Below are 144179 nucleotides of genomic sequence, written 5' to 3'. Positions count from 1 at the left end.
CATCTAACTTTTCTCCAAACTTTAGGATGCAACCTTCATTGGCACATTCATTTGCTTCTTTATTTTTCTCATGTAAAACATGGAAATAATTAATTGAAGGGATTTTTTTGTGACCTTTATAATTTGATTTAATAGATTTTCCAATATCTTATCCCTTGGAAAGGATCCTTTTAACATGTGTTGAATAGTTAGAAGAGAGGGGACATTATTTTCTTTAGCTATAAGGAGGCCTTGTAGAAGACCATAGGCTTCTTCATGATTATTTGTCATCTTTCCTAATCCCCATAACTACTTCAATACTTTAATTCCATTGGGGCCATAGAGTACCCCTCCTCCTCTTGCCACTATTGGATTCATTTTTGAGGCATCGTCAAAGCTAAGGACAAAGCTTGAGAGATGTGCCTTCCAATCCTTGAAGGCTTCCCAAGAGAGGCAAAGTTTCCATTTTTTTGTGATAGATTTTGTAGCAGCCTTGGGGCAAAATTGATTTCCTTTGGAAGGGAGAGCTTTGAAAGCCAAACAAGTTCCAAGGGATCCAAAAGTTGAGGAGAGGATACTTTACAAGGACTTTGGACCCACAATTAGGAGCACAAATGCAAAGCTTTAATTGTTGTCAATTGAGGATGCACTTGAGTATTGTTAAAAATAAATTCGCTCCTTGCTAATCAGAATTAACAACAAATGAACTTGTGTTAGGCTTCCTAAACTGGTTAAAAAAATTGATTTTGAATGAATCGACCTGAGTATTGAAATTTCCGGGAAGAAAAGAGATATTAGAGCGAACATGGCCATATCAGTTAGTTTTTCAAATGGGTGATAATTGTAATCCATACAATTTTTATATAGGAGCACTCCAAAAAAATGTGTTGGATATATTCTTCACTGTTCTTGCATAATTAGCATCGAGAAGGGCCATGGATTCCCTTTTTCTGAAGATTTTATGTGGTCAAAATCTACTTATGCACCAATAACCAACAAAAGAAATTAATCTTGGGAAGGCTATTAGGATGCCAATTTTTTTCACAACAACATGATTTTGGAGGAGAACCACGTGAGAAAAGAAAATCCCAAACTGTATACACCGAATTATCCCATCCTTGTTCGTTAGGAACATCATGACTCCAATGGGAACATCTAGCGAGAGCATTACAAAGTTTATGAGCAACATGGACCAGGTTGGGGGGTTATGAAATCAAATTTTCTGCCACACCACTTTCCTCTACCATCCTAAGAAGAAATATCGGCGAAGGAGAATTTCCAATTTGCAACAAATACATTCTTGAGTGACATCGAGTCTCTATCCTTTTCTAAAGGAGAATTGTTCATAATCCTTTCTTCACATATATTAATACTTTCTCCATTATTAGGATTCCAAAAAAAATCCCTAATTTCATAATGGGAGTTGAATTCACACTATAGATCCGAGAAGGGAGACAACCAAGTAGGAATCACACCCAAAAGGGAAGTATTTTGAGCACAACACCACCTTCCACCATTCATCTTTTAGGGAGAGAAAGCATGGACAATTTTAGCTCCAATTTCTTTATTCATGAGCACTAGATCTCTAATATTGAGCCCCTCGTGTGCTTAGGTTGTTGAACAGTGGCCCATTTTACTAGATGAAACATTTTAGTGTTGGTTATACCTCCTTCCCATAGGAATTTCAAAAAAAAAATTAGCCACTAAAGAGATGATATTTTGAGGATCCAAGAGCGCATAACACTGATAGAGGGGTAGTGTTGAAAGAACAACCTTAACCAAGACTATACGATTAATAAAATTTAACGAACATGATCCCCATTGAGAAAACTTTGATTTGAATTTTGAAACTATACTCACCAAAGTCTACACATAGTGTCATTTTAGGCATATAAGGATGCCAAGATATTTAAACACTTTCCGAGTTTCCATATGTTGAAATCCTAGAACCTTGCAATCTGCATTTATTTTCTAACACTAATATTCAAAGAATAGATATGTGATTTCCTAGAGTTTATCATGCCCCTTGAGGCCTCCAAAAAATGGTCTAAGATTGACTTAAACCTTCTGGCCATAATGGTAGAATCTCCTCCCATACATAAAGTGTCATCTACAAATTGTGAAGAATTTATAATCTTAATTTCCCTTGCAAATTGAATTCCTAGAAGCCTTTCACTTCTTCTCTCAAAATCCAATCTCGAAATTAGATAATCTGCAACTATGATATATAAAAAATGGGAGATAGGGCAGCCTTGGTGGAGGCCCCTTGAAAGTTTGAAAAATCTAGAATATTTTCCATTAACGAATGGCAAGATCCAAGGAGCTTAAATGCATAGAGATATCCAGTGAATAAATTTGCTATCAAAACCAAATTTTGAGAATACCTTAAAGAGAAAGCTATGGTGCATTTTATCAAAGGAATTTACAATATCTAACTTGATACTTTCGTTTATCACCCCTTTTTTGGATGGAATGTATTGCTTCTTGAACCAAAATAATATTGTCAAAGTTTTTTCTTTAAAAGACAAATCCTATGTTTTCTGAAATAATTTTTGGAAGGAGAAGTTTGAGCCTTACAACCAAGATCTTGGAAATGACTTTGTAAGATACACTGTAGAGTAAAGTAGGCCCGAACTATACAAATGATGATGGATTAATAGTCTCTTTCACTAAAAATAGGTTGAGAGGCCATTAAGTCTCGAAGATTTATTTTGATTGAAAGAAAAACGTATGCTCTTGATCTCCTCCTTTGTAATATCCTTTTGTAAGGAATTGTTATCTTCTTACGAAATTATTTCTAAAACATTATCCAACATAATCTCCTTTAAGTCTGCATTTGTGAGGTCCATCACGCTATAGAACTTGTGAAAATGATAAATTTCCTCATCTTGGATTAGTCCAAAATCATTGATTTTGTTCCCTCTCATTGTGATCTCTTTGATTTTGTTCTTCAAAGTTCAATTTTGAGCTCAATTATGAAAGACTTTAGAATTTATATTTCCTTCCTGAAGCGAGAAGTCACAATATTTGAGCCTCCAAAATTCCTCATCTTCTTTCAAAGCAGAGTGAGAGGCTTCAAATTTTTTATTTTCTTTCATAATAATTTCTTGAGTAATTAATCCATGCTCCATAACTCTTTGAAGAGATTCCAGATTAATTTGTAGTTGGGTAATCAAAGCTTGCCTAATTTCCTTTTGTCTTTTAGCCCATGTCTTTATTGCCTCTTTGAAATTTTAACTTTTTTTCTCACAAATGTGAATTGGGATTCTTGTAATCCATTGCCTCCAAACTTGTTTGATCAAATCATAGAAACCCTTTGATCCAATCCAAATCAGGAATAACTTGAAGGGGAGAGGACCATAATTACCTTTGTCCTATATTTCTAACAAGATAGGTAAGTTGCATCATGGGAGAATTTTGAAAGAGAACAATAAGTCTTTCTCCAAGAAGGAATCAATAATAAAGAAATGATCAAGACAAGCAACAATGTGACCAAGGATTGATTGCTTATTGCTCAAAGTGAACTTATTTAAATAATTTATATCAAGGAGATTTAGCTTCCTATTTAAATCTTCCATATTTTCTTGGATCTAATCTTTGAATTTATCTCTTCCTTATTTTTGTTTGCTAAGTTGTGTGAGTCCTAAGATGACTGCATGCTTAACCTTTGGCTTGAGAAACCACGATCTAGGGGCATCTAATCTGTCAAAATCAATCGAGGATCACACCCAGCTTGGGCTACACTAGCCCTTAACATGATTGGATTTTTTCCCATTGAGTTTCAAACCAATGACCTTCACATCACAAAGATCTCTAATAGTACACACCATCATTGTCTATTCTATGCCCCATGGGCTTATCTCCTTTTTTTGCCAAGAATAAAAGGGTCATATTAAAGTCGCTCCTAAATATATTGTGTTAGCCAAAACCCAGACTCCCAAATCCATAAGGGATGAACAACACATGATCATTTTCGTGAAATGAATAGGCATATATACGGAAACTGGGCATATACGGAAGATGTGCGCATATACGGAAACTGGGCATATACGGAAGATGTGCGCATATACGGAAGATGTGCGCATATACGGAAACTGGGCATATACGGAAGATGTGCGCATATACGGAAACTGGGCATATACGGAAGGTGTGTGCATATACGGAAACTTGGCATATACGGAAGGTGTGCGCATATATGGAAACTGGGCATATACGGAAGATGTGCGCATATACGGAAACTGGGCATATACGGAAGATGTGTGCATATACGGAAACTGGGCATATACGGAAGATGTGTGCATATACGAAAACTGGGCATATACGGAAGATGTGCGCATATACAGAAACTGGGCATATACGGAAGATGTGTGCATATACGGAAACTGGGCATATACGGAAGATATGGGTATATACGGAAGATGTGTGCATATACGGAAACTGGGCATATACAGAAGATGTGCGCATATACGGAAACTGGGCATATACGGAAGATGTGCGCATATACGGAAACTGGGCATATACGGAAGATGTGTGCATATACGGAAACTGGGCATATACGGAAGATGTGCGCATGTGGGTATTTAGGCATGCTGGGGCGACGCATTAAGTTGACCACTTGCAAGTGCCCAATATTTCTGTATTCCTCCGATCTCATGCGCTTATGGCAGAAAAATCCAGCCGGTGGGCAATGGGAGCTTCTGACTCTACACAGCTTACAGTTTTCATCATATAAGGTGGCAGCGGCCCACCACGAGGTATAGCTACTTCATTCAATGAAAACTGTAAGCCGTGTGGAGTGAAAAAATCCCATTGCCCACCAGCGGGGATTTTCTTGTCATAACCGCAAGAAAACAGAGGAAGGCACCCCATTAAAATTATTGCCAGAGAAGACACATAACAGAAATACTTGACTTTTGTAAACCATAGATTTATCCTCTGCACTACCATGCTTAATACCCAATGGCGCAATCGCAATATATTTTTCTTGAATAACCAGCATTCTGGTTTCCGTGTTATAACTTGCCAGCATAGACCGACTCCTTGAGGAGTAGAAGACTGGGTTGTTGTCTGCGCCGGAACGAAGTGATCGTCCGGATAATTTGCAGTTGGTTTCTGATCATTGCTTTACAGTCGTAGGGATATAAATGACATCATGTTCCTGATTATAGATGGTTGAAACTAGTTTATGAAACACCCATTTACCTATTCAAAAAGATCACCAAGGGTTGGTAAAATCACTGTACTCAGCTCCTAATCATTTTTTTCCAAAACATTAGATTATAAAAATTATGAAACGACTATTGTTTATTCAAAAATTGCGTTGAGGGTTGTGATTATAAAATTTCCAAAACATTAAATTATAAAAATTATGAAACTACTATTTGTTTATTCAAAAATTGCGTTGAGGGTTGTGATTATAAAATCACTATGTTCAGCGCTTTATAATTTAAATTATGAAATGGCTATTTGTTTATTCAAAAATTGCATTAAGATTCTAAAATCAATGTTGTCAATTCCTTATCATATCTTTCCAAAACATTAAATTATAAAAATTATGAAACGACTATTTGTTTATTTAGAATTTGCGTTGAGGGCTGTGATTATAAAATCACTATGTTCAGCTCTTTATCATTTCTCTTCAAAACTTTAGTTTATGTTACATCTAATTTAGAGTATTGTTTACATGATTTTTTTCCAAGACTGAGTTTTTCCAAGAATGGAGGATCCTTTAGCGCATAGCCAAAGTTGGTAGAATAACCAAACACGACAATTGACATATACGGAGGGAGACAACCAATCACATACACCAAGCGGTCTCCATTGGACACATCGACCCACAGATCGACCCCAAGGGAGGTATGGAGGTCATGAAAATGAAAGTGTCAAGAGAAAGGGCATTGGGATACGTCAGCACCAACAGGCAACAATGATGGCCAATGGGGAGCGTTTCGGGCGGTCCCCATGGGACATGTCAACTCGGAAGGCAAACCCCGATGAGTTTGTTAACATGCACAAGAGGGAAGTGCGTGGATAAGGAAGATGTGCGCATATACGGAAACTGGGCATATACGGAAGATGTGTGCATATACGGAAACTGGGCATATACAGAAGATGTGCGCATATACGGAAACTGGGCATATACGGAAGATGGCATATATGGAAGATGTGTGCATATACGGAAACTGGGCATATACGGAAGATGTGCGCATATACGGAAACTGGGCATATACGGAAGATGTGTGCATATACGGAAACTGGGCATATACAGAAGATGTGCGCATATACGGAAACTGGGCATATACGGAAGATGTGCGCATATACGGAAACTGGGCATATACGGAAGATGTGTGCATATACGGAAACTGGGCATATACGAAAACTGGGCATATACGGAAGATGTGCGCATATACGGAAACTGGGCATATACGGAAGATGTAGGCATATACGGAAACTGGGCATATACGGAAGATGTGGGCATATACGGAAACTGGGCATATACGGAAGATGTGTGCATATACGGAAACTGGGCATATACGGAAGATGTGCGCATATACGGAAACTGGGCATATACGGAAGATGTGCGCATATACGGAAGATGTGTGCATATACGGAAACTGGGCGTATACGGAAGATGTGTGCATATACGGAAACTGGGCGTATACGGAAACTGGGCATATACGGAAGATGTGCGCATATACGGAAACTGGGCATATACGGAAGATGTGTGCATATACGGAAACTGGGCATATACGGAAGATGTGAGCATATACGGAAACTGGGCATATACGGAAGATGTGCGCATATACGGAAACTGGGCATATACGGAAGATGTGCGCATATACGGAAGATGTGCGCATATACGGAAACTGGGCATATACGGAAGATGTGTGCATATACGGAAACTGGGCATATACGGAAGGTGTGTGCATATACGGAAACTGGGCATATACGGAAGATGTGCGCATATACGGAAACTGGGCATATACGGAAGATGTGCGCACATCTTTCGTATATGCCCAGTTTCCGTATATGCGCACATCTTCCGTATATGCGCACATCTTCCGTATATGCCCAGTTTCCGTATATGCGCACATCTTCCGTATATGCCCAGTTTCCGTATATGCACACATCTTACGTATATGCCAAGTTTCCGTATATGCCCAGTTTCCGTATATGCGCACATCTTCCGTATATGCCCAGTTTCCGTATATGCTCACATCTTCCGTATATGCCCAATTTCCGTATATGCACACATCTTCCGTATATGCCCAGTTTCCGTATATGCGCACATCTTCCGTATATGCCCAGTTTCCGTATACGCCCAGTTTCCGTATATGCACACATCTTCCGTATACGCCCAGTTTCCGTATATGCACACATCTTCCGTATATGCGCACATCTTCCGTATATGCCCAGTTTCCGTATATGCACACATCTTCCGTATATGCCCAGTTTTCGTATATGCGCACATCTTCCGTATATGCCCAGTTTCCGTATATGCCCACATCTTCCGTATATGCCCAGTTTTCGTATATGCCCAATTTCCGTATATGCACAAATCTTCCGTATATGCCCAGTTTCCGTATATGCACACATCTTCCGTATATGCCCAGTTTCCGTATATGCGCACATCTTCCGTATATGCCCAGTTTCCGTATATGCGCACATCTTCTGTATATGCCCAGTTTCCGTATATGCGCACATCTTCCGTATATGCCTAGTTTCCGTATATGCACACATCTTCCATATATGCCATCTTCCGTATATGCCCAGTTTCCGTATATGCACACATCTTCCGTATATGCACACATCTTCCGTATATGCCCAGTTTCCATATATGCACACATCTTCCGTATCTGCCCAGTTTTCGTATATGCGCACATCTTCCGTATATGCCCAGTTTCCGTATATGCGCACATCTTCCGTATATGCCAAGTTTCCGTATATGCGCACATCTTCCGTATATGCCAAGTTTCCGTATATGCGCACATCTTCCGTATATGCCCAGTTTCCGTATATGCACACATCTTCCGTATATGCCCAGTTTCCGTATATGCGCACATCTTCCGTATATGCCCAGTTTCCTTATATGCACACATCTTCCATATATGCCATCTTCCGTATATGCCCAGTTTCCGTATATGCGCACATCTTCCGTATATGCCCAGTTTCCTTATATGCACACACCTTCCGTATATGCCCAGTTTCCGTATATGCACACATCTTCCTATACGGAAACTGGGCATATACGGAAGATGTGCGCATATACAGAAACTGGGCATATACGGAAGATGTGCGCATATACGGAAACTGGGCATATACGGAAGGTGTGTGCATATACGGAAACTGGGTATATACGGAAACTGGGCATATACGGAAGATGTGCGCATATACGGAAACTGGGCATATACGGAAGATGTGCGCACATCTTCCGTATATGCCCAGTTTCCGTATATGCGCATATCTTCCGTATATGCGCACATCTTCCGTATATGCCCAGTTTCCGTATATGCACACATCTTCCGTATATGCCCAGTTTCCGTATATGCGCACATCTTCCGTATATGCCCAGTTTCCGTATATGCACACATCTTCCGTATATGCCCAGTTTCCGTATATGCGCACATCTTCCGTATATGCCCAGTTTCCGTATATGCGCACATCTTCCGTATATGCCCAGTTTCCGTATATGCGCACATCTTCCGTATATGCCCAATTTCCGTATATGCACACATCTTCCGTATATGCCCAGTTTCCGTATATGCGCACATCTTCCGTATATGCCCAGTTTCCGTATACGCCCAGTTTCTGTATATGCACACATCTTCCGTATATGCGCACATTTTCCGTATATGCCCAGTTTCCGTATATGCACACATCTTCCGTATATGCCAGTTTCCGTATATGCGCACATCTTCCGTATATGCCCAGTTTCCGTATATGCGCACATCTTCCGTATATGCCCAGTTTCCGTATATGCGCACATCTTCCGTATATGCCCACATCTTCCGTATATGCCCAGTTTCCGTATATGCACACATCTTCCGTATATGCCCAGTTTCCGTATATGCGCACATCTTCCGTATATGCCCAGTTTTCGTATATGCCCAATTTCCGTATATGCACACATCTTCCGTATATGCCCAGTTTCCGTATATGCACACATCTTCCGTATATGCCCAGTTTCCGTATATGCGCACATCTTCCGTATATGCCCAGTTTCTGTATATGCGCACATCTTCTGTATATGCCCAGTTTCCGTATATGCACACATCTTCCGTATATGCCCAGTTTCCGTATATGCGCACATCTTCCGTATATGCCCAGTTTCCGTATATGCACACATCTTCCATATATGCCATCTTCCGTATATGCCCAGTTTCCGTATATGCACACATCTTCCGTATATGCCCAATTTCCGTATATGCGCACATCTTCCGTATATGCCCAGTTTCCGTATATGCGCACATCTTCCGTATATGCCCAGTTTCCGTATATGCGCACATCTTCCGTATATGCCCAGTTTCCGTATATGCACACATCTTCCATATATGCCATCTTCCGTATATGCCCAGTTTCCTTATATGCACACACCTTCCGTATATGCACAGTTTCCGTATATGCACACATCTTCCGTATATGCCCAGTTTCCGTATATGCACACATCTTCCATATATGCTATCTTCCGTATATGCCCAGTTTCCGTATATGCGCACATCTTCTGTATATGCCCAGTTTCCGTATATGCACACATCTTCCGTATATGCCCAGTTTTCGTATAGGCGCACATCTTCCGTATATGCCCAGTTTCCTTATATGCACACACCTTCCGTATATGCCCAGTTTCCGTATATGCGCACATCTTCCGTATATGCCAAGTTTCCGTATATGCGCACACCTTCCGTATATGCACAGTTTCCGTATATGCACACATCTTCCGTATATGCCCAGTTTCCGTATATGCGCACATCTTCCGTATATGCCCAGTTTCCGTATATGCGCACACATCTTCCGTATATGCCCAGTTTCCGTATATGCACACATCTTCCGTATATGCCCAGTTTTCGTATATGCCCAATTTCCGTATATGCGCACATCTTCCGTATATGCCCAGTTTCCGTATATGCGCACATCTTCCGTATATGCCCAGTTTCCGTATATGCGCACATCTTCCGTATATGCACACATCTTCCGTATATGCCCAGGTTCCGTATATGCGCACATCTTCCGTATATGCACCATGTTCCTTTCACCATAAATCCAATGTATGATACTAATTACCAATTAGAATGATATCATAATAGTCAATTGATTCATATGCAACAAACACCATTAGCCTCTATCATGCAAAGCATAACTTATACTAGTTAATGATACCAATTCTCAATGCATAATCTCATACTCAAATATTGACTTGAGTATACTCCCCTTGTGGTCATGCTCCCTCTTTGTGTTAGGTCCCTTTTGTTGGCACCTTTCCTGTTATCCACCATAAGACTGAGTCATGGCGAGCATTGGCTTAGGCCCTAGGCACTAAGCCCTTTTAAGTCCTATAGGAGGCCTTTTTCCTTTGTTAATGGCTCCACGTCATTGGTCACGTTTTTAGGCGAATGACCACCCATCAACCCAAAGGACGGAGCTCCCTATTTGATAGCCCCTTTGTTTATTATGTGTTTCACTCCTTCCTTTCTACGCGAAACAATCCAAGGAGCTAGTGCTTAGATGCTCCTAGAGCCTCTGCGACTCTTTTCTCTATGCCCAAGATATTATTTCTATGTGAAACAAGTCGAGGGTAGTGTCCAGGTGCTAAGCTCGAAACTCCCTTATCCACGCACTTCCCTCTTGTGCATGTTAACAAACTCATCGGGGTTTGCCTTCCGAGTTGACATGTCCCATGGGGACCGCCCGAAACGCTCCCCATTGGCCATCATTGTTGCCTGTTGGTGCTAACGTATCCCAATGCCCTTTCTCTTGACACTTTCATTTTCATGACCTCCATACCTCCCTTGGGGTCAATCTGTGGGTCGATGTGTCTAATGGAGACCACTTGGTGATATGTGATTGGTTGTCTCCCTCCGTATAAGTCAATTGTCGTGTTTGGTTATTCTACCAACTTTGGCTATGCGCTAAAGGATCCTCCATTCTTGGAAAAACTCAGTCTTGGAAAAAAATAATGTAAACAGTACTCTAAATTAAATGTACCATAAACTAAAGTTTTGAAGAGAAATGATAAAGAGCTGAACATAGTGATTTTATAATCACAGCCCTCAACGCAAATTCTAAATAAACAAATAGTCGTTTCATAATTTTTATAATTTAATGTTTTGGAAAGAAATGATAAGGAATTGACAACATTGATTTTAGAATCTTAATGCAATTTTTGAATAAACAAATAGCCATTTCATAATTTAAATTATAAAGCGCTGAACATAGTGATTTTATAATCACAACCCTCAACGCAATTTTTGAATAAACAAATAGTAGTTTCATAATTTTTATAATTTAATGTTTTGGAAATTTTATAATCACAACCCTCAACGCAATTTCTGAATAAACAATAGTCGTTTCATAATTTTTATAATCTAATGTTTTGGAAAAAAATGATTAGGAGTTGAGTACAGTGATTTTACCAACCCTTGGTGATCTTTTTGAATAGGTAAATGGGTGTTTCATAAACTAGTTTCAACCGTCTATAATCAGGAACATGATGTCATTTATATCCCTACGACTGTAAGGCAATGATCAGAAATCAACTGCAAATTATCCGGACGATCACTTCGTTCCGGCGCAGACAACAGCCCAGTCTTCTACTCCTCAAGGAGTCGGTCTATGCTGGCAAGTTATAACACGGAAACCAGAATGCTGGTTATTCAAGAAAAATATATTGCGATTGCGCCATTGGGTATTAAGCATGGTAGTGCAGAAGATAAATCTATGGTTTACAAAAGTCAAGTATTTCTGTTATGTGTCTTCTCTGGCAATAATTTTAATGGGGTGCCTTCCTCTGTTTTCTTGCGGTTATGACAAGAAAATCCCCGCTGGTGGGCAATGGGATTTTTTCACTCCACACGGCTTACAGTTTTCATCGAATGAAGTAGCTATACCTCATGGTGAGACACTTTCATACTCTGTCCGAAATTATCCCCCTTATGACAAAGTGATGTATTTGATTATGGAGGCCTTTCGACAATGGAAGAATTACATTCTGGGGAAGGAAATGGTCATCCACACATACCAACGACCCCTGCAGTTCGTAGAGACACAAGGGAAGTTGGAGAACGATCGTCATCAGAAATGGTCCACATATTTGCAACAATTCCATTTGAACATTAATTATAAGAAGGGAACAACAACAATTTTGCAAACTTCGTCAGCTAACCACCGACAATGGAGCTGACCACTGTGCTTGAAACTTGTGGGAATGATACTGTGGGGTGGTCGCATCTTTACAAGAGCTATCCAAAATTTGGCAACACACACCAGACACTTCTGGAAGGAAAGAAATTTCCAAAATTTCACCTCCAGGATTCATTTTTAAGCCACCTGGGACACTTTGTGTTCCTTCAAGAGAGCGTGCCAAGATGATTTGGGAGGCACACTACAGCCGGGGTGTTGGACATTTCGGGGTAGAGATAATTATGGTAGTGCTATGGAAGTATTTTTATTAGCCGAAGCTTCAACATGATGTTGGAAAGTACATGAGATGCTGCATTACTCACACTATTTCTAAAGCAAACATCAAGAAGAAAGGCTTATATACTCCTCTTCCTAGTCCTAGTTGACCTTGGGAGTCCATCTCCATGGATTACATGTCAGGCCTTCTTTCTACTAAGCATGGAAATGACTACATTTTCGTGGTCATCGACAAATTCTCTAAGATGGCCATTTTGGTGGCCTACAAGAAGAGTATCATAATAGAAGCCACCACTAATCTCTTCTTTGAACGAGTGTGGGTACATTTTGGGATCCCACAGTCCATTCTCTCAGATTGGGAGAGCAGGTTCCTAAGTACATTTTGGTCAAGTCTCTGTTCGATGTTGTTTACCAAGCTCACTAAGTCCACAAATTTCCACCCCCATACTGATGGCCAAATAGAGGTTGTCAACAACAAGATCATACACATTTTGTGTATGTACAATTTGAAGCATCCAAGAACATGGGATGAAAGCCTCACCTATGTCCAACACAACTACAACATAGCTCTCTATAGCTCAACTGGTGACAACCCCTTTCAGGTGGGGTTGGGATTATAGCCACTGTGTCCAATTGATGTGGCCATACCATTTGCAACTACTTAGGCATATTCAACTCATGTCCAGTCTGAAGCTCACAGGGCTAACAACTTCATTGAGCAAATTCATCACATCCACCAACAAGTCCACGAAATCTTGGACAAAGCCAATGCTAAACACAAGTACCGTCATGATCAACATTAGGTGCCACACAAGTTCCAGGTGGGTGACCAATTTTGGTTACATTTGTAGAAGGAACGCCTTTCTTGGTCCCACCACAAGCTTCGCCTGCTACAATATAGACCTTACACCATCACTAAGGTTGTAGGGAATAATGCTTTCGAGCTCAGAATTCCACCAATCCTTAGACTGCACCCAATGTTCAATGTGGACCACCTTTGACAATACTTTCCACCATTACTACACACATATACATTGTTGAACAACTCACACCAACAGAGTTAAACCGAGACTGCATGGAAAAAGGCACAATTGATTGGATCATGGACACGCAAATCAAGAAAAATCACCAGCAGAAGATCCAATTGTATCATGTTTTCAAAGCTAACTAACTCCTACACCAAGGTAAGTGGCTTATCAGGGACCAAGTTTAGCAAAAGTTTTCCCATTTCATGAAGGCACTCAACGCAATGGGTACCATTGCTTCCTTTGGGGGGGGGGATTGATCTAGGTGGATATGGGTGGCCACCCACCTATTCCACTTGGGTGACCATTGTTGTTTCCTTTCAGTTTCCTTAGTTGTAACACAACTTACTATTTTTGGAAGTTTTTTGGGTCCTAAAATTCCAGAACCATTTTGAGGGACTAAAAACCGTTTTTAGGGTAAATAGAGAGACTGAAAAAGCTCTAAATTGATTGGCTTAATTATTTTTCGGCTTCCTCTTTGCGATCCTTGAAAATAGCTATTATGATAACCAAATGGAGATTGTATCTCAAAGTTACGACCACGAGAATTTGATGTACCAATTTACTCAAACTAGGCCCACAGTTTTGGTGCTTCATCTCCTAGGGTTAGGTTTTTGGATTTTTATGGTCTTCCATTGTTTCTAAATAATAAATAGGCCTTTGAGCCTCATTGTAACATAGTTCAGAGGCATGTAGCCGCCACATCTCTTCTAAGAGATAAGCTACCATCGCTCAGGCTAGTTTATTTCCATTTATGTATGTAAACATATTTCAGTTGTTTGATATTAATGAAATGAAGTTTTATTTCTACTGCATCTCTATGTTTATGTGTATATCTATATTTTGTTGCATTTCTGCATAAGTCTAGGTAACTCTTAAGCTTGAATCTTCAAATCTTGATTTTGGGACAAATCCTTTTGTCACAATCTTTGCTTCGTTCTTCCACTTCTTCTCCCTTTGTTTCCAAAGCCATTGAAAATTGTCAACACGTACCTGCAATCGTCACTAGGAGGCAATCGAAGAACAACTTTTGAGAAGAATGTTAGCTCCCTCTTGATTTTAGCCTTCTTGAATCACCTTCATCCACAATGTCATCATGATGTCATATCTTCCTTACATGAGCTCAGATCTCTATCTGCAGTGGAAACGACCAATTCAAGATTTTGTTGCCTGTTATGGCCTACAAACCCTAGATTTTCAATTTCATAATGAAATGTCAGAATCCTAGAGTCACATGCCTTTCACATATCCAACATTGTCAACAATCAATTGAGAGAGTCCAATGATGATTAGATCTTTCTAAATCAATGTAGCAATACTATTTTGTACATAAGAGCTTGGCCTTCATTTCAGTGTACAACGAATAAGTTCAACATTCTTAAACAGTAGATGGAAGATATATTTCCTATCATCAATACTTTATCTACAATAAATCCTTAGATGTCATGTGCATCCTTGATCTATCATAGTGAAGGGTTTAAAAATGAATTTATCAAGAAATCCTTAGAACTTCTACTATTGAAGAGGGGCCCAACCTTTCCTTCCAAACTCAAGATATTTGAGCCAACTAAGTGACCTTAAAAAATCATCTTTAGATGGAACATATCTTTCTTGGCATCATTACTTTCTTTACAATAAAAACTTTAATGTCTCTAGTCTTTTGTGTCCTTGACCTACCATAGTGTAGGGTTTGCAAATGACATTATCAAGAAAGCATTAGAACTTCTAAGCTTGAAGAGGGGCCCATCCTTTCCTTTTCAACTCAAGATATTTGAGCCAACTAAGTGATCTTTAAAAAATCATCTTTAGATTCTAGTAGTGTTATGAAACCAGCTCACAAAAAGATAGAAAAGATAGATCAACACCTTAGAAATAAGCGTCTTTGAGGGGGAAACCTCCTTTACATTACACAAATGAACAATTCTTCGATGATACAAATGACAAGACCTCCTTTCTATATATAGGAGTCTAAGGGGTCGTAATATAATCAGAGTCGACATAACAATAATAATGTAAGGGCACAATAATAACAATAGTGGACTTCTATGGGGCACAATAATAACAATATGGGGACTACATAGGCACAAAAATATAATAAGTGGGTTGTACTAATAACAATAAGGGGTTACATGAGTAGTATAGGGACCTAACGTGCCCCTCTCCTTCAAAAAGTGTTGTCCTCAATGCTCGAGTAATTCTTGATACTTCTATATAAAACTCTTGTCCCCCCATGTGGAATATTCAACGGGTAAGTTCTTCCACTTGATGAGATGCTCTGAAATTGATCGATTTCGTAGCTGTCGGGTTCTTGTTTTTTTTTTTTTTTTTTTTTTGAAACTTTGTGCGAAAGATTTATAGCGCAATTCTACGATGACCTATTTTAGATGAAATTCTGGAGCTTGAAAAATCCCTAACTTCCTCAGATCATATCTCCAAAAATATAGCGAGACAAGATATGAAATTCGGATCCGAGGTTTAGCGAGATTTCTTCTCAACTGGGTTTTATTTTTAGCTTCTGAAACGTCACAGAAAAAAATTTATAGCGAAAATGTCACGATGACGTGTTTGGAGTAGCAAAACCCTAGAATCCAAAGCTCTGATACCAAATGTTATGAAACTAGCTCACAAAAAGATAGAAAAGATAGATCGACGCCTTATAAATAAGCCTCTTCGAGGGGGAAACCTCCTTTACATTACACAAATGAACAATTCTTCAATGATACAAATGACAAGACCTCCTTTCTATATATAAGAGTCTAAGGGGTGATAATAGAATCAAAGCCGACATAACAACAATAATGGAATGGCACAATAATAACAATAGTGGACTTCTATGGGGCACAATAATAACAATATGGGGACTACATGGGCAACAATAAGGGGTTACACTAGTAGTATAGGTACCTAACAGCAGGGCTTCTTCAATTCAACAACAATATAATAAGGGGGTTGTACTAATAACAATAAGGGGCTACACTAGTAGTATAGGTACCTAACAGCTAGGCTTCTTCAATTCAACAACTTCATATTTTGGGCTCTGATAATCTTATGGTAACTTCTCCTTCTGTTTCCAAATATATCATCATGATTCTTAAGAGATATTACACCATTTTTTCACTATAAGTAGGCTTTATTCAAAGGTATACTCCAACTACACTTTCATGAATCAATTGCAACGTAGGGTTTATGACATAGTAACATTTTTCAAAGAAAGCATATGTTCAATACTTCAATCTGAGAAAAGGTAACAAATTTGCTTAATACCTGCCTCTTATGCGAAATGTAATTGATAGCAGACTAATCCCCTTGAGAATAATTATAGGATACTATAATATAGAGTTTCTATATTAAAAGAACATAGAACATTCAATCAATTAAAATGGTCATCTACATTCTTATGGGCGTAAAGTAGACAGTAACTGGGTGTTCTGTTAAGGCACTTCAAGGTGAAAAGGTTGCTGGTTTGAAACCCTATAGGTAAAAATACAACCATGTTAGGGATTGGCGTGACCCATTCCAGTCGTGACCCCAAGTGATTATCATTAATTTATCGAAATAGTTATTGAAATGATATAAACATATGCATTATCATGAAACACACTCTCATCAATATAGACAATGTTATTTGAAAAACCCTAGTAAGAATGAGGAATTAGATAATGTCAATATAGGACATAGAACACACTCCAAAAAACATGTCTATTTCTTGAAGAGTTCCATGCTAAAGGTCTAATTTGTTTGGATTTCAATATCTTACTTATTCTTGCAATTTACAAAGGTGGAATATTTAACTTAGATTAATAACATTATTATTTATTCTTTGCAATTTACCATATTAAATAGTAAATATACATAGTTCTAATTATACAAGTAACTTGTTGCATCATATTGATAATTAAGTATATCTAAGCCAAATGGAATTTGAAGCTTTGATTTCATTAAAAATATTTAAATTATGGTTGTTTTTTTCTTTTAACTTATCATTTTTATAAAATAATTAAGATGTGATATTTTCAAATTTATCAATATATTTATATTTTACTTATTTTTTACAATTTATAGAAAGTCAAATATTAATCTTAAATTAATAATGAGTTAATATTTTTCATATATAGTTTTACATATATGAATAACTTTGTTATATTATGTTGATTAGTATATTTAAAACAAATAAAACTTTCATTAAAATATCATATGATTGATTTTTTTTGGAAAGCATTTGAATTTGGGCTATTTTTTAATTTTCAAATAAATCAGAAAAAAAAATATATATTCTTTTCATAAAATAATTAAAATGTAACATGTTTAAACTTATTCATATGTTTATGTAATAATAGTTTATGATTTATAAAACTAGTGTTTTTTAAATTAGTCATTATATATAGAATAAACTAATTTGCTAATTTTTTTATAAAAATAAAATATTTATATGAATAATAAAATATCAATTTATCAAATTTGTCGGTAAATTTAAATTTATAAATAATAAGTATTTTTAAAACTAATTAATAGTTAGTATATATTTATTTATTAAATAATTTTAAAAAAAAATATTTTACGCACATTATTTTGATTATGTCAATTAGCACCATTTATATGTAATGTAATATTAAATATATATATGTGTGTTTTATATAATAATGTTATTATGATTCGTTATCGTAAATTGAAATTAAAAAAAAAAAATCTATTTATCAAATATATTAAAAACTAATTAAAAAATATTTATTTACCACACATTAAAAACTACTAACTAGTCTGACGTGATCGATGATCAGTGCTTGAGAACAAGAATGAAGTAGGGTTCACAACAATAGTAAAGTATGAGGAATATGCCATGGATCTCATGAGATATATATTTTAATATAGGTGGAGTAGAGCTTGTTATATATTAAAAATAATCATGAATTTAAAAAAAAATATTAATTTTAAAATTATAAAAAATATAAATATTTATTAATTGATTTGATGGAAGTACTATTGTTGGTGTTAAATTGGTGGCCGTCTATAGATACTTAGTGATATTATATATATATTTTTAACTTTATTTTTTATAAATAATAATTTTTATTCTAACAATTATATTTAAAACTTCACGAAATTAATTACATCTTATGCATTTATAAATTGAAACAAGTGAATTTAAATTTTTAAAAATAAAGAATTGAGTTTTAATTTTCAGAATATTTAATTTAATATTATAATTTTGAAAAGTTGTATCAAACTTTATAGATTTAAAAAAAAACCATAAATTAATTACAATATAACACCCCTTTTTTGACATGTATAAAAATAAATATCTTTAATTTGCCTCTTCCACATGTAAAAAAAAACAGAAAAATGAAGTGAGAATTAAAATACTTTTTAAATTAAATTAGAAAAACTATAAGAAAGCGTCATATACCTTACGATAAATAAATACTTAAACCGTATGATTTATTCAAAGTAAAATGTTTATTAGCATTTTTCTTTACAAAAAGTTATTAAAGAATAGCTATATTATTGTTATATTATATAATAATATTAATAAATATTTATTTTATAATGATCACTTTAATGGTATATATTTAATTCAAATTTATTATTACAATATATTTCATTAGTAAAAGGTAATAAAATACTTTATGCATTAAAATTAAAATGAGAATTAATTTATTATTGTTTTTTAATTATTTAAAAATTCAACTGCGAAACTTCCGTGCAATGACCCACCCTCTGTCCAAAGTAATAAACTAAACGACCCAAGTCAAGAAAGCAGTCCAAACTCCAAATACAATAAGCCAAGCCTAAAACGCTTTTATGTTCATATGTGTATTACACATGACATTATAACTATTCACAAATTTAAGGTATCATTTCAAATTTCCCATCCTATTCTCCATCAAATTTAACCTCTGTATTTTACTTCCATTGAAAAAAAGTCGAAATTTGCAACAACCCTTCTCCTATTAGCTATTAAATGGGAGAGAAGAGACCCTCGAAGCGTTACACAGCGAAACAAAATAATCAATTGCATCGCCTGTCATCCGAACGATATCCATATTGGCCAAGAAATCCCCAGCCCAACATCCTACAATAACACAACAAACTACAAGTACGCTAAACCGTATGCTCCTCTTCTTCCACTCCCGCCAGAAGTAAACGATATTACTAAGCGAAACAATTTGCTTGTTTTATGATGTCAAAAACCATTTCAGTATTCGAGATCAAATAACTTGAGCAGATTTACTGCAGTAACTGTCTACAATATACTCTCACGTTTGAGACACGATAATGTTGAAACTGGTAAGTAATGGTACAATATAAAACCATTGCCAAAGTGCCAGAGTTGCCCACCATAAAACACTACACTACACAGACAGAAATTTGTGTCTGTGCACCGATCTGCCTATCATGAAGCGAATAGCTTCATCCAAACATCTTTTCATATTCTACTACAATCTGCACAGGTTCTACAGTCATCACTCTTCGTTCCACAAAAATATATGATATAAATATACAGACTATATAGAAATCTATGAGCTACAACATATACGGAAATTAAGCCTCCACTGTAACAGATATTCAAGAAACTGATGAAGATAATAATAAAGAGTTTACCTCCCTAAGAATCCTCCAAAGTGTTTGCTCGGCGGGTCTCATGGAGACTCCGCCCCACCTGCATTCAAAACCAATCCAGACATCGCCTATATAGGCCATTCCAGAGCTTCCGCAACTTGTCCAGTGGGTATCACGTGGGTGTTCCCTGGGCATATTCCCGATTTCAAAAGCATTCAGACGATATTGACTGATAAAGCAGGGAGGAAGTGGAGGGCAGTAAATAGGAGAGAAAGGCGCGAGTCAGTATTTAGGCGGGTTTCCAAATTCAAAATGAGTGATGTATGGATGGTATGCGGGCGATGGTATGACATGGGACGGCGGGTTTCCAAATTCAAAATGAGTGATGTATGGATGGTATGCGGGTGGATGAATGCGAATGCGAATACATACGGAATCGGAATTCGTTCGCCGGAGAAATGATGCACACCGCTGACCGCCAAAGCCGATGTCAGAACCCGCTTCCCAACACTGTACTTAAGGTCTCTTAAGAGTGCATTTATAATGCTATAGTCCATGAAATAGCACTTGCCCACCGCTGACCGCCAAAGCCGATGTCAGAACCCGCTTCCCAACACTGTACTTAAGGTCTCTTAAGAGTGCATTTATAATGCTATAGTCCATGAAATAGCACTTGCCTACATTTGGAGAGGCATCTGAAATGTGACGTGCTGAGCATGCATGTTACTCCGTGTTTTCCCATGGAGAAAACGGATTCAGGAGTTGACACTGTAAGAAACAAATTACTTGCCTCCACAGCACTGGATGAAGTGGGATGAGTGGTCTGTTACTTATGCTTCAAAGGTTTGTAAATTTCTGTTATGGTTGAAGAACATGCTGATTAACACCATACTTGTTTTTGTCATCGTTGCTTTGGCTTTGATATGGAGCTTCCTTGTATTTGTGTTGCTTCTCTTTTTTTCTAGTCCTTTGAGCATCAACTCCTCTGATCGCATTGGCTATGGAGTTTGTGACCAAATTATTGCATGTGTAACGGTGGTATACAAACATGTATATACATCATTCATATGTTTTGTGAACACCTGCTATTGGTATTGATCTAAATCAACCGGCCACAATGGTTTTGTCTTTGCAAAACACTGCCTATTATGGAAGTTACAGGGATACCGAGAGACTCATGATAGGGCTCGTATTTTTTAATATTATACAAAAATTCCGGATGGATGACATACAATCTCTGCATAACCACTGGAGAATATCTTAATTCTGAATTTATAAAAGGATTGAACGATGAAATCCATTGACGATGGATGCACACTTATAATCTCTGTATATCACTGTACAATCTGTCTCGTATATTTTAATACGATGTGGACTAAATCTCTCGGTATACTAGCTTAATTCTGAATTTATAAAGTTTAACGATCAAACCCATTGACGATTGATGCAGGCTTGTAATTTCTGCATATCAATGTTATGTGCCTCTTATTATACTTACTATATTTTCTTTTGATAATATTTATTTTTATTTTTATTTAAAACAATTTCACATGAGATTCCTCATTGCTTTTCTATGCACAAAATAGGGACATAGATAAAGATTTCAACACCATACATACTTTATGTTGTTGAATATTATAAAGATATTTTTGGAGGATAAGGGTACTTCAATTTGCCCAATGCAAAGGACACCATTGCCTTAATTCCTTAACACTTGCTAGATTGGGTTTTTAAAGTGGAGGAATTGTATAGAATGAAATTTAAAGAGAAAGTTCACATTTCAAATTAAAAGATTAATTATATTTTGGATTTTTAATATTCACAAATTAAAATAAATTATTATTTTCATATAAAAGAGAAAATAGTTTAAAATTTTATGTATATCTTACACATAACAATTTTTATTGTATTAAGTTGTGAAGATCTACAAATCTTTCTTAAAATATGAACCTTAAGTACATTTCAAGGATCTTTAAAACATAAAATTTAAGTACATTTCAAAGAGTGTATATAGATGACATTGGTTCACCTGTATTACAATTCATATAGAAATCATATATATTTACTTAAGCTCTACACATGAATCAAATGGGGAGAATTTCATTGGATCATTTACTTATAATATATATAGGAACCATATGGAGGAAATTCAGTAGAATCATTTACCTTTTCATCTAATATGGATATCATTCCTCAATACAATGAAATTGTTTTTCTTTCTTACAAGACTCAATTATTCACATAATTGCAATGAGTTAAAAAAAATAAAAATAAAGATAGAGTATTATTTTATAGATATCATTGTAATTTCCAACAAAGAAAAAAAAAAAACACAACTATTTAAAACCAAACCAACAACAACAAAATTTTCCATAAAATAAATATAACTTACAAGAATATTTTTTCATAAGAATTATGGAGTCAATGATTAGTGCACATGTGCATTCCTATGCATGACACCATTTGTAAAAGAACATAGAACTGACATTATTTTTAATCAACAAAAAATGAATGAACACTGAAAATGGGATAATAAGGAATCATAGCTCGATTAAATCAATTTTAATCACAAGTGTTTGTTGTCATATCTTCAAAATAAATAGGCATAAACAAAACATGCTAGTGATATTCATAACTCCAAGAAAGCTAAGAAAGTGGTAAATGCAATCAAAGAGTAGTATGTAAGACAATTTGCATTTTTAAATCTAAACACTAAGAGGCTAAGGTGTTGATTTGAATTGAAATTGTTTTTATCTACAAATAACACAAGATTTCACCACAACCGAAGTTTTGATCTTCATTTCCCATTACTAAGACACAACTGTAATAAATTATCAAGATATGGACAGAAATTGTTAGAATTCATTTTTCTAATTGTTTATATATATATATATATATATATATATATATATATATATATATATATATATATATATATATATATATATATAGAATACAAAAATAATAACGGGTAAAACATATTATAAAGTAAATTTTATCCTTCAAGTGAAAAAATTAGAAATGGTTTTCTTTGCAAATTTGATAAGCAACTTTTTATTTTAATTTGATTTATATGGGAAAAATTGTATACCGTTGTATAACCCTCTATCAGAGGCTAAAGGGTTCTTAGAGGGAAATGATGAATTCAAATTTGAACCCTATATACATACAAGCTCGAGTTTAACTAAAATCCAATGCTAGTGGGATAAACTAGAATTACTCTAAAGGAGAAAAAATTGTGGAGATGAGTTCAGAATCTAGAAATATTTATGGTTGAGGTACTAAAGTATCTCACGGTTGAGCACAAAAGAAATTATACATTTTCCTCATACTAGCCTATTGAATGTGTGTCTTAGTGCAATAAAATGGATACATGTCAACTAAAGGTTGAACACCTAAAGAATTACACATGTAGCTCATAATAAAATTAATTGTAATTTATTTCTTATTTGTAATTTTTTTTTCTAAGTACAAGTTTTTTCATTATTTCTAATAACTATAATGAATTGAAATATGTCTTGGTCTTCCAGTAGGGAAACTAGGCGAGGCATAAAATTTCACTTTCTTTAAGAGCCACACAAATTTTTTAGTAATAATGTACCAAAAAACCAAAAACTTTGTTTGAAATAAGTGGCCTCTAGGGTTATACTCAAGCAAAAAAACAAAGTAGCTAGGACTTGATAGTAAATAACCAGAGAACATAGTTAACATTCAATATTTTCTAGAGCCTGAGGCTTCCACATGGAGAGGATGTTAGGCCCCTATACTACTAGTGTAACCCCTTATTGTTATTAGTATAACCCACTTATTATATTGATGTACCCATGTAGTGCCCATATTGTTACTATTGTGCCACATAGAAGCCCACTATGGTTATTATTGTGCCCTTATATTATTATTGTTATGTCGGCTTTGATTATGTTATGACCCCTTAGACTCCTATATATAGAAAGGAGACCTTTTCATTTGTATCATCCAAGAATTGTTCATTTATGTAATGTAAAGGAGTTTGCCCCCTCGAAGAGGCTGAATTCTAAGGCGTTGATCTATCTTTTCTATCTTTTCTTGAGTTGGTTTCATAACATTTGGTATCGGAGCTTTGGATTCTAGGGTTTCGCTGCTCCAAACAGGTCATCGTGGCATTTTCGCTATAACTTTTTTTCTGTGATGTTTAAGAAGTCGCAAACAAAACCCATTTGAGAAGAAATCGCACTGAACCTTGGGTCTGAATTTCAGAGCTTTTCGCGCGATATTTGCGGAGATATGATCTGAGGAAGTTTGTCTTTTTGCAGACTCCTGAATTACATTCAAAACAAGTGACCTGGGGAAAATCGTCATAACTTTCTCTCTGGGGATCGGATTGAAATTTCGTAAGAAGGTACAGAAAGAGGACGGACTTTAGTTTCTTGTATGCATTTTTCAGATCCAAAGGTTGAAACAGTGACTCGTGGCATGTCGTACAAGTTAGGTCTACTGAACTAGTCTATAATCAGGTCATCTTGGGAGATTGTGCATAACTCTTTCTTGGAGAATCCAATTTGGATCAGACTGGTGGCATTGGAAAGAGGACACAGAGGGCTACTACAGGTCACAATTTCAGAACTTAAAGATCCGAAAGTAAAAAGCTACAGTCGTTTCAAGGTAGAGCTCCTAAAATCAAGAAAACGCAAGATGAGGAAGTTTGATGGCAAGGATCCGGTAAATTGGATACTTCAGATGGAGCAATATTTTGATATACATGGTGTAAAACTGTTACAAAAGGTATGTATTGCATCTTCATATTTAGAACCAGATCAATTTTTATGGTACAAAAGGCTTTGTTCTCGTAAACAACTTGTTACGTGGTCAATTTTCACGAAGGAAATGATAACACATTATGAGGATACAAAGAGAAACACCTTCTTTAGAGCAACACCACAACAATTGGAAAGAGTAAAAGGGCTTTGTGACATAGTGGAAAGCAAAATTATAGAAACCAGGAAGTGTACCCCTCACAACTATAAAGATGGAAGTGTTGTTTCTCTTAGCCTTCCACAACCTACAAGGGTTACACCACAACAATTGGAAGAAAAAAGAGAAAAAGGGCTTTGTTACAATTGTGATAGCAAATGCACTAAAGGTCATAAGTGTGCTGAGAAGAAATTATTTTACATAGAATATGAAGAGGAGCAATAAAAAGATCAAGAAACAAAAAAAGAAGAAGATATACGCCAAGACCCCACCCCAGAGAAAGAAGAAATGAATCAGACCATATCTTGTAAAGCATTGGCAAGAATTACCACTCCTCAAACTCTCAAGATAGAAGGACATATCAAGAAGAAAAAGGTGCAAGAAGTGAAAGATCACATCGAGAAAGAAGAAATGAATCCAACCATATATTGTAATTCATTGTTCGAAATTACCACTCCTCAAACTATTAAGATAGAAGGACATATCAAGAAGAAAAATGTTCAAGAAGTGAAAGATCACATCGAGCATCAAGAAATGAATCCGACCATATCTTGTAAAGGATTGGAAGAAATTACCACTCCTCAAACTCTCGAGATAGAAGGACATATCAAGAAGAAAAAGGTTCAAGAAGTGAAAGATCACATCGAGCATCAACAACAAGTTCTCCAACTTTTAAAGGATAACGCCACTTCGATGCAAAATCAAACGAAACAACAGGTAGATAAACATTGTAGTGAAAAATGTTTTGATGTAGTTGATTGGGTATTTTTACTGCTACATCTCAAGCAAGCTATTTATGAGAAGGAAATGTTGGCAATACTACATGCACTTAAAAAATGGCGACCTTACCGAATGGGAAGACTCTTCAAAGATGAGGATGTGGAAGCATTGTTTTGTGCTATTTATATTATCCAACCAGATTGGATAAACGAAGCAAGGGATGAATGGAAGAAGGACGAAGAAGTATGGCCACTTATTCAAAAGTTGCAAAATATCCCAATTCAAACAATATTTCCAGAAATTGAAGAGGAAGGAAAATCATATTGGAACCTGGAGCAATCACAGAAACAAGAACCCGACAGCTACGAAATCGATCAATTTCAGAGTATTTCATCAAGTGGAAGAACTTACCCGCTAAAGATTCCACATGGGAGGACAAGAATTTTATACAGAAGCATCAAGAACTACTCAAGCGTTGAGGACAATGCTTTTTGAAGGAGAGGGGCATGTTAGGCCCCTATACTACTAGTGTAACCCCTTATTGTTATTAGTATAACCCACTTATTATATTGATGTACCCATGTAGTGCCCATATTGTTACTATTGTGCCCCATAGAAGCCCACTATGGTTATTATTGTGCCCTTATATTATTATTGTTATGTCGGCTTTGATTATGTTATGACCCCTTAGACTCCTATATATAGAAAGGAAGCCTTTTCATTTGTATCATCCAATAATTGTTCATTTATGTAATGTAAAGGAGGTTGCCCCCTCGAAGAGGCTGAATTCTAAGGCGTTGATCTATCTTTTCTATCTTTTCTTGAGCTGGTTTCATAACAGAGGATCCCTATAATCTCTTGGAGAACAATCTAGAGCAGGGGGAAAGTCAAGGCAACCTTCAATTTTCTCTAGTCTTTGGTCCATCAAGTGCACTAACACCTATAATTCATTCAATTAAAGAAGCATCTCTTCTTTGGAAGTGTTCCTATCCACCAACACATAGCCGAACAGCAACTTGAGGTGTTAGTAAAGAATAACTATAATGATTGAGGTGACCCCAAGAGTGGCCTATGTTTGGAACTTGTCTTGCTACTTTGGCAAGCACCTTAGAGTTAGTAATGCATTTTTTCTCATGTGAAATGTCACATTCAACATGGGAAATTTCTTCTTGAAGGCTTGTATTATTAAAAAATAAAAAATGTATTATACTATTTAATTTTTTTTTAAAGTTTGGTAGTGGTGGGGCTATATTGTGGTCATATCCAAGAATAACATTCGAATAGAATGGGGAATTGAATCATTGTCTTAAACATCTAGGAGTACCTTAACAACACAGTCATCACCATCTATCCAAAACCCAATACAATGGGGAATTGAATCATTGTCTTAAACATCTAGGAGTACCTTAACAACACAGTCATCACCATCTATCCAAAACTCGTCGACATTTTTTATTTTATTTTTAAATTAATTTATAATTTTTAATAAAATTTTATTAAATATTTCTTAAATTATCATAAAATATAAATAATACAAAATCTAATTATTAATATTTTTTAGTTAAAAATATTCTTAACTTTATTAAAACTATGTTAAAATGTTATTTAAAAAAAATCAATTTTTTATAATGAAGGATATATATTAATCAACCTAATTATCATATAGATGTGATCATTTAATATTTATGAATAATATATATAATTATATTTAAATATAAAATATTGACGTAATTTAATTATTTTATAGTGTAGCTCACACAATGTAGCTTAATTAGTCATCATTCTATTCAAAAGTATTATATAAATTACTAGATTAAAGGCTCAAAGTCCTTGTGGATTAAGCCAACAAAAATAAAATAAAATCATTATTTTATTTTTTATTTTTTTGGTATATTTTCTAATCAATTTTTCTTAAGTATTTGGTAGGGATTTATTAGTATAGAAACAAAAATAATTCCTCAAGTAAGAGATCTAAATCTAGAGGAAGATATAATCTCCAGGAAAATTTGTAAAGGTATGTTGGAGATGCAAAAAAGAAGACATAAAGAAAAGGATCTTATGATACTGCTTCTATAGAAGAAAAAACCTTTAGATGAAGTAGGGGATGTGTACTTGCCCTTTTCATGCACACATGTAGATCTTGAGGCATGGTTGGTTAACTCAATTGAATCTTCTCATATGACTTGTTGCAAGGAGTGGTTTGTGTGTATGAAAGGTACGATGGAAATGAAATTTTCCTAGGAGATTTATTGACAACCAAAACCATAAGACGAGGAAAATTCACATTGAATCTCATGGATGGAAGGATTAAAACACTCTTTGGTGTTCTACACATCACAGTATTGACCATATATTTGATTTCAATAATCAAGATGAGTGATGCAGGTGTAAAAACAATGTTTGAAAATAAAATGTATAGAATAGTTCAAGGAGCAATGGTATTACCAAGAGGAGTTAAGCTTTGAACTCTATATAAGATATTGAGAAGGACTATTAGTGATGGGTGCAACAATCCCTTTGTTCCTCATAATGGAATTGAAGAAGGAAAAAACCCTATAGTATTTAGAAATAAGACTATGCTATGGAATAAAAAACTGGGACATACTAGAAAGAAGGGCCTTCAAGCACTACATGGTAAAGGTATGGTAGAATGTATGTATAATTACTCTATATTTTGATTTATATGAGCATTTCCTATACAATAAACATAATTAGATAATATTATCCTCTAGTAGTATGGAGAAAAAATAAATATTGTAGTGGATGCATAATGATGTGTTCGGAAATGTGTTGGTTCAATCACTAGGAAACTATATGCATTATGTCTCATTTATAGATGAATTCTCAAGAAATACGTAAATTGATTTTGTCAGGAATAAATCTAAAGTGTTTGACAAATTTAAAACTTTAAGGCTTTTGTGGATAATTAGACAAAGAGGAAACTAAAGGCAATGAGGATGGATAACAATGGAGAATTATTTGGGAATGAATTTGAGGAGTTCTAAAAAAAGTGTGATATAACAACACATAAGACTACTCCATATACACCTTATCATAAGAAGAAAATCTGTTTTGGGCCACAAATCTAAGAAGCAAACTTTAGTGAATATTAAAGGATCCGTGGGTGATCTCTAGTCACTGTTGAGGGTCGTGTTTGATCTGTGGAGGAGACACAGACTTGAGGGACAAGTTTGGGTCTATTTGTGTATAGATTTGGTGGCATTTCCTATTTTAAGGGATTGAGATACTCTATGTGCAATCCAAGGTAATTTTTGGCAGATTGGTATGATATTTGTGTGTGGGCATATCTCTAAAAGGAGTCGCAGTCTTGTACAATAGTTAGATAGGAGGGTCATAGCCTTGTACCTCAGTTAGAAGGTGGTAGAAAGGCCTAAACAATGGATGGAAAGACCTTAGATAGAAAAATATGGCAACAATAGCACAAGGGAGAAAGTTCACAGTATTTAGGAGGTTGTTAGAGCATTTTGGAGAGGGATAATAGGTTGTTGGAAGCCCTAAATAGGAGCAGAGGCTATAACAGAGAGACACCAAACCTAAGGTATACATGTATTGATGAGGTGTTTAAGGATGATTTGTTACTAGAGGACAGAAACTAGATTGGACATTTGTATTGGATGCTCATAGATTATTGGAGGGCAGTGTGAGAGTGGACCAAGTGTGGCCTAGAGTAGCACCTTGATTGACTAAGGTGGCTACTAGAAGAAGCAGAATTGGAGTAGCATAAAAATCAACTTATGGAGGGTTGTAGAGGGTTGCTTCAATCCCTAATGAACAAGTCTCTTGAAGGACTAAGATATTATTAGAAGTGGCAGAAGAAGAGATCACAAATTTGATCAGCTAGGCGCAGTTTGTAGCCCTAGATTTTTCTTGTGGAGAAGGACATCTACAACAAAAGTTGGTTGGTTCTTCATGCCTTAAGTTTATTTCTAGAGAAGGAAATTCGATAGTGATAGAGGGAAGTCCCCCAGCCCTAAGTGTGTCTTCATCAGGCAACACAAAAAGGCACTAGTGGGAAGAAATTCCCAAAATAACTTAGGAGCAGCAGTGAGAAGTTGAGAGTTGTTCACAAATGGAGTTGTGAACAACTCGAGAGGAGTATCAATGTGTTGATGCATTGAAGGATTAAAAATCAAGTAGAGAGGATTTAGAACTGAGTTCATTGACCTAATGGAGTTGGCTCATTGATAGAGGCATATTAGAGTTGTTGCAGATCGAGATTTAAAGGACTAAGCAGATGTGTACAAGGTATGACTAAGGGAGTTGTGAGGAGTTGTACATTAGCTAGACAGTCAGAGTACTTTGTAAGGGTAGATTGGTTGTCAAAGGACTGACACCAAGCCCTAGTTGTTGTTTTCTTATATTAGTGGATGTATGAGGGAAATTATCACTGACACATGAACCATAGACTATTAAACCATAAACTATTGTATTATTAGTTTGTTAATATAACAAAGTTGGATTGTAGAAATTTGTAAAAAGTTGTCTATATTTGTCCATGTGTTGATTTACTATTGTATATTATTATACTATGCAAAGTAGCCTTGTTGTGATACTTGGATTGGTATCATCAATGATTTAAGATTCTATCCTAGACTCTAGTATCACGTAAAAACAACAATCAGAGCGACTTTGAAGGGCCAGTGAATTAGAGTGTGCATTGTGAAGCAGCTCAAAGGGAGCTAGATTATCTAAAGCATGGAGCAAAGGGTTCAAATGAAGTCAGGGAGATGTGGTCTTGAATAGCATGGAAGTGAGATCGACTGGGAGTTTCGGTGGATTAGTGGAGAACCTGGTGAAAAACAATTTTTTGTAGGGTAGGTGGTTGATCATGAACTTCCTTTGACTTTCCATGGATTTTTGGGAAAGCTCGAGGATTTATTTGACATGAATGATATTCGTTTGATCGAGATTGCTTTATGTGATGGAATGGAGATTGGCAGACTAGTTTCTTCATTAGATCGTGATGTTGCATATCTGAGAGTGGAAGGTGTGCACAGGTGGTGTTTGATCCAGGAGGATGAGTGCTAGTAGGATTGAGTTGGGTTGATGATGGAACATGTTCCACCGCAACTTAGACTGGCCTTGTAGGACAAGAGGTCAGTAGTAGATTAAGTCATTGGAGACCGTGTAAACTCAGAGGGAGTCTCGCTTTAGAGGGAGTAGCCCTATGGAAGTGTTTAGGTCTTCAGGTTAAGATGAGATGATGCAAAGGAACTATCGATATTACAAGGTTAATTCTACAAAGTATACTGCAGTGATGGATGCCATATGGGCTAGTGTCATCGGTGATGAAGTTGATGGAGACTTCCTAGTGTTGGAGGTACCTCCCTCGCTAAGAGGAAGTGTTGATATTTGTAGCTTGAGAGGTACTCCAAACCCTAGGATAGTGGGTTTTGGAAGAACTGGCACACAAAAGTGACTTGTGGATAAAGAACCCAAGTCTATGGGCTTTGTACCCAAGCTTGTGGGTGTGAAACCACCAAGAGAAACCATGGTTTGACACAGGGAGGTGAAGGGGCAGCCATAGAGGAGCTAGGGGCCACTTCAAGCACTTAAAAAGGACGTATCAAAATGGAGTTGTGAATTTTTATATGTGGTTGTGGGTTAATTTGTCAAGGAGAGTAGGTCGGCTAGGGCTAGATTAGCCCTCTTGATAGTTCATTGGGAGCCACATGTTCACGATGCTCCTAACGAAACTGTAAAGCTTTGAAATATTAGTATATACAAAGCCCTCATTAAAGAGAAGAAGCAATCATATATTAATAAGAGACAAGAGCATCTTATTCACCTTTCTAAAGTTGCACCCAAAAAAATTTGGCAGATGGTGCTTGTTCGTAAATCTAAAGATAATCATTTGATCCCCTTAGAAAAGTGGGACATATTTCTTAAGACATTGTATGACTCCTTGGACACCATGGGCAACATCGTTAGCCCTCCTATTAAGGAAGATATATTTTCTCTTGAGGACTCAAGAAAAGTGGGACATCTATCTTAAGACGTTGTATGACTCCTCGGACACCATGGGAAACATCGTTATCACTCCTATTAAGGAAGATATCTTTTCTCTTGAGGATGTTGAGTCTGGGATTAATAATCTCGCTAGGGGGAAGCTAAAGACATTTAAGGATACCAAGCTGAGATCTTAAAGTTTGTAAGATCTATCCTCATTCCTCATCTCCACAAGCTTCTCAATTTGGTTGTAAAGCATGGCTTCCCTAAACCTTGGACATAAAGCCTTATTGTGCCTATCTTTAAAAATGGGGACAAAACCTTTCCCGCTAATTACATGACCATTATGATTAGCCACATCTTAGCTTAGATTTATGGTCTCATTTTGGAAAAGAAAATTAGCCATTGGCTTGAAAGGAACAGTAAAAGAGCTAAAGGGAAAGCTGGGTTTAGGAGATACCACTCGACTATAGACCACCTCGTCACTCAGGATCATTGCCGAGGAATGTTGCAATAGTAAAGCTGATATATTTTGTTACTTTGTGGACTTTAGAAAATCCTTCGACATTGTTCCTCAATATAAGATTTGGAAAAGACTTGATGAGATCATAATTATTCCTCCTAAGTTGAAGATTGCTATGATTCGCCTCTACGAGACGGTTGTTGCCAATATTAAAATCACCGAAGGGTGGTATAAAGATATTAAATGAAATATCGGGGTTAAGCAAGGGTGCCCCCTTTCCCTACCCTTTTTTTTATTTACATCGATAGGTTAGAGGAGTGTTTGGAAATCGAGGGGTGCAAAGGAACTGAGCTTGCTAGTATTACCATCACTCTTCTCCTCTACGCCGATGATATCGTTCTTCTTGCTAGAAGCCATTAGGAACTAAACAAGAAACTTAAGACTCTTCATTACTATTTCCCTAAGATGGCTATGACGGTTAACACTGACTCTATTATATTACGATCATATGCAACTTTTAAAAGAAGCTGGTTTTATACGACCCAGAAAAATTGAGGAATAGTTGAGTTCATCCAAGTGTATAGCTAACCAAACCCCAAATGAAGATTGTGTGCCTAACGAAAAGAGTAACAAAAATTATTGGGTTCGTAGCCAAAATAAGAATACTCGTGATATTTGGTACAATGTCATATATAAAGATTCCAATCTACACTTCTGTAATTGCAAGTGGACCCTAAATGGAAATGTCTGTAAACATGTATTGAAAGTTGAGATGTTGGCAAGTAACATTAGTTTGGGTGAAAATGTATTGCCTAATGTCACTAATCCTACTACAGAAATTCCTAGAATTTTATTTGATTTGAATGAATCACCTATATTGGGCCCAAAAATCCAAACAAAGCTTCTACCATGCTTTGATTCTCCTCCCAATCTAAATTATCATAATGAAACAAGCATTGATGATTTAGATAATTTCTCATATAATGTTGAATCAACCAATGTATGACTAGATAGTGCATTATTTGAAGATGATGAGATGAAACGTGTTAACTCATCAACTCATGAGAAATTGAGATCCATAATACCTACAAATTTGGAACAGGCATATGCACTAAACAACTTGGTAGCAAAGCATGTCAAGAATACAACAGAATGTTTTCAATACTATAACTCCATCCAAGATCACTACCAAGAGAAAACATAGTTTCTTGGGCCCAGTCAATAAGAAAAGGCGTTGTGGTCGCAAGTCAAAAGCAAGGAAAGCTAAACTACAATTTGAAAGGGTTGGACGAGTTCGTGCAAAAAAAGAGAGCATGAATGAACAACTAGAGTTACCTTCTCAACAACAAAGAAATGTGGACCACATGCCTGAGTTGGTGCAACATTCTATTATACACAAAAATGGTATGAAATATGATGTTATGCATTTTTTCATGTGAAATATGATATACTATCATTTGCAATGCATAGGCATAACTATATGAACTTTTTTAGTTGTTATAGTTGGCGGGACAACTTGTCGACTCCAATTATTTAATGAGCATGTCGGTGAAAGAAACTATATCATTGGGAACACTTCTCCAGTCAATACCATCCAAATCTCCTCCTCGAGGGTGCTTCCCCCTATTGTACAACCAATGGGGATGTATTGTTGGCCACACCCACCACCTTTTTCCTTCATAAATTCTCCCATGCCTATAACCGCCTCCCCAAAACCTTCCCAATTCCCATCCCTACCCTTTAACCATCCACCCTTAACATTCCAATTTCCCTGCCTAGGGTGATCCCTCGCCCTAGGGTTATTCCCACTATCGTACAACTGATGGGGATGTATCATCGCCCAAACCCACTAACTTTTTCCTATTTTTCTTCCACCATGCCTTTATCAATCACCCCTGAACCATGCCTATATCCATCACCAAGTGCTCCACCATCTACCTAGGAAGGGCAGTCTTCTCCATTGCCTTAGATCTTCATGGGGAGAATTAGTAGTTGATAAAAAATTTATCATTAATTAACGAAATTGGTTATATGCATTTCAGATTTTACAACTAATTGGTTATTGAATTTTTGCAGCAATACCAATTTGGAAATGCACTTGGGAGTGCCAAGAGTGGCGATGGTGACTTATACACCCAATTTCTAGATCAGTCGTGAGGCTGCTTTTCCATAATGTCCGTCATGGGCATGAAATTCCATTATCTATGTTGGGAATGAAGTTCCATTTTGTAGAAAAGAAAAATGTATAGCTAGACAAACTTGGAATACAAATACATGAATTTGAACTTGTGTGTATGACAATGTCTTCATTGACTTTTAAATTCATGATGTGGATTTGATGTTATATTCTATCAATGTTACATTAGTTTTGATGAATGTAGTTAGAATGGATTTATTTGTTTCATTTACAAGTTATCAAGTTTGCAAGTTAAGTTACTTTATATTTATATCTTACTTAATGTTGCATGCATGAACAAACATATCATTACCAAGGAACTTTGCTTAGTTATAATAATAGATGTATCATGTACATAAAGAGAACATATATATGGATTTAGATTTATTTTAATTTTTAATTTATGAAAAAGAAAACTAAAGTTGAATTTTTTAAAAAGAAAAGTACACTATACATGCCTTATAAGAAAATTTGCAAAAATAGATAAATATTTGAGCCTTTACCACTTCAATACTAACATTTAAAGATGAAAACTTTATTGATAAGTGATGTAGATTTGAGCCCCAGGACCTGATGGCTTCAATACAGAATTCTTTCAAGTGGCCTGGCCTATTTTGGGTAAGGATATCTTGGAAGTGGTTGAAGAATCTCGGCTATCTCGGAAGGTACATCCCTCTCTGAACTCTACTTTTATAGCCCTGATTCCAAAAACAACTCATTCTGAAGACCCTCAGGGATTCATACCTATTTCTCTATGTAATATCATATATAAAATTATCTCCACCATTATGGTCAATTGTCTTAAACCCTTTCTTCCTGCCTTGATTTCTCCTGAGCAAACCGGTTTTGTCCAAGGCCGCCAAATTATGGATGGCATTGTCACTACCCAAGAGGAAATTCACTCTCTCAAGAGCCTTAAATCAAAGGGTATGATGATAAAATTAGACTTATCCAAAGCCTATGATCGCCTGAGTTGGTCTTTTTTTATGAACATAGTGAAAGCCTTTAGATTTGACCAACGATGGATCCAATGGATTTCTTCTCTCATTTCCTCCCCAGTATTATCGATCCTCATTAATGGCTCTCCCTCCCACACCTTCAATGCATCCAGAGGCCTCTGTTAAGGTGACCCTATTTCACCCTTCCTCTTCATTCTGGCTGCGGAAGGGCTGGGAAGATATATAAAATCAGTTATTCAAGTTGGCCATTTAAAAGGAATTCATCTATGGGGCAATGATCTTCCCTTATCCCACCAACAATTTGTGGATGATATAATGTTATTATGTCAAGTCTCCCTTCAGGAATCCAGGGCTCTAAAAGCCATACTGCAAGACTTTATGCAAGATTCTGGTACTCGGATCAGTAATGAGAAATCCAATATCTTTTTCTTCAACACCCTGATTCCTTCCCAATCTTTCATGGCCAGGATTCTGGGATTTCGCATTGGCTCCCTTCTGTCCAAATACCTGGGAATTCCCCTAGTGACTAACTTTCTTAGGACTTCCTGTTGGAAAACCATCCTTGAGTGAATCCAATCTCGGCTTCAAAACTAGTCTTTCTGATCCCTAAACATTGTTGGGAGGGTGGTTTTACTGAAGGTTGTGCTACAATCGATCCCAATATATCAACTCTCGGGTCTAGCTACTCCTAAAACTGCTTGCTCTGATATGACAACTATCTTCAAAAACTTCCTATGGCAGGGGACTCAGGAAGCTAAAAAATGGGCACTCCTTTCATGCAATCAGTTGACTAAACCTAAAATGGCAAGGGGGTTAGGTCTTCAGGATCCCTTTATACTAAACCAAGTGATGGGGGGGGGGCTTTAGTGGCGATGGATTCAAGGTGTAACTGATCTCTAGAAGGTCATCTAGGGCCAGAAATATAACATGCCTTCAACTATAGAGGAAATACTGAGAATGCAGGGAACTCCAAGAGGATCATCAATTTGGAACTTAGCTTCTGATAATAAAGAGTTAATTTGCAACCATACATTCTGGGAAATCAGAGATGGGAGGAGTGCTCTATTCTGGCCAGATTCGTGGCAACAATGGGAAAAACTATTGAGTCGCCAAGATTTTGCGAAGATCTTCCTTTTCACTAATAAAACCCACAACTTGATGGTTAATCAGTTTTGGGACCCAACCCTAGGAATCAATGGAGACAGTGGAAAATGAAACAAGACTGGAACAACCCTCCTGACTCAAATCAATGGGATGTGTTTGATTCTGAGTTTCACACTAGAAGAATTGCATCGTTAGAAGGACAGGACATTCTCAGGTGGGGCTATAAAACTAAAGGTATGTTCACCATAAAAGAAGCTTACCAACTGGCATTAGAGGAGCATCCGGATTAGTACAATCCGCTCTGGAGGAAAATATGGATGGGACAATTTTGGCTGAAAGTAATGTATTTCCTATGGCTAGTGTGCAGTGGTAGGATTCTCACCTGGGACGAATTACAGAAGAGAGAAATCCATGGGCCCTCTTTTTGCAATATGTGTGCCTCTCAGACTGAAACCATAGAGCATCTCCTGAATATATGCCCCTTTGTAGCCCGACTCTGGCAGAATATAAATACTCTTTTTGGTCATCTAGACCGGGATAATACCAGTATCCAATCCACCATTGGGAGTTGGAGGAAAAAAATCTCTTCCAATCTGATGGTAAATCGAGCTTGGTGTCTATCTCTCGGCTTTCTTTTATGGGCAGTATGGAAGGAAAGGAACATAAGGATTTTCAAGGACCAGAAACTGTCACACTTGGAAATCTGGAAAGGAATACTCCAAAATGTAAGAGAATCTATACTAGTAGAGAAATGGCATTCTGATGATTGGAAGGTCAACCCCCAAGAAGTGTGAATATTGTCTACTCTCAACTTATCCCATCAAATGCTTGCACCTTCATATTGGAACTTAAATTTTCCTCTCAGCCAATCTCCTTCTCGCTTCTCATGACCCCTGAGGGTTTTCTCAAGCTAAACTTCGATGGGGCATCCAAAGGTAACCCTAGGGATGCGGGTTTTGGAGGGGTCATCAGGGATTCGCGAGGCTAGGATGTCCAAATATATGCTTCGGATTGTGGCATGGCAAGTAACAAAGAAGATGAATTCGATGTTGTTAAACATGGTTTGATAATAGCCAAAAGGGAAGGGTTGAGAAAAATGGTGGTGGAAGGCGACTCTTCTCTGGTCATTAATACTATTAAAAATCTTAACCAGGGGTCCCAGTGGGAAAATATTAGTAAAAGTTGGAGGACTGCTCGCTTGATCCAGGATATTAGTGAACTTATTCAATATTTCGAATATATCATCCCCTCGCATGTCTCTCGCAATGGCAACAAAGCTACATATTTCTTAGCAAACTAGGGCTATCTTCAGCCAAGAGTGAATATAGATAAGCCTTGGATAAGGGAGATTGGGGAAGAAGGAATGGAACAATTGACTCTGATTTTGAACCAGGACCTAGCTCTTAATCAGAACCCCTGATTGGGGTGTGAGACAACTGAAGGCCCGCTTGGTCTTGATTGATATGACAGAGCTTTTATTGTTTTAGGACGGTGGGTAGTATCCCTCACGCCTTCACATGTGTATTCACTGTGATAATATGAAGCGTTGTAGATCTTGGCAAATCCACAATGTGAAGGTTGGTAATCCTTTGCACCTATAGGTAGTGGGAGCAAAGGTGACGTTAAGACCATATATCCTGTGTATAAACCCAGGTCCTCAGTTTCTTAAGGAGCCTAAGTTTGTTGGTTACAGGTTCGCGACAACGGGAACACGAGAGGAGTACACAACTGCTACATGTCTCTGCTTGAGGTTGGCATATAAAGTCCGGTTTGCCTATGTCGTCTTTACTCTTGGCCTCTGTACAGTGGCTTGGTTCACGAGCGCGGGAAAGTGGGAGAATGGTGAAGAAAGGGGGCCCGACTTTAGTAGATATGATGAAGTCTCAACATCGCAGTGGAGCCTTGGGTCAAGGTGGAATAGGTAGAAGACAGTAGGAAGATAACGGAAAAGATGTAGATCCATCTTCAGATCGAACTGAGCGGTAGATGACTGCACGACAAAGAACTGAACGACAGGAGACTGCGCGACAGGTGACTGCGGGGCAGGTGACTACGTGGTAGATGACTGCATGATAGGGGACTGCGCCACAGGGGATAGTGTGGCATGGGACTGTGTGGAAGATGGGTCGAAAAAAAAATTATGAGAATCTTCAGGCCACAGTCAAGGCTTACTGCGAAAGGACCTCGACACAGGTGAAACAATTGATTGTGAACTGGGAGGCAAAGTTGAATTCGCAAGCTAAGCTGGAACTTCCAGTCGAAGACTGGGGGGAACTAATCACGGACCCTAGGTACACAAGTGACCATCTCACCTTGTTCATACAGTCCATTCATCTTTACTGGTTAATGAAGTGCATAGTGGCCAAAGCAATGGCTGCGACCACCAATAGAGTGGTGCACAATGACGTCGAGTCGGGTCTACAAGACATTCAAAATGAGCTCCAGCTTATCCAATGTCAGTTGCAGAACTAGAACGACGCTCTGGGCTGCATCAAGCAACATATCCCATGTCTGCCACAAACTGAATTACCAGGATCAAATGCTAAAGATCCTAGTCAGGTGGAATAGTTGGATGATTAGTGGATCGAAGATATGACTGTTAATTTTAAATTTTTTTGGATGTTTATGTCGGGTAACATTTATGTTTTCAGTCTGATGTTTATTAGTTGGTTTCTAGACTATCGACCTTATAAGGCTTGGCTGAAAAGGCTCAAACTATTTATGTTTTGGATGGCTTATAATGCAATTCGATGGCCAACAAATCTGGTTTCCCACTGGGTAGGTTGAAACCACTGAAAGAGTCATATATTTTTAACCTACCTATTTATAGATAAATGAATGAAAGGTACTGCCAAGCTTACAAAAAAATACCAAAATATAATATTAATTAATTTATATCAATATAAAAATATATTATATAATAACAATTTATTGTTTAATTTTTTTTTTAAATAATAATATTCATGTTAAAAAAATGTATATAGCAATTATTTAGTTTAGTTCATTCAATTATTATTATTATTATTTTTAATGCTATAAATTATTTTTTATATAAGAGGCATGTACTAAACAAAAATGTTGCATATTATACTTGTTTATATTTTTATTGATAAAATTACCAAATATTGCAACAATTTTTGTCCAATCATCTTATTGTAAATGGATGCCCATATGGTAGAAGATAATTCATAATTTTGAAAACTTATATTCATGTGACAAGATTGTGCATATTTTTTAATAACCTCTTTTACTTATTAGGTGTAAAATAATTTTTTACTTTTATTTATTATTATATAAATATAAATTTATTATTTACCTCATATATAAATATTATACTATTTTATATAAATTATGAAAAACTTTAAATATTTATTTCAAATTTATAAAATATTATCTAAATATACATATTTCATATTACACAATTTTTAAAATTTTATTATTAGAAGTTAATTCATAATTTTGGAAGTTTTAATTTCTTAAGAAAATAGAAATTCATTTTACTTATTACTAATTAATCATGTAAATTAAATAATTTGGTAAATATCCATAAATATTAAAACCCTTATATTATAAACATCTTATATTACTAAAATTTAAAAATAAAATAAAAACTAAGTAAATTATAACTTTATTTTAAATTACATTAATATTGATTGTAAAAAGAATTAATATAAATATTAAACATATATATAAGTAAAAAAATGTAATAATATAAATTTATCCATCTAGATTTATTCTCATTTTACTATAGATATTTTTATCTATCTTGATCTACTCTCAATTTACTATGGAGATTTTTAATTTGTAAATAAATTTTGTTACAATATTATGGGTCAATACCATCACTTATCACATGCAGAAAAATAAAAAATAACTCTATATAACACTTGTTCATATAACATATTTTTAATTAATCAATTTAATTAAAATAGCAAAAAAGACATGACTACTTTGAAATAAATCTTAATCTTTGATTTGTGTATAGATCTAAAAATATTTTTGGAAGGTAAATTTCTTCCATCCATATTATTAATAATTAAAATTAAAATTATAAAAACAAATAAACATATCTATTAACATAATTATTCTATAAATTTATAAATTAACTTTCAATTATTATTATATAAATTTAAATATATAAATAAAACATAATTACAAATACAAATCAAATAAAAATACACTTTCATAAACTTTAAAATAATATTTAATGTTTACATAATTAAAATACAATGCACATATATGATGATACATGATTGAATTTCTAAATAATAAGAGTGCAAAAACATTAAGATTATAGGGATCCGTGAAATCCGTGTGGAATATAGGGATGACAAATCACGCGTGGAAAGATAAGGAATTTGGGGTGTACAACATCCAATCAAAAATATATTTCAGGGATTGTAGGTAGGTCATACCTCCTGCTCACAAACCGGAACTTCATCTGACAACGCGTGGAACAACTGTCAGCACTTATCCTTCTCAGCCACGAGTCACTTAATGGGCATCATTTTATTTATTTATTTATGACATTTATAAATATAATGTAAAATATTATTATGGATTTTTTATATAAATATAGTGTAAAATATTATTATACATTTTTTTATGGATAAGAAAATTTATCATCATTTAGTTGTCAAACCAACAAGAAGTATAATTATTTTTGGCTGTATTCATCATTTTTATTCAAAGAAAACCGTTAGCAAGGGGGCAGGGTTTCACTCCCACCAATGCGTCTAAGGACGGGGTTTCACTCCCGCAGATGCCTCTAGATCTTGGAGCATATTCCAAGCCCATCATTATGTATTCTTATAATTTAAATATTATTTATCCATTAAAATTTTTAATTTCAAAATATTAACAAATAATATTACTACAAAATAATTAATAAATATTTTAAAATTTAAATAATGTTCTTAATTGATTTAAACTAATATTTTTATTATTAAACATTAGTTTATTTGGTATTGTAAAAATATAAAATAAAACTAATACAATGTTTTATGTTCAAATTTCTAACCATATATTGAGGACCAAGATTGTTCACCTAAACAATTATAGTGGTAACCCTAAAAATTGCCCTCATATGAGGAGAGTACAAAATCAGGTTATAGACTCATCTAAACACACATATAAATATCAAATGCAAATATATAAAAAACATTTTAAAAACTTACTTAAACACAAATTTGTGACTAAAATTTCAACAAATTTAATATATCACATATAATTATCAAATACAAATATAGAAAGAACTTACTTAAAAACAAATTTGTGACTAAATTTCAACATAAATTAAATTCCAACGAATTTAATATACAAGGAGTTTTTGGATTAATTTAATGTTCATTTTTTAAAATATGTATTTATTTCATTTTTAAACCATTTAATTATTCATTCTTTTCCATAAATATGAGAAATCGTTACAAATTTGTTTTCTTAAAATTATTATACATTATCTTTATATAATTTTTTTGTATCACTTTTTTTTCCAAGAAAAATATGTTAAATTTGGCAACAGGGCCAAACTTCATTTTGGACAACTCATATGAGGTCGCTGATATTTTTATTGGATTCCTCTCTCCGAGAGGTGTAGGATTGATGTAAAGACCATCCCATTCTTACATGTACAAATGGAATTATCAATTTATTTTGATTATGGATAAATTGTCAAGGTCGGCAAGCAAAGTCATGTAGGCTCAGAAGCCTAACAATCACGTCTATTCATCCTCAACGTTGCATATAAATACATGGTGCCTCCTCCTCATTTGGACACTTCATTTACTCACACATCTCTCTTGATTGGGTACAGATTCCTAAGGCCTCTCTCTCTCCACACATGCGAAGAAGACACTGTTCTTTTGTTGTCCATGCATTGAACAACGTTGACCATCTTTGACTACAGTTTTGTGTGGGGAATTTCTGTTTGGGCAGGCCACATTCCTAGGCATGAAATCCAAGTCTGTTTGACCAGCGTTGACTGTGCTAGGGCTTGCTGCTGTGTTGAATTTTGTTGACCAGATGTGACTGGACATTTTCGGATTTTTTTGGGTTGATTTCACTTGTTGTTGGAGGCTGAGTTGACTGAGTTTGACAAAGCTGTTTTGGAGGTCAAAATCTGTCCTGTTGACCAACGTTGACTTTCTAGTTAGGGCTTTCTATGTCTGTTGTTTGGCTGGTTAGATTTCACTGTGATTGGGGAAGTGAATATTGTATATTGTACTCTCTCTATGCTGAACTTTTGAAGAATTATAAGAATTGATCAAGGGTTCCCCACATTGGGGTTTGTCCCTAGCTGGTGTCATATCATGTGTCCTCTTGTCTTGGCTTGTCTTCTACTGTTATTGTTTATGTTCTCTCTACATTTTACTATCATGATGATGTGATTTCTAAACTGTATATTGATATTGGGCTAATAGAAGTAAAATTACTCTTAGCATAGAACATACCATTGTTAAGTAAAATTAACACGGTATCAGAGGTGATGTGAAGAGAAAGCCCAAGCAAGAGTGGGAATAGCAATCACTAAGTGGAGGAATCACTGATCAAGTACAAGATTCAATGGCCTCCACATCCTACTTCAAGTCCGATGATACGCTTCATGATAAGTCTGATTATCATGCATGGAAGATGTCTCTTGATTTGACAATAGAAGAGCAAGATGTTATGGATTATGTGCAAGGAAAGATTTCGAAACCTCCTTCAAATCACCAGCTGCTGCTAAGACAAAGTACAAGAAGGGTGAAGTCAAAGCCAAGAAGATCATCAAGGATTCTATTCATAAGCATTTAGTTTCTTACATCTCCGATTTGAACACATCAAAGGAGATATATGACAGGTTGGTTGGCATGTTCAAATCTAGCAATGAAAACCAAATTATTTTCCTCAAGAACAAGCTAAAGGATATAAAGAAAGGAAGAAATGAAGATATTCAATCTTACTTCACGAGGATTACTGAGATAAAAAATGATCTTCTTTTGATTGGAGAAGCTATTGGTGATAATGAGCTTACTCTCATTGCCCTTGGAGGACTCCCTCGTGAATAGCACGTGTTCAACACTACTATTAACAATGACATGATTCCAGGTTTTGAAGAATTGCTGACTAGATGTTCTCAAGAAGAAACAAGGATGATGGAACTAGATATGCCTTCAAATAGGAATGATCCTACTGCATTCTCTGCTCATGCTAAAAGGAAGAACAATGCAGGTTCAAAGAAGCAATGTCAAGGAAGGTCGGGTTTCAAAAATGGAAGGAAGGGAAGATGCTTCATTTGCAACAAGCTTGGTCACTATGCTAGCGAGTGTCTTAATAGAAGGAATACACCTCATGATGATGACAACTATAACAACAACAATTTCAGGGCAACAACAACAATCAAAGGAATGGCAGATTCAACAACCAAGGAAAAAGGAATGCTCTCGCTCCTCATAAAGGAAATGGTCGCCCTCCCAAGAGATCAAGAAACACCAGGTATGATGAATCTAATGTTGTTGATAAAAAGCAAAAATAATTCTATCTTATATATGCCCTCTCTACTGCATCTCCTCTGGACACTTTAGGAAACTGGTTGATTGATAGTGGTGCCTCAAGGCACTTCATTAGTTATAATGAAGCTCTTTCAAATTTGATTGAAAATGACACAAATTTGGAAATTATCCTTAGAGATAATGCCACCTATCCTGTAAAGCGAGTTGGGAATATTACTCTTCAATTGAATCAAGGTAACACCATTCATCTATAAGAAGTACTATAAATACCCGATATAAAGAAGAACCTGTTATCTATCTCATCGATGGAGGACAAAGGATTTAAGGTGGCATTCATCGATGGAAAGGTACGTGTGTGGAATAAAAATTTCAATGATGCATTTACACTTTGCTTCAAGGTTGATAACCTATATAAAGTTGGAGGAAGCCCATTGGGAGATATGTCTTGCGACACATCATTTCAATCCGAATTACGACACCAGAGGTTTACGCATCTACATTATAAGGCTCTACTTGATATGAGGAATATGGTGACAAATATGCCCCAAAATAAAGTAGAACATGAAGGTGTTTGTCAGGGGTGTGCCGAAGGAAAGCATACAAGGGGACCATTCCCCTCAAGTGATAGCAAGACTACTGACATATTGCAATTGATTCATTCTAATCTATCTAGTGCGATGCTCGTTAACTCATTAGGAATATATTTATATTATGATATCTTTATGGATGATTTCTCTCGCAAGACTTGGATATATTTTTTGAAGAAGAAGGACGAAGTATTTTCATGGTTCTGTTCTTTCATAGCTTTGGTCAAATATCAAATCGGGAAGAAGATCAAAATATTGAGGACCGATAATGGAATCGAATATGAATCAAATGAGTTCAAAAATTATTGTAGAGAAGTTGGCATTAAGAGGGAGACTACTACCGCATATGCTCCTGAGCAAAATAGTGTTGCTAAAAGGAAGAACCGTTCTATCGTAGAAGCCACTCGTGCCATGTTTCATGCTCAAAGCCTTCCGAAGTTCTTATGGGTCAAAGCTGCAAACATCGCCCTGTATGTTCAAAATAGATGTCCTCATCAAGCGTTGGACTTCAAAACTTCCGAAGAAGTTTTCATTGGTAAGAAACCTAATGTTTCTCACTTTATAATTTTTGGTAGTCCCATATATTTTCATGTGCCAAAAGAAAAAAGAAGCAAATTGAATGCTTATGGGAAGAAAGGAACATTTGTGGGATACAGTGAAATTTCTAAGGCATATAGAATCTATATACCTGATCAAAGAGAAGTGGAGATAAGTCATGATGTCACCTTCGATGACGATGCTGCCCTTGGGAAGGTCAGTAACCTTCTTTTTCCAAAGAAGGACAAAGAAGAAAATTCAGGAAAGGGGAGAGATGGATTATAGCGTTGTTTTTCTCATGCATTATAGAGGAGAAATGAATTATAAGGAAGAAATAGATTATAGTTAAAAGGGAGAGAGTAAGAGGGAGAGTTGGAGCACTGAGCCAGTATACGTCTTCATATCGAAACCTTTTATCTCTGCATATCGAAACCTTTTATCTCTGCAGCATCAAAGAGAGCCTTCCTCCAATTTTGAATGGTGCTATAGTCATATCGAGGATGAGAATCAAATGTTCTCTTCTTTTCGAGCATTTGCAGGGATCGACAAATAGACTCTTTTTTCGTCCCGCGTTCACCATCGAAGATCTGCAGGCTCGACACCATAAAATACTGGAATAATTGTTGAGCGCGATTCGAACATGAGCAAGAGCTCCTCAAGACACCAATTTGAGTCTGCATATCGGGAGAGAAAATAGCAATATGCACCGAAGCTGTTCGAAGGACACTCTGGATTTGAGGAGTTATATTCTCTCCTCGCAATTCATTTTCATCGAGAAATACTCACAATCCTTCTTTGTTAATGTGGTCGTAGAGATGTTTGGCAAGCGTTTTCTTGGAGTCGGGACCCCTGTGGTTGATAAAGATATCAAAGACAAAGCTGCTGTTGGTGCGGGAGGATCCATATGAGGCGTATGCCATGGAAGAGAGAGTAGTTGCAATAACCTCAAGAGTCTCCTCCTCGTCTGGCTGATCTCTCAAACGGCAAAGTGGCTACCCGTTGATCTCTCTTTCTCAATACTCGCAATTGAGATTTATGTTGAGCAGATTTGTTGCCATTATATACAACAAATTTTGTTAATGGTCAGGTAACGTGGGCGTCTGATATCCATTTGTGGCCTTACATAATTTATGTGAATGCAGCGCATCTCTAAAATAAAATAAACCTTAAATTATTGCAAGTTGTCACTCAGTGCCATATACTTTGTCAAATAATTATTATTAAAATGATTTTTCATCTGACTTACTAGGCAGGTAGAGTTTGAAATTAATTATTTAAATTTTAATGGACATCGTTTCCTCACGAGTAATATTTATTATTGGTTATTATATAAAATGATTATAAATTAATTAATTTATTAAAAAAAAGGGTACGAGTGTAATAAATGAATTTGATGTCTTTAAACAAGTATGGGAGGAAGGGGCAATTCCTATTTCTTACCCTATAGGAATTTTAATGCGGCCTGACATGGGGCCGGTATAAGGCGATACAACACGCCGCTAGGTGATGAGAGAGAAAATAAAAATAGCGGCGTGTTGTATCGCCTTATACCGGCCCCATGTCAGGCCGCATTAAAATTCCTATAGGGTAAGAAATAGGAATTGCCGGAGGAAGGTAGGTTGAAGGAAGGTGACGAAAGCCCGCAGTAACCGAGGCGAGATTTGATGGGGGACCGCCATTTTAGAGTTAGCAGCAATACAAAAGACGTGGAAACCGACAGACGTGGTGACGATAGAGGCAGGAAAGTGCCAGTTGTGCACTATCTATTATTATTTTTTATTACTATTTTTAAATATTTAAATTTATTTATTGGGTGTGGTTTTTTATTTAACAACCCTCACCGAATGTAATTAAACAAGTGTTGGAAGAAGGTAGGTCACGGAAGCCAACAGGAGCCGAGGCGAGATTTGATTGCGCGACCGCCAATTTAGAGTTAGCAGCAGTAGAAAAGACGTGGAAACTGACAAGCGTGGTGACGATAGTGGCAGGAAAGTGCCAGTTGTGCACTGTCTACAACTGGTATCCAAAACCGTTGCAGCCGGTAAAACGTTGCACAGCAGATTCGATGAAATGAGTGAGGTTTAGGGTATAGGAGTGAGTCAAATCCGTGTGGAATATGGGGATGGCAAATCACGCGTGGAAAGATAAGGAATTGGGGGTGTACAACATCCAATCAAAAATATATTTCAGACATTGTAGGTCGTTCGTACCTCCTGCTCACGAACTGGAAATTCATTTTACAACGTGTGGAACAACTTTCAGCGCTTATCCTTATCCTTCTCAGCGACCAGACATTATTTTATTTATATATCATTGTGTATTTTTTTATAAATATATGTAAATTATTATTATGTATTAGTTATTTTTAGTTGTTATATGTGAATGTAGGTTGATTAATCACTCTTCTTTATTCAAGGAAAACTATTTTGCCACTTAAAATAACTCATTTGTGGTATGTTAAGGGACAGGCTTTCATCCCGCCAGATGCCTCTAGATTTTGAGTTGTTAACTTGTTTTTTTAAGTCAAAGAAAATAAACTCTTAACCAAGCATTTAGCGCATACCCCAGGCCCATCAATATATATTCTTTTAATTTAAATGTTTGTATATATTGTTTATCCATTAAAATATATAATTTCTAAATATTAACAAAAGAATATTATTAAAAAACTATGCTATTAACTATAAATATATAATATCATTAAAAAATTATAATATTATTTAAAAATAATTAATAAATATTTTAAAATTTAAATAATGTTATTAATTAATTTAAACTAATATTTTTATTATTAAACATTAGTTTATTTGGTATTGTAAAAATATAAAATAAAACTAATACAATGTTTTATGTTCAAATTTCTAACCATATATTGAAGTCCAAGATTGTTCACCTAAACAATTATAGTGGTAACAATAAAAATTGCCCTCCAGATAGTACAAAACCATGTTATAGACTCATCTAAACACACACATATAATTATCAAATGCAAAAAAAAAAAAAAAAAAAAAAAAAAACTTAAACACAAATTTGTGACTAAAATTTCAACAAATTTAATATATCACATATAATTATCAAATGCAAATATATAAAAAACTTACTTAAAAACAAATTTGTGACTAAAATTTCAACATATTTAATATATGTGGAATTAAATTCCAACAAATTTAATATACAAGGAGTTTTTGGATTAATTTAATGTTCATTTTTTTTTTTTTAACTAAAACGGTTGTGTATTTTATTGATATGTTAGAAATAGATAGGGACTTTGCCTAGGCAGCCCTGCTTACATGATTGAAGTCCTGCTTTTGCTTCCTTTAGAAAGGAGCTGTTCACAAGTGATGATATAGAATTTCCCCATTTACATTTAAGATTCCTTTGTTGAGAGTGCTGCCCAAGTTCGCCATACAATCTGCTTCCTTGTTGGAGTTTCTGAGTATATGATAAAATTTGCATGAGTCAAAACTCTGTAGAACCGTCTTCAGTCTGTCCAATATTTTGTTGAGCCCTACATTGTTAAAGTATTCCTCTCTGATTAGTTTTTTGATTAAAATTTCTGAGTCTCCGAAGACTTGAATATCTTTGGCACTTTTCTCTCTTGCAATGTGACATGCCTTTAGCAGCCCCAAAATCTCCGCTTGGTTGTTTGTTTTCTCTCCGAGACCCCATGCAAAGGAAACAGTGGGGAGTCCTTCCACAAAGTAGATAATCCCGCCTGCACCTGCTGCTCCAGGATTCCCTTTAGACGCTCCATCGAAGAATATGGTAGTTACATTTTGCGCCCTCCACCAACTTTGAAAGATGTCATCAGTCTCTCTTTTTCTCCATTCCAGGTTTGCTTTCAGTGGTGAGGTTCTATAATTTCGGGGCAGCGGATCTATAGCAAGCCACCTTTTTTCTTCTGGCCTGAGAAGGGGGTCTTCTTTGTTGTATTGCTGCTGAGCCGCTTCCAACAGAAGGGCCTTAGCTTTTGCTGCAACCTGATGCGGGGAGTACTGCGTTTCTTTAAAGATCTGCTGATTTCTGGTTAACCACAGTTGCCAGCAAACAAACTTTGGCAACGCTATCCATATCCTGCGCCAAAATGATTTGGGGAAGATACCTTTGGGGTAGCTAGCACACCAAGTCGCGAACAGCTCAGGGACTGAGGTTTGCTGTGGGAGAATGATCTGGAACTCGTCGAGAAGGAGTCCCCACACCTTCTTGGCAAAGGCGCATTCAAGAAACAAATGCTGTGCAGTTTCTGACTGACATCTACAGAGAGCGCATCTATAGGGCCCTTCATACTTTCTTTTTATCAGATTGTCCCCTGTCAATAACTTGTTGTGTACCAAGGTCCAGAAGAAAAAATTAATTTTTGGTAGCGCTAATGGCTCCCAAATCTGCTTCCAAAAGGCTGGAGTATGTTGGCTGTTCCTTTTTCCCTGAAGAGACTTATATCCCTCTGCTGAGGTGTATTTTCCAGACTTTCCCCAACCCCATCGATCCTTTTTGAATCTGCTGTCTGGGGTGGCGTCTTCTAACAGGTTCTCAAGCTGAATCTGTTGATCCTTTAGGCGCTCAGGGACTCCGTGGAAGTCCCATTTTAGCCATTCTCCACGTTCATCCCAACTTGCCAGATCATATACTCTGTTGACTCCTGCTCTTTCCAGCCAATTTCTTAGCTCTGCAATATCCTCTCTTTCCGCCAGCGGATCTTTCCCCATAATTCGATCCTTCCATAGCTGTGTGGACTTACCATTTCCGGGTATTCTGTACATGTGGTTTTTGAAGAATTCGCTACTCTTGCAACATAGCCTCCATACCTGCGAGCTGGCCGCTGTGGACTGTATTTGCATTTTCCTTATCGCCTCTTTGTCTGAGTATTTAGACTGTAATATTATGCTGATAGGATGTGAGGGTTCACTTATAATTTTCCACAGCAGTTTGCCGCCCAGCGATTTGTTGATGAAGGAGGGGTCCCTTATTTGAAGACCACCCTCATCTATTGGCCTCTTGACCGTTTCCCATTTAACTAAGTGCAACTTTCTTTCGTTTCCTTTCCCGCCTTGCCATAGGAAGTTCCTGATCAGGGTTGCTATCTGGTCAGTGACAAATTTGGGGGCGAGGAGAAATGCTGATTGATATATGGGAAGAGCTGACAGCTGCGTTTTTATAAGAATGGATTTGCCTCCTTTTGTTAACCAATAACCGCCCCAGTTTGTGATTTTGGATTTAATTTTGCTGATTATATGAGTCCAAAAACATCTCTTGTTTGCTCCAGAGGAAATGGGAAGGCCAAGATATCTGAAGCTGTCCCACTTGGCCTGGCCTTTGAACCCGAGTATCCTCGAAATGTTGGAGATCTCTTGCTGTTCCGCATTCCAGCTGTATATTTCACTTTTGCTCTCATTGATAAGAGCTCCAGTAACCCTGCAGTAACTTTTCAGTACATTGTCAAATGCTTTCGCTATTCTGGTGGAAACACCTCCGAGGAGCAGAGAATCATCCGCGAAGAGAGCATGATTTAAGGGTGTTGATGCCTCGGAAGGTTTGAGACCCGGTAGGGAGCCAGTGGATTTTTCAACTGCTAACTTCCTGCTTAGAGAGTCTGCCATGAGAATATACAGGAAGGGGGAGAGAGGGCAACCCTGCCTAATGCCCCTTTGAGCTTGGAAGAAGTTGGTGGGACGTCCATTGACAAGAGGGGCAATCCACGGGGTTTCTATGCATGCTTTGATAAGCTGGACAAAGTGCTGAGAGAAACCAAAAGAGAGCAGGACTTTACATAGAAACAAACGATTTACTCTATCGAATGCATTTGCCATATCGAGTTTGATCAACATACCTTTCTCGCCCCGTTGTTTGCTTGAGTGAATAGTTTCCTGGACCTGAATGACGTTGTCCATAATATATCTGCCTTCCACAAATCCGCCTTGGTTGCTGGAGATCAGTTTTTTGAGCAAAGGCTTGAGTCGATTTGCTAGGAGCTTGGCTATGATTTTGTAAGAAGCGTTACACAACGATATTGGCCTGAATCTTGCAAAGGTTTCTGGATTGGATTCCTTTGGGATTAAAGCTAGGAAGGTGGATTTGATACCTCCTCCTATTTTAGCTTTTATCATAAATCCTTTGATCATTTTGAGGAGGTCAGTTTTGATAACTTCCCAGCAAGATTGATAAAAATGGATAGAGAATCCATCGGGCCCAGGGGCCTTATCGGCTTCCATTGACCAGATCACTTGGATGACCTCCTCGGTTGTAATAGGTCTGCATAGGACTGTATTTTCTTCATCATTGACAAGCTGGGGAATATTAGAAAGAAAGTCATTGATTTCCCCCTCTTCAGCTTGAGTTCCAATATTATATAAATTCCTAAAATGTGCCTCAGCTGCGACTTTCACCTGGTCAAACCCTTTGCAGACCTGTCCCTCCATGGTTTTAATTTCCGCTATATGGTTCCGAGATAGTCTAGCTCTGTATTGTTTGTGGAAATAAGACGTGTTCCGGTCCCCTGCCTTTAGCCATAAGCTCCTAGACTTTAATCTCCAATACTCTTCTTCAACTCGGAAGGCTTGATAGGTAGAGCGTTGTGTTTTGACTTCCTCCTCCAGTAGTTCAGCTGTTATATCTTTATTCTCCATTTCCATTTGCATTGTGTGCAGCCTCTGAGTTGCTTCTTTCCTTTGGTTGGTTGGATTGGGTGCAGGCTTTTTAATCCACTCCTTCAACGCCTGTTTTGTTGCCTTCATCTTCTGCTCCCATATGTAGCTGGGGGAACCTATAATGGCCTTGTCCCATGCATCTTTCACTGTTTCGAAAAAACCCGGCTTCTCAATCCACAGAGGGCTGAATCGGAAGGGAATGGGTCCCAAATCTTCCTCGTCCTCTAAAAGCAGCTGTATTGGCTTATGGTCCGAGGTCAATTTGGGCAAAATTTTGGAGCTGGCGATCTTTTTGTTCATCAAGAGTCCGCTTTGGATCATAAATCTGTCCAGCCGGGCAGAGATTTGTTCCGACCCGACCCGATTATTCGTCCATGTATAGAGCCCATGTACTGGAGGGAAGTCTAAGAGATCCCAGTTCTGTACGATCTCCTCCACCGTGGCCAGCATGGGATCTCTTGAACTGGAGCCTCCCCTCTTCTCCTTAGGCTTCAGAACTATATTTAAGTCTCCCGCAATGATAATATTGTTTGGGGACTGCTGTTCTAGGTAAGTTGTTAAAGAATACCAGCATTCTCTTTTTTCTGCATAATTTACCGGAACATATAAATTGAAGAGAGAGACATTCAACTTACTTACTTTGTGCGTCAAATCTGTGTAGATCCAGTGCTGAGTTTCATGGTATTTATTGAGCTGAAATGTGCTATCTGACCAAAGAGTGGCCAATCCTCCGGAGGTTCCCCTTGCGCTTACTGCCTTGCCTGTATTTTTGTTCCATTTTAGTCTACTGGTTTCTAGAAGGGAATGCCCTTCAATTTTGGTCTCTTGGAGCATGAGGATGTCTGTGGGTTCAGCTTTAAGAAGGTCCTTTACTGCTTCTAGTTTTGCAGGGCTCCCCAACCCTCTACAGTTCCAAGAGACAAATTTCATTATTTACCTATTGAGGGGGTGGGACCTCCCTTGGAAGGTCTCGGCCTGTTGTTCCGCCCAATGGACATTTCTATGGTTGCTTGGCTCCCTTGGGTTTTAAGTCTCTCGGCCTCTTCTTCTCTCTTTTCTTTCCGGGATTTCCTGCCAGCTCTTTTGGTAGGACGCTCGTAGGCTTCATCTTCTGATGTTTCTGAACTTTCCATTGCTTTTTTCCTTGTTATATCTGCATATGAAGGGTTGGGCGAACTGCCCTGAGTAGCTTCGACCTGCTTTTCTTTCTCACTTTCTTTGCTTGGAGGGGGGATTTCTACATGCACCAGGTCTTCATGCTCCAGATCTGTTGGGTTGATCTGTGCACTTGATGTCCCTTGTACGTTTGCTTCCTCTTCTTGGATGATTTTGGAGCTGCTTGGCATCCCTGTTTCCTCTTCCTGGATGGGTTTTGAGCTGCTTGTCGTCCCTGTTATCCTTCCTTTGCTAGGGCCTTTTTTTGGATTTGTTGTTTTCTGAACTAGGGTCCATTGTTCCTCTTTTTGTCTGTCTGTTTGCTCTTCTGCCTTCTTCTTACAGTGCTTCGCGAAGTGTCCATGTTCATGGCAGTGTCTACATTTGAACGGAAGCTGTTCATAGTCCAGTTCTTGAATGTGCTCCCAGCCTGCTACTGTAAGTTTGATTGCTTCCGGTAGCCCCTCCTCCAGATCGACTTCAACACATATTCGAGCGCATGAATACTGATCTTTTCTTACAGCTCTGTCAATGTATTTACCCAAAGCATTGCCAATGTTTTCAAGGGATTTTTGGTTCCAGCAGTGGAGAGGCAAGTGGGGAAGTCTCACCCATACTGGAACTGCTGAGGGGACATCCTGGGTAGGGTCGAAGTCAGGGGACCATTTATTCAGGTACAGGCCTTGCGGTCCCATAAAATATGGCCCATTTCTAAATATTAGGCTTCTGTCTTCCGGATTATCGAACACAAAGACGAAGTATCCTTTCCCGACGAAGTAGCTTTTCACACCCTCCTTGATCAGGGGGCTCCAGTTTCTCTGAGCCCAATCTTCTACTGACTTTGGTGAAGGCCAGAGGCCTGTGAACTGTCCAATAAGACCTCTCTCTGCCAGGTTTAGAGCTGCTTTACACGTCTCTTCCTCTGAAAGGGCGACTGTAGGGATCTTATCCATCCTCTTGATGAATTTTTGTTGGGCCACCGATGGGGCTCTCTTCGAACAGGCTTCGATCATTGCTTTGAATGCTAGGACCTCCGAAGGGGGGAAGCGCCCCCATTGGAGTCCATATTCTCCGTTAAAGAGCTCCTCAATCTGAACGCGGGGTCGCAGCAGCCTCTGGGGCGCAGATCTGCGGAATAGCAGGAGGGAGCAGGCCCTCTGCAGCAGCCAGGGGCCGAACGGCCAACAACTTTACGCAGCGCCGGCTAGGTCAGGGCCGCAGCGAGCGAAAAAACATGAATTCCTACAATTTAATGTTCATTTTTTAAAATAGGTATTTATTTCATTTTTAAACCATTTTATTATTCATTCTTTTTATAAATATGAAAAATAGTTATAAATTTGTTTTCTTAAAATTATTATACTTTCTTTATATAATATATAATTTTTTGTATCACTTTTTTTTCCAAGAAAAATATGTTAAATTTGGCAACTAGGGCCAAACTTCATCTTGGACAACTCATATGAGGTAGCTGATATTTTTATTGGATTCCTCTCTCCGAGAGGTGTAGGATTGATCTAAAGATCATCCCATTCTTACATGTACAAATGGAATTATGAATTTATTTTGATTATGGACAAATTGTCAAGGTCGGCAAGCAAACTCATGTAGGCTCAGAAGCCCAACAGTCACCTCTATTCATCCTCAACGTTGCATATAGATACATGGTGCCTCCTCCTCATTTGGACACTTCATTCACTCACACATCTCTCTTGATTGGGTATGGATTTCTAAGGCCTCTCTCTCTCCACACGTGCGAAGAAGGCACTGTTCTTTTGCTGTCCATGCGTTGAACAACAATGACCATCTTTGACTGCAGTTTTGTGTGGGGAATTTCTGTTTGGGCAGACCACAGTTCTAGGCACGAAATCCAAGTCTGTTTGACTAGCGTTGACTATACTAGAGCTTGCTGCTGCGTTGACATTTGTTGACTAGACTTTTTCGGACTATTTTTGGGCTGATTTGACATGCTGTTGGAGGCCGAGTTGACCGAGTTTGACCAAGTTGTTTTGGAGGTCAAAATATGCCTTGTTGACCAACGTTGACTTTCTGGTTATGACTTTCTATTTATGTTGTTTGATTGATCAGATTTCATTGTGATTGGGCAAGTGAATATTGTATATTGTACTCTCTCTCTATGTTGAACTTTTGAAGAATTATAAGAATTGATCAAGGGTTTCCTCACATTGGCATTTGTCCCTGGCTGGTGTCATATCATGTGTCCTCTTGTCTTGGCTTGTCTTCTACTATTATTGTTTATGTTCTATATGCATTTTACTATCATGATGATGTGATTTCTAAACTGTATATATTGATATTGGGCTAATAAAGAAATAGAAGTAAAATTACTCTTAGCATAGAACATACCATTGTTAACTAAAATTAACATGGTATCAGAGGTGAGGTGAAGACAAAGCCCAAGCAAGAGTGAGAAGAGCAATCACTAAGAGGATCAATCACTGATCAAGGACAAGATTCAATGGCCTCCACATCCTACTTCAAGTCTGATGATAAGCTTCATGATAAGTCTGATTATCATGCATGGAAGATGTCTCTTGATTTGACAATAGAAGAGTAAGATGTTATGGATTATGTGCAGGGAAAGATTTCAGAACCTCCTTCAAATCACCGGCTGCTACTAAGACAAAGTACAAGAAGGGTGAAGTCAAAGCCAAGAAGATCATTAGGGATTCTATTCATAAGCATTTAGTTGCTTACATCTCTGATTTGAACACATCAAAGGAGATATATGACAGGTTGGTTGGCATGTTCAAATCTAGCAATGAAAACCAAATTCTTTTCCTCAAGAACAAGCTGAAGGATATAAAGAAAGGAAGAAATGAAGATATTCAATCCTACTTCATGAGGATTACTGAGATAACAATCCTACTTCATGAGGATTATTGAGATAAAAAATGATCTTCTTTCGATTGGAGAAGCTATTGTTGATAAGGAGCTTACTCTCATTGCCCTTGGAGGAATCCCTCATGAATAGCACGTGTTCAACACTACTATTAACAACGACATGATTCTAGGTTTTGAAGAATTGCTGACTAGATGTTCTCAAGAAGAAACAAGGATGATGGAACAAGATATGCCTTCAAATAGGAATGATCCTACTACATTCTCCGCTCATGCTAAAAGGAAGAACAATGCAGGTTCAAAGAAGCAATGTCAAGGAAGGTCGGGTTTCAAAAATGGAAGGAAGGGAAGATGCTTCATTTGCAACAAGTTTGGTCACTATGCTAGCGAGTGTCCTAATAGAAGGGATACACCTCATGATGATGACAACCATAACAACAACAATTTCAGGGGCAACAACAATCAAAGGAATGGCAGATTCAACAACCAAGGAAAAAGGAATGCTCTCGCTCCTCATAAAGGAAATGGTCGCCCTCCCAAGAGATCAAGAAACACCAGGTATGATGAATCTAATGTTGTTGATAACAAGCAAAAATAATTCTATCTTATATATGCCCTCTCTACTGCATCTCCTCTGGACACTTTAGGAAACTGGTTGATTGATAGTGGTGCCTCAAGGCACTTCACCGGGTATAAGGAAGCTCTTTCAAATCTGATTGAAAATGATACAAATTTGGAAATTATCCTTGGAGATAATTCCACCTATCCCGTAAAGTGAGTTGGGAATGTTACTCTTCAATTGAATCAAGGTAACACCATTCATCTACAAGAAGTACTATATGTACCTGATCTAAATAAGAACTTGGTATCTATCTCAACGATGGAGGACAAAGGATTCAAGGTGGCATTCATCGATGGAAAGGTACGTGTGTGGAATAAAAATTTCAATGATGCATTTACACCTGGCTTTAGGGTTGATAGCCTATATCAAGTTGGAGGAAGCCCATTGGGAGATATGTCTTGCGACACATCACTTCAATCCGAATTACGACACCAGAGGTTTTCTCATCTACATTATAAGGCTCTACCCGATGTGAGGAAGATGTTGACAGATATGCCCGAATTTAAAGTAGAACATGAAGGTGTTTGTCAGGGGTGTGCCGAAGGAAAGCATACAAGGGGACCATTCCCCTCAAGTGATAGCAAGACTACTGACATATTGCAATTGATTCATTCTAATCTATCTGGTGCGATGCCCGTTAATTCATTAGGAGGATATCTATATTATGATATCTTTATGGATGATTTCTCTCGCAAGACTTGGATATATTTCTTGAAGAAGAAGGACGAAGTATTCTCATGGTTCTGTTCTTTCAAAGCTTTGGTTGAAAATCATACTGGGAAGAAGATCAAAATATTGAGGACCGATAATGGAACCAAATATGAATCAAATGAGTTCAAAAATTATTGTAGAGAAGCTAACATTAAGAGGGAGACTACTACCGCATATACTCCTGAGCAAAATGGTGTTGCTGAAAGGAAGAATTGTTCTATCGTAGAAGCCACTCGTGCCATGCTTCATGATCAAAGCCTTCTGAAGTTCTTATGGGTCGAAGCTGCAAACACCGTTGTGTATGTTCAAAATAGATGCCCTCATCAAGCGTTGGACTCCAAAACTCCTGAAGAAGTTTTCACTGGTAAGAAACCTGATGTTTCTCACTTTAGAATTTTTGGTAGTCCCGTATATTTTCATGTGCCGAAAGAAAAGAGAAGCAAATTGGATTCTTATGGGAAGAAAGGAACATTTGTGGGATACAGTGAAACTTCTAAGGCATATAGAATCTATGTGCCTGGTCAAAGAGAAGTGGAGATAAGTCATGATGTCACCTTCGATGACGATGCTGCCCTTGGGAAGGTTAGTAACCTTCCTCTTCCAAGGAAGGACAAAGAAGAAGATTCAGGAAAGCAGGGAGAATCGCAAGATGAGAAAATGTCTGATGTTGAAGAACCAATGGATCCCATTGATCCACCCCCTCATGAGCCCTCCTCCTCGAAAAGGAGGCCCTCATGGCTTAGGGAGACTCTCGAAGATGCTAAGAGATATGTTGCACCTAGTGGGACTTTTGTGAAACCAAGAAGCTGAATAGGTACCAAGGGTACTTAACTGAAATGAGCAACATTGTTCAATCTGAGCCTTGCACATTCGAAGAAGCTGCCAAACACCAAGTTTGGAAGGATGCAATGAACAAAGAGTATGAGTCGATTATGAAGAATGATGTCTAGGATGTGGTTCCTAGACCCAAGAAAAAATTTGTTGTCACCTCGAAATGGCTCTACAAGATCAAGCATGGAGCTGATGGAAGTGCTGAAAAGTTCAAGGCCAGATTCATTGCTCGAGGATTCTCTCAAAAGGAAGGTGTATATTATGATGAGATATTTTCACCGGTTTCCTACTACACCACTCGTTCGATCATTGCCCTTGTTGCCTTGCAAGCCTGATGGAATCTACACCAGATGGATGTCAAGACTGCCTTCTTGCATGGTTCACTTAAGGAGGAAGTCTATATAAAACAACCCGAGGGGTTCGAAGTTCAAGATCGTCAAACACATGTATGCAGGTTGAACAAAGCACTCTATGGGTTGAAGCAAGCACCTCGAGCTTGGTATGAGAGGATCGATATCTATCTAATGAAGTTGGGATTTACGAGAAGTGAAGTTGATCCAAATCTTTACTTTAAGGTTGAGAATGATAGACCTCTCATCTTGGTACTCTATGTGGACGATCTCTTTCTGATAGGTGCAGACCCTCTTATCAATCAATGTAAGAGGGAGTTGGCTTCTGAATTCGAGATGAAGGACCTAGGATTGATGCATTACTTCCTAGGGTTGGAGGTCTGACAAAAGCCAGGTGAGATTTTCCTTTCTCAAGGAAAATACATTGTAAAGATACTTGAAAGATTTGGGATGGTGGACTGCAAGTCCATGACTACTCTGATGGAACTTAACTTCAAGAAGTTATGCGGAAGTGATCCAAAATGGATCTAACATAGACTTCTAAGTCTAAAAATGTTCCTCACAGAGGAAAAATGAAAGTCAAAGGATGCTCTTGGAAATAGTCTCATTGCAGAGATCTCTTCATTCTGGATCTAATGCAATTTGAATGGGTGAAAACGGACTTCGGATGAAGAAGTTATTGTAAAAAAGAAAATTGCCCAATGTCCTTAGAAAAGGAGGCAATTTCTTATAAATGGGACTTAATGGAGAATATGCATTCCTTAAGGAAATGTCGCATCGGAAAGAGTTCAAAGGGAGGACTTAAGCAAAGGTGGAAGGACTCCCCGATCAGTGATCTCCGATATATCCCATCAGAGGAAGGCCTCATGCGATATCGGAACCCCGGGCTATTTACATATGCGATTAGCAATTGCGATATCGACGATCAACAATCGGGTCGCGCAAATACCAAGGGGCCATTACATGCGACATACGCTGATGCAATATGCCGATAGCGATAGTACCGATAGAGCGATCGACGATCGGCGAATCCCTGATACAAGGGTCGTTGCGACTTGCTACATGCGATTGCGATATGCGATCAGCGATCGGCGATTGGCGATCGGCGATCGACACAAAGGAGCCATGCTAATGCAACGTGCGATTGCAACATGCGATAAAGGCCAGACCCGATAAGGTTATGGACGCAATTTCATAATATTTGAAATCCGGATTTGCGGATTTTCTTTGTATTTTCCGTGTATTTGGGTTTTTGGCCATACGCAATGCGATTGCGATATGTGATAGAATGACAGACCCGAGAGGATTATAGGGGCAATTGCATATTATTTGAAGTTCGGCTAAAAGGCTCATGATGTGTTTTGCGTGCGTTTTCCTGTGTATTTCCGTTATTTGGCTATTTCAGCCAGAGGAAGGCAAAACGATCGGATGGCCATGCCCGCCGGTTCCTTTCCATTGTAAACGGATTCTTGTGATGAAACAGTCAGGTTCTTCAATGATGGAGGCGACTGTAACTGATGTATTACAAAAAGCATAGGGAGCTCAATTGACAGGGGTTGTTGAGATTCGCTTGGAGATTGAGAAAACCACTGATAACACAGAGAGGTAGAGTTATGCTCTAGAGAAGCGCAGAGAAGCCCAAGAGGCTCAGAGATGCTTGAATGTTGAGTGTAAGCCCAGAGGAGGCAGTCTGCGAAGTCGGGGTGACTCAGAAGTAGAGGGTCGCTTGGAGGTCAAGCAAAACCAAAAGCTCGTGAGAGCCAAGAGCCAGAGCCAAGAGCCAAGAGCCAGAGCCGAGAGAAAAACAAAGAGATCAAATGATCAAGCTATTGCTGATGTCTGAAGTGTGCTGAAGACAGAAGAAGGAATTCCAGAGACAGTTCACAGAATTCTGAGGGAGTTGGTGCAAGCTAGAGCTCAAGATAGCTCAGAGCACTAATTGAAGGAGTCCAGTCCAAAGAGGCCTAGATCTGTCTGCAAAGTAAGGACATCCAGGGGTAAGATGGTATTCTAAGCCCATAGGCACAGTTGTAAACCTATGGAGTTGAGTGTGGAACTTGTAAAAGAAGCATTACCATAATCCCAAAGAGCCTAATCGAGTTGATTAGTGCTCAAGGAGACGTAGCCCAAGATATCAGGGTGAACTCCATATTATATTGTTGTCTCCTGTGGTTTTCTTATTTGCTGCTTTATTTACTGTTATATGCATTTCATATCAGTTTAAGAAAATAAACTTAAGGCAATTAAGCAGTTAAAGGCAAACACAAGCATACACCTATTTCAAGTGCTTATTTCCACAAATTATCAATCATAAGCATAGATCTTGGGAATATATATAAGCTTTGGAGTGGGAGAGGTTCTTGTAAGCTGACAAGAATCCTTTAGGTCCCCATTTCAGATCAGGTGGTATCAGAGCTGGTTATATTAGAGTAAGTTATACTAGAGCAGGTTGTATCATGATGCAAGTGATATCAGATCAAAATGCTTGATTGACAGAGCAATCTATTTGCTTGTTTAACTTGAAAGGTGTTTAAACAGTCAAGGATTGATTGCTTGTAAACTGACTATTGTATGAGTTTGGAGAGGTGAAGGGAAAGCTATTGATAGCTAAGTCCAGGAGAGGACAAGAAGGAAGAAGGGTTGAAGGCATTCTTCTTATCCCAAAGGACCTCAAAGAAATCCTTGAAGTACAAGAGGTTTGTTGCAAAAGGTTGCTTGAATAATCTCTCTGTTAATCTTGTTTGAAGTTCTTTTGTTCATTTGCATAATGACAACTTCTACAATTGAATCCTCAAATTCCTCCTTCATCACAAGATTCTTTGATGAATACATGAAGAAAGACTTGTTCATCATGATGGATATGGTGAGAGAAATGTATGAGGATGGAAGGAAGAGCATCACCCTTAGAGAGCAGTTGAATTCCCTGAAGGAAGAGAAGCAGTTGCTTTCTGACAAATTGCAGGAAATGGAGAGACAACTTCATATTGCAAATATGGATCTGGAAAGGATGCATGAGTTGGAGACACATCTATTTGTTTCCAAAGAAGCCTTAGTCAAGTATCAACTTGAAGAAGAGGTAAATAATTCCAGTTTGTCTTCAATTTACTCTAAGAATGTTTATGTTGGTTCTTTTGAAAAACATACCAGAGGCATAGGTTCCAAGTTAATGTCCAAGATGGGCTATGAAGGAAAAGGCATGGGCAAACATGCACAAGGTATTGTTGAGCCAACAATGGTTGAGGAAAGGCCTAAGTATTTGGGTCTTGGCTATGGACAATCTTATGGAGAAAGTTCCAAAGCTTCCATGAAGACAATTGAAACAGTTTCAAGAAGGAGTTTCATTTCAGGTCTTCTACCTCAAGAGTGTAAAGATTGTATTCATGGAGAATGCAATAGCTTGAAACATCATTTGCAGGATGCAGGTGTTCATAAGCATGCACTTGAACTAGAGAGTTGTGGAAACTCTGACAACCTTGAAGAGATTTGTTACACAAAAATATCATCACCATGATTATTTGTAGTCAGTATGGGTCTATCATCACTTGTACTGTCCTCCTAATCAAGTCTCAGACCTCAGATCTTCAAGTCAAGCTTTGAAAATGAGAGAAAGACATTGAAAATCAACAAAGCTCTGGTTCCACACTTTCTCTCACTGTTGCCTGCGGTCCCACACCTCATGTTTACAAAAATAGCGGACCTGCCCGCTCTGTCCCTAAAGGAGTAGGTGCAGACCCCTGTGAAAGTCAAAAAAGTGCAAGTTTATTCTAAAAAACTCACTTTGGGTTAATTCTAGATGATTCTAGAAGGAATTTTGACGTGGATTGGCCGCTCTTAGGTGGTTCATGCATCCCAAAAGAGAAGGAGCTAATCCCTTGATGAGAGGAGCTATCCCTTTGAAGGAGGGCTTTATCCCTTTGAAGGAGGACTTAGTAACTTCCCTCCATTGCACTATAAATTAAGGCATTGGGCTGGTTGCTAGGGAGGTTAGAAGCTGAACATTTTTGAGGGTAAATGCTGGTGGAATTAAGACTTCCTAGTTGAGCTTAAGAGGAGAGATCACATACATTTTTGGCTTCATTGGGAAGAGAGTGAAACTTGTCAAAGTAGAGGAGACTTCTTGCTGGACCCTGGGAGGAGCTTGTACAGCGTCAAGGCACAGGTTGTAAAGTTCTTCTTTGATTTGAATTAATACAATCAGATTCATTTTTCTCAACAAATTGTCTTATGTCATTTGTTTCATGAATTCCTTTACTTTCATGTTAAATATGTTTTATGATATTGGCTTTTCAGGTACTATTTAATTTGTTTGCTTGTTTGTGTTTGCAGATTCGCGACAAGGGAGCTCACTTGGATCAAAGGAGCGAGGCTTCCACAAACTTGCATTGGACCCAAGGTAGGCCTAAAACACTTGTTTGCTTTTGTTTATAAATGCATATTTAGAGAAAGATAGTTTGTGATTGGCTTGCTTGTCACTAGGTCTTCTTTAGATTCTAGGAAGGTCTATCTTGTCCGCAAGATCGACTCATTCCGTGTGACAAAATGGTGACTCCGCTGGGGACTTGATTTTTTTCCTTGTTTTTACTTTGACCTGAGAAACTGTGTTTTTGTTTATGTTTTTGGCTTGTTGTGTGTGGAATTGGGTAGAATTAGTAGATCCAGGGTTATTTTTTGTTTTTCATAACTTTGGGAGAGGACCACACCCTAGGCTTTTGACACAGTGCGTACTTATCCGCACTTTTGCTTTTAGCACAGAGCGGTACCGCACCTGTGTTAACTGTGGGCCTGCGGACCCTGTCAAAATTTTGAAAAACCTAAGATTTTCTCTGTTAGTCAGCTTAGTTTTTTGTTTAGGAGTTATTATCCCTACCCAGACCTGCATATAACCCGTCATAATATTTCCTTAAGTTGACTTCATTGGTGTTAGGGTTTTAGGTGAAATTCCTAGAAGTTTTGCTTGTTGGGTTTGTTTTTCATTTTGGTCTTGTAGTAGCTCTGAGCTAGAAGCTATAGGAACCTCAGATCACCTTGGTTTCTGCCAGCCTTCTTATGAGTCTGACCATTTGTGAAATATACCTTTGTTGAGGAATCCACCTTGTGTTTTCTCTTTACAAAACTTCGAAAAGCTTGTGTTTAAAAGTTTGGATTTCATTTTTTAAAAAGAAAACAAAATTGGTTGTTTTTGACTGATTTGTGATTCTGCATAAATTGGTCCTTAGTTTACATATAGCTAGGTAAAACATCCTTAAAAAGACATCTTGTAAGCTTTGACTTCAAATAGGTTTTTATAATTTATAGATCTCAAAGTTAGTCGTTTGCATAGTTTTGAGTGTTTTATAAAAAATAAAAAAAAATCTCTTTTGGAAAAAGTTTGTTTTTGTAGTGATTGAATGCTTTGAAAAGAAAAGGGAAATTTTTGTGAAAATAACTAGTTGTCTCGTTTTGAGTGCATTGGAAAGGAAAAAAGCTCTTCTTTTAATTTGTTTGTTAAGAAAGATTTGTGTTTACAAGTATTTGCATTCTCAAACTCTTTCCTAGCTAGAAGTTCATTGAAGGGAAAAGATTGTTTAATCATCTTAAGTGCATTTTTAGTGATTTTGAGTCGAGTCTTCATACCACGAGTTTCATCTCCGCACCTCTTGACTTAAACAAAAACCAATAAAATAACGCTTAAAGTAAAATTTATCTAGTAATATTTTTATATCTAGGGCTCTGATACACCAACATAGCTTAGGCTAGTGTCTTGGAGTAGGAGAGTAATTAACTCTCCAAGACAGTAAAAACAAACAAGTAGTTGTATCTTGTGGTAGGGAAGAAATCCAATTGTTGCATTTATGCTCTGGGAAAGCTCCTCTTAAAGGAGAAGCATGAGATCGTGTCCGAACCAGTGTGGGAATCAATCCTTCCTCATTGGGAACGACGCCAGATATTCACGTATTAAAAATGGTAAACCTCGGATTAACCATTGACGAGGAGCCTGGGGTCACTTGTTGGTAAACCTTGGATTATGTCAAGGAGCCTTCAAGGGGATTGAGCTTGCTACTCTGCCCTTGCGTGCGTATCGGATCGTAGACTGTTCTCCCAGGTATATTTGTTTCAGTTGGTAACCTTAGTGACCATATTCTTTAGGATTCTTCCTAAGGTGACAGTGATGGGAAGATCCCACTGTACCTGGAGCAGACGTCGGCTAGATTCACTTGGATTTTCTGGGGAGTTCTCTTCACTCGAGACGGTTAAGTGGAGGAACTTGTGCCAGTCTATTCATTAAGCAGGTTGCCGGGGTAACTGTTCCAACCGCCATTTCTGTATTGAACTCTGCGATGTTGGATTTCATCACCAACTAGTGTTTTCAGTACGGAAAGTTACTATTTGTGTGTGTTTGATCTCCTAGATTCTTTAGGTGTGTGATTAAAATTTGTTTGGTTCTTTAGAGGATTTAGGTGGTTTTCATTGAGATTTTACTCTGTTTGCATGTGAAGTAATTAAATTTTTTTTAATCGTGGTTGAATTACCGAGGAAGTCCCGTAGACTTCGGGGCCAACCTCCTGAGTTTTCACCGAGCCGGCCTGAAGGGTTGCGGGTCCTCGTAACTCCCAGAGACAGTAGAGTTGGGTCACTTGAAGAAGGAGAGTCTTCTTTGGTGGTACATCCTGATTTTCAAGCTTTAGTAGCAGACTATAATCCACAATCAGTGTTTGTTTCCGAAGTTACTGGTAGCTTTTAATCTACTAGTGGTATAGGTGAGGAACCTGAAATATCCGAACCTAAAAGTGAATTTGCTGCTACTTCGACATTGGGGTTTGCTTCTCCAGCTTCTAGTGGTCCTGGTTCACCTAGGGTAGAAAGAATAATTACCCAAAATCTTCCTTCTGGACTTATAGCTATCGAAGAACTTGCTACTCCGGAAGAAGAAGTAGGCATCCCTATCCCTGAAAATCAACCTGCTATTGAACTAAGGGAGCATGAATCAATTTTTTACAGTCCACCTAGGAGTAGTGCTTGGTATCTTTCTTTGACTAATTTCTTAGAAAACCCAGGGTTAAGTTTTTCACCACCTCGTGTTCCTTATCGCCCAACACCTAGAGGTTACTATCCTCCGTTAAATATGTCAAGACAGTCGTCCATGTTTACTCAATCGCCCGAATCCTTTTTGTACAACGGTCCTTCTGTTCCCTCTGGGTATGAGTCACTCTCTGGTACTTTTTCGGGAGCATCTCCTCAACCCATTGAACAAGGGTTATTAACTGGAAGCAATGGTACTAAGCCATTGAGCGTAGAAGATATTCTCATGATGTCAGGTACTATTCCTAATCCTCAACCTCAAGGTGGCCAGTTACCGCCTGGGGGGCAGCCTCAAAATCCTCAATTATCGCCTGGGGGGCAACCTCAAGGATAGTACATACCTACGGGACAATACGTTCCTCAAGGTCAACCCCAGACTCAATATGTACCCCAAGGTCAACCCCAGTATCAATATGTACCTCAAGGTCAACCCCAGTATCAGTACGTGCCTCAAGGGTATCAACCCCAAGGTCAGTACTCGAACCAAGGTTTCCAACCACCCTCCAGTCAATCATATGTTCAAGGAACGGGAAATGTACCTTTGAATTATCAATCCTACCCTCAACCCGGTTATGGTCCTCAATATTCTCAACCTGTTATGGGTCCGTACCCCGGAATGAATTTAGTGTGGGATCCATCGCAAACTCAACAGGTCTTGCAACCGAATGTACAGTTGTCATCTCAAACTGGACAACCCTTAGTTTCTGGTACACCCCAGCAACCTGTCCAGTCTTCTATTCAAACTTCTGTACCTTCGGTAGTTTCTCAGCCTGGGCCTAGTACGCCTCGTACTCCGCCTCAAACGACTGCTGCAACTGCCGCAACATCTGTTCAATCTACCCCACCTACTTCTAGAGTATCGACAGCTCCGGTTTCTACTGTTCCTGTATCTACTCCTCAGACATCTTTACCTCCATCTGGATCCACGATTCAAACTTCTGTTCAGATGCCTGTAGGACAACCTGGTTCAAGTACGGTTGTCACAAGTCAACCAAAATTTACTTATCAACCGTACCAGGGATAGTACCAATTCGGTCCTGCTGTGCAGCAGCCAGTCTATCAGTATCAATCGTACCCTGGGTACACATATCAACAACCTCAACAACCCCAGTACGATCCGGTTAATCCTGGTTTTCCGGGAGGATACAATATCCCAAATGCAATTCCTATTCCTAGTTATCCTGGATATCCTCCTCCTGGGGCTGGTCTCATGACCCAGAGTTTTAGGGACCCTAATCGTCAGTTACCGTTTATCGCAACTTTGGACTTGCCTGACTTGTCGCGCCTAACGAACGATCCCATTAATTATCTTCCGTTTTGGCCGCCAATGCCGAATAAGTTGCCTAGTGATATTCCTAAGTTTGAAGGCAAATCAGGAGAGGACCCGTCGAACCATGTGATGACTTATCACCTCTGGTGTGCGTCTAACTCCATTTCAGATGATTCAATCCGTCTAAGGCTTTTCCAGCGCACTCTAATTGGTCTCGCGGCCAAGTGGTACATTGAGTTACCGCGAGGCACTTTTTATAATTTTAGTCAGTTAGCTACCTCGTTTTTAACTCATTTTCAGTTGCCAGTCAGATATGACAATGGCACGGAATTACTAACTTCGTTAAAGCAATCGACGTCCACTTACATTTCATATCACATTTATGAATGGAGACGTCAACGGCTTTAGTGAAGGTATTTATTCCGGATCAGATCTTGGCTGAATGGTTTGTAAAATATTTGTTGCCAAAGATCACTGAAGATGTAGCTAAGGCCTGAGTTGTTACTGAGGAGCAAGTAATTGCTCAAGCACAGTACCTTGACTTGGTCTATACTCAGTCAGGTATGTTACACGAGAAAATCCCCGATCTTCCCAAGCAAAATCAAATCGTTGCAGCTCCTTCAGGGTCTCATGCCGTTGATGGTATGATTGGTACGGTTAATACTAAAAGTAAGAAGAAGTCTTCCAAGAATTCTTCTCCTATCATAACCTTATCTGATTCCCTGAAAGGAGATTCTTCCGTGGAGATTTCCACCGATATTCATGTTGTAGAGTCATCTACAGCCAAATCAAAATCCGGTGGCAAGAAGAAAGGGAAGAAGAAGAATAAAACGGACAAAAATTCAAAAGAGAAACCTGAAAAATCGGAATCCAATGATGAAAAACGCAAACCTCGTTATCCTTGTCTCATTTTTGACGAAGAACATTTTACAAGAGACTGCCCTCATCGTGCAGAGGTTGCGAATATTGTCAAAGGTTCCCAAACGCCTGCTGTTTTGAAGGATCCTTTTCCAAGTCAAGACAGTAAGATGATAGGTTCTTCCTCGAGTGCCAATGAAGAACCCATACTGATGATGTCCCATGTTAGGATTGCGACTCGATCGCATGATTATGGTAGTAAAAGTCCTGTTGATGGTAAAGAAGCAGAATATTCTCATTCTAACCCATCAACCTCAACTCCCGGTTCTGATCCACTACAGATCGAGAAACCTAATCTAGACTTGGTAATCAAACTGCCCGCCAAGGGTATACTTCGAAAGTCATCTTTCAATCCACATGCGAGAGCGGATCAGAACTATAACATTGTTGAGGATTTAGCTGTTTCACCCTCAGCAATGTCAGCTTTGGAAGTGCTGCAATCATGTCCAGCACAGCGTAAATTACTTTTGTCGGCTATAGGAGCTGTTGATGTTCAGGACTCGAACCTAATAATTTTCGATCTAGAAAATAGTACACCGCGTTTACCTCATCAAATGGCTTTCCAGATTCTAGTGATAGTAAAAAACAGGCCTATTCATAGGACTGTGATTGATGAGGGAGCCTCAATGTGTATTATTTCGATACAATGTTGGAGATCGCTTGGTTCTCCTTCACTAAATCAATCCCCGACGATTCTAAAGGCCTTTGATGGCCGTGGGTTTGATCCTTTCGGCATTCTACAGGATTTACCTATAGGGGTTGAAGGAAAAACCGTTAATCTAGATGTGGAGGTGGTTGATGCCCCTCTAGATTACAACCTTCTCTTGGGTCGTAGTTGGTCTTACGCTATGACAGCTGTCGTTTCATCGGTCTTTCGGGTTATAAAGTTTCCTCATAATGGAAAGATCGTAACAATAGGCCAGCTCGCTTAATTTTCATCTGACCCAGCCTCTTCTGAAAGTATTCAGCATGTCGGTAAAATGACTATCCCGTATAAGGATGTTGGAGTAGGACTAGTTAAAGATGCCGGTTTACTGGGAACTTTTCCTTTTCCTCTGATCAACGCATCGTCTTCATTTGCAACCATTCATATGATTTCGTCAGACACCATTGTTTATGACAATCCTTGGATCGTTCCTTCTGAATCTGAGATAGACTCATTTAGTGATGTCATGCGTTTGAGTCCATATGAAATTGCGTATGAGGCCGTGCAATCGTTTACCGACCCATCTTCAACCAAAATTGACTTAATGAATGTGGTCCGTGAAGAATCACTTTTCACATCAAGCTCGGATTCAATCACATTTTCTAAACTTGTTCACTCTGATGAGAAAATTCGTGAAATCCTATGTGTAGATGATTTACCATGGGAAGATCTCCATCACAGATCTTCGTTCTTACCCAAGAATGATCGTTTTGAAAATGATTTTTCATCAATTTTTACGACTGAATATGTCAAGGAACCTCAGAATCCGATGAAACATCCTAATTCAGAGTTAAATTTGGGAAACATCTCTCGAACTATTCCTATTGACATTTCGGTTAAGCTTGGAATTGTTGAGAACATTCATGTAGGTGCCTCATGTACAGAAGACGAAATCCAAATATATAAGGCCCTATTTCAAGAATTCCGCGACGTGTTTGCCTGGTCCTATGAGGAAATGCCAGGAATTGATCTCGCGATCGTTGTTCATGAAATCAAGACTTACCCGGACGCTAAACCCGTTCGGCAACGTTTGCGTCAGATTCACCCGAGAAAAGCTGCTGCTATTAAAGCAGAAGTTGAAAAATTACTCAAAACAGGTTTCATTTATCCGATCCCATTAACGGATTGGGTATCGAATATTGTTCCGGTTAACAAAAAGCAAGGGACAATAAGAATATGTATCGATTATAGGGACATTAATCGATCATGTCCAAAGGACAATTACCCAACTCCCTATATCGATCAAATCATTGACGATTGTGCCGGCAGCGAAATATTCTCCTTCATGGATGGTTTTTCCGGATACAATCAAATCAATATTCTACCTGCCGATCAACCAAAAACGGCTTTCATTTGTCCATGGGGGACATTTGCTTATTGCAAATTACCTTTTGGGCTCAAGAATGCCGGAGCAACTTTTCAAAGGGCCATGTCTTATGCGTTTCACGACATCAAGCACATTGTGAAACCCTATCTCGATGATCTGCCTGCTCATTCATTACATCGAGCTGATCATATCATCCATTTACAAGCAACCTTTATGAGGTGTAGGCATTATCGGATTCGGTTGAATCCACACAAATGTGTTTTCTGTATAGAAACGGGTCGATTGCTGGGATTTTTTGTTTCGAAAGCCAGCATTTGCGTTGATCCCTCAAAGGTCGAAGCTATTGTCAAATTGCCTCCTCCTTCGAGTCTTCGCCAACTCCAGAGTTTGCAAGGAAAAGCAAAATTTTTACGATGATTCATTCCTAACTACGCCGAGGTTACAAAGGGTTTTACCCGGTTGCTGAAACATAATACTCCATTCTATTGGGATGAGATAGCTCAGAAATCTTTTGATGCATTAAAACACGCGTTGACCCATGCACCGTTATTGCATCCTCCCAACTACAACCAGGATTACTTCTTGTATCTCGTCGCCTCTCATTCCACCATTGGAATGGTCTTAGTTCAAGAAGATGAATTCGGTACTGAACATGTGATATATTACCTTAGTCGAACTTTAAATCCAACTGAGTTAAAATACTCACATGTGGAGAAATTGGCATTGGCAGCCGTTCAAGCTGTCCAACGTAAAACTACAGTAATTTCTGATTGCAACCCTATGATCTACATTTTGACCAAGAAATTGCTAGGGGGCAAGTACTCTAAATGGATTGTTATCCTGCAGGAGTTCGACTTGGAATTTGAAAAATCTAAGTCTAAGAAATCTTTAGTTTTTGCAGAGTTAATGAGTGACTTCCCGCGTGCTGACACGGAAACTGTGGCGGAAGAGCCCATTGCGGATGAATCCTTGTTTCTAATCAACACTTTAGATCCATGGTATGGGGATATCATCGTTTATCTCCAGACCCAATCCTTTCGGCCAGAAATTTCAAGGTCAGATCGTCGGAAAATACGATTCCAGTCCCAACAATTCAGGATTATTGGAGATACTCTTTATCACCATGGGGCAGACTCTGTTTTTCGACGTTGTTTAACTCACGAGGGAGCTGAAAGGGTTCTAAATGACTGTCACTCTGGAGCATGTGGCGGTCATATGTCTGGGTACGCCACAACCCAAAAGATATTGCGCGCTGGCTACTTCTGGCCATCTTTGTTTAAAGATTGTATTAACGCGGTCCGAAAATGCCACAACTGCCAAATTTTTGATCGAAATATGCGTGCTCCACCTGCTCCTCTCCACCCTATAATTGTCGTTGGTCCTTTTGCCAAATGGGGTATCGATTTTATTACATGTAACCCTCACTCGGTCGGGGGGCATGCGTATATCATCCTTGCGGTAGATTATTTTACCAAGTGGGCCGAGGTGATGCCTACATTTGAGGCAGACGGTAAGACAGCTGCAATTTTCGTGTTCAATCATATAATTGCTAGGTTTGGTTTCCCACAAGCGATTATCACTGATCATGGGCGTCATTTTCGAAACGTTATGATGACCGAACTTACAGGCCAGATTGGGTTGCGTCATGACAGTTCAACTCCTTATTATCCACAAGCTAATGGTCTGGTTGAATCCATCAACAAAGTTCTAGTCATCATGATCTGACGAATCACTGGGATTCATAGGTTGAATTGGCATAACATGCTATTTTCAGCGCTTTGGGCGTATCGAACCTCAGTAAAAACATCAACAGGGTTCACTCTTCTCCAACTAGTTTATGGTCTGGAAGTTGTGTTACCCATTGAATGCGAAATCCCGTCATTGCAAATGGCCATCGAGTTACTTCCAGCCACTTCCGAAGAGGAAAAACGTTTGTTATACTTGGCTCAATTAGATGAGAATCGACGTGATGCTACATTGGCGATCGAGACTCACGCAAAACGTATGAAAGCTCAGTATGATCGAAATGTGACCCCTCAAAATTTTTTGGAAGGAGATCTAGTCTTAGTTTACGATCAAGCTAATGATAAATTAGGCACTGGAAAATTCGTTCCTATGTGGCATGGTCCCTATGTTGTCAAGCGAAAGCTAGCAAAAGGGGCCTATGAATTGGTAGACTTTGACGGGGACTCTTTGGGTAAACCCAGAAATGGTCTTTACCTAAAGAGGTATTATGCTTAAAGAATGGGTATGGAGATTTTTTAGTTATGATGGTTTTTCTTTCTAGCTGGTGTATTTTAGTTTAAAAAGTGTGCTTAGCCTAGAGAGTGTTTTTTGCCATTATTCCTGCTTATCTTGGTTTTACTCTTGGTATTGCAGATGTTGATGCCTCTCCAAACATACATTGGTTTCGCTGCTGGTGCTTGTCGTAATACACGGAACATTTCTTCCGCAGCTTGGGTTATTTATTCGCCCTCTGACGAGTTGGTATCTATGCATGGGGTAAGCCTCGGTCAAACAACAAACAACATTGCCGAGTATAGTGCAGTGATTGAGTTATTATCTGAATCTATTTCATTTGGGATTCGGAGTTTGATAGTGAGGTTAGATTCTAAACTCGTTGTATTACAGCTTAATAGAGTATATGCCATTAGAAATCCAGTGTTATTAAGATTATTTTTGAGAGTGCGTCTCTTGGAACGTGAATTTGATTATATTGAATATCACCATATTCCAAGATCTTTAAATACATTAGCAGATGCAATTGCTTCTTGAATGTTAAGTAGACATTTGCAATAATCATACATGTAAATTTAAAACCATTCCATAACATGATTTACAAGATAAGCCGGTAATAGTGATATATATATAGGAGTGTGTCAAAAAATACATCGTCCTCGATCATAGGTTGAAAAACACCTTATGATCGGCAAAAATGATAAGTACAAAAAGCAAAATGTCATATGTGCCCACAATAGGCGATCATCCTATCACTGGTGATGATCTTGATAAGAAACCACTGCACGGGCCACCTTGCAAAGGAACCTCCTAAAAGGTCCTGGGACCCCAATCACATAGCGCTGAAGTCGACGAGGAATGTCATCTATGCTGGTCTCCGGAATATCTCCTGTCAAGCGCTCTAGATGACTCTCCAACTCGGCCAAAACCTCTGCTGATTCGTCCTGTGGGGCTGGCGCGGCTGCAACTGGTTGTTTCCTCTCGTAAGGCCAGAGAGCGGTTGGTCGCTGTGGACCCACATCTGCATTTGAAACTTTTACTATCAGTTTTGGGACGATAGAAAAAAAATAAAAAAAATAAAATAGGAAAATGTTGAAAATGATGTTTACCTGAGTCATCCCATTGCTCTCCTGGTGGAAGAGCCATGTCTGGGTCACCACGAAAATCCACCCGTGTAAGGGAAGTCCTGAATAGAAAAAACCTGGTTTTCCAACCATTGGAAATAGTTAGGTTTGAATCGAACAACCTCCGTCCCCTCGTCCGGATGATGGGCCATAACTGCAACCCATCGCATCAGTTTGGGCTCTCGAGGAAGCCCAGCTCCAACAGTAAGGTGCTGCGGGATCAACATTGGAACCCTCTCCAGACCAAAGCTCACAACCAAAGCCCCATAACCAAAGGTCTTCAGTTGCCCGTTCTTGGCTCTGATCAGTTGGCCTTTGACATTGGCCAACACAGCATCGCACCAGTTGAATATGGTGCCTCGAAAGCAGTCAACTGCCATCCGCATCTGGGATCCAGTGGAAATCTGTAATGCGACACTCCCGCAAATTCTGGTGACAGTAAACGCGATCACCATGAGCTCAGGAAGGGATATGGTTTTAATATCTATCCCTTTGTCTCTAGCCTGGCTGTTGCAGAACTCTAGCCGAAGGCTATCGACAGACTGGCCACCTGGCCTAGTCCCAAATAGAGTCAAGTCTTCGCCTCTCTTAGGCAAACCGGTCAAGAAATATATGTTTGCCGGCTCGATTTCGAGCTGGTGGCCATCAATGAAGAAGCACTGGTCCTGTATGCTCCATCTGTCAACCAGCCAATGTAAGAAATCCACCTGGGCCCTCATGCCAGGTATGGCCCAGAATTTGTACAAGCTGCATGCCTTCAATGCATCGATCGAAGGTTGGTGATTCAACGCAGAAAGATCCACGTCCTCATGCTCTCATTCACGCCAATCTAGCATGATATACTCTCTGCATCCAATAAAAAGAAAAATTAGAATGCTAGAAATTAATTTGTTTGGGTCAAATTTGAGAATTTTTGGGTTAAAAACCCTTGCTGCGGGGACCGCACCCTCTGGGTTAGAGACAGTGTGTGGGTCCACACCTTGCCTACATGGAAGGTGCGGACCCCTGACTTTTTCCCCATTGAGAAAAAGTCGGGGTCTGCGGGCTGCCAGTGTTACGCCTGCGGGCCCCCGCGCGCGGGTTTTTAGCCTAAAAACCCTCCAAAAAATGAAATAAAAGCCTAAAACAAAAAATGAAACGGTTAAAAATGAAGAGTAGGATGATGTGGATTACCTGGAGAAGACGGCGTTCGATTCCAACGGTTGGATTTTCCGCAATCTTCACGGGAAGTTTTTGGACAAAAGCACTATTTTCTCACCCAAATCTCAAACGGTAAAAATGAATTGACGAAAGCCCTTTTTATAAGTTTTTTGAGTAAATAAATTGCAAATTTGTTTATGTTTCACTTTGGAAAGGTAATTTTTGCAGCATTTTTATCCATTTCAAATAGGTATGAGTAATGTTTGCATTTTTGTTCAGGATAACGGATTATTCAGGCGAAATCTATCATTTTCGATGAAAAAAACATTTAGAGTCACCTTTAAGCTCTTTTCTGACTCCTAAAACATGAAAAGATCGCCGAGTTTTTCTTTTTAAACTCGTTAAAACGGAACTAAAAAGACAGTCCACTTACAACTCTTTTCTGACCGTAAAAACATGAAAAGATTGCCGGATTTTTGTCGTTTCAAATTCGATATTGGTTATAAAACGACGTGTCGTTGATCGCTTTTTTACTTTTTCGGATCAGAGGCACTAATTACGAAAAGTACTCATTGGTCGTAAAGATCAAGCGGTTCTCTCAAGTATTATTTTATACTTTTTCGGGCTAGGAGACACAAATTTACGAAAAAGGTCAACCCTGGAGTCTTCTTAAGTTTTTTCAGACTCTCTAAAAATGAAAAATGTTGAGTTTCTCCTATACTGGACTCGTTAAAATTTCACAGTAAAGGACCTGTTCAATTACAAATAGGAACGAACCACTCCTTCTTAGGGTTCGAATTTAAACTAAGTTGGACTCATCCGAAGGATGAGCTTATAATCAAGCAAATGTTATCCTCCTCAAGCTTGTCAAAAATAAAGAGGTACTTGCCAGAAATGGTGGGGGAAAAGAGAGAAAAATGAGCTTGTTTGTCATACTTTGTAACCACTCTTGAACACGACACTTTTATTCACCTGGGTTGGGAAATCCTTTGCCTAACAGTTGATCAAACCACATTCAAAGTCTTCAGCCGGTTTCTGGGTATTAACTTTGGGTCAATTGTCACCAAGCCATCTGTTGTGTCGTTATGTGTTCAAGAGGTCACTGCCAATAAGCCATTCATATGCAAAATATCTGTCATCCATCTTGACCATCCCTGAGTTAGTCCTTGCAACTAAATTTCTTCAAATTGATCTATGATTTCATGTTGTGGGCTTGCCTGCGACGGATCACTTTCTATCGACTTCAGCTCCTTATCTAGAAAGATGATCTAGAAATCGTGAGTACCTTGGGATCTGCATGCCTCAATGGCAGGTTTCTCGCCTTTGACGACAGGTTGCATCATTGACCTTCGATCAAAGGATTCTGTGACATGTTCGACATCAACACATTTATTCACATGTCATGGATTGTACTGGGTACTTTGAGAGCCATTGACATCACTGGTGGTTTCTCTCACACTTGTTAACAGTTTACATCATTGACTGGTAATCAAGTGGTTTCTACCATGTTCGACATCAACACATTCATTCGCATGCATACTGTTTCGAGAAGTAGAAATGAAGACCCTGGATCTAGTTTCCACAATCTAGGATGCGAGGAATTTTGTATTCATTATATAATGGACTATTCATAAACAGATGGCTGCGTCCATACTGTGTCCACATGAGTCTATACTTGTGATGTCTTACAAGATCATTCCTGTATCAGAGCAGTAGTTAGTTTTCTAAGTCAGTTTTGATCTGAGTATGGGAATGCCTACCTCAGCGATGATATGATCTCATATATATATCTTGCATTGAATGTTTTTACAGGTTCCAACTGGGCTCTCCACAAGATGATCCTCAAAATGATAAAGTACTTCACTCTTCCTAAATGTTAAATGAAATCCTCATCTACTACAGACTTCACACTTTAGGGGGCAATCTGTTACACAAAAATATCGTCACCATGATTATTTGCAGTCAGTATGGGTCTATCATCACTTATACTGTCCTCCTAAGCAAGTCTCAGACCTCAGCTCTTCAAGTCAAGCTTTGAAAATGAGAGAAATACATTAAAAATCAACAAAGCTCTGGTTCCGCACTTTCTCTCACTGTTGCCTGCAGTCCCGCACCTCCTGTTTACAAAAACTGCGGACCTGCCCACTCTGTCCCTAAAGGAGTAGGTGCGGACCCCTGTGAAAGTAAAAAAGGCGCAAGTTTATTCTAAAAAACTCACTTTGGGTTAATTCTAGATGATTCTAGAAGGAATTTTGACGTGGATTGGCCGCTCTTAGGTGGTTCATGCATCCCAAAAGAGAAGGAGCTATTCCCTTGATGAGAGGAGCTATCCCTTTGAAAGAGGGCTTTATCCCTTTGAAGGAGGACCTAGTAACTTCCCTCCATTGCACTATAAATTAAGGCATTGGGCTGGTTTCTAGGGAGGTTAGAAGCTGAACATTTTTGAGGGTAAATGCTGGTGGAATTAAGACTTCCTAGTTGAGCTTAAGAGGAGAGATCACATACCTTTTTGGCTTCATTGGGAAGAGAGTGAAACTTGTCAAAGTAGAGGAGACTTCTTGTTGGACCCTGGGAGGAGCTTGTACAACTTCAAGGCACAGGTTGTAAAGTTCTTCTTTGATTTGAATTAATACAATCAGATTCATTTTTCTCAACAAATTGTCTTATGTCATTTGTTTCATGAATTCCTTGACTTTCATGTTAAATATGTTTTATGATATTGGTTTTTCAGGTGCTATATAATTTGTTTTCTTGTTTGTGTTTGCAGATTCGCGACAAGGGAGCTCACTTGGATCAAAGGAGCGAGGCTTCCACAAACTTGCATTGGACCCAAGGTAAGCCTAAAACACTTGTTTGCTTTTGTTTATAAATGCATATTTAGAGAAAGATAGTTTGTGATTGGCTTGCTTGTCACAAGGTCTTCTTTAGATTCTAGGAAGGTCTATCTTGTCCTCAAGATCGACTCATTCCGTGTGACAAGATTGATGGTGTTCCAAAGGGAGCTATTTCTTCATTCAATTCACCTCCTCATGAAGGCAATAAAGGTGAAAAAGAAAGGTATAAATATGGTTCTAATCATATTCCTTTTGATTATGTAAAGCATGATAAATTTCCATATAAGCATGGGAAAAGAATTGCATGTTCCTTTTGTGGTTTGGATAACCAAAATGTTTCTAGATGTTGGAAGAGAAAGGCCACATACAGGAAAATTTTGAAGGAAAGGAAGAAAGAAGCCAAAGGTCCATTGGACAAGGCAAATCATGTTGTCAAGAAGATGCACATGTGTTGCACTTACTGCCATAAGCAAGGACATATTGTTGCAAAATGTTGGACTCTGAATCCAACAATGCTTCCACAAAATTTGAAGAAGGTGGAAAGAGAAAATGGCAGAAATGGAAAGAAAGATTCCATGACTGATGTGTTTCAGGATGATTCACATGTTGATGCTGATGTGCAGACAAAGGTAGCACCTTTGAAATGGATTGGTAAGAAATGGTTAGAGTTCTTATCCAATTAAGGTTGCATGTCTTTTTGAGAATGCATTTCTTTGTTAATGAGATGCAAGTTGCAGGGTTTTACCAAGAAGGTGAATGGAAAAGTTGAGTAGGGGACTCACTTTATTGCTGCAACATTATATTCAATTCAGCTTCGAAAGTACAGTGTGCTTAAGCAAAATTTTAAAGGGTGAAATGCATGCATGAGAATGATGTGCATGAACATGGGGATGTTGATGATTTCCTTGTATTTGAACATGCATGTGTAATTAACTTGAAGGGTTGATTACTTTGTTTTAAAACATGCATGTAATATAATATTGACTTGGGAAAAGTTGATTTGGTCTCCAAGATGGAGATAATGATGAAGTGTTTCATATTTGAAAAAGAATCCTAAAGCTCTTTTTCTACATGCTTGACTTGAACGGTCAATTGTTTTAAAGGCATGTTTTGTTGGCTTGTTATCTAGTCAATCATTTGTATGCAGATGTAAATACATGGAGGTGTTCACAAGATGTGAAATCTGTTTCTTTTGTTGAAGCAGGAGTTTAGGCAATCCAATTGTGTTGTTGACAGTATGTCAAACATGTACAAATGAAAATTTTGTGAAGCAGATGTAACTTCACATTGGTTTTAGCCACCTTGGATCAATGATCAAGGCAGAGAAGTTCAAACTACCTTCTGTGACCTTCTCAGCAGGAGTTCTACAGGAAATCAAGGAGGAAGACAGTTCTTCCCAAGAGGAAAAGCACATCCAGGAAGGAAGTGTTCAAAGGCTTTGGTTCAGAGGCACTATGCAAGGCAAGTGTATGGAGGCTGAAAGAAGAGGGTGAGGTACTCTCATTTACTGTTCAGATCAGTATATCAGTCTTTTGGAGTCCAAAAGCTTTTTAGTGGGAAGGCGTGATCCAAAATGGATCTAACATAGACTTCTAAGTCTAAAAATGTTCCTCATAGAGGAAAAATGAAAGTCAAAGGATGCTCTTGGAAATAGTCTCATTGCATAGATCTCTTCATTCTGGATCTAATGCAATTTGAATGGGTGAAAACGGACTTTGGATGAAGAAGTTATTGTAAAAAAGAAAATTGTCCATTGTCCTTAGAAAAGGAGGCAATTTCTTATAAATGGGACTTAATGGAGAATATGCATTCCTTAAGGAAATGTCACATCGAAAAGAGTTCAAAGGGAGGACTTAAGCAAAGGCGGAAGGACTCCCCGATTAGTGATCTCCGATATATCGCATCGGAGGAAGGCCTCATGCGATATCGGAACCCCGGGCTGTTTACATATGTGATTAGCGATTGTGATATCGGTGATCGGCGATTGGGTCGTGCAAATACCAAGGGGGCCATTACATGCGACATACATCGATGCGATACACCAATGTGATGGGCCGATAGCGATAGCGCCGATAGAGCGATTGACAATCGGCGATCGGCGAATCCCCGATACAAGGGTCGTTGCAACTTGCTACATGCGATTGCGATATGCGATCGGCACAAAGGAGCCATGCTAATGCAACGTGCGATTGTGACATGCGATAAAGGCCAGACCTGATAAGGTTATGGACGCGATTTCATAATATTTGAAATCTGGATTTGCGGATTTTCTTTGTATTTTCCGTGTATTTGGGTTTTTGGCCATACGCAATGCGATTGTGATATGCGATAGAATGACAGACCCGAGAGGATTATAGGGGTGATTACATATTATTTGAAGTTCGGCTAAAAGGCTCATGATGTGTTTTGCGTGCGTTTTCCTGTGTATTTCCGTTATTTGGCTATTTCGGCCAGAGGAAGGCAAAACGATCGGATGACCATGCCCACCGGTTCCTTTCCATTTGTAAATGGATTCTTGTGATGAAACAACCGGGTTCTTCAATGATGGAGGCGACTGTAACTGATGTATTACAAAAAGCACAGGGAGCTCAATTGACAGGGCAGTTGAAGGTTGTTGAGATTCGCTTGGAGGTCGAGCGAACCACTGATAACACAGAGAGGCAGAGTTATGCTCAAGAGAAGCGCAAAGAAGCCCAAGAGGCTCAAAGATGCTTGAATGTTGAGTGTAAGCCCAGAGGAGGTAGTCTATGGAGTCGGGGTGACTCAGAAGTAGAGGATCGCTTGGAGGTCAAGCGAAACCAGAAGCTCGTGAGAGCCAAGAGCCAGAGTTGAGAGCCAGAGCCAAGAGCCAAAGCCGAGAGCCAGAGCCGAGAGCCAAAGCCAAGAGACAGAGCCAGAGAAAAACAAAGAGATCAAATGATCAAGATATTGCTGATGTCTGAAGAGTGTTGAAGACAGAAGAAGGAATTCCAGAGACAGTTCATAGAATTCTGAGGGATTTGGTGCAAGCTAGAGCTCAAGATAGCTTAGAGCACTAATTGAAGGAGTCCAGTCCAGAGACGCCTAGATCTGTCTGCGGAGTAAGGATAGTCAGGGGTAAGATGGTATTCTAAGCCCATAGGCACAGTTGTAAACCTATGGAGTTGAGTGTGGAACTTGTAAAATAAGAATTACCATAATCCCAAAGAGTCTAATTGAGTTGATTAGTGCTCAAGGAGACATAGCCCAAGATATCAGGGTGAACTCCATATTATATTGTTGTCTCCTGTGGTTTGCTTATTTACTGTTATATGCATTTCATATCAGTTTAAGCAAATAAACTTAAGGAAATTAAGCAGTTAAAGGCAAACACAAGCATACACCTATTTCAAGTGCTTATTTCCGCAAATTATCAATCATAAGCATAGATCTTGGGAATATATATAAGCTTTGGAGTGGGAGAGGTTCTTGTAAGCTGACAAGAAGCCTTTAGGTTCCCATTTCAGATCAAGAAGTGTTGTTGGGCCCGATTTGGGAAATCCTTCTGAGTATTGTCAACTCATGGGGGCCCTGATGTTCTTGGTGAACTCTCGTCCAGACATATGTCTTGCAGTGAATACATTGAGCCAGTTTATGGTTGAGCCTCATCACATATATTGGATTCCTGCCAAGAATCTCTTGATATATATTTGAGGCACAATTATGCCATATATTTTGTAAGTGAAAACCTGTCCAAGGCAGAATTAAACTACACTGTAACTGAAAAGGAGCTCCTAGCTGTAGTCCATTCCCTAAATAAGTTCAGACACTACATCACCGGCTATCAAACATTATTACACACTAATCATGCTGCAATTAGGTATTTGATGAATAAACCGGATGTAAATGCTTGTATCATTAGATGGTTACTTTTGTTGCAGCAATTTGATTTGACCATTGTTGATAAACCAGGTAAGGAAAATGTTGTTGTTGATTTTCTGTCTAGATTAGATCTGCCTGCAGGTGAAGAAGGAATGGTGGATGATCAAATACTAGATGAACACCTATTTTCTATTTTAGTACTCTCTCCATGGTTCGCTGATATAGAAAATTACTTGGTTTTAGCACAGTTTCCGCCACACCTGTCCTCAAAAGAGAAGAGAAAGATCGTGAGGAAAAGTGCCCCATTCACCTGGATTGGGGGAAAACTTTTTAAACTTGGCCTGGATCAGAGTTTGAGGCGATGTGTTAGGGAGGAGGAAGTTTTTGACATTCTCCTAACTTGTCATGATGGGCCCTGTGGGGGCCATTTTGCAGCAAAGAGGACTGCCTTCAAAATTATGCAAGCAGGTTATTATTGGCCCACTCTTCATCAAGATGTCAGAATATATATCAACCAATGTGATTGATGTCAAAGGATGGGGAAACCTACTCCAAGAGATGAGATGTCCCTGCAACCTCAAGTGACTTTCGAGCCATTTGAGAAGTGGGACATGGACTTTGTGGGTCTTATCAACCCTCCTTCAAAACATAAATCTTACGTCATTGTGTGTACCGATTATCTGAAAAAATGGGCAGAAACAAAGGCGATAAAGGAAGAAACAAAAGAAAAAGTAACTGAGTTTTTAAGGGAAAACATCTTCTACAAGTTTGGTTATCCAAGAGAATTATTCACAGATCAAGGAAGTCAGTTTACCTCCAATCTGATTGAAGACCTTCTCACACGTCACAAGATTAAGCACAAAATTTCCACCCCTTATCATCCGCAAGCAAATGGACAAGTGGAAGTCACTAACAAAGCTTCGGAAGGGATTTTGGCTAAGGCAGTGAATAGCAATAGAAAAGATTGGGCAGATTGATTGGTTGAGGCCACTTGGGCCTATAACACCACATGGAAAACCACCATAGGTTCACACCCTATGAGTTGGTCTATGGGAAGAAGGCTCTGATGTCAATAGAATTCGAATATAACACATTAAGGATGGCAGCTCAGCTAGACCTAGATTTTAGCCATGCACAAAAGGAAAGGTTACTTCAGCTAAATGGATTGGATGAGCAGAGATTGCAGGCCCTTATCCACTCAGAGATAGTCCAAATTCAAAGAAAATTATGGCACGACAGACACCTCAAAGAAAAACAATTCCAGGAAGGAGATTGGGCGCTGCTGTATGATTCAAGATATAAAGATTTTAAGGGCAAACTGAGGACAAGATGGCTGGGACCCTACACAGTAGAAAAATGCAATGACAATGGTTCACTCCTGATCCGAACCATTGATGAAGAAGCCATCCCCATGCTCGTCAATGGGCATAGGTTGAAAATCTGCAAGAAGCCCCTTTCCAAGTAGGAATTCATTGAGAATATGAGTAAAACAGTGTTGGTAGTGGAGCAGGTCTCTGCCTCCACTCCACCCACACCCTGAGCTAAAAAAAAAGGAGAAAAAAGAAAAAACAGGAAAAAGAATAAAATATCCCTGGGTGAAAACCTCTTGGAGGCGCCCAGGGCAGGCAGTGAGGGTGAAAAACTCTTGGAGGCGCCCCAACTGTTTCATAAAAAAGAAAAAGAAGAAGAAGAAGAAAAAACAGAAAAAACTAACTTCTTTTGAATGGATTGCATATTGCAGGAGGGTCACACAAGAGAAAATGACATGTCTAGGCTGCATATAGCTCATTCCTCCATCGACATTGTCTTTTCCGAGGCCTTGGTCTAAAGATTTTTCATTCTACAAGAAACATTGTGCATTCTATAGGAGGCTCCTGTAGAAACTACAGAGAGCTCAAAATCAAGTTCAGAGAAGAATCCTGAGGGCTAGAAATTTGTCCAGAGGGCCTGTGGACCTCCCTGCCACCATTCATCATCCTAATTCTCCATTCCATCCCTGCACACCTACATTTCCACTCGCTTTTTCTTCCCTGCACAAAAAACCATAGAAATTATGTTTCTTTCATTTTGTAAAAAAAAAAAAAATGATGAATAAGACAACAACATTCTTCACTTGTTTCTTACCTGATGTATTCCAGCTATTATTCCTTTCCTTCAGAACCTTCTTCAGCTGTCTCTTTAGTCCCTACTCAAGCATCAGCCAGAAATTTTAGAGGGAGAAGCAGCTACAGGAAATCCTGCAGGATTCCTGTAACAACTGATCCCTTTAAAAAAACAAGCTCCAGAGGCAGGGTCAGTGCAGCCAAGATGTCAGCAACATGCAAGGAGCAATGCCTGATCGAAAAATCACCAGCATAAGCCGCCAGTTCAGAGGCCATGAGCACCAGCAACAGTAGCAATAAAAAAAAAACAAAGTGCCAAAGTCCAAGCATGCAGAGCACAGTAGCGACTAACAGGTAAGTGGCTAAACATGTTCCTCTGTTGCATGAATATTATTTAAGAACTGTACAAACCATTGAGATGGTCGCGATCAAATGAAATCGGTGGCCAGCTAGCTGGCCACCCTCGTTTAGTTCAAACCACCCTCGTTGAGTTCAAACAAGCTCGTCCCATTCAAACAGCAGTTCAAATACGTAGTCAGCACGTGTGGCCCGTCAACTCGGGAAGAAAAACTCAGAACCGGTAGTGGTGGCAGCGCATAACGGGAATAATGGAAGTGATGGTGGTCAGGCGACATGAAATACCATTATGGCACTGGAGTAGGACCAATGGTTCGGATGGGGATAACGTACCCATCCTGCCACCTCACCTCGTCACCACAGATCACGCCATCACCTTAAGTACACTGCGGTTGAAGCCTCCACCACCTTTTGTTTCATTTGAGTCGACGAGTTCTCGACTGTAGCACTCACCTACCACCTTCAGAATAGCGAACTAGTTGTTCTCTGCCAGTTTTCAAAACCCTCCTGCTTATCGCATTCTACAGGAGCAGGAACACTGTCTACAGGAGCCTTTCTACAGGAAGGCCAGAGAGCAGCTCTGCAAAGGAAAAACTCAGAATTTTTGCCAAATTCGAGCTTGAAAAGAGGTAGGCTCAGAAACCCACTCTGCATGTGATATATCTATACAAGGTGGTGGAATTAGAAGCAAATTATTGGGAGGAAAAGGCAAGGAACGTGAGCACAAAAGTCTTCCTCGTATTCTTCTGTAAAAAAGAGATGCAACCATAGAAAATTAAGCCTGGAAAAATGAATTTGCAAGTCTGTTTACTTTGTGAGAATAAAAAAACATTGTTTTATATATTCTCTGTTCTGTCAAAATATTGAGTTCCTCCAAAAGCCGAGAAGTAAATTCAGGTTGAAAACAGTTTGAAGGGAGGGAAAAATTGCAAATTGATGTTGTGGAAAAAGAAGAACACGAGAAATTCTCTCTCTGGTTTTAGAAAGACAAACATCAGCTATTCCTCTATTTCAAGTTTTGAAAGTTGTTGCCTTCTTGCTCACTTGAGCATTTTCAGAAGTCACTAAGCACCACGGCAGGAGGTTTTATGAGAAAGGAGCCTTTGAACTCTAACAAATTGCATGAGCACCCAGAAGTGGTAACCCTCTTCACCAGGGCAAACTGGATGTCTTTCTTTGAGAGAATTCTTGGATATGATGACGAGGTGACCGAGGAATTTCTATGTCCTTAAGACCCCATTCGAAAACGCATGCGACAGTCAGTTTCAGGGGTCTGACCCTAGAGCTTACACCAGAATTTATCAGCAGAATCACAGGTCTTCCACTTGGGCTCCCTTGGAGCAAAGAGGAAAAACCACTAGGACAGGTTGCTAAAAAGACATTTTTTCAGCCTGATGAACATCCTGTAGAAGATAAGAATGGGGTTAGAAGGACAAGTTTACCTCATCCATGGGGTGAGGTCAGCTACCAGATCATGAAATATATCTCTTGTGAAGGAAGATTCAGTATAGTTTATGGTTATCACTTCAGATTATTGCATGAATTAAGATATGGAATGGACCTACCTGCAGCTAGAAAACTCAGTCTGCCATATTTTCTCCTCCAATTTTTGATAGAGTGTGGCACCAAGTTGAATGCAGGGGTTCCAAACCAACTGGCCCACCATGGGCTCATCAAATTATTGGTAGAGGATGCCCTACACACATACACCATCCCTATAGCCTGCGAAATTTTCAAGAACATGTCTAGAGAAGACGACATCAAAAATCTTATTGTTGACCTTAGCCCATCTAGCAGTGAAGAGGAAGAGCAGAAAGAGGAACATGAGAAGGAAATTCATGAGGAGGTAGAAAATATTCAAATAGAAGAAGAAAAAGAGGAAACACAGAAAGAAGAGGAGAAACTGGACAAAACCATAGTTGAACCTAAGGTAGAAAAGAAAACAACATCAAAAGCAGAGAAGAGGAAGAGGACAAAAGCTAAGAAGAAGAAGCCCAAGAAAGCTCAGAAAAAGACTGCCACAGGAAAGGCAGAGACTTAGCAAGAAAAGGAGAAAACACCACCAGAGATAGTAGAGACAAAAACAGAAACAACAGACATAGGAAAAACTGCAAAGGATGAAGAAGAAGAACAACAAGAAGAAGTGTCCCCTGAGACACTAGCAAGGGAAGCAGCAGCTGTCCTTGTTGCATTGAGCACTCCAGCTAAGAAAAAGGGGAAAAGAAAAAGATAGACATCTATGTATTTCAAAGCCCGGAGGAGCACCAGGATTAAGGTGGGCAAGCCCCAGCCACCATCAAAAGAACCCATTATCATTGAGGATGCACCTACTGTGAAAAAGGAGGAATCTCCCTCCAAAATCTCCATCACCTACGAGAGAGGGAGTCTGAAGACCTCCACCTGGAAGGAAAGAATCAAATTGATGGACTCTAAAGCCGTCCTACAGGAGGCACAAACCTCTCTACAGGAGACACTGGCCAAGCTCAAAGAAACTGAAAAACTGGAAAAGAAGGCAGAAGAATAGTCCCAAGAGGAAGGTAAGGCAAAAGAGATACCTGAGCCAAGCCCTCAGCCTAACTTAGGCTCCTACTATAACCTTCTGGAAGGTGGGAAGATCATCCCACAAAAATTCGCTGTGCCTCTTTTCTTCGAACTAGAAAAAGAAAGAGTCAGGACCCACACCTAGATGCAGATTGCTAAATCTAAAGGAGTCGAAGATATAGGGCACATGGAAAACAAGTTGAGAGAGATGAGCAGGGAGTTGAGCATGGTAAGGCACACAGAGAGCATCAGAAGAGCTCAACTACAGGAAGAAAATGAACTGTTGAAAAAGCAGTTACAAGAATGGGAACCTCAAAAGGGAAATAAGCTGCCAATCTTGGAAGGATAGCAACAAAAAGAGGGACCCCAGGCAGATAGTGATGCAGTAGAGAAATAGCAACAAGAAGGAGAACAACAGACAGATAGTCAAACATTGATGAAACAACAGCAAGAAAAAGAATCTCAGGCAGAAACTGAAGTGCTGATTTTGAAAAGGCAGCTGCAGGAAAAGGAAGCCCAGATGGCCTTCATGGCCAGCTGGGCAATGGAGGCATTGCAGTGCAGACAATGAGCTAAATCCTATGCACTGTATCTCAAAGACCAATGGCTCCAATTCCAGATTAAGACATTGGACCAGAGGGGCACAATCCCATTCCATGATTATGGTCAATTTATGCATTTATGTGATCATAGTTCAGCCGAGGATAAAGTAAAACTAGCCGAATTTTACCTACACAACATGGCACTTCCTGACATGAATTTATGGGATCCAAATCCTGCATTGGGAGACTTACAACTTGTTGGATACCTATACCAATAGGTTTCATATTTCATGATTGACAAAGGAAAGTCCAAATATGCTCTGCTTTGACTACACAAAGATCCCATATTTCCTAGAAGAAACAAGGTGTGTAAAGAGCTTCTCCTTGTTTTAATTTTGCTGGCCTTGGTTCAAATTTTGATGGATGATCCAACAGTTTAATATGGATCATGCCATGTTTTGAATTTTCAGCTGTAGAATAGAGAAAGAGGTCTGTCCAAACTGCTTAATCTTGGCAGACAAATGGCCTAGGTAGAGAAAATAAGGCTCCCAACTGCTTAATCTGGGACCTTGGAAGCAATAAGGGTAGAAGTATACAGAAAGACAAAAGAAAAAAGCCAAAGAAAAGAAAAGGCAAGTAAGGGTTTGCAAGCCTAAATGCACCCTCCAAGAAGAAACAAAAAATGCTAGGCAAAGTAGTTGGGTAAGTAGATGGGGTTGCAGAAATGGTATCCATTTCAGATTGAATGATCAAGATAAGAGAAGAAAAGCAAAGAAGTATGTCTAACCTCCCACTGCCCCCTTTTTCATGTCATTTACTAACATCCCCTTTGAGTTAACATTCATGGAAGCACTTGTGGTAAGGAGATTGAATTTTTATCCTTAGAAGCCACATTTCTTGTCTAAAACTCTTTGCATTTTGATCTACTCCCTAAACTAAGTAAGTTTCAAATGAACTTAGTGTTTTTTCCCCCATTCACTCCCCCCATACATATTAACTTTAACTTTACTATGTAAATCCCCTATATCACCCTTCCCCTACTAGTATTAACACCATGGTGTATAAACCCCAAATTTTGTATAAATACCCACCCCTTGGTATTATAGCCAATAAGTCCCGTGTCAGGGATCAAATGACACCTGGTCATCTTGATAAACCTAAGCCCAAAACCCCTTTCCCCTTCACAAATCCATTTTCTCACTTTAAAACCCCATTTGCACATGAAAACCCCCTAAAAGCCTTGTGTCTACCCTTACCCGCTTCAAAATGGCTAAAAATCGTGAAAAACCAACTTTTCCCGTTTGTCCAAAGTCTAATGGGCGGGCTCATTTACACTGGAATTCGCGAAAAACCCGCTTTACCAAAGTTTCCGCCCATGCACAGTTCCCGGGATAAATTAATAAAATAATCCCCGCCCCTCACCGTACCTGTCTATCATTTTGCGCTCCCGCTGACCGTCCGATCAAACGATCTTAGATCCTACGGCTCTGGTTGCATCGGACCTTCTCCGACGTCCGCCCGTTACCCACCCTATCCCCCTATCACATCAAACCTCCGACAGCCGTCAGATCATGTCCCTCCAAATCCAACGGCCATCGCTGCATCGGAGCCAATCCGCTGTCCGGACGATATCTCCCGACGGCCGTATTTTGGCTACGTCATGCGGCAGCCACGTGTCCCCTCCACGGCTCATCGGAGGTACTACTGACACTTACCGCCACCGTACCATAGGCGGTGCGATATGAAACCGCCGGCGGTTTCCGGTTTCTCCCTTTCCGCCCGCATTGCGTCATCCCCACGTCACTGCCAGTTATGCCGTCGCGTCATCCCTCCGCTCATCCATTGGTCGACCTGTCCTGCCACCTCACCATCCCCGTGGACCAACCAGAACCCGCCACCTGGCCGGATGACGTCCCGCTGACGTCATCCGACCCTGACCCCACCTATGACGTCATGCTGACGTCAGCACAAAAACGCGCCAAAATCACCAAAATCTATATTTGAGCCAAAAAGTCGCGTTTTTGCTATTTTTTGGAGAAAGCCGCATTGTTGCTCTGCATGTAATTTTACGTTCAAACCTGCACCAGCCCGTTGAAAAGGCTTCCAGACCGCCAGAGCGTCCATCCTTCAAGCATTAGCAAGTTTTAACCGACCAGATTCCACAGGTATTATTCATTTTCACTCTGCAAATCCATTTTCACTGAATTCCGCTTATAAGCCTATGAACAGACCTTGAAACGCTAAATTCACCATTAAACTCCACTGAACCAACACTAATACCATACCAGTGCTGCCATTACACGTTTACAAGGCCACATTGGGCAAACTGAACGCAATTTTCTCACTGGTTCGCGCAATCGTGAACCAGTTACCTGCAAGAATCAAATTTACCATAAAACATACTTTGTTCAACTCTGCTACTCATCTATTGGTTCAAAAGCAGCATTTCAATTGCTACAACCTTTCCCATTCACTCTTTGTCCTTATAAATTCCCATTTTCCTCAGAAGAAGCTCATTTTGTGTTACTCTGCATAGTAACACCAGCCCCCAAAGAACAGAATCCTAAAAGGACCATGGATCCCCCTATGGCTCCCATAGTGCTAAATGTTCAACCTCTGAATGCCCCTCAAAAGAATTTGAAATGGCAAGCCTTAGCAGATATGGATTACCAAATTGAAGAAGAGAAGCTTATGAGCAGCAAATTCCACCTTCATCTGTTGAATGAATTAAAAGCCAAGCACGAAAATGGGACAGATATACTGGGCTTATGGGACTCTTTTCTCCCTATCTTTAAGCTCCCTCAGGTCAACCAGTTCCCTGAACTAATCCACCTCTGTGCTGAACAATATGATGTTTCTCAGCGAGCTGTTCTTGACCCATCTGGTGCAGTACTTTTCTATGTTACCCCTCAAGCTATCAGAGACATGCTTTGCTTCAACCCTCAGAAGAAGTTGGTTCCTTTGTCACTGGTAAATTTGATAAAACAAGGGGATAAACTCACAGATGCTCAAATTGTTAAATTCAATCAATTATACATCAAAACTAACATTGTAATGGGCCCTCCAATTCTTCATGTATACCTCAATGAGCTGCGCAGAGACCTTGCAGATATGATTTCTCCCATCTTGGGATATAGTTCAGTCGAGCATATCGATACAACTATGCTGGTATTGATGCTTATGTTTGCTCCTGGCAAGTCACCAATCTGCTATGACTACGCCACCTACATATCAGACAAGATTCATGAGCAATTGATGAATTTAAGGAGAGATAGGGTGTTCAGATACACCGCCTACATTTACCATTTGATCTTGTATCATCAACATCAGAAATTTCACTTTTCAATCAAAAGAATGGATGCCCAAGGCAATCCCAGATCAGTGGTCTACTGGTCATCTGTCTTCCACATTAGACCTGAGTCTCCATACACTTACTGTGAATTCATGGATCTGTTTATCCATCCAACTATGGCAATGCTGATGAGCTCACCTCCTCCGAGACTCACTGATGACATGCAGAGAATTCTTCAGTTGTCCAAATCTTATAGCATTGGGGATTGGTACTTCTACCAAAACCACACTGTCATCAGGATATATGGGTGTGATCTACCTCCTTTCAAATTACCCAAGTATGTGCCTATGAGGCTATTTGCCCTAGAGTACTTTAGGCAATTTGGCAGAGTTGATGTGCTTCATTTTCCAGGAAAAGGCAAAAAGGCACAGTTGAAAGTCAAAAGCCAACTTGGCCATTTTATTTATAATGAGAGGGAGCAAGGATGGAGGGAAGCAGAGCGAATGCTTGAGGCCCTTGGCCTACAAACCAGTTTCATATGGGTACCCTATGACCCTAATCATTTCATATCCACAAGGAGGCTCAAATACAAGTTATCTGCCTACGATCACCATAGCATCCCCCACATTGAAAAATATGCAAACCAAGATAAATGGAGGAGAGGGACCTTAGAAGAACCCTTGTCACAAGAAGAGCTGAACAAAAGGGCACTAAGGAATCTAAAGAAGTTGGCTGACCTTGAGCTTTGTCCACAGGTATTCACACTTCCAAGTACACAAACGGGAGTAGCTGAATCCTCCTCAACTGCCAAGCAGCAAAACACCAAGGTAACTGAGAATATATCCAGCAGTGGCAAAGAAAAGGAGATGGAGACAGAGCAAACAGATAAACAAGAGCAGCAGCAGGCAGAGTTACAACAGCAAGCAGAAGGGCTGCAGCAAGGGCAGCAAGAAGAGTCAGAACAGCAAGAGCAACAACATCAAGAAGAACAAAGGCAGGATCAGCCTGCCTAGCAAAAAGAAACAGTGGAAACTCCTCAGACCACTGAAAGAACGGTGCCTACAAGGCAAGAGACTACCTTTGATGCCTCGGTCCTCCAAACCCCTCAAAAGGAGGATACATTTGTTTTTAGAAAAAGGGATAGAGAAACTCCCCTGACATCATCTATAAATCAGGGAGAGAAAAGGCAGAGATTAAATGATTTTCCAGAGGAGGACATAGCAATAAGACAGGCATTGGGCATGGGCCCACCCAGCAGAGAAGCTTCAGCAAGTTCCTTCCAGCAGGAACAGGACAGGACCATGGGAGGGGAGGTCAGCTCCTCCAGCCAACAAAAAGAGGGAAGCATCAAACAGCAATTTATAGACATTAAAAGGAGGAATGATCCTATTAAGATACAGCTGTACAATCACCTACTAAACATGGCTCCTACCAATCAGCAAAGACTTATGTCTGCCTTTGATGTAGGTGAAGGCAAAATGATCATGAGTCATTTTATGCCCACAGCTCTGCATCCCCAATCTGCCTCAGATTACCTCAGGACCAACCTGGAGGTCATGGCCAAAGACATACACCCAATGGACAAAATTGAACTACATAAACAAACTGGTGAGATGGTGTATGCCTCTTTAGCAGATGAAACATTGGAGAATTATAAGCTAAAGAGCAGCCTCAATGCCACAGCCTCTCAACTGGAATTGGAGAAGGCATCATCCCAGGCAAAGGACAACAGAATAAAGTCCCTAGAAGACATAATCATTGAAATTGGGCATGATCCCAAAGATATTTCAGGGATACAGGAAATTTTGAAGTTGAGGGATGCTGACATGGCTGCCATGAGGAAGAAGATCAAACTCCCTGCCACCATGCACCCTCAGACAGATGAGGTAGCCCAACAAAGGCAGGAGAAGGACACCACAGATTTGCTGATCTCCATTTATAAACAACTTATTCAAGCACAAGACAAACTAGGAGAATCAGAGGCTGCAAAAGCAGCATTGCAAGCAGCATTAAAACAAAGAGAAGAGGGTCAGACCTCTCAACCTCCTCCTCAGATCATCAATCTTGAGGAAACTGCTCCTATCACTGCCCCTCCTCCTCAACAGACCGAACAAACAGCAACATCTACTTCAGCAGCGCCAACAACTACAGAGTAGGCCCAAAGCCTAGATATGCAAAAGCTGAAGAACGAAATCCAAGTCCTGGAAGCTCAAATGTTGGAGCTCAACTCAGCCAAAGAATCTTTGGCTAAAATCAATGATAGATATGATAAGTCCAAACAAACTGTGGCAGAGAAGGACAGGGAGGTGAAAGCCCTCAAAAACAAAATAAAAGAGCTAGAGAATGAGCTCAAGTTAGACAAAGTGGTGGCAGAACTGAAAATAGTACTATGGGCTAACATTGGTCGATCTATCAATGAGCAATGGCCATATATTGAGACAATCCATGAGCAGCTGGAGCTCATCCCAAAGGCACAAAGGGAGATTCACAGAGCAAGAACTCAATTGAGCAATATGCCTGAAGTGGCCACTAGAATGATCAATGTACTTAATCATAAAACAAGTTCTCAGTTAGCCATCATGGGAATTACAAACCGGACTGATACCGTCCAACTGATCAAGAGGGTTCTTACTCTTAGAAATCTGGTACAGACATTGGAAAGAAGAACCCAAGACATGCAGACTGAGGTGAACAGATTTTTAGAAAAATTTCAAGTCTTAGAAAGCAGAGGACTCCCTGGCTTACTGAACAGTGCAGGGAGATTGTTCACACATGACCAATACGCTAAAAGGGTCAATACATTTTCCACTAACCAGATCAGTGATAAGCCCAACACCTCAGAGGAAACAGGGCCAGCCACAGGACAGTCTCTTTACAACAGAGTTGAGAATCTGTTTTTTATAATGAATGAGATCAATCACTTGTTTGGGGTGGCTCCCAATTTCTTCAAGTACACAGAGGCAGAGGAAACAATGGATGCTATTCTCAGGCATCAGCTCCCTACGCAAGAATGGTGGACAAGCGCAATACATAATATTTTGTAAACAGGGAGGCACTTAACAAATTTTGTTTCTTAAAAAATCAGTTATCATGCAAAGCAAAGTTTAACAAAATCAGCATGCACAGCGGATCAAAGCTGAGCCAACTCAGCAGAGGGATCAGCCAACAAAGCAGAAGTAGAAGACTACAGGTGGCAGGGCCGAGAAAATACAGCGCAGCAAGAAATAAAGGCGCAGTTATCAGCATTAAAGCTAAGCATTGCAACCGACTCAATGACCTCCAAAGGTCAAACTACCCTCTGACAAACATAAAGAGCATTTATGCTGCATTAAAAGCTACAATAACTTCTTCTCTACTTTCTGAACAAATTTGTGAAGATATTTTCTCTCTCGGATGACTCAATGCCTGAGATATTTTGTATACGCTTTCCTATAAAGTCCCCTTCGCATAAGATTGCAAGGGTTGTTGTTGATTTCTCCTAAAGAAATTCTTATGCTGTAATCCTTTCAGAAGTTTAATAAAGAAAGTGATGGAATTTCTTGGATTTCTGAGCTGTTGAATGCGTTTCGGTGCCTGTTGATGACTGCTGAATTCCTGTGTATTTCACCATACAATAAGTCTCTGTAACTTCTCTCTGTCAATTAGTTGTTTTGTTAAAATTCATATATGTTATCTGATTTTCTATACTAAGCAACAAGGAAAAAGAATAACTTTCAGGATTTATTCTCTGAATACCCTGAGTTCAATCTGTGTTGTTTATGAATGTTTTCTTCAGCTGTAGTCTAGATAAGTGTAATTCTTAATTTCTGCACTTTCAGAATACACCTTTCACCGTGGCCTTTGTTACAGGAATTCAAGTTTTGCTCCTGTGCAGTGTGCTCACTTTCACCTCACCAACTTAATAGAAAATTCTTAATTGCTTTCTGTTGGTTGACATACATCACCATTTAAGCTAATTTTGTTTGTCTAAGAGTACACAATAGGCCCTGCAGTTTGAACACCACCAGTCCAGCATATCAAAACATTTCACAACTCCAGACTCCATTGCCCAATGGTATTTCACTATCTAAACACTATATCATAAGACTTGAAAGAAATCCTTCAACCAAAAACATAAAACAAAACCTGAGCATAATAGCTAGCCTAAAAACACCATCATAACAGAGACAAATCATAAAGAGAGAGCCCTCTCTGATCACAGTTTGGCTAGAAACAGTGATCCAAAGATTGGTTAGTGGTTACCCCGGCCGTATTCCCTTGGGAGTCATAGGGAACAACCTGGGTGTTAACATAATTGGCGACTCCACTGGGGACTTGCTTAAAATTTTCAAATTTCTATATATCTTCCATAGCTACTATCAAGCCCGAAATCAGTCAAGAGGCCTTAATCTGTTTCTGTGTAACATTGACAGTTTTAGGGAAGAGCTGTTTTGGGAATCTTCATCTTAGTTCTAAAATATATATAGCCATTCCAAAATCTTCATACAGTCCTTTTAAATATAAAATTTCTTACAAAATCCTAAAAAACAGTTAGAAGCTGGCTCCCAAGAAAAATCCACGGAATCCACGGCATACTAGGGCAAATCCTGACCCTAATCCACCTATCATTGTTGATAATCCAAATACCATCCCAAGAAACATTAGGAGGCAGCAAAGGCAGGAGCAGCCTGCTGATTTGAGTCCTGAGACAGCTCATCCAAACCCTGTTCCCACTCCAATCAAGGTTTTATTTCGATCTACCCTTGATTCCCCTAGTTCCCCCTCTACATCTCAAAGCCCTCCTTTCACACCTTTATCCACTGCACATACTCCTTTAACCAACATCCTAGTTTCTACCCCTTCCATTAACCCTGTTATACCTGTCATCCCTGCTGTCCCATTCGCCCCTGTCAATCCCCTAAACCTTGTGAATATGGCTAACAGATATGCACCCTTGCAGATGCCAGCTAATGCTGCAGCTTTACCCCAAGACTACCAAACCAAAATCTCATATTTTGACTCCAATGGCCCCCTGACAGCTGTTCAACATGCTAAGAAAATGCAGGACCACTTTGAAACCTATGAAATAGATGATGACAGTGTCAGAATGAGGATGTTTGTTCAAAGCCTAACTGGGGATGTTAGGACCTGGTTTAGATCCCTGAATGCAAATTCTATTGCAACCCCTGATGAGTTTTATCAAGCCTTTACTACCAGATGGGAGAAGAAGAAATATCCCCTGCACATACTTGCTGAATATGAAACAATCAAGAGAGGTCCTCAAGAGACCGTTCTGGAGTATTGTGCTAGATTCAACAATGTGTACAATGCGATGCCACAAAATCTAAGACCTCCTCCTGATTTGGCCTTGTACAAATTCCCTGATGGATTTGATCTTGACATGGCATATCAGTTGAAGGAAAGAGAACCTGAAACCCTTGAAGATGCTCAAAAGGCTGTTGTCACAGTGGAAGCAAACCTGATTGCCAAAAGAAACAGGGCAAGGTTAGAAAAGAGAAGCATATATAAAGAAGAAACCTCTGCCTTTGATCAGAAGCTGGACGTAATACTCAATAGCATGAAAAGATTAGGTGATAGAGTGGAAACAGTGGAAAGAAAATCATCATGGGAAGCACCACAAAACAACCCCCCAGAAATCCAAATTTTAGGAAAACTCAAAACCCAGGCATGGGTAGAACTAGTGCTGAGCAGGACATAAGACCTCCTTTCCAAGAAAATTATGCGGAAACGTCTACATCAGCAGAACCCAATGAGGACCCTGAGATTAACTTGATGGGTCTAGATGGTGAAAGTCAAGTGTTCTTAACACAAGAAGATCATGAGGATGATGAAATCAAACTGTTCCAAACTAAATCGGGTGAATCCTTTGACTTTAAGCAAGGCTATGATACTGCTGTTTATGAAGTCCATAAACAATACAAGCTAAGGAGCAGAACTGTGAATGTTAACCAGCCTGAGAAGAAAAAGGATAATCAACAGCCTGAAAAAGTTATAGTCACACAACCTAGTGACAAACTGAATTCACCTACGGAAGAAGTGATTGTTGAAGAAATCACTGAGCCACTGTCCTTAGGACAACAGTCTCTAGACACTTTACCTTCTCATCCCAATCTTACTCCTCAAGAGATGAGTAAAAAGGATAAATCTCAAAGTCAAAACAAAAATCAAGAAGAAGATGTAATGAACAAGGAAAGAACTGTCACCTATAACCCCAAGACCCAATCTGAAAAACCTTTTGATCTGGAAACAGAAATTAGCAAAATAAAAATAGCTATTCCTCTCTTGGAATTAGCCAAGCATGACAGCTACAAATTGCAAATCAAAAGGTCCCTTCAACTTACCAGCAACAAAGATGACGTCAATGTACTGGATGATACCCCAGAACTCCTATTCGGCCCAGAAGTGGATGGGAAAACAGTAGGCGTAGGGGTATTACCTTTTTATGTCAGTTTACATATTCATGATAAAATACTACATAATGCAATGTTTGATTCAGGTGCCTCTCACAATCTTATGCCAAAAGCAGTCATGGAGAGATTAAATTTAGACATAACAAGACCATACAAGGATCTCTTTTCCTTTGACTCTAGTCAGGTCAAGTGCCTAGGTCTCATAAAAGACTTATGTGTGTCACTAGTTCAATACCCTAACAAAACAATCCTAATGGATGTGGTGGTTGCTGATATCCCACCTAAGTATGGAATGCTGTTGTCAAGGTCATGGGGAGCCAAACTCCAAGGCTCCCTACAGCTAGACATGTCTTATGCAACTATCTCTGTTTTTGGACAACCAAAAAGACTATACAGGGAAACACTCATGAAATACATGGTCAGCAGTGAGGAAAAGCCTCAAAACTTTCCCATATATGCTGTCCACTCTGACATAGACTCATATATTCTCTTCAGTGATAACACAAATCTCTCAAAAAATGATATTGGGACTAAAACACTCATACAAGAAGAAAACATTAATGAAGGAAGTACCATCCATGAAACTTCAATCAAACATACACTAGACATTGCTCCTGCTCTAGTTGTGAAAGATTTTCAATCGAATGATGAAACTGTCCTAGAAAACAAGCTAGAGAAGAAACCACAACTTCTGCTTACATTGCCATCCCATGAAAAGGTCACCAAATCTCCTTCCCAGCAGAACATTCTATGGTTCCTTGAATTTGATGGCTCAGTCAACAAGTTAGGGGCAGGAGCTGGAGTTTGGATACACAACAAAGAAAACAGCCATGCAGAAGGCAGGGCTTATAGATTGAATTTCAGATGTACTAACAACATGGCAGAATATGAAGCTCTTTTACTAGGCCTCAAGTTAGTCAAATTCTTACAAGCTGCCAGGGTTTCAATCATGGGTGATTCAGATTTAGTTATCCAACAAGTGAAAGGAAACTTTGTCACTAATGACAAAAGACTAAGGACTTATAGAGCCGCTGTTGCTGAGGTACTAAACTTTTTCTCTGAATTCCAAATTACTAAAATTCCCAGAAACCACAATCTCCATGCACATAGTTTGGCAACATTTGCTAGCACTTGCAAATTGCCACTGGAACCCAACAACTGTTTTACAGCTGAAATTAAACACAGACCCTCTGTTCCAAACAATGTCAAAGATTGGCAAGTATTTGAGGATGATATGCAAATAAACAATTTTTTAACTTTACAACAAGAATTTGCAGGATTAAATATTGACACTGAGACAGCAAGTCAATCACAAATACTTGACAGAGCAAGTCAATCACAACTACAGTTACAACAGGTTGTTCACCCAATATCACCTAGAACAGCAAAACAAATGCTAAACCCAACCATTTTCAACAAAGAGAACATTCAGCAAATCCAATCAATCAATTGTGAAGAAATGACCAATGTTGAGGCTGAAATCATAGAGCTGAAAGACAACTTTTTACCCACTGGCTTAGCTCCTTTAGAAGACATTTTTGATTCAAATGATGTTCCCAGCAAGCCAAAAATGCAGCCCATCAACAATGCCATAGAAGAGTGCAACATTGGGACTGTGGAAAAGCCCAAGGTAATTAAACTGTCTGCTTCTTTACCTCCTGACCAAAAGCCAAAATACATTGACCTTTTTAAAGAGTTCCAGGATGTCTTCGCATGGGGTTATGAGGATCTAAAGTCCTATGACACCTCTGTTATCCAGCACACTATCCCTCTCAAACCTGATCAAAAGCCCTTTAAACAAAAATTGAGGAGGATCAATCCTATGCTTCTCCCAGCAATGGAACAAGAGGTACAAAAAATGTTTAAGGCAGGCATCATAGCACCAATCAGATTCTCTGAATGGATCTCCAACTTGGTCCCTACAAGAAAGAAGACCGGAGAAATTAGGCTGTGTGTGGACTTAAGAAATCTAAACCAAGTATCACTCAAAGACAATTACCCCTTACCCAAGATGGATCACATTCTCCAAAGAGTGGTAGGGGCCTCAAGGATCTCACTGCTAGATGGGTTCTCAGGCTTCAACCAGATCTTAGTTCACCCTGATGATCAGGACAAAACAGCATTTACAACCCCATGGGGAACCTTCAAATATGTAAAAATGCCTTTTGGATTGAAAAACGCCGGGGCAACTTTTCAAAGAGCAATGGACATTGCTTTTTCTAAAGAGATTCATGACTTCTTAGTCATTTACTTGGATGACCTAACACCTTTCTCAAAATCAGACCAAGAACATCTCAGACATTTGAGACAGATCTTCCTAAAATGCAGAAAATATGGAATTTCTTTAAATCCCAAGAAATCCCTGTTCGGACAGGAGGAAGGCAAGCTGCTGGGTCAAATTATCTCAAAAGATGGTATTAGGATTGATCCAGATAGAATCCAAGCCATCTTACAAATGCCTCACCCAAGAAATGTCAAAGAATTGCAAGGATTCTTGGGAAAAATCAATTTCTTGAGAAGGTTCATCCCAAACTTAGCGGAACTAAGCAGATTATTAAACAACATGCTAAAGAAAGATTCAAAGGTCAAATGGACCCTTGAAGCCAAGCAAGCCTTTGAAGGTATAAAACTGGCCCTTACCCAAACCCCAGTGTTGACTAATCCACAGTTTGATAGAGAATTTATCATTTTCTCTTTTGCCTCCCAACATACTATTGCTGTGGTTCTATTACAAAAGGATGACCAAGGAAATGAGAGGCCAATTGCTTTCTTTAGCAAAGCCCTCAGAGATGCACCTTTGAAGTATCAAATTATGGAAAAGCAAGCTTATGCTTTAGTCAAAGCAATTAAAGACTTCAGGATTTATATCCTCTATTCCCATGTTATAGCATATGTGCCAAGTCCTATTGTCAAAGACATTCTCACTCAAGAAAATTTAGAAGGCAGGAGAGGAAAATGGATTGCCAGCATACTAGAATTCGACATTGAAATAAAACCTACAAAGCTAATAAAAGGGCAAGGCTTGGCCAAATTAATGACAGAAACAAATTTCCAAGTCCTAGACATCAATCAGCTGGACAGTGAAACAGAGCTGGCGACTCCAAAGATCAATGAAGCCTTTGAACAATCCCCCTGGTATTCTGATATCTGTTATGTGTTACAAAACCTGTGTGCTCCCCCAGGACTGTCCAAAACTAAGTGTAGGTTCTTAAAAATGAAAACATCAAGATTTTGTGTCATGGATGGCAATTTGCTTTGGAAAAACCATGAAGGGATATTGCTGCACTGTTTAATTGAAAATGAAACTAACAATATCATGCAAGAGTTTCATGCAGGAGACTGTGGTGGACACTTGTACTGGAAGTCCACTGTGGACAAAATACTGAGGGCTGGATACTACTGGCCCACCATGTTCTCTGATGCCAAGAAATTTATTACATCATGTCATAAATGCCAAGTGTTTGAGGGAAGGAGACAACTGTTGCCACTTCCTTTAAGGCCTATTGCAACAGAAAGACCTTTTCAACAATGGGGCTTGGACTTCATTGGGGAAATTCATCCCTCATCTTCAGGCCAACATAGATGGATCTTAACAGCCACAGACTACTTCACTAAGTGGATTGAAGCTGCCCCATGTAGGCAAGCAAATGATTCAATAATCATTCAGTTCTTGGAGAACAACATACTGGCCAGATTTGGCTGTCCTGATAAAATAATAACAGACAATGCTGCTGCTTTCAGATCCAAGAAAATGGTGAATTTCTGCCACAAATTTCACATTACTTTGGGCCATTCCACTGCATACTATCCCCAAGGAAATGGCCTAGCTGAATCATCAAACAAGAGCCTAGTGAACATCATAAAAAAGGTGTTGGAAGAAAATAAGAAGAATTGGCATAAGAAACTAGTCAATGCCTTATGGGCAGATAGACTAAAACCCAAAAGATCAATTGGGACCAGCCCATATGAGTTGGTTTATGGACTAGAGGCCAAATTTCCTTCATCAATAGGAGTGCCTGTTATGAAGCTTCTTCAAGAAAACCAAGCTGAACCAAATGACATGCAAAGAAGGATCAATCAGATAATTTGTTTGCAGCAAACCAGAGACCAAGTTTTCAGCAGAGTTCAAGTTCTACAAGAGAAATTAAAGAAGGCCTTTGATAAAAGAACTAAGGCAGAAGATTTCAGTGTGGGAGACAAAGTCCTCAAGTGGGATGCAAGAAGAGAGGAGAAGGGAAAACATGGAAAATTTGATTCCCTCTGGAGAGGACCATTTGTTGTCCAAGCAGTACAAGGAAACAACACTTACTTCCTTAAAAGTCTAAATGAAACTGATTTGGATGAAGGTCCTGTGAATGGCAGGATGCTGAAGCACTATTTTGAATATCACCCATAAGTGCGGCCTAAGGTTCCCTTGTATATATTCAGATGTAAATATTGTTTTCTGTTTAGATTGTAAAAATGCAGTTTTTGAAGATTATTGACTATTAACAAAAGACGCATAGAATCAAAGATAAGCCAAGGCGGAAAAGCACAGTTTTGGCATTTTAAAGCAGCATACTTCAAGGTTCTGGCAAGAGCAGTCAAGAAGCAAGGCAATCTGACCTGCTGTTCTTGGTCTTTCAAATGAAAAACCATCCCCATGTGGAGCCACTGTTGGATACCTATACCAATAGGTTTCATATTTCATGATTGACAAAGGAAAGTCCAAATATGCTCTGCTTTGACTACACAAAGATCCCATATTTCCTAGAAGAAACAAGGTGTGTAAAGAGCTTCTCCTTGTTTTAATTTTGCTGGCCTTGGTTCAAATTTTGATGGATGATCCAACAGTTTAATATGGATCATGCCATGTTTTGAATTTTCAGTTGTAGAATAGAGAAAGAGGTCTGTCCAAACTGCTTAATCTTGGCAGACAAATAGCCTAGGTAGAGAAAATAAGGCTCCCAACTGCTTAATCTGGGACCTTGGAAGCAATAAGGGTAGAAGTAGACAGAAACACAAAAGAAAAAGCCAAAGAAAAGAAAAGGCAAGTAAGGGTTTGCAAGCCTAAATGCACCCTCCAAGAAGAAACAAAAAATGCTAGGCAAAGTAGTTGGGTAAGTAGATGGGGTTGCAGAAATGGTATCCATTTCAGATTGAATGATCAAGATAAGAGAAGAAAAGCAAAGAAGTATGTCTAACCTCCCACTGCCCCCTTTTTCATGTCATTTACTAACATCCCCTTTGAGTTAACATTCATGGAAGCACTTGTGGTAAGGAGATTGAATTTTTATCCTTAGAAGCCACATTTCTTGTCTAAAACTCTTTGCATTTTGATCTACTCCCTAAACTAAGTAAGTTTCAAATGAACTTAGTGTTTTTTCCCCCATTCACTCCCCCCATACATATTAACTTTAACTTTACTATGTAAATCCCCTATATCACCCTTCCCCTACTAGTATTAACACCATGGTGTATAAACCCCAAATTTTGTATAAATACCCACCCTTTGGTATTATAGCCAATAAGTCCCGTGTCAGGGATCAAATGACACCTGGTCATCTTGATAAACCTAAGCCCAAAACCCCTTTCCCCTTCACAAATCCATTTTCTCACTTTAAAACCCCATTTGCACATGAAAACCCCCTAAAAGCCTTGTGTCTACCCTTACCCGCTTCAAAATGGCTAAAAATCGTGAAAAACCAACTTTTCCCGTTTGTCCAAAGTCTAATGGGCGGGCTCATTTACACTGGAATTCGCGAAAAACCCGCTTTACCAAAGTTTCCGCCCATGCACAGTTCCCGGGATAAATTAATAAAATAATCCCCGCCCCTCACCATACTTGTCTATCATTTTGCGCTCCCGCTGACCGTCCGATCAAACGATCTTAGATCCTACGGCTCTGGTTGCATCGGACCTTCTCCGACGTCCGCCCGTTACCCACCCTATCCCCCTATCACATCAAACCTCTGACAGCCGTCAGATCATGTCCCTCCAAATCCAACGGCCATCGCTGCATCGGAGCCAATCCGATGTCCGGACGATATCTCCCGACGGCCGTATTTTGGCTACGTCATGCGGCAGCCACGTGTCCCCTCCACGGCTCATCGGAGGTACTACTGACACTTACCGCCACCGTACCATAGGCGGTGCGATATGAAACCGCCGGCGGTTTCCGGTTTCTCCCTTTCCGCCCGCACTGTGTCATCCCCACGTCACTGCCAGTTATGCCGTCGCGTCATCCCTCCGCTCATCCATTGGTCTACCTGTCCTGCCACCTCACCATCCCCGTGGACCAACCAGAACCCACCACCTGGTCGGATGACATCCCGCTGACGTCATCCGACCCTGACCCCACCTATGACGTCATGCTGACGTCAGCACAAAAACGCGCCAAAATCACCAAAATCTATATTTGAGCCAAAAAAGTCGCGTTTTTGCTATTTTTTGGAGAAAGCCGCATTGTTGCTCTGCATGTAATTTCATGTTCAAGCCTGCACCAGCCTATTGAAAAGGCTTCCAGACCGCCAGAGCGTCCATCCTTCAAGCATTAGCAAGTTTTAACCGACCAGATTCCACAGGTATTATTCATTTTCACTCTGCAAATCCATTTTCACTGAATTCCGCTTATAAGCCTATGAACAGACCTTGAAACGCTAAATTCACCATTAAACTCCACTGAACCAACACTAATACCATACCAGTGCTGCCATTACACGTTTACAAGGCCACATTGGGCAAACTGAACGCAATTTTCTCACTGGTTCGCGCAATCGTGAACCAGTTACCTGCAAGAATCAAATTTACCATAAAAACATACTTTGTTCAATTCTGCTACTCATCTATTGGTTCAAAAGCAGTATTTCAATTGCTACAACCTTTCCCATTCACTCTTTCTCCTCAGAAATTCCCATTTTCTTCAGAAAAATCTCCTTTTGTGTTACTTTGCATAGTAACACCAGCCCCCAAAGAACAGAATCCTAAAAGGACCATGGATCCCCCTATGGCTCCCATAGTGCTAAATGTTCAACCTCTGAATGCCCCTCAAAAGAATTTGAAATGGCAAGCCTTAGCAGATATGGATTACCAAATTGAAGAAGAGAAGCTTATGAGCAGCAAATTCCACCTTCATCTGTTGAATGAATTAAAAGCCAAGCACGAAAATGGGACAGATATACTGGGCTTATGGGACTCTTTTCTCCCTATTTTTAAGCTCCCTCAGGTCAACCAGTTCCCTGAACTAATCCACCTCTGTGCTGAACAATATGATGTTTCTCAGCGAGCTGTTCTTGACCCATCTGGTGCAGTACTTTTCTATGTTACCCCTCAAGCTATCAGAGACATGCTTTGCTTCAACCCTCAGAAGAAGTTGGTTCCTTTATCACTGGTAAATCTGATAAAACAAGGGGATAAACTCACAGATGCTCAAATTGTTAAATTCAATCAATTATACATCAAAACTAACATTGTAATGGGCCCTCCAATTCTTCATGTATACCTCAATGAGCTGGGCAGAGACCTTGCAGATATGATTTCTCCCATCTTGGGATATAGTTCAGTCGAGCATATCGATACAACTGTGCTGGTATTGATGCTTATGTTTGCTCCTGGCAAGTCACCAATCTGCTATGACTACGCCACCTACATATCAGACAAGATTCATGAGCAATTGATGAATTTAAGGAGAGATAGGGTGTTCAGATACACCTCCTACATTTACCATTTGATCTTGTATCATCAACATCAGAAATTTCACTTTTCAATCAAAAGAATGGATGCCCAAGGCAATCCCAGATCAGTGGTCTACTGGTCATCTGTCTTCCACATTAGACCTGAGTCTCCATACACTTACTGTGAATTCATGGATCTGTTTATCCATCCAACTATGGCAATGCTGATGAGCTCACCTCCTCCGAGACTCACTGATGACATGCAGAGAATTCTTCAGTTGTCCAAATCTTATAGCATTGGGGATTGGTACTTCTACCAAAACCACACTGTCATCAGGATATATGGGTGTGATCTACCTCCTTTCAAATTACCCAAGTATGTGCCTATGAGGCTATTTGCCCTAGAGTACTTTAGGCAATTTGGCAGAGTTGATGTGCTTCATTTTTCAGGAAAAGGCAAAAAGGCACAGTTGAAAGTCAAAAGCCAACTTGGCCATTTTATTTATAATGAGAGGGAGCAAGGATGGAGGGAAGCAGAGCGAATGCTTGAGGCCCTTGGCCTGCAAACCAGTTTCATATGGGTACCCTATGACCCTAATCATTTCATATCCACAAGGAGGCTCAAATACAAGTTATCTGCCTACGATCACCATAGCATCCCCCACATTGAAAAATATGCAAACCAAGATAAATGGAGGAGAGGGACCTTAGAAGAACCCTTGTCACAAGAAGAGCTGAACAAAAGGGCACTAAGGAATCTAAAGAAGTTGGCTGACCTTGAGCTTTGTCCACAGGTATTCACACTTCCATGTACACAAACGGGAGTAGCTGAATCCTCCTCAACTGCCAAGCAGCAAAACACCAAGGTAACTGAGAATATATCCAGCAGTGGCAAAGAAAAGGAGATGGAGACAGAGCAAACAGATAAACAAGAGCAGCAGCAGGCAGAGTTACAACAGCAAGCAGAAGGGCTGCAACAAGGGCAGCAAGAAGAGTCAGAACAGCAAGAGCAACAACATCAAGAAGAACAAAGGCAGGATCAGCCTGCCCAGCAAAAAGAAACAGTGGAAACTCCTCAGACCACTGAAAGAACGGTGCCTACAAGGCAAGAGACTACCTTTGATGCCTCGGTCCTCCAAACCCCTCAAAAGGAGGATACATTTGTTTTTAGAAAAAGGGATAGAGAAACTCCCCTGACATCATCTATAAATCAGGGAGAGAAAAGGCAGAGATTAAATGATTTTCCAGAGGAGGACATAGCAATAAGACAGGCATTGGGCATGGGCCCACCCAGCAGAGAAGCTTCAGCAAGTTCCTTCCAGCAGGAACAGGACAGGACCATGGGAGGGGAGGTCAGCTCCTCCAGCCAACAAAAAGAGGGAAGCATCAAACAGCAATTTATAGACATTAAAAGGAGGAATGATCCTATTAAGATACAGCTGTACAATCACCTACTAAACATGGCTCCTACCAATCAGCAAAGACTTATGTCTGCCTTTGATGTAGGTGAAGGCAAAATGATCATGAGTCATTTTATGCCCACGGCTCTGCATCCCCAATCTACCTCAGATTACCTCAGGACCAACCTGGAGGTCATGGCCAAAGACATACACCCAATGGACAAAATTGAACTACATAAACAAACTGGTGAGATGGTGTATGCCTCTTTAGCAGATGAAACATTAGAGAATTATAAGCTAAAGAGCAGCCTCAATGCCACAGCCTCTCAACTGGAATTGGAGAAGGCATCATCTCAGGAAAAGGACAACAGAATAAAGTCCCTAGAAGACATAATCATTGAAATTGGGCATGATCCCAAAGATATTTCAGGGATACAGGAAATTTTGAAGTTGAGGGATGCTGACATGGCTGCCATGAGGAAGAAGATCAAACTCCCTGCCACCATGCACCCTTAGACAGATGAGGTAGCCCAACAAAGGCAGGAGAAGGACACCACAGATTTGCTGATCTCCATTTATAAACAACTTATTCAAGCACAAGACAAACTAGGAGAATCAGAGGCTGCAAAAGCAGCATTGCAAGCAGCATTAAAACAAAGAGAAGAGGGTCAGACCTCTCAACCTCCTCCTCAGATCATCAATCTTGAGGAAACTGCTCCTATCACTGCCCCTCCTCCTCAACAGACCGAACAAACAGCAACATCTACTTCAGCAGCGCCAACAACTACAGAGCAGGCCCAAAGCCTAGATATGCAAAAGCTGAAGAACGAAATCCAAGTCCTGGAAGCTCAAATGTTGGAGCTCAACTCAGCCAAAGAATCTTTGGCTAAAATCAATGATAGATATGATAAGTCCAAACAAACTGTGGCAGAGAAGGACAGGGAGGTGAAAGCCCTCAAAAACAAAATAAAAGAGCTAGAGAATGAGCTCAAGTTAGACAAAGTGGTGGCAGAACTGAAAATAGTACTATGGGCTAACATTGGTCGATCTATCAATGAGCAATGGCCATATATTGAGACAATCCATGAGCAGCTGGAGCTCATCCCAAAGGCACAAAGGGAGATTCACAGAGCAAGAACTCAATTGAGCAATATGCCTGAAGTGGCCACTAGAATGATCAATGTACTTAATCATAAAACAAGTTCTCAGTTAGCCATCATGGGAATTACAAACCGGACTGATACTGTCCAACTGATCAAGAGGGTTCTTACTCTTAGAAATCTGGTACAGACATTGGAAAGAAGAACCCAAGACATGCAGACTGAGGTGAACAGATTTTTAGAAAAATTTCAAGTGTTAGAAAGCAGAGGACTCCCTGGCTTACTGAACAGTGCAGGGAGATTGTTCACACATGACCAATACGCTAAAAGGGTCAATACATTTGCCACTAACCAGATCAGTGATAAGCCCAACACCTCAGAGGAAACAGGGCCAGCCACAGGACAGTCTCTTTACAACAGAGTTGAGAATCTGTTTTTTATAATGAATGAGATCAATCACTTGTTTGGGGTGGCTCCCAATTTCTTCAAGTACACAGAGGCAGAGGAAACAATGGATGCTATTCTCAGGCATCAGCTCCCTACGCAAGAATGGTGGACAAGCGCAATACAGAAGATTTTGTAAACAGGGAGTCACTTAACAAATTTTGTTTCTTAAAATATCAGTTATCATGCAAAGCAAAGTTTAACAAAATCAGCATGCACAGCGGATCAAAGCTGAGCCAACTCAGCAGAGGGATCAGCCAACAAAGCAGAAGTAGAAGACTACAGGTGGCAGGGCCGAGAAAATACAGCGCAGCAAGAAATAAAGGCGCAGTTATCAGCATTAAAGCTAAGCATTGCAACCGACTCAATGACCTCCAAAGGTCAAACTACCCTCTGACAAACATAAAGAGCATTTATGCTGCATTAAAAGCTACAATAACTTCTTCTCTACTTTCTGAACAAATTTGTGAAGATATTTTCTCTCTCGGATGACTCAATGCCTGAGATATTTTGTATACGCTTTCCTATAAAGTCCCCTTCGCATAAGATTGCAAGGGTTGTTGTTGATTTCTCCTAAATAAATTCTTATGCTGTAATCCTTTCAAAAGTTTAATAAAGAAAGTGATGGAATTTCTTGGACTTCTGAGCTGTTGAATGCGTTTCGGTGCCTGTTGATGACTGCTGAATTCCTGTGTATTTCACCATACAATAAGTCTCTGTAACTTCTCTCTGTCAATTAGTTGTTTTGTTAAAATTCATATATGTTATCTGATTTTCTATACTAAGCAACAAGGAAAAAGAATAACTTTCAGGATTTATTCTTTGAATACCCTGAGTTCAATCTGTGTTGTTTATGAATGTTTTCTTCAGCTGTAGTCTAGATAAGTGTAATTCTTAATTGCTGCACTTTCAGAATACACCTTTCACCGTGGCCTTTGTTACAGGAATTCAAGTTTTGCTCCTGTGCAGTGTGCTCACTTTCACCTCACCAACTTAATAGAAAATTCTTAATTGCTTTCTGTTGGTTGACATACATCACCATTTAAGCTAATTTTGTTTGTCTAGAATACACAATAGGCCCTGCAGTTTGAACACCACCAATCCAGCATATCAAATCATTTCACAACTCCAGACTCCATTGCCCAATGGTATTTCACTATCTAAACACTATATCATAAGACTTGAAAGAAATCCTTCAACCAAAAACATAAAACAAAACCTGAGCATAATAGCTAGCCTAAAAACACCATCATAATAGAGACAAATCATAAAGAGAGAGCCCTCTCTGATCACAGTTTGGCTAGAAACAGTGATCCAAAGATTGGTTAGTGGTTACCCCGGCCGTATTCCCTTGGGAGTCATAGGGAACAACCTGGGTGTTAACATAATTGGCGACTCCACTGGGGACTTGCTTAAAATTTTCAAATTTCTATATATCTTCCATAGCTACTATCAAGCCCGAAATCAGTCAAGAGGCCTTAATCTGTTTCTGTGTAACATTGACAGTTTTAGGGAAGAGCTGTTTTGGGAATCTTCATCTTAGTTCTAAAATATATATAGCCATTCCAAAATCTTCATACAGTCCTTTTAAATATAAAATTTCTTACAAAATCCTAAAAAACAGTTAGAAGCTGGCTCCCAAGAAAAATCCACGGAATCCACGGCATACTAGGGCAAATCCTGACCCTAATCCACCTATCATTGTTGATAATCCAAATACCATCCCAAGAAACATTAGGAGGCAGCAAAGGCAGGAGCAGCCTGCTGATTTGAGTCCTGAGACAGCTCATCCAAACCCTGTTCCCACTCCAATCAAGGTTTTATTTCGATCTACCCTTGATTCCCCTAGTTCCCCCTCTACATCTCAAAGCCCTCCTTTCACACCTTTATCCACTGCACATACTCCTTTAACCAACATCCTAGTTTCTACCCCTTCCATTAACCCTGTTATACCTGTCATCCCTGTTGTCCCATTCGCCCCTGTCAATCCCCTAAACCTTGTGAATATGGCTAACAGATATGCACCCTTGCAGATACCAGCTAATGCTGCAGCTTTACCCCAAGACTACCAAACCAAAATCTCATATTTTGACTCCAATGGCCCCCTGACAGCTGTTCAACATGCTAAGAAAATGCAGGACCACTTTGAAACGTATGAAATAGATGATGACAGTGTCAGAATGAGGATGTTTGTTCAAAGCCTAACTGGGGATGTTAGGACCTGGTTTAGATCCCTGAATGCAAATTCTATTGCAACCCCTGATGAGCTTTATCAAGCCTTTACTACCAGATGGGAGAAGAAGAAATATCCCCTGCACATACTTGCTGAATATGAAACAATCAAGAGAGGTCCTCAAGAGACCGTTCTGGAGTATTGTGCTAGATTCAACAATGTGTACAATGCGATACCACAAAATCTAAGACCTCCTCCTGATTTGGCCTTGTACAAATTCCCTGATGGATTTGATCCTGACATGGCATATCAGTTGAAGGAAAGAGAACCTGAAACCCTTGAAGATGCTCAAAAGGCTGCTGTCACAGTGGAAGCAAACCTGATTGCCAAAAGAAACAGGGCAAGGTTAGAAAAGAGAAGCATATATAAAGAAGAAACCTCTGCCTTTGATCAGAAGCTGGACGCAATACTCAATAGCATGAAAAGATTAGGTGATAGAGTGGAAACAGTGGAAAGAAAATCATCATGGGAAGCACCACAAAACAACCCCCCCAGAAATCCAAATTTTAGGAAAACTCAAAACCCAGGCATGGGTAGAACTAGTGCTGAGCAGGACATAAGACCTCCTTTCCAAGAAAATTATGCGGAAACGTCTACATCAGCAGAACCCAATGAGGACCCTGAGATTAACTTGATGGGTCTAGATGGTGAAAGTCAAGTGTTCTTAACACAAGAAGATCATGAGGATGATGAAATCAAACTGTTCCAAACTAAATCGGGTGAATCCTTTGACTTTAAGCAAGGCTATGATACTGCTGTTTATGAAGTCCATAAACAATACAAGCTAAGGAGCATAACTGTGAATGTTAACCAGCCTGAGAAGAAAAAGGATAATCAACAGCCTGAAAAAGTTATAGTCACACAACCTAGTGACAAACTGAATTCACCTACGGAAGAAGTGATTGTTGAAGAAATCACTGAGCCAATGTCCTTAAGACAGCAGTCTCTAGACACTTTACCTTCTCATCCCAATCTTACTCCTCAAGAGATGAGTAAAAAGGATAAATTTCAAAGTCAAAACAAAAATCAAGAAGAAGATGTAATGAACAAGGAAAGAACTGTCACCTATAACCCCAAGACCCAATATGAAAAACCTTTTGATCTTGAAACAGAAATTAGCAAAATAAAAATAGCTATTCCTCTCTTGGAATTAGCCAAGCATGACAGCTACAAATTGCAAATCAAAAGGTCCCTTCAACTTACCAGCAACAAAGATGACGTCAATGTACTGGATGATACCCCAGAACTCCTATTCGGCCCAGAAGTGGATGGGAAATCTTGCAAAAGATTATCTTGCAAGAGAATTTGAGATGAAAGACCTGGGGCTCATGCGTTATTTCCTTGGTATGGAAGTATGGCAAGGAGATGAGGAACTATTTGTCTCTCAGGAAAAGTATGCCAACGAGATATCGAAGAAGTTCCAGCATGGAGAGGAAAAAACCCATGGAGACTCCTCTAGTAGGGAATTGTAGGAAGGAACATGCTACTTCAGGTGAAGTGGTAGAAGCTACCATTTACAGGTAGCTTGTGGGTTCACTTATGTACTTGGTGAACACACGGTAGACATATGTTTTGTAGTTAACCAACTTATTCACTACAACAAAACCCTGTGATTAGCATCCTTTTTTCTTCCTTTTTTGCATCTAAAGCCCAGTTTTGGTGTTATTTGTGTCCATTTATCAAATATGGTACAAAACTTGATGCAAAGTTTGCACCGAGTTTTGCACCAAGTTTAGCACCAGGTATTGTAATAGGTTTTGCACCAAATTTTACAACAGGTTTTGCACTAGGTTTTATGCCATCCTTTGCACCATGTTTTGCATCAAGTTTGTCACCTAATTCTTTTTCACCAACTTTTGCAGCCTCTATTGCAACCACTTTTTGCGCCTATACTTGCATCATCTCTTGCATCCTCTTTTACATCATTTTTTGCATCCCATTTGTGCCAAGTTTTGCTTCGAGATTTGTGTGTAGTTTTGCATCCAATTTTGCATCTAATTTTGATGCATCCACTTTTACATCTTGTTTTTCATCCATATTTACATCCTCTTTTTCATCTATTATTATGTCCACTATCTCATCCAATTTTCTTGTGCCATAATTTTCACCTAGTTTGACACCTCCCCTTGCACCCACTTATGCTTCTAAATTTGCATCCACGATTGCATCCTCATATACATTTAGGTCTTCATCAACTTTTACACCTATTTTTTCATCCCGTTTTGTATCAACTTTTGCATCACGATTTGCATCAGGTTTTGTGTCTCATATTGCATCGACTTTTGCATCTACTTTCACATCAAATTTTGCTGCATCAACTTTTGCTTCCTATTTTTCATCCATTGTTGTACCCATGTTTACGTCTACTTTTGCATCCCTTTGCATCTTATTTTGCATCTTATTTTGCTTATTTTTTTGCATCTATCATTCCATCCACTTTGTTTGTGACATAATTTGTGCCATGTTTTGTACTTATTGTTGTACCCATGTTTGCTTCTAATCTTGCATCCATTTTTGCATCAAATATTACATCTATTTTTGCATCTACTTTTGTGTTGGGTTTTGCGTCTCACTTTGTATCTTCTTTTTCATCTACTTCCATTGCATCCAATTTTGTTTCTCCTATTGCACCCATGTTTGCATCCACTTTTACATTCCTTATTGCATATTGTCTTGCATCTAAGTTTGCATCTTTTTTTGTATTTATTATTACATCCATTTTCTCATCCACTTTGTTTGTGCCACAATTTGTGCCATATCTTGCACCTATCATTGCAACCCATATTTTCTTTCACTTTTGCATCCACATTTGCATCCTATTTTGTGTCCAAGTTTGCATCAAATATTATTTATGTTTTTTGCATCCCATTTTGCATCCACTTTTACATCCACTTTTGATGCATCCAATTTTGCATCTAATTTTTGTGTTCACTATTGCACCCATGTTTGGCCCATGTTTACATCTCTTTTTTCATTCAAGTTTGCCTCATTTTTCATCCAAGTTTGTGTCATTTTTTGCGTTCATTGTTGTATCCACATTTGTTTCACCACAATTCATGCTAAGTTTTATGCCTACTATTACACCCATGTTTTCTTCCACTTTTTATTCCATGTTTGCATTGTATTTTGTGTCCAAGTTTGTATCAACTAGTGCATCTATTTTTTCATCCACTTTTGTGTCAATTTTTTTTGTTTTGTTTTGCATCTACTTATGTTGTGTCCACTCTTCATCCAATTTTACGTCTATTGCTGCCCCCATTTTTTTGTTCACTTTTTCATGCCCTTTCCAACACTCATCATATTTTTTGCATTGATGATATTTCTTATGACATTGATAATTATGAACAACTGATGACAATGTCAATAATTATGACGATGATGATAATGAAGATGATGATGATGACATGAATTTTGATTATTATGATAATGACAATGATGATAAAAACGATGGGGGTTATAATGACAATGATGATGATGAAAATAATGATGAGATGCTAATGATCTTGGCCAATATTGCCAATTTTTAAATGTTGTCATGGTCATAATCATAATCATTATCTTTAGCGTCGTCTTCCAAGTCATCATCATTTGATCATTATTATCATTATTTTAATTTTGGTCATTATCAACAACAATAATGGCATGAGTGATGGCTATGATGCTCATGACAAAGATGACAACAATGATGATAGAAATTACATTAATTATGATGATGGTGATAATGAAAATTATAATGATGATGATAATGGTAGTGATGATGATGGTCATCGATCATCTCTCAAAAATAAAGTTGTTATTTCTCTTGCATATATCATGTGTCCTAACAACCATTTTCAAGCAGTCCTAACATTTTTTGGTTTGATGACATTTCTTACGTATCCTATAATTATGAACTATTGATGATAATGTCCATAATCATGATGATGATGATGACGACATGAATGGTGATTATGACGATAATGCAATGATGACAATGATGGTGGTGGTGATGATGATAATGAAGATGACAACACTCCCTCTAAATTAGGGAGGTACTCATAATGAGACAAAAAGGTACTCTCAAGTTGAAATATTCATATAAGAAGGGATATGGATTGATAATAATCAATGATGATTAACATCATCATAGCCAACATTGTCAAAATAGCAAGGCCTTGACTAACAAGTTTTATCTCTCCATTAGATCAGAGCACAATGTTGGGAGGCATAAATTTGGACACCACTGCCTCTCTAGGCACTCACCCCACTAAGATGTTCACCAAGTATGTCCCCACATGATCATTTCCTAATCCAGTGTCATAATATTTGACACCAGGAAATGTCGATCCTCATGAGTATCCTTATCTTGGATTAACGTACTTGACTTAAGGTGGTTAGTCCTCGTCAAAGTAAAAATTCTCAAAGAATATTGGTCCTAGATATTTATCCAATCCACCATTCTCCCTACTAATGTCTTTACTAGGCTTATGACTATTAGTCCTGGCCATAGTACATGACACATGGATAATATGGTGTCCACCCTCACTCCCTCTCAACTAGGGAGGAGACATCCACAAGCATAAGCTTTTCTCAAGAATACCCATCATTTTCATAGAGAATAACATCATTAATTTGTTTTCATCACATGATGCCTTTATGATTAAGCATTCATAGATTTGTGGCAAAATATTTCCCCTTTTGTCATTTGTGATGAAAGAAAATAAAAAAGTGAAAGCCAAAATCATTAAAGATACACTATAATGATTTATCTAAGTCTAAACTCTAAGGTTGAAGTGAAAATTCATGTAAATGTTATATCTATGAGTTGTGCCAAACTTATGAAAACCTTATTCCCTAAGTCCTATATATAAGAAAAAGAAAAAGAAATAAAAATAAGGCCCAATGAATGGTAACTCATGTATTCACTCCCTCTTTGGAAAACATATGAATATATACACTCCTAGTCACACTTGATCACATGTTTGTGATGGTTAAATCATGAAGTCCTATTTTCCCCTTGCATTTTCACTTCATCATTTAAGCACCTAATTGAGGATCTAGGGAACGTTTGTTGCCTCAGGGTTTCATGTTTACTCTTGGTTTACTTATGTCACACTATGATCAATTTATGTGACGAAGTAAAATACTTGAGTTTGTGGAGTTATTAGAACAATGTATTAAGTTAGTCACCACACACACATGTATTACATCTTATTGATGCACATGTATGGGTTGGAGACTCATTGTTTGAGAACTTTAATGGAGACTACTTTACGGCTTTGATTATATAGCTTACAAAATCTCTTGGTAAACATTGTGATTCATCCTTTCTTTTCCTCAAGGCACTTGATAATATTGAAGTCACTCCCAATAATCCATGGAGATGGCGAGTATAAATTACTTGTGCTGGAAATAGAATTGAGAAATAGAGGTTTTCCATTTATGAAATTGGAGTCATAAACATTGGATACATGGTAGTAGTCCTCGATGTCGATGAACTAAAATTGTATTGTCATAATGTGAAAAGAGGTAAACATATTGGTAACCTTGATGTCCCGATCATTCAAAATAATATCCATTCCACCCAAGTATCTCTAAGCATCAATCACTACTTCGTGGAAATTCCTCCCCCATTTGCTAATTATATGAGGTGGAACCTCACATAATTTTTTTTGTTTCTTATATCAACATTATTGACAGGAACTTTTCGTACCATTTTTCTTTTAGGAGTCTTTGTTTTCCTTTACTATTGGGGCCCCTCATGTTCCATGAGAATATTTTCATGGATAATTTACACAGAAAGGAAGTATAATGTGACTAAAAAAAACATGTTTCAAGATTTAAGTGCTTGGACAATGCCACTTCATGACTCCTATATTTCCTTAACCTGGGACTGAATGGTGAACTTGACGGCCTTAAGGGAAATTGACCAATGAAAATCTCAAAAAGAGGTGGCTTTTGACATTATCACATACTAGTTAATATACTAAAAAAGATATCCATAACAATTTAATCAATCAATGAATCATTAAAAAAAATATCCAAAACAATTTCATCAAGCAATGAATCATTACATTATAAAATACAATCTATAAACCTTTTGGGAACTTTTTGCTAAACCATGTTCAAAACCAACATATTTCATTAATATTTAACAATAGTACGGACAATAACACATTTTCATAAATTAAATAACATGTTATCGAGCCTAAGAAATGTCACTAACAAAAAACTAAAAATCATGCACCTAATGGGAGTGACCACTCAAGGCCACCATAAGACAATTAATCTATTAAGACCAAGATTAATGGGGACAAAGATCTGCAAAGGGAAAAGGCAAACCTATTTTGACTTTATTGTTTTATTAGGTGCAAGTTGAAAATCTTGAGATATAATAAAACGCAGAATTAATTTTATTGCATTAAAAAAACCCAAGCGCATTCTATAACTTAGCAAGGAAGAGATGTATAACACCCATCTTAGCGACACAACGCATGGCATTAAGTTACTTTGTTATATATAATTTAAACTTCTATATAAAATAAAACATTTAGCATGAATGGAATGTTTAAAATCCATTTTTATAAAAACCAAATATAATTTTTGTTATAAAAAAAAATACCAAAAACTAAATATATTGTTTAGAAAATAAAAAAAATACTAAAACTAAATATATATTAAAAAAAAACTAAACATAAGAAAATGTATATATATTTTTTAAATTTAAAATAATTTTTAGAATTTTTTTAAACACTTCCCTCCATTCTAAGAAGCAAAAATAATAATAGAAATAAGGACAGACCAAAAATCTTCCTTTCCCTGGTAAGTGTTTCCCACCATTCATTCCACTCACTCAAGTTATTTCATAAAATAGAGATAAGTGTTATTTCACACTCTTTTGGCAAAGCCTATTGAGCTTCGCCTATGATATATCTATTCCTTGATGGAGTCCTTGATATATTGATCAAGTTTTGATTCCTTGGAGATTAATTAGAGCAAAGAAAACATGAGTACTCTTAATTCCAAGTTCAATGCCTCTGATGGTGGACACGAGGCAAGGGAGGGGTTGCTATCATGGTCATAACTCCAAGTTCATTGTCTCTGATGGTGGACGAGGCAAGGGAGGGGGTTGCGGTCATGGTCGTGGAGTTTTCTCTTTTACATTATATTTAGGGAGTTCAAAGCAATTTGAATGGAATCATTGTCATCACTAAGTATAATGGATTAAGTGTGATAATGGATAAAATGAAGTATTTATCTGTGAGAATTTTTTCTTGAACGAACATTAGGATCCATTTTATCATAGATAAAATTACATGCATTAAAAATGACTCAATATTTGATGTGACATTCATATTGTATGCGACTTATTTTTCATTAAAAACAAATTACTTTTTCATGTGACATTATTTTTTGTTAAAATTTCTTCTATTTCTAATATGAATTACAATTGTAATTTAAAATAAAGCTTCCAATAACTCTTAATTTACCAATCGTGCATGGACATCATAAGAAACATTCACAATATAATATGAAGAACAAATGGGTACCTACTTCATATGCATTAAAAAATGCTTCTACTACTTAATGTGAATTACAAGTGTAATCTTAGTTGGATCTCCAATATGTATTAAATCATATTTTCATTTTATTTTTTAGTACTATTAAATTTTATTATGTCCTACCTCATTTTATGGTTAACATTGTAATAAAAATATGCATTGTGCTATAGAATTAGTACTAACATGTAATATTGATTTTTTTTCCAGAACGCTACAGGTAATGACCACGAAGATGATGATATAGACTATGTTTAGATTACATCATATATTAGAGATGATGATGGTGTTGTTGATGATTATGTGGATGATATTATCAAGGTGGTCAGGATTATGATCATGAGGATGATCTTGACTATGATTTGTGTGGTTCTAGCTAGTCATGCATTCTTTTTTATATTTAGCTAGGATGTCTTAATATGGTAATCATACATTTGAATTTTAGTTGATTTGAATAATGATGATGATACTATCGGTACTATCTTGTTACCTTAAGAATACGTTGAAAATTATTTACATTTTTTTATGAAGAATTATTGTGTATGATGAGATTCCTATTTTTTTTATGGATGTTGTGAATTTACCTTAGAATAATGATATCTATGAAACATTTTTATTTGGTAATCATACATTGACTTTTAGTTGATTTGATTAAATATGATGATGATGTTATCATTTTTATCTTATTATTTTATGTATATATTGAAAATTATCAACAATATTTTGATGGAGAATTATTATGTATTATGATATTACTATCTTTTGATGGATGTTGTGAATTTACCTTAGAATAATGATGTTCACGAAAGATTTTGATCTGATAATCACACATTTGAATCTTAGTTGATTTGATTAAAGATAACGAGGATATTATTAGTATTATCTTGTTACTTTATATATGTGTTGAAAATTGTCAATGCTTGTTGATGGAGAACCATTATGTATGATGATATTAGTATTTTTGGATGTAATGCTGTGAATTTACCTTGGAATAAGATATATGTGATAAGTGTTTATTTAGTAGTCATATATGTATATTGAAAATTGTCAACGATTTTTTGATGGAGAATTGTTATATATGAGGATACGACTGTCTTTTTAATGAATGTTGTCAATTACCCTTAAATTTGTTAACAAATATTAAGTTATCAATTTGAGTTGTGATATCTTCTTAAATGTGTTATACATGAAAATACCTCATCATCATCTTGGAGGAGAATACTATGTTGTTGGTTGAAATACCCCTTTGTCCTAGACTATATAAGACTATAATACAGGTTATGTACCATGAGGACTAGGTTATATTAGTCTCTAACAAGTTATCCCCTTCATCTAACTTTTCTTACCAAAATTCTCACTCAGTCACGAGCAAAAAAGCTTGAGCTAACTAGAATTTGACACTGTTATTCACTTTCGGAAACTCATATGGTGGAATGTGATTTCTTTATCCTCATCTTTAGCTTTTTCCTAAAAAAGAAAAGCATACAAAAGCAGGAAAGAGCCATAAATCATGGTGAAGCTTTTTCCTAAGCACAAAAAAATCTAAAAAGTGGAAAATGCCACTTTATATGAGGAAACATTATTCACCCAAAATATTTTGCCCAAATTGAACTAATGAGGAATTTGGGAAATCTTCATAGCCTTCACTTTCATATATATTAGAGGCTTGGCCATTGAGGAAATGATGGGAGTTCTTGTATTGTCACATTGTTGAGATCTATCTTGAGAACGAGAGTTTTGGAGTTAGGAGTTGGGGGAGGTGTTGCTACAACTGCATCTAATGGTTGTAACTTTCCTCCAACTCCTTTATTAATATAGATAAGTTGTCCTTCCTTCCATGTGTTGCTATTCATTCTTTACTTATTCTATTTAACTAATGAATGTATGGGGATTTCGGTTTATATTTATTTATTTAGTAATATTTATATGTTTTTTATAGTTTCGATTACCAAGATATTATGTTGTGAAGGTTGCTTTGTTCTCTCTCTTATGTGTAGGACCAATCTTTGGAGCTAGCTAGGAGCACTTCCTAGCTACACTAAAAATTCGAACAAGACTTGCATGAAAAGACTCACGTGAATTCCTTATCTTTTTCTTAATCTATACTGTACATCTTGATCTACTAAGAATCTTGAGCCTTAGAACAACCTTTCTCTTAATCAGTCTGTCCTAGGTTTCCAGGATAAACTGAGAGGGTTTTATGTTCATCTAATCGTGCATTAAATCCTACAACAAAATGATATTTAGAAACTGTAATATATTTCACTATGTAATTGAAATTAGTAAAATGAACCCATAAAGGGGGTCATAAATGGAAATACAAGTAAAACTCTAAACAAGAAGCCAAAAGTGAATGTAATTGTGGTTGCAAAACTGGGAGTAAAATTGGATGTTGAACTAGCCATCAAAACAAGATGCAAACAATGACACAAAAAGGGTTTTAAAGTAGAAATAAAAAAGGGTGCAACACTAGACACAAAGAAGGGAACAAAATATGGCATACAAAAGGATACCAAATTGGGCGCAAACAAGGATGAAAAAATGGACACCAAAATGAGGGTGCAACGAATGGTGTAAAATTAGGATGCAAAATTAGGTGTAAAAAGGATTTAAGAAAATACACAAAACAAGATGAAAAATGGGACTAAAAAAGGGTGAAACCAAGGATGCAAAAAATGATGCATAACTAGATGAAAATTCAAACTAAAATCTAGGTGCAAAATGAGATGCAAATATTGACACAAAATGTGGCAGAAAAAAAAATGCAAATATGGATGCCAAAAATGATGCAAAATGAAATGCAAATATTGACACAAAATGTGGTAGAAAAAAAGATGCAAATTTGGATGCCAAAAATGATGCAAAATTAGACACCAAAAATGATGCAAAAATGGACATAAAAAATGGTGCAAAAATTGGCATAAAAATGGCTCAAATTTTGATGAAAATTGAGATGCGACATTGGATGAAAAATGAGGTGCACCAAATGATTCAAAACTTGGTGCAAAAACAAATGCAAAAGTAAACAAAAAAAATGGCTCAAAATTGAATGTAACATTAGACAGAAAATGGGATGCGAAGGTGGATGCAACACATGGTTCAACATAGGATGAAAATTTAGATGCTCAAAAGGATATAAGAAATGGTGTAAAAATGATGCTAAATTGGATGCAATAAATGATGAAAAATATGGTACAAAATAGGATGAGAAAAAGGGAGACAAATAAAAAGCAAAAGTGGATGCAAAAAATGGTGCAAAAATGGATGCAAAATTTTGCACTAAATTAGATTCAACATATGGTGCAAAATTGGATGCAAAAAATAGTGCAAAAAAAGGCAGAAAAGTTGACGCAAAAATAGATATAAAAATAAGTACAAAATTAAAAACAAAAAATGGCATAAGACTAGATAAAAAAAATTGGCACAAATTGGAAGCAAAAAAGGCACTAAATCAGATGCAAAAGATGGTGTAAAACTTGATGCAAATTACAACACAAAATAGGAAGCAAAGAATGGCACAAAATAGGAAGCAAAAAATGATGCAAAAATAGATGCAAAAAATGGCACAAAACTAGAAGCAAAACCTGTGGTAAACCCAAAAGAAAATCTTGGTGCAAAATATTATGCAAAAAATGAAGCAAAATTTGGTGTAAAAAAAGATGCAAAATTTGGTGCAAAAAAGGACATTTTAAAAATTGTACAATAGAGCCAGATTTAGCATCAGGCTGCTCATATCAATTGAGAAAAAAATGCACTAAAATCTGGTGCTAAATATGGCGCAAATTTCCTGTTTTGTTGTAGTGATATTCAAGCAACGGTTAAGCCAACCAAACTCTATTAGAAGGCAACTAAACATGTGTTGAGATACCTCAGTGGAACCACTCAATTTTGTCTTTGGTATAGATGGACAAAGTTAATGAAGCTTCAAAGCTTCACAGATGCAGATTGTGTAGGGAGTCCATCATACAAGAAGAGCACATTAGGGGGAATCTTCAATATTGGGTCAACGACAGTTTCTTGCTACAGCAGGAAGCAGAGATTAGTTTCACTCAGTTCAGTGAAAGCAAAGTACACGACTACTAGTTAAGCGACTAGTGAGGCTATCTAGATGAGGACGATCATTGTTGGGTTATTTGGTCAACAAATGGATCCTACAATGATTTACTATGACAATCAGATTTGTATCAAATTTTCTGAGAATCTATTTCTTCATGATTGATCCAAGCATATTGACATCCAATATCACCATCTTAAATATTGTGTGCAGAGGCAAATCATATTTCTAGAGTAAATTCTTACAGAGGAACAAGATGCATACATCTGAACTGAGGCACTATTAAGAGGAGAATTTGAGTTCCATAGAGGCAATATTGGGGTACCTGATAATCCATTTCTTGTTGAGAGGGAGTGTTGAAAATGCAACAAGAAAATCCAGAATTAATTTTCCCTTGAATTAAATTAGGAGAAAAAAGCATAATTCCACATCACAAGGCAACTTGTACGAGTTAACTAAGTTAATTTGACTTAGTTGGTTCAGTTAATTCAAATTGAGGGTCTACTTTGAGTCATGTAGAGTGGCTCCTACTTTATAGAATTCAGTTTATCTGAGTTAAAGTCAGTTAAACTAGTTCCAACCGTTGGAGGAACTAGTAGGAGGTCTACCAGTGGGGTGAAACTTTAGTGTTCAACTAGTTAACTAATAATTCAACCATAAATAATTCATGCATGTGTGATCTATGAATTACCCAGTTGAGAATGGAGTTCAAGGGAAATGTACTATCAATTTTATAATCATCCAAATGGTACAGGTGGTGCATGCAGTTAGAGGAAGTCCTATGATGGATTACACAATTCCAATTGAGGAATTTCTCTAATTAATAGGGGATACTTCCCAAGGAAACAACACAAGGAAATAGGGACTTGGGCAAGCAAAAATTTGGTTAAGTATTGATCAAGGCTTGTCTAAGAAGTTGTGAGATAGATATAGATAGTGCAGAGGTTGCTTGAGATTGAGCAAAGCATTATAATCTTTTCATATTTTCTGACTGATGCAATATACAGATAGCAAGGGTTTTTAGTAGTGGCTTTCCCTAGGAAATCATTGTGTAATGTGTTGATTGAATTACTTCTCTTGTATGCTTCGTGATTTTGCGATCATTAATAGTTTTGAAAATTGGTAAAGTATATTCAAGTCTATTGTTTTAGTAAATTACAATTAGCAGTTTGAATCTACAAGGAAAATATACATTTCCCCCTTGGTATTCTAATGCAGGAGCATAAAAAACATAGTTACCGACCAAACGAGAAAATTACTGATTACCCGTTTTTTTAGGTAGCAAAAAATCACCCGATTTTAAAAAGTGGTGATTCAAATTACATCTTTTTTTTGGAGTATATTTTTGGCACTTTAATTTTTCTTATGTATCAAGTATGAATATTTTTTTTAAATGTGAGTGAATTTTATGGTGATTTTAAAAAGTGTTGATGCAGCATGAACCCCTTTTTTCAGAGGGCTTATTTTGACACTTTAAACTTTTTAATGTCTTCTTCTTTCCTAAGATATTTATTTTTAAGTGTATTTATGTATTTGTGTTTTTTTATTTTTGTTTTCAAATTTTTTTGTAATGAAATCTTAATTTTTTTTACATTGTTAAAAAACAAAAGAAATGGTCAATATTTTTAAGTTAGTATTTTCTATATGTTTATGTACTGTTAATTATTATTTCAATGCACATAAAATAATTGTCACTAAAAAAACAATAATTTTAAATATTTGACAAAAAATACACATTTTCAATATAAATATAATGAAAAAAATACACATTTTGAAAATTTTTGTCAAAAATGACATGTCAAATAAACGATTTTTATGGGAAAATCTTAACAAAACACTTTTAAAAATAGCATTCTTTTATGAATTTTATGTTAAAAATTAATAGTATCATATTTCTTTTACAAAAAAAATGAATCACATAAAAATTAAAATGAAAAACAGATACTACAAATATTAAACATATAACAACAATAATCAAATGCTCATTCTTCTCATAAAATTTCAAAGTCAAAACATAACAAATAAAACTAATGAATATCTTTCAAAATTGAGCTTGATTTGCAAGCATAAACTAAAATTCATCAACAATATCATATAATCCATGTTCATCATCTTCTACAGCTTTATTATTTTCTTCTTTCACAATATTTTCAGCTTCAATTTCCTCATTTTCCTCCTCTAATGAATCTTTTATGTCTACAAATCTCCCAAAGTGTCATTTTCTAGTCATTCCATATACCGATGGTTGAGGTTCTTTTGTTTTTTTTGCCACACGTTATTCATTAAAATCTCCTTTTCTCAAACCAACTTCTTGGATTGCATCTTGAAGAAATTGAAGAACATTAATTCTTTATTGAATAAAATTTCATTGTGGCGGGTATCTTTTAATTGCAATGCAATTTCTTCCTTTTTTGTAGGAAACATGCTAGTGTTGTACCTAATCATCAAACACAAAAGAAATAAGTAAGTAAATTAGTATAAACACATAAAAACTAAAAAAATATATATGAAAAATTAATTCTTATATAATATAACTTACATGAACATAAAAATAAATACAAAACTCAATCTCCTTCATTTGAACATAAATCTATAAGATAGTTAATCAATGTTTGTGGTTTTTTTTATAAATGTTAACTATCTCTCCTTTTGCATCTTTTTCCTCATATGTTAACTTTATTACAACAACATCATGAACCAGTAGTTGGTTATGACTCTTTCAATCTACTCGATTCAAAAGAATAGGCTTATAGCTATTATCATTTTTTCAACATTCAACATGGATGAACTCACAATCACATAATTGGTTGATCTCTAGAAGAAATAAGATTTTACATTTGCATGTAACATGACATAGTAAAAGTTCAATTAACTTGTACATAAATAAAATTTCTTAACATTAATCAAACATACAATTTCAATGTCTTACTATGTAAGTTGCGTCCTTGAGTTTGCTTTTCCCTTGAAGCTTGCTAATAACATTGCAAATCGTGTGTCTGAATGAAATGTGACACATCTCCAAAGTGGTGATGTTGTGACTATTGAAAGTCCATAACCACTTTATTAAAATCTTGATAGGTATAAAGCTCATTATCATATCCAATGTCTGGGAAATTGAAATCATGAAGAATGTCTGCAATAACCAGGGCATATTCCCATTTAGGTATGATTTTTGCAAAGTCTTCACAATCACCTTGTATTATTTGATATTGGATAGTGTGCAACCCATTCCAAATGAAATGAGTAAGAGTAGGATCAAGTTCAACATTCCTAAGATGCTTGTTTCTCAACCTTTCCAACTTAACTTTTTCAATAAATCTTTTGAAATTATTTGGTACTCCAACTGCATCCTTCTTCAACATCTTTAATAAAACAAACAAATATAAGTATAAGTAATAAAATAAAATAAAATTACATATGAATAAAATGTATGTAAAAATCAACGTACCTTTTTGAATGAGAAATAAAAATCTTGAAGTTTGTTGTAGAACTTTACTCTCAGTAGTTGTGTACAACATCATCCCAACTCTTTTCATTCAACATTCTAACCATATGTTCTTGTATTTTCATATAAATCTTATGAATGAATAAATAAAGTAAAAATTGTTAATATAGTGATATGTATAACAAATACTACCAACAATAAAATGTTATATTTAAAAGAAAATTATAATCCAAGAAAAAGTAAAAATAATTCAACATACTTACTTTTGAAATTTCGAGCAAATTTCGTCCAATGACAATTCACTTGACTTCACACGACATAGTATTGATTTGACTAGTTTGTCATCCTTCACGCATTGTAATTTTTTCTCCAAGATGTGATAGTTGTATCATCTGGAATTTGCTTCATTTTAGGACCTTTCTTACTATCAGTACATATTATGGGTTTAGATTTTTTAACCTTCTGATCTTTTATGGAAATATTCTCCCTCATGTAGAAAATATCATCAATCAATTCCCATATCTCTCCAGTTCTAAATGCTAACAAGAAAATATTATTCATGCCTCTGAATAATTCTGAATTTACTTTGCCACCTTTTGAATTTATTTTATTTTCAATTTGATAACTTGTTTCCATACAACATTCCTTTCGAAAGCTTAAACTGACTTTTGTCTTATCCCTACCACATTTTTCTACAAATTCATTATGAATAAATCTAACCCTTTGGATGAAAGTCATAGACATTATACACTCATTATCTGCATTATGATTCCATGTCAATAACTTTGCCTATGTTTCTATTAAACCAACATAAATGATTCGTTTCATTGTTTCAAAAGGACAGTGATTGGGATATTCCTCGATCAATTTTATTTTGGGCTCTGCTAAATGGTTCCTTCCAATTACATAATATTTGTATTCAAAACATCATGTCTTATCAAATGCCTCTTTGTTGGGAACTTGATTTGGATCAACAAGAATCACATAATCCACCACATGTGCATATGGATTGTACCTGAACAATGTTTTCAAATTATGGACATGTAAGTGATGTGTCTTTCTAATTTGATATTGATATTTTCCTTCATTTGGCCTATAGAATTGACTGACATTAAGCTGAAATGTTTTTCCACCATTAATTAATTTATTCTTCATCAAATGATCTCGAATGGTATTTTGTTTTGTTTAAAAATGTCATCCTCTAAATTATCACCTGGGGTTATGATTTCTATGTTGCCTTTAGAACTCTCACTTTGATCTTCACTGTCGCCCATGATTTTAACAGATTAACCAATTTTTGATTTCTTTTTCTTACTCGTTAACATATCTTCTTTTACATAAACAATATCCTCATCATCAACTAGAAGAGATACATTCGTGGCCATTTTTTTAATGTTTTTTTTCTTTTCTCCTTTTGAACAACAGTTCTAATCTCCTCCTCACTAGTGGTAACATATTTTTTAGCTTCAACTGTTTCCACATATTCAAAAGAAACATGTTTAACTTTGTGTGGTTGTATCTTCCGGATCCATCGCATCTGTTGTTTTTGTGCATCGACGTTTCGAACCAACCTCTGTGGTTCATCATCAGGATTAGAATTAGTGAAGAAGTCAGAGATGGGTGAGGATGAATAAATAGATGAGGAGAAGGTAAAGTGAAGGGCCGACAAGATCTAGATTTAAGGAAAGGTTTATTAATTAGTTTAGGATTGAATTATTTTTATTTTAATTTAGAATTTATTATAATTTCATTTTTCTTTTATTTTTATTTTTATTTTCCTTTTATTTTTATTTTTGTTTGAGTTTAAATATGTTTCACCTAATCAAGCTTTAGTTATGAATTGAATTATTGGTTTATTCCTATGTAAATATCTATGTATATTTATATTGCTAGATTTAATTTATTATGTTTTAATTTAATTACAAGTACATTATGATTTAATTACAAGTTAGTTATAAATATGAATAATTAGTTTATTTCTTTCTATACATATATGTATATGTTGTTTGATTTAAATTATTATGATTTAATTTAATTTAATTGGATAAGGTGTAGGTTTTATTACATTAAGATGGTGAAGGAGATTAATCGGACAAAGGGATTTAAGGGGGAAAAAGGAAACAGAGGACTAGGAAGTGGCGGAATCCTTTATTATCGTGGGAATCCAATTATCACTTATCTTCCAACCGTCATCACGATTTAGGTTATTAGGGTGTTTTCTTATTTCAATTGCTTCTCTGAATTTCCTATGGTGGTAATGCTCAATTTTGGCCATAACATAGGAGTCTTCGATGCAAATGTGGTGATTGGTTTTGCTTGAGTGTTCAGCCAAGGCCGAGGTTTTGGAGCGGTTATGGTTAATGTCGGCCGCATGCTCTTGAATCCTTGTTGATATAGATCGGCCGGTTTCACCAATGTATGTCTTCCCGCATGAACAAGGGACCAAGTAGACCCCTTTGTGGTGCTTAGGGTCAATAGGATCTTTCACGGATTTAAGGCATCTGTTAATAGTTTTCAAAGGTTTGAACGTGGTTTTTATGTTATTCTTTCTTAAGATGTGAGCAATTTTATCAGTGGTGCCTAGAATGTAAGGGAGGTGAACTGTACCTGCGTAATCATCCCTATGATGTTTGTTCATGGGATTTTCAACCTTCTTGAAAGCCTTGATCCCTTGGTGTCTCTTGTAACCATTCTTCTTGAAAACGTCCAAGAGGTGGTTCTTTTCTTGTTCAAACTTATCATGATCTGAAATACGAATTGCTCTTGTTGCTAGAGTGTTTAGCACCCCAAGTTTATGAGCCAGATGATGGTGAGAGTTAGCATGAAGGTAGTGTTCGGTGTGAGCTTTTTTGCGATAGACCTGGTGAGAAATAGTGCCATCCTGGTTCCTTTTGATGAGGATGTCAAGAAAGGGAAGACAACCATTTTCTTCCACTTCCATTGTGAACTTGATGGAATCTGACTGGCTGTTAAGGTGTTCAAGAAATTCGTTTAGTTTTTCTTTTCCATGAGGCCAAATGACATAAGTGTCATCAACAAATCTTTTCCATAATTTGGGCTTTAGGGGAGCAGACTCAATGGCTTTAGTTTCAAAATGTTCCATGAACAAATTAGCAATGATGGGAGACAGGGGTGATCCCATGGCCACACCATAGGTTTGTTCATATATCTCCTCTTTGAAGCTAAAAAAGGTGGATTTTAAACAGATTTCGACCAATTTAGCTGTGTTGGGGTCAGTGATTTTCTATACAACCTCCATGGCTTCATTTATAGGAATGTTGGTGTAAAGAGCTTTTACATCAAATCTCACTAAGATGTCGTCTTGGTCTAGATTTATGTGCTTGATTTCATTAATGAAGTGGTAGGAATCTTTGACAAAGGAGCTGGTATTCCCTACCAAGGGTTTAAGCTTTTTAGCCAGATGCTTCGCCAGGTGGTAAGTGGGGCCACCAATAGTGTTGACAATGGGTCTAATAGGTATACCTTCTTTGTGAATTTTAGGGGCCCCATAAATCCTAGGGGTTTAGGGGTTGGTTTCAATAAGATTCTTCATATTGTGTTCATTGCTTGTTCTAACCAAGTTATTGACATTCCTGGAAATCTTCTTTATGGGATTCTTCTTCAATTTGATGTAGCAACCACTATTGTTTAAATGGTCTAACATTTTCTCATTGTAGTCTTCACTAAAAATAAAAATAAAAGGAAAATAAAAATAAAAATAAAAGGAAAATAAAAATAAAAGAAAAATGAAATTATAATAAATTCTAAATTAAAATAAAAATAATTCAATCCTAAACTAATTAATAAACCTTTCCTTAAATCTAGATCTTGTCAGCCCTTCACTTTACCTTCTCCTCATCTATTTATTCATCCTCACCCATCTCTGACTTCTTCACTAATTCTAATCCTGATGATGAACCACAGAGGTTGGTTCGAAACGTCGATGCACAAAAACAACAGATGCGATGGATCCGGAAGATACAACCACACAGAATGCAAATTGCAGAAGTCTCAAATCCATGATGTTTAACTTTGCTAGATTAACCCACCTTAGGGATTATTTAATTACCCCTGTATATACTATTGTAGTGTCATGGATTATTTCTCTTTGGTTCCTTCTCCTTTCTTCTTTTATCCCTGTATGGTAACTGTTGATCACATTCATAATATTTGGCTCTAGATAATAAATACCCTCCAACATCATTGAAAGGATCTCAGTAAAATATTATCAAACAAAATATAATATGTCAATGATTAATCATTTATAAAAAAATTAATGATCCTTACAATAATGCATAACACATAAATATAAATAATCACACTTACAATGTTGTTTGAAATATTGGTTGCGGTTTCTTCACACAACTGTGTAGATTCTTCATAGGTGTCATACTTGACCTTTGAGTGATGATATCTAACGTTTTCATGCATCTTGGGCAATTTTACAAGAACATAAACAACATTTGCATTCGGCAGCAAACATATGTCTCGTATTCTGCCCATCACCTCATATGGTTCACCAAAGTTAATCATACCACAATATAAATAGATATGTGTATTATCGTCACTCTCAATATCTTTAACACGCCATGTAAAATTCGTTTTATTTATTTTTCACGAATTCCTCCATTCAGAAATAATCTTGAATACACTTGACGGGCCAGTAGCTTGACTTTTATGATGTTTCTCAGTTCGGGTATGTTCAACAGTATTCATAGAGTGTCCAACTGCAACTTTAGATAATAGAATTGTTGTCCTTGTTCCAGAAATATTCGCAGAGATCTTCTTTGATGCCATCTTCCTTATATATATAAACATGTAAATTAGTTAATTAAAAAAACACATATTTAATTAAACAATTTAAAAAAATTAACAATATAAAGTTTATTTAAAAAAAATATATAAATATAAAAATAGTCTAAATTTAAAGTTAATTAATTTAAACTATATATATATATATATATATATATATATATATATATATATATATATAACAAAACTACTACATGGGCCTTCAGTCCGGCGGCCCGTGCAAGTTCGCTCATGGGCCTTCTGCCCTCCACTGAGTGGGTCTACTGGGACGATTTCGGGAATCGGCCCCTCAGCTAAGCGAGGATTTGAAGGCCCATGGGCAGGCTTGCAAAATCGGCCCCACGACTTAGCGAGGGCCTAAAGGCCCATGGCCGAGCCTACCAAACTCGTGCAGGCCTTCAGCCCTCATTAAAAAAAAAGAACTAAAGTTAGAAAAAAAAATTAAAAACCATACTTATATTGTTTAAAAAAAATCAATTCATTTTTTCATTTAAAAAAAATCAATAAATAGATTTTATTATTATTATTTTTATTTATTTTTTTATTTTTTCGCTATAAAATATAATAGAGTTTTTTTATGTGGTTTTTCATGTAAAATATGATAGTGCAAAAAAAACTTCGAAAAAAATTGGAGCACAAAGACCATAAAACAACAAACTTTCCCCAAATTCCATTTTAAATAGTCAAAAGAGAAGGAAAACTAACCTTTCAAATGTGAAAAACCTCCGTTGAATGTGTTATCGATGACAATGCAACTCCTCCACAAAATTGATCTAAACTTTTCAATAAAACCCAGAAGGCTTGATGTGATGTGACGAATAAAAACAATGAATCTTATTATATAATGAAGATGGTAGGATTGTTTTAACATTTCTCAAATGTGGGATATATATATATATATATATATATATATATATATAGTTAACATTTTAGGTTTATATTAACTTTTATTCATTGTGGGATAAAAATAAAATATTAATTATAAAAATAATTTAGTTAAGTAGTCAATGTTAAATAATTTAAATAGAAAAATTATTTTAATTTTTAAGGAATGCATTAAACAAAAATTTATGTTGATATTTTGAATAGGAAGTAGGGTGAATATTTTTGAAGACGAAAATTTTAGTAATATCTTTTCAAGTAAATTTTAGAAGAAAATTTTGGAGAGAAATATTTTAAACGAAGTTTTTGGAGGAAAAATTTTAGGCAAAATGTTTTAGGGGGAACTTTGGAGGGAAAATTTTCAGCGAAATTTTTTGGCAGGAAACTTTAGAGGGAAATTTTCAAACTCTAAGCTATAAATTGTCATTGGGAGAGTGCATTTGTATCATTTGACATCTTTTGGTTGAAGGTCATGGATTCTTCTGATAGTGAAGTTTTTCTTTCTGTAGCATCGACATCTTCGTCATGCAACAACTCTATTCATTTTGATGAATATAACAAGAATTCTTTCACTATGAATAGAGACAAAATTTCCACTTGGTCTTAATCCTAAGGATGATGAGAGCAACATTGATGAAGGGCAACAAAAATAATTTCCTGTGAATAGAGAGTCAATTTTTCCACTTAGTCCTAATCCTAAGGATTATGAGAGCACCACTGACGAAGGGCAGGATGAAGAATTTCCAGTAAATAGAGAGTCAAATTTTCCACTTAGTCCTAATCCTAAGGATTATGAGAGCACCACTGATGAAGGGGGGGATGAAGAATTTTCAGAGTCAAATTTTCCACATAGTCCTAATCCTAAGGATTATGAGAGCACCACTAAGGAAGGGGAGGGGGAGGATGAACAATTTTCAGCAAATAGAGTTTGAAAGTTTCCACTTAGTCCTAATCCTAAAGATTATGAGAGCACCACTAACGAAGGGGAGGATGAAGAATTTCCATTAAATATAAATTCAAAGTTTCCACTTAGTCCTATTCCCAAGGATTATGAGACCACCACTAATGAAGGGGAGGATGAAGAATTTCCTGTGAATGATAATTTGACTATGAATATAGAGTCATATTTTCCACTTCGTCCTAATCATAAGGATTATGAGAGCACCAGTTATGAAGGGGAGGATGAAGAGTTTCTTGCAAATGATAGTTTTAGACGCACAAATGTGAATAATGCATTTTCTCTAAGTGAGTGTTTCAAAGGCACTCATGGTGATGATGATTTAAATCCTCCAAGGGAGGATTTCAAAAGAACAAATGAAGATGGTGAAGAATTTCGCCCGAGTCAGGATTTGAAAAGTGTTGATGTTGGTAGTGAAAATTTTCATTTAGGTGAGGATGGTAATGAACATTTTCCAAGTAATGATGGTGATGATTATTCTAACCGTGTTCAGAATGATCATAGTGAGGATACTATTTTCTCCTAATGATTATGAAAATGCTTCTATAGAGAATAATGAAATGATGGAGATGTTTCAAGAAAATATTGTATTTAGGAGTAGGAGTAGACCTTTTCATATCAATTCAAAATATTCTAGTTACACGAGGTTTAGGACATAATATCTCACAAGTAGAAGTTCTAGCTGTGATTTGATTTCATGTGAATGTTGCTGAAAGGATTGCTTGAAACATATGGATTTCAAGTTTTCTTTGGAGAAAAGGAAGAGATATTTTTCAATGACTAAAAGCAGACAAAATTAATATTTAATAGGTTGCATGCAATCTACACTAGAAGGTTATGGTTATCATATTGGGAAAGTATTTCTCTATAGAAAGGATTTCAAAATGTTGCATTCAATTGGCAATTTTCATTTGTCAAGAATCCAAGAAATACTGGAAAAAGATCCCACATTTTATTCATAAGTATGTTATAAAAAGGAGGTTGGGCCATCAACAATTACTGCAATGTCATGGATGAAATATACATCCATACAATATTCTCAAGACAAGAAATATACAACTTATACATACAATATGTAGAAGGTGCTGAAGGAGATGGTAATTTTATTACATATTCATATTTTACAAGGATATGGAAGAATGAATTCAACAATGTTTGTATTCCTAAGAAGACAAAGATGGGGGTTTGTAGTACATGTGCTTCTCTTAAATAAAAGAGAGATAAGTGTAAAGGTGTAGAAAGAGGTATGCATTCAGAACATTATTTTTAAAAATTAGATAGTTATCAACTATGAAAATATATTTATTAATAGGTTTCTTTTATTTTATATATAGATTTGATTGTCAAAACAGTTCAGGAGCATCACAATCAGCAAACATGTGAAAGACAAAAATTGTATAAGCATCGAAAGAAGTATTATGATAATCCAAATAAATATTTCGGTTTTATAATTGATGGTATAGACCAAAAGAAAACACTTATGCCAAATTTTGTCCGCACACCAAAAAATGTACAGAAGGAAAATTTATTTAGTTTCACTTGGTTGGTTGTATGGTCTTTAATGGGAAGATGTTGCCAAATTTTTACTTCACTACTCCAAATGTTCCTAATGATGCAAATCTGACCATGACTATAATCCATGTGGTTTCTCACTGGTTTGGTATTCTTCCTGAAGTTTTGTATCTACAATTAGACAACACAAGCTGTGAAAACAAAATTCAAGTTGTTTTTGGATATCTAAACATGCTTGTTAAATTGGGAATTTTAAAAAAGGTAAAGGTTGGTTTCCTTCTTATTGGGAAAACTCATGACCATATTTATCAGATGTTTGGTCGTTTTTCAGTAACATTGAGGAGGAAGGATGTTGGGAGCCTACTATCATTAATTGAATGTATTAAGAAATCATACATTCCATAGACTGTTTTTCATGTGTTGGAAGAAACTATTGACATGCGAAGGTTTATTCTGGGATCACATGGTGAGGAGAAATGCATTGCACAGCTTAATGACATTAGCTTCCAACGTCAATTTCGTATCAAAAAAAATAACGGGAAAACACTTGTATGGGGCAAGAAGTATTCAATTGTGGAAGAATGGGGGTCATTATTAGGTTTAGCATTTTTTAAGTTCATTCCAGATCATCTAATATTTTCATAAAAGATATTATTATTACAATGAGTTGCTGAACTCCATAATGCACGAAGACATAAGAGAGAGATAAATTATTCTGAATGCCTGGAAGAAATTAAAATATGTATAAGATATACATATGAGTACTTTGATGTTGTCGATTCAGTTTGATGGGAGTATTTTTTCAATAATGAAGTGATACCATTTCAAGATCAAGAAATGAAGATACACTTTTGAAGACTCCATTTATTTGACCGCAAAATATGCCAAATGAATAGGAGGAAAGACACATTATTGAAAAACAACAACTTCAAGGCATTATTAATTCTCCACATGTAGAGGAAAGAGAAATCTATATTGGTTCTAGAAGCTCACGTGCACAACGTGAAGCCATGGAAGACCTTTACAGGGGTTTTGTGGAGGATGTTAAGGAGGGTTGCATGATAGCAGTGTTAGCAAATGGAGATCCCCTTGGCTATCCATTCTGGGTTGCCAAAGTTATAAAGGTAATTAAATAAAATGAAGATATTACAGTTGTTGAAGTATATTGGCATGCCATAAATACCCACCCATTTAATGGTGTGTACAAGCCAAAGATGGAAATTGATAAACAAATTGGTAGGAAGGGGAAAAGAAAGGGTACAAATATAAATCGTCGTCGCACATATCTCTTAAAATTAGAGGATGTTGAAATACTTGTCTATGACTTCAATTTAACAAAGAGAGAAACTCTTCACTTCAGGGCCATAGAGATTTTGAAGAAGTTGCTACTAGAAGAAATAATGTTGAGATGGGAGTCTGTTGAACCTAGTCGTAGATTTAGAGTACTTTTGAAACCTAAAATAGTGGGCATGCATGTTGACTCAGATGGGGCTCTAGTTGATGAAAGAGAAGAATATGGGTCATCTTCATCTGCATCCAGTCATTCATCTGAAGATGTAGATTCTGATGGTGTGCCAAAACCTATGGGTGATTTTGAATAAATGTCTAAGACATTTTATGTAAATGATGTTTGCATGGTAACTTGAAATAAATATTTTGACTTCCATATGATTTTACATGAAGTTATGAGTCATTTCTATGTTTGTTGGATTATATGTTTTAATTATGAAGAATTCATCTCTTTAGAATATCCACAATGCAATCACAATGAAATAATGAATTACAAAAATAATGTATGTTATATTCAATCTACCAAAGTTGATATTTTGATTAAAAATAAATAAATATTAGAATTTAATATTGATTTTTTGAATTATACAATGATATTGCCATGATATTATATATTGTTATCATTTGGTATAAGGTAGTTTTAAAAATGTTGAAATTTTAATGCCTCATTAAAAGGGGACATTTTGTTTTGATGTTGATTTTTAGGTTTTTGTTGCAATAGGATAAGTTGTCTTAGGCTGAGATTTGAAAAGAACTATAGTTTTAACCTTTAAAATAAAAATTACTCTTGGAATAATGAATATTTCATTTACTTGCTCATTTTTAAAAATCGTTTTAGTCATATACCTTGTCCATAATTTCATTGTTAAAATATGTTGAAAACTCAAGGTTTTTAATTCCATGGTTGAAAATTTGTCAAACTCTTAAGGTTTTTTTGAGTTATGATATTTTATCTTTAATTTTATTGTTGAAAACAATTACAATTTTAGGGTTTTTTAGAGTTAAAATATTTTATCTTTAACAACGTGGATGGAAATTGTTGGAATTATAAGGTTTTGAGACATAATATTTTATCTTTAACATCATGTCCAAGAATTGTTGAAATTTTACAGTTTTTCAAAGTCTTGATATTTTATCTTTAATTCCATTGCTAAAAAGTGTCAAAATTGTAACCCAAGTTTTGTTTTTTTCGAGCATCAACATTTATTGTTTTGAGGGTGTTTTTTTCATCCATTTTGCAAACAAAAAATGATTTTTACTTCCATTTAAAAAAGTGTTTAAAATTTACCCAAAAAAATAAACATCATTTGGGCATACACAAATTTCGTTTTTGGGTTTGTTTTTCATGTTTTTTTTTTTGTTTTTGGGCTAGAGTTCTCGTTTTGAGGTAGTAGTTCTCATTTGATCAATAACTATGTTAAACCCAAGTCCACCATTTGTTGCATGGACTTAAATGGGTCTTGGAATTTTCTAAAGGGACTAGATTCCCCAACTAAAATTTGTATAAATTAGATTTCTCATGTAAATGCAAGTATCCAAGTTCTAGAAGGGAATATAGATTTGCTAGCATTCTTGGCCATATGGCACATTGTAAAAGAGACAAGTAATTAGGCTGAGATATTTTGTAATTTATAAAAGAGGGAAGGAGACAACCAAGAGAGTCTAAGGTTCGAGGGAAGTATGAGGGGAAGAGTAGAAAGGCTTGACTATTGTGTAATTATGCCATATCGAGTTAATGTGTGTCTAATATCTATGTTGTGGAATCAATATATTTATGCTTGATGGGCTTATATTCTAGGAAATATTGAATGTGAAGACATGGTTGTGTGTGTTGACAGTAGAGTCCTCGTAGGTAAGTTGATATGCAAGGTTGAATATCCATGGGAAAGGTTAATTTGATGAAAGGATTCCTCATTATGAATAGCGAGAGATAGCCTGAGTAATTGTGAGATCAAACTTGTAGCCCAATCCTTTGTTATCAACAACATAGTGGTGTTCCAGGGTCCAACCCTTGATAGATTTGAGAACGAGAAAACTTAGAAAAAAAATCATGTAAATTTCTCATCTATTGTGGTTGAAATCCACATTAGTTGTCGTCAATTTTTTCGTTAGCAGTTAGGGTTCCATGGCAAAGTTCCAACCCATATCAAGTTGTCTTGGAACAAGTTTCGTTGTATTTGGAAATTTGATTATGCAGGAAAAATGATAATGCAACCATCAGGATGAAGCCAAATAATAGATTGGAGAGAGCCCATAAGTGTTGAAGAGTAATATGACCCACATCTGGGTCAAAAGAACATTTGGTAGCAGAAAACCAGGGTGGTTTTTAGGTTTATATTCCCCCTTGTTCGTTAACTCACATCAGAATAAGGGGGCACCACAGTGAACCAAGGTCATTGATCATACCCCAGAATGATCGCGTTGTCTTAAAACAACACCTCGATTAGGAATAGATCGCGATGGGAGTTTCAATAGCATACCCCCTATTAACCTGCGATAGACCTGGGGGTCCTTGGGATGGATTAAAGCATTGATCTCATCGTGCCTTCGATCGTGATATTTAGAGTCGATCATTCAATAATAATGTCTACGATAACGACCAAGTGGTGGGTGGTCCTATCAATAGATAGCCTCAATAGATGGAGAATTTTCTCTTCATTTGTAGTCACTGCCATCCCCACATTATGAGGGAGCATCAATTCATAAGCACTGAGGAGTGGCGGGTAGTCGCATCGGTTAATAACGCTGATAGATGGCAATTTACCTGACAATTTCTAGATCTGTTTTGACTTTAGGATCTCAGGAATGTGAGGAACTTCACTAATGGTCCAAGGTAAAACATCAACCTGATAACCACTCCATGGTTCGCTCTAAGTTACATGGAATATAACGTCAAATTCGAAGAACACAATAAGACCAAGGGGGAAATTGGTGAAAAGGGAAAAGATTGAGGAACCATCCCATCAAGTGGTATCATAGGAGGGTTAAGCACAACCTTGAGGACTTGTAGCTCACATAAAATCAAGCCAAGGACCATGAAAGACAGTAGGATGTTGTAGGTGCCATCAACACATGTCCACCACATCTCAAGTTCGACATAAATGGAAGAACATAAACATTGAGCTAAAATACAAGTGGGTGTGTGGAGGGAAGTTGATATGGTAAAGAACAACCATATAACAGGGTGGGGATATTTAACAAACACGATTTGATTTGGAAAAGTGTAAATGCTTTATGATTTAGACCATTTTTAGTAATTATTAGAGGAATTGTTGTAATTAGAATTTTTTATTTTTAAATTTGTATTTGTGACTATATAAATGGATTCAACTCTTTTGGAAACCTTGGATGGGATAATATCAATAAATAATATCTAGAATGTATGAAACTTTTAACTAAAAAGGTGATTGTTAAAGTAAGCTATCAAACTTTCTCTAGCTATTTATTGGCGTAAACAAGGGAGTTTGTGCATGCATTTGATTATATAACAAGGTATTTTTTAATTAATTAATATTTTCCTTTTAAAAATAATAAATATTTTTAATATTTTTTAAAGATATTATGTTTTTTTTCAAGTGTTTATATGGTATCATGAAATTTAAAATTAACATTGAGAAAGAGGTAAGTGTCAAAAGTATATATAATTAACATTTGAGGAAGTGAAAAGTGTCAAAAGTATATATTTGATTGACATGGTTCTAGTGAAATGTACATCAATGGATTTGCATGACTTTTAGTCTTCATAAAATTTTAGTAATACTCTTTCATATCTAACCTTTAAAAAAATAAAAATTATTTAAATTAAAAATATTACCATTTAAAAAAAAACTAAACTTTTTACATAGTTAAACTAAAATTTATTTTAATAGAAATAATTACCACTCACCTAAAACAATTACTAACGGATTAGGATTTTTTTATCCACATTAATATATAAGAAAGAAAGCACATTTATGTAAATATAATCCACGATACTTCTATTAGCAAAGGGTGAAATCAGTTAGAAGCAAATCTACGTAGGTGGTCCTCAATACATGGATTAACAATTGATAACAAATGATGAAATCGATTGATAAAAGGCGAAATTTTAGACCATTGTAATACAAGGTCGATAACACAATGTTTATTACGTAAAACGGGATACAAAAGATGAAATATATATATACATATATTATTTTTCATTCATCATGAAAACATGATTCTTATTACTCCCCTTTCGGGCTGTAGAGACTATTGTAATCATATTTTTTTCTTCTTTTAGTTTGAAAAGGAAATAAAGTTAATTAATCCAATTTTTCAACATATATTCTATAAGTACTTTTTATTGACTTATGAATTTTTTCGAACCGCCATTTCAACTAATATGAAATTTTGAGGTGTTATTTGGCCTCATATCGAGGCAAGATACAGGGAAAGTTAAGGTAAATCTCAGGTCGTTATAAAGAGGTTTAGAGTTAAGAATATATATTTTTCATTCTTATAGTTAAGCACTGTTGGGTGTGGAGCTTGATTATTATTTTTATTCAGAGGTATCGTCGTATTGGACCTCAGTTCATATTGTGGAGGCAACGCCGCCTGTTAATGTGCACCACTAGGGGGTCCAAAGGGGGTGATGGTAAAATGTTGTAATTTCGTAATCAATCTGAGTTGTTCATTAGGCGGAAATCTGGAGATAGAAGTTATGTTTAATTTAGGGTTTTTTCTTAGAAGGCAACCTCTCGCTATATGTGAGGAAATTATATTGCATCTATGTAGATGTGTATTTTGAGCGAGAAAGATAGAGGAGATTGTGTGAGAGCGAAGAGGGAATTACAGTAGATGTACTTTAGGTTGTATCTCTTCATTTTGTTTGATAATATAAAAAGAAGCACTGGATGTTTCTCCATGGATATAGCCCAAATTGAGTGAGCCACGTATATATGTGTCTCTCTTATTTTATGTGTTTTCATTGTTTATATTTTGCAATATTTTATATGTTTCATTACTCTGTAATATATAATTTTCTTATATTTTCATTCTCTCCAAAAAAATACAGCTCATTATTTTATAGGGAGACACTGGTATTCTCCCCCCCTCCCACCAAAAAAAAATCCATGGCAATAATGAGTATGCTCCTAAGGTGGTACTTACAAAGTGAGAAAAGAAGAATAATTGTTTGTATGAAAACTATTAAAAAGCCTCATGCTTGAGAGGAGAATCCAAAAACATCACTCACATCGGTTCAGGAAGCATCCCACCACCCTCATACACGAGAGGAGATTTCGAGATGAAGAGAGAGAAGAAACAATTCCCACAGAGATGATATAGATCCACCTCGCTACAAATTAATTCACCAGCCTCATACACGAGAGGAGATTTCGAGATGAAGAGAGAGAAGAAACAATTCCCACAGAGATGATATAGATCCACCTCGCTACAAATTAATTCAGTCCGGACCTATACAAACTGTGGCTGGAATCAATGACATGAAAAAATGGTACAAAATTAAACCTTCCTCCCTAAATTGCCAATTTCACAGGATCTTCAAGCGAGTTGACTTATGGGTTTTGCCCTCTCAGCTCCTCCCGCTTAGGCTAAGAAAAAGAGCAACAGGAAGAAGAGGAGTAGCAAAACAACACGAGGAGAGGAAGAAGAAGAGCAACAACAAAAATTGTGGTCAATGAAATGAGAGAAAGCACTTGGTAGCTAAAAGATTTACAAAAAGCTGTGTTTTTTTTGGTATTTAACTTATTAAAAAAAACATTTGTGTTCCTCAGAATTTCCCTACTAATCTCTTTCTCTGCCTGAAAATATATTGTAGTCAATGAGATGAGAGAAAGCACTTGGTAGCTAAAAGATTTACAAAAGGCTGTGTTTTTTTGGTATTTAACTTATAAAAAAAAAACATTTGTGTTCCTCAGAATTTCCCTACTAATCTCTTTCTCTGCCTGAAAATATCCACCTAAAAGGAGAATCAAAGCGCAAAAACATAAGCCTGAAAATAGAATCAAAGCATAAAAAAACAAAGCGCAAAGCACTTACCCCTATGGTCTCTGTTTGAAAAAAAATCAAACTTCCTTAGTCTCTTATATTCTTATCTTCCTAGTTCTAATAGATCATCTAAAATAATTTGAATCTGAAACATTAAATTGGTAGCATATCTAGTGCTTAGTTGGCTCCATCCTCTACATCACCCCCCGACTCCATCCTCTGCATCACCCCCCAATCAGGATTACCTCTTTTTTCTGTGTGTCGAACCAGTTCTAACACCTTAACAATATTGAAATGTAAGGGACCTAAACATAAACCATTCCTGAGATATAGGAAACTAACTTTAACCAGAAAAAAACGTCTTAAATTCACCGCGTCTTACCATCAAACCCTGAAGCTCTTTTAAGGGTTTAATACCCACAAAATCATTTAAATGATACCTAATGCCAATATTTGGACAAGAAACACCACCAGAGCTTGATTTCTCAACCCTGCAGAATGAAGAATATGACAGTTAGGAAAAGCAAAAATGCCTTTGGATTCTAAAGCTTTTATTACTAGAACTCTCCACACAAGGACAAGTGACAAGATATATGAAGTGAAATCCACTTGTTTATTCTGGTTTTCCGCTTTCATAAGGTTATAGTAGATGTATTAGAGTGATACAAAAGTAGAGTTGTTATCACTTTCATCAGGTGACAACCCGTAGATGTACTAGAGTGATACAAAAGGAGAGACTAACAACTGCGATAACGAAGTGGTGATTGAATAATTTAGAGTTCACCTAGTTTAACTGGGAAACGTAGGAGTCAGTGTATCTCTCTCCATTGGTGTTCAAGGAGGGTAGCCACCCTTGAACCACGAGCCCTTCTCCACCGCTGTCCAGGGATTGCTAACCCTGCTCCACCTCTGCGCAGGGATTCCTACAAGGGTGCTAGCTCAAAGAACATAATCGTGACGAGCGTGTAGAGAGGGTCCATGAATTCTCATAGATTTGAGTATACTAATGTTGGTATTTGGTGGCTCCATTACAAGATCTACCAGGAAAAACAAAGATGTAAACGTACAAGGATGCTGGTAGGATGGGGTTGGTATTCCTACCATTTCCCTCTCTTCGCTCTAGCTATCTCTGCGGCCTATGTTCCACCAATCTATGCCTATGCCCACGTCGCAACTTACTTTGAGGTTGGCTCTAAGAACTTCTCTTCCATAGTCGTAGAGGTGGCTGCAGGGTAGTTATTATGAGCTGAGAGGTGAGGTACGGGATGGCTTATATTTGGAGCTCATGCAGAGGTAGGTATTAAACAACAAGCATGAGGGGCTGGTCCTGGAGCAGGTAGGGAGAACTCAGTTCATTGACCATCCCTTCTCAATAATGAACAAGGAAAGGTGTTGCATATGGAAAGAGAGACCAGTGGTAATATGAACCAGCAAAGGTGATTTCTTATGGAAAGAGAGAGAAGTGGTAAGATAGTGGGCCAAGAGACTCAACAGGCTCAGACAAGTGCTAAAATAGTGGACCCACGGGGTCAAACAAATTGTAATCTATATTTAATTCAACTATCAATCATTGACTTAATTATCAATCAATGATTAAGAAGTTTTTCATGCATTACAGGTGTCTTTACAAGTGTTTTTTGTAGGAATATTTTTCGAAAGCAGCATAGCTCCAGTTGTTATACCAAGTATGCTCCCATTTTCAAATTCCTAACTTTTCTTCACTTATTGCATTTGCATGTGAGGGCCAAGTTTGTGCAAGAGAAGAGCCAAATCCAATATCGCAATTTAGCAACTGGAACTAGCAGATTTAATGTAAGAACTAGGTGATGACTGTTTCAAGGAAATAGTGAGTATTATAAATTATAATTAGAACTATATCTCTGTTCTTTTTAATTCATAATTTCGACACTCTTTACTTTAAAAAAAAACCATACATACAGAGATATTGTGCCATATGTAATAAAAACCCTTTCAGTTTCAGGTCACCACTGTAAAAAAACGATTAGCTGAGTTAGATGGTATTAGGTTGAGCAGGGCCTTACTAGGACCTGATCTTACTTGAATTTGCAAATTTTGCAGATTTAGTATGTAATGTTTTTCAATTCTGAAATCATATGATTTCAATTGGGTGTAGCACAACTCCAGTTGTTATAGCAAGTATGCTCCCATTTTCAAATTCCTAACTATTTTTCACTTATCACATTTGCATGTGAGGGCTGAGTTTCTACATGAGAAGAGCCAAGTCCAATGTGAGCAATTTAGCAACTAGAACTAGGAGATTTAATGTAAGAACAACGTTGATGACATCTCAAGGAAACAGTGAGTTTTATAACATTCAACTTATAGTTAAAACTATATCTCTATTTTTTAATTTTCATAATTTTGGCCTTTTTTTAGTTTAAAAAAAAAATTGATACATACAAAGATATTGTGCCATCGGTGATAAAACCCTTGCAGTCCCAGGTCACCATTGTAAAAAAATTTTTTAGCTAAGTTAGATGGTATTACGTTGAGCAGGGCCTTACTAGAACCTGATCTTACTAGAATTTGCAGATTTAGTATGTAAATTTTTTCAATTCTAAAATCATATGATTTGAATTGGGTGTTGTAGAAAGGGATAATTGATTGGATTTTAGTGTCAATGAAAGAGTGGAAAGAAGAATTGAATTGGCCAGAGGCAGAAGATTGGATTTTTTGGCTTTTAAGGTGTTGGTTTCCATCATTAGGAGAACTGAACTGAAGGGTCCTGTGCAGCAAGTTTGTAACCATGATCTTAAGCTGGAAAACACACTTTTGGATGGAAGCCCTGCTCCTCGTTTGAAGTTGCTTCTCAACTTGCTGGGTAGAATTCCCAACACTCTTGCTAGGTGGACCTTCTTACTCTAATTTGAATTTGGATAATTCTATTTTGGTTCTCCCTTCGTTATATCTTTTATATTAGCCAAACCATTCAAGCGCTTAATAGTATGTGCTTTCCATCACTACTACTTCCTTGATTGTTTGCCTAAACCCTCAATTTGACCCCATAGCCCAACTAGGAACACTTAGCACTAGTCACACTCTTTATAACCAATAAATTGACACATTAATTCCCTCATTTATTTTGGTTTAGTAGATATGGAAATAACTAGTCTAGAAAAACACAAAATAGCCTTAGATTTCATCTTTCATAGTTAGGACCCTTGTATTGAATTGCCTCTCAAATTGTACGGAAATTTTCCTTACTGTCGTAACTTCATTTCCAACGTTCAAAACAAATTTCTATCTTGCTTTTATGGGTTGTTTTAGTTTATTGAACTTAAAATCATTTTTATACATAGTTTTCCCTAGATCTACCCCTAGTTTTGGCATAGTTTTCCTTAGTTTTAATCCACTTTTAAGAGCCAAAATTTCTATGGTGTTTTAGTATATTGTTTTCTGGTTTTCATTTCATTAATACACAACAGTAAGCTATAACCATCTTTAGGTTCTTTTGACAATGAGTTTAAGTCCCATTCTAAGCCTAGTTTAAGCCTATTGGAGCTCCTAATTCCTAATCTTTCACACATTAAGTCACTACTGGCATAGTTTTCCTTAGTTTTAATCTACTTTTAAGAGCTAAAATTTCTATGGTGTTTTAGTATACTGTTTTCTGGTTTTCATTTATCTAATACACAACAGTAAGCTACAAACATCTTTACGTTATTTTGACAATGAGTTTAAGTCCCCTTCTAGGCCTAGTTTAAGCCTATTTGAGCTCCTAATTCATAGTCTTTCACACCTTAAGTCAAACTGAACATAATTCAATATAATATCAAATCCAAAAACTACTGAATACATTGTTGGTTGGTGTTAGAACAAGTAACTAAAAGCTTTCTCATACATTGTTTGATTACAAAACTAGTTACTTTTTAATTCCTGGTCTCTTTTCTTGTAATTTCATATCTTTGAAAGGGTTGGAATTTATGTTTTACTTGCTTTGGTGGTCTGAAATGTCTATTCTATAATGGCAGTACTGTAATTGGTCGAATCTAGAAACTAAGGGTGAAAATTGGAACCTAAGACATCACTAAAACCCCTTAATCATTCACTTCAATATCTAAAACCATATTTGAGCTTAAAAAACTAATTTCAACTTATAATTAAAGTGAAAAATACTCTACTTATAAACTTGTAAGACAAATATACTGTAATTATCATGCTAACGTACAGGAAGGTGGTTTAAAATTAGGGGTAGAGTAGAGGAACAATTTCTGTAGTCAGGGGTTTTGATCTGTATAGCCTAGGGGATACTTTTGAAAGGTGAACAAAATAAGAATCAAATGAAAAAATTTCCCCTGGCAGGGAGGTTGCTTCACTACTGAGTTATAGCATCCATTCTATGAAAGAACATGCCTTTTCATTCAGTTTGGTTGAGACATTTAGTGTAGCATTTAGTGCTCTAGCAAATTGTGGTTTAGGTTCTCAAGGCATTGTTATTCATATTCAGATGAACTGAGATACATGTATATGCAGCACCCTAGTTAAGTTTGATAAACTAAGCTTTGTTGGTCCGTATGTTTACAATATTTTATGTACTTTTGAAATCAATCGTTATTAACTATTTAGCACTTGAAAAAGACGATTTCATTTTTGCTTCGGTGAGTTCATGAATCAAAGAAACATCAACTTGCACATACAACTAAGATGATATTTCTCTTCCATATTTTGCTGAGTTTCTATGATTATATGTAACTCAAAATCTTACATCTCCTAATTGTATTAGAGCCTTAGAACTTCATTTTTAAATGATAATTAGGCTCATTTTTGTGTCTTTCACATTCTAGAATTTATCTCTAAAGTTTCATTTATATATTTCTGAATTTTTTCTCTCATAGATACACA

At 37.6% G+C, this 144179-nt stretch overlaps 1 protein-coding gene across 1 annotated transcript; it reads right to left on the bottom strand.

Annotated features, from left to right (window-relative positions):
* Positions 1-48483: 48483 nt before the first annotated feature.
* Positions 48484-140527, bottom strand: LOC149266582 (uncharacterized). Its single transcript, XM_089408704.1, has 6 exons — positions 140496-140527; positions 139699-139807; positions 102710-102796; positions 88610-88696; positions 52792-54107; positions 48484-52699 (listed from the first exon to the last, which is right to left on the bottom strand). Exons 1-6 carry the CDS (start codon positions 140525-140527, stop codon positions 48484-48486), a joined length of 5847 nt encoding a protein of 1948 aa, XP_089264830.1.
* Positions 140528-144179: the final 3652 nt, after the last annotated feature.

The sequence above is a fragment of the Pinus tabuliformis genome, chromosome 6 (genome assembly GCF_031772625.1).
Source record: "Pinus tabuliformis cultivar Carrire ecotype Pingquan chromosome 6, CPIR1, whole genome shotgun sequence".
NCBI classification, from domain to species: Eukaryota; Viridiplantae; Streptophyta; class Pinopsida; order Pinales; family Pinaceae; genus Pinus; species Pinus tabuliformis.
Note: the sequence above shows the minus strand (reverse complement) of the source record. Positions and strands in the feature narration are given on the sequence as shown.

Excerpts from the sequence above, each read along its gene's own strand:
- LOC149266582 (XM_089408704.1), bottom strand. The coding sequence starts at position 140,527 with ATGGAAGAGAAGTTCTTAGAGCCAACCTCAAA. Across the intron at positions 139,808-140,495 it reads TTCTTAGAGCCAACCTCAAA|GGTTGAGAAATCAAGCTCTG; the intron begins GTAAGTTGCGAC and ends TTCATTCTGCAG. Across the intron at positions 54,108-88,609 it reads AACGTGTAATGGCAGCACTG|AGGGCCTGCTCCCTCCTGCT; the intron begins GTATGGTATTAG and ends TGGCTGCTGCAG.